The 144,179-nt window shown below is 45.7% G+C and overlaps 1 protein-coding gene across 2 annotated transcripts; it reads left to right on the forward strand.

Moving 5' to 3' along the window:
* The first annotated feature begins 8,875 nt into the window (after positions 1-8,875).
* On the forward strand, positions 8,876-106,600 carry LOC147700314 (uncharacterized). 2 transcript variants are annotated; one of them, XR_015299399.1, is made up of 6 exons: positions 8,876-9,011; positions 36,181-36,291; positions 41,970-42,084; positions 57,545-57,637; positions 103,266-105,014; positions 105,063-105,523. XR_015299399.1 is itself a non-coding variant. In XM_086935688.1 (5 exons), the coding sequence occupies exons 4-5, from the start codon at positions 57,568-57,570 to the stop codon at positions 104,591-104,593; spliced, it is 1,398 nt and encodes a 465-aa protein (XP_086791814.1). In that variant the 5' UTR covers positions 8,876-9,011; positions 36,181-36,291; positions 41,970-42,084; positions 57,545-57,567; the 3' UTR covers positions 104,594-106,600. The 2 variants fall into 2 exon arrangements, 1 of the variants encoding a protein (XP_086791814.1); XM_086935688.1 differs by having other exon boundaries at positions 103,266-106,600.
* The last annotated feature ends 37,579 nt before the right edge of the window (positions 106,601-144,179 follow it).

Consider the following 144,179-nt stretch of genomic DNA (forward strand, 5'->3'; position numbering starts at 1 on the left):
GAATGCACAGAACTAACAGCGTGCTCACTCAGGGCATCCGGGTGAGAGCGCTTACAAATTAAACCAAGCTGCGGTCCAGAGCGCTCCTTAAATAAACAATACAGTGTTTTTAAAGCGCTGCCTATAAGTAATGCACAAAGCGCTATAATACAGTGTTTTTAAAGCGCTGCCTATAAGTAATGCACAAAGCGCTATAATTAGGTCGGAGCAACGATACCACACACTGCAGGCGAATCACGAGGCAAACGAGTTTCAGCTGTGGGCTGTGGGCGCTGCACTGGGCTGGAGTCAGGGAGCGTGGGGGAGCGGCCGTTCGGGACGATGTCCAGGCGGGTCAGGTACATACATCTTGATACCAAAGAGCATTTCGTACGGGGTCCGCCCACCCAGAGACCTTCTAGGGAGATTATTTAGAGCACGCTGCACGCCATTGAGATGGGCCAACCAGTTTCTGCCAGTGCCTATAACTCGAGCTGTCAAAGATTGCTTTAAGTCACGGTTCATTCGTTCCACTACACTATTACCCTCAGGTCTGTACGGAGACGAAAACTTGACTTGGACCCCCAACGAAATCATAGCATCCTTATACGCCTTAGAGGCGAAAGCCGGACCCTGATCCGAATGGAAGGTACCACAGGCAAAAATCCCTATAAAGACACGCAAATCTCTTTTGACAGTCCGTGAATCAGCGCTGTGATGGGGCCATACCCACACAAAGCGTGTGCATGAATCAACTGCTACTAAGATGTACTTATACGCAGTATCAGAAGAAAAAGGACCGCAGTGATCTAAATAAACGCAACCCAGTGGTTTATTAGATATGTACAACTGTGTCTGAGGCGGACGCGCAGCAGTCGAAGGCTTAATCTGCTGGCATATGTCACATTGAAGGACATAATCGCGCGTCTGTTTGTACAGTCCCCGCCACCAGAACCTTTGTTGTAGCTGAGTTACAGTGGCCGAGACGCCCGCATGCGCAGACGCCACACCTTCATGCGCCGCTGTAATCAACGTAGCCCTGCGATCCATGTTGGGAGTCAAACGTTCATCAACATCAGGAATTTTCACATAAGGAACCTTATCGGGACTTAAGTGGTATATTTACCTCCCTTCTCAGTGGCAGCAACAGCCGCCAAGATGTCATCATCTATCTTACTTTTGGACCGTGTAACTGCTGCAACTAAGTATTTCGATACTGCTGACTTCGCCGCTTCATCAGCAAGCGAGTTACCGACAGCGTGGACTCCGACACGCTGGTGGCCAAGAGTATGAATCACAAACACAAGTGGCAACTTCTCCTTAAGTTCAGCCCCTCGGACCCAGATCATTTTATGTTTTATTGTGCTACCCTTGGAGTCACGAAATTCATTCTGAATCCAAAAAAACAAGTTCTCATTGTAAGACTGGACACAGTAGTAAGAATCACTTACAATCAAAGTCGTCACACAAGGATCAGGGTACTCTAATGCAAGCATCAGAGCACGAAGTTCTGCTAATTGTGCGGTGCAGTCCCCTAGCATCTGCGTGTGCACGACACTGGACTTGAACTCATCGTTCACCATGGCACCGACCACAATGGCGCATGCGGAAACGTAGGCATGTTTAGAGCCATGCGCAACCTGCGCCGAACCATCAGTGTAAATGATGCAATGGAAATCCTCCAAAGGCAGCATTGCTAAAGGAGCCGGATGAACGAATTCATACTGCAAGTACTCCTGCGACCGTAACGTGGCGTCAAAAATAAACGTGACATCCTGGGATGTCAAGGATGCACCCCATTGAATCCACCGAGGGTGCAAAGCTTTAGAATTTGGTACACTGGCTTTCGTAACTGCCTCCAAGGCAGGAGACGGGGTAACAACCAACATGCGTTTTCCCTGTGACAGGGCACGTTCCTTGAGAATTGCCATCTGCACAGCCATTAAAACTTACTCCAAAGTTGAATAATCGCATTTCAGCCGAAGTGTACAAGTGTGACTTGTAAGCAATAGGTACTGTATCTCCTTCATTAAAAGTTAGGTACGTGAAACCTACCGTCCTAGGGATAATTCTTATCACCAGGTTGGTCTGGTTATCACAAGTCTGTAAATATTTAGAAGCGAGCAGATCAGCTTGCAAAGATTGCAGTATAGCTGAATGCTCAGGCAGCCAGCATGATTTGGAAAAAGATGGTTGTATCAAAGCATACAAAGGCTTGATACGCTGGGCGTATTCCGGAATGTATGTTCTCCCGAAATTTAAGAAGCCCAGTAAAGATTGTAATTTTTTCAGTGTCGTCAGAGAGCTCAACTGGGCGCATTTCTCTAGGAAGTGAGGAGCCAAACCCTTTCCCTCATTGTTGAGCTCGTGGCCCAGAAACAAAACTGTGTACTCCGCAATGTGCGATTTTGCAAAGTTAAACTTGTAACCGAGATCTGCAAAGTTACAAATTATTCCGTTGACTCAACAGAGATGCTCCCAAAGGTCGTCGTCTGTGAGATATATGTCATCCACATACGAACAAGCATCCGGGTCGATTCTCTCCAAAAGAGAGACTATGCTGGCGGAAAAAACCCCAGGACTATTCTTATAGCCCATAGGTAAACGTCGAAACTATTTTTTGACACCGCCCCACGTTGGGCGCCATGTAGCAGGGATTCCTTTCTCCTACAAAACTGTGCATAGAGATCTGGAACCTCAGTGAATTAGGATGACCCAAAACTCACCTCAGTACCCAAAATCCCCTTACCGAGCTAGCTACAGTGTCTCATTGGTCATAACAAACTCCCAATGCTTAGACAAACCAGAACATGAACTTAGGTTACCTCAGGTATCGTGGAACACATGAACACTCTTTCGCTCTATAATCATTTCAAACCAGAACGTGGAGTAAAAGTGGACACGTGCATATTTGAAATATTTATTTACTAATGCAGGGTTCTCAAACGCAGTATCTTATATAATACAAGCAAACATATTATAAGAATCAAAGTTATCAGCATAGTTACTAGTCCATAGTAAGCAAACGGTGATAGCATATCAAAATGCTGAAATGAATAGGAGTTAACAACACCTATTTCTCACCCTCCCTATTTAGCATAGTATATTATATCTATGAAGGTCTCTTTTGGGTTTTAGCAGGGCGGGCCCATACCTTTAAATCTCAGTGGCAGAGGATCACATCAACTTCCACCAGCTCTCTGCATGCGAGGCATCATCAAGTGTGTGTTGCATTCCCAGTAACTCTATCTTAAAACCGCTTAGAGCCCGATGTTGGCAGCAACTGTATTTATGTTATGTCTAAAGTGGTGCGAAGATCAGACCAGGAGAAGTGTGGCTCACTGGTTTGAGGAGGCATACCCTGAAGCAAAGGTCAGACCCGGGACCAGGGTTCGATTCCCGATGCGGCAGGGCCCTGAGCCCAATTGTCCACGGACTCGATAATTCTTGCTTCGGTGCCCACTCTAAGCACGAGTTCACACTATGCAGCTCTGGGCAATATGCATTGCTTAATCTCCACAATGACCCCCCCCTGCGGCGGGATGCCTAGCTTTCACCTTGGGGATGCCCAGTACGGGTTATCTCACAGGGAAAGGCCAGGACGGGTTCCCAATGCAAGCGCCGAGATGCCCTAGGGTAAGTCGAGCGCTATATAAGAACATACATACATACATACATACCTCACAACAACACTGTGTTCTAGTTATTCTTAGAGGTTTCAGCACTCACTGTGCAGACAGTGTACCAAGCAAAACTGATATTAGAGTAATAACTTATTATTCTCAAGTACATCACATTGCTCTTCTAGGTTGAAAGCTATAATAACAAATATGTGTTGTGTGCAAACTAAAGGAAAAATGGTGTTTAAACATTTAATAAGCTCATGCTAACTTAACACAGTATATAATAAAGAAGTATCTATATGACACTATGTTTTGCCATTTTTCAAGTTTTGGGAAAGCCACCAGTTCATGGACAGTACCCAGCCGCAGTCTTGTCAGATAAAATCTATCTTGGTTATTTTAACTTTAACCAGATAGTTTGGCAGACCAGTCGACTCAATACTAGCCGTATATCTTTGTATGCTTATTTTCCCTTCCTCTCTCTCAGCTCTTCCTTGTCTTAGATTTTCCATAAACTGTTTTTTCAGCTAATTTTTGCTAAGTTGTTGAATAGCTGTAGGATGTTTTGCTGATAAGTCTTTATCAATATGCTTCAATAGGTTGCCCATGTATGCTAACCAAGGGATTTTATTAGTGTGTTCCAGAGCTAAACAGTCCTTGATAATTTCCCGGGTAAATGTTAGGCCCTCCTTGCACCAAATGTTGTGCCATGAGCACAACGCTTTTACTTGGATTAAGTCAGTAACGTTTGGAACATCCAATTCTTTATGCAAGAGAAAGGTTGACGTAGATCTTGGTAGGGCCAGCATACGGCACAGACAATAAACATCACACAGGCAAACAGCAAGCTTTGTTACTTGATAAAGCAGAGATAGCAAGAAAAAAGCATGGATAGATGGTCTTATCTTCGTATGGAAACTGGATGCCGCAGTTGTACCTTGTAAATCATATCTCTCCAACAACACAGCACTCTCTCCTCCTTATTCGAATGGGAGCTTTTTCCATAAAAATCAGGTCCCGTCGTGGAAACAAACCTGGCTGAACAATCTCTGTCAACTGTGCGGGAATGTGGAAGAGACAGTCCAACATTTTCTGTGCATTTGTCCCACCCTTAGTTAATTGACACGACAATTCCTATTTCTGGCTCTTCGGTCACTCCAGATATGATCCTGCCTACCAGCCTTGATGGCTCTGCTGAAAAGCCAGTCGCTGCAGCTTTCTTGAAGGACAACAAAGTAAATAAACAGTTAGAAATGCAGCAGGGATAGAGGGGATTGTCTAAATACGTTTAAGTATCATGCTCTTGATGTTTCAAAATATATACTACAGAGCTAAAGATCTGATTGAACGTAAAGCATTTTAAAATTGCATTGTTTTTTATTATTTTGACACGGTCATATTAGTTGTCGCATATTGGGCATCGTTTACACTAAAAACGCACTCAGAAAACTCAGCAAATTTATATGATGGGTAAAACATGTGCATTTGTTCTGTCTAATCAAACTATAAAGTTTTTGAGGGCAACATGCATTTCACATGCCAAGCAATTGCAAGCAATCCAGGAAAATCTAAAACCAATAATGGAGTGTAAGTTTACCCTGCTCATTTTGCACACCTAACATACTCTCGAAATAAGGGTCGCATTAGGCTGCTTTGTAAGAAGTAAATACGTGTTCAGTTTGCTCAATGCACTTCATACTCCCGGCAAATCAGGCTAGTGCATACTTTCAATATTTGTAGACTGAATCAACTTTCTCAACCATGCAAATTGCACACTAATCTAAGATGAAATGTGTATTTTGTATGATATTTGATGAAGTCTGTGTTTTTAGTTTTTTGCTAGTTTCAAATACTATGAGTGCTTAAAGAATGTAAAATGTTCAGACTATCTCCATATAAGGATTTAATGGCCCAAAGTGATGTAATTCATGTGTTCTTTTAATTAAGAAATGTGTTGTATTTTGTCTATTTTTTGGTATGGTTTTGACTAACTAAACAATAAAAACTACCCCCCTACTGAGGTTGAGGGTATTGGAAGTGATGGTGACTCAGATAGCGAGTGATTGGTTGCAGGAAGGACATTGATCGTATATGGTGGAAGATAAATGCTGATGGGGGACTACATAGGGAGTGAACAGTTCCCTTTACTGGAGACTTGAGAGAAATCAAATGATTTTATTGATGTTTGCGTTGTTCCACTGAACCACCTGAGATAAATTATGATGTACTACTGTCTCTTCTTTTCCTAAAGTGCGGTATTAATTATTGTTTTGAAAACGTAAATAAAATGTTTTTTTTAAAAATTGTATGGCGACAAGACTGTACAGAGGTATGTTACATTAAATAGAAGGTTGTGCATACATTATAAATTTAAGTTATAACTATAGCTTTAGAATTTCTAATGTTTGTATAGTTTAAGGTGGGATTGTCTAGAAAGAATACAAATGTTTTCATAACATCATTAACCTTTGTTTTTTCATTGAATTTAAATGGTTTTTATTGTTTAATAAAAATGTGTTCAAATCGTAGTGTAGAGTGTCATTCAGTTGAGTGTTGTTCAGTGGAATGTAGTAGAGTATAGTGGAGGACAGTATTGTACAGTCTAGTGTCATAGAGTGAAGTGCTGTAGGGTGGAATGAAGTGGTGCGGAGTTGCATAGCATGCAGTGCAGTAAAGTGTTATACAGTGGAGTGGTGTGATTTGTCGTATAGTGGAGTATCGCAGAGTGGAGTGCATGTTGTACAGTGGAGTGGCGTTTCATATAGTGGTGTGTGATTGAGTGTTGAACAGTGGCATCGAGTGGAGTGGTGGGTTGTTCAATGTAGTGGCATAGATTCTCGTACAGTTGAATAAAGTGCTGCACAGTTCAGTATCATGGAGTGTCATCGGGCAGAGTGGCGGGGAGTCTCGTACAGTAGAATGTCATAGAGTGGACTGTGGTGCAGTGTTGTGCAATAGAGAAGAGTGTCATAGAGTGAAGTGCTGTGTTATATAGCGTGTTATAGAGAGTAGTGAAGTGGTGTGTTCTGGAGGGTAGTACACTGTAGTACACTGGCATAGAGTGGTCGAGCATAGAGTGGCGTAGAGTCTTGCAGAGTGGAGTTGCATAAAGAACAGTAATGAGTTGTAATGCTAAAAGCAATTATACATTGTGAGATCGTGTATTGACTCCATTTTACTCTAACTATATTTTGTGAGTACGGTTTCACCTTGTGTCTGTCTGACCCTGCCTTTCAGCTGTGAATGCAGGCAGGCCCAGGTTACTTGCGCACACAGAATTGTTTATGTTTCTCACTTCACCAAGTGAGAGAGATAAGCTGCTAGAACAGACAGTGTGGGATGCGTACAATGTCCAAGGATGAGAAAGTGAAGCTTTCTGGCTCAGCTCTCATCGGAGCCTGGTCACCTCATTTGAATGACCGCGGCGCAGAGAGTGTAGCCAGCACCGACAGTGCAGAGGAAGGGAGAGGGAGATTCTAGAAATCTTTCTCCATGTTAGTAAAGATTATAAAGATGGAGACCTTTTGGTGCTTTGACAGGAACTCTCCAGGGAGTGAACGCACTGCCAAGGGCTTTTGTGCCCGGTCCTTCCTGCACCACGCAACGGGATAGCTATATATTAACAACTACCCCGCGTGCTTGTTTTTACCATTGACACTGGAACATCCTCATTAAACATATTTTTGTTCCATTGCTCAATTTTTATTATCACTTCTTTTTTGCACTGCACCTCATCAGAATCACCTTTAAATAACCTCTGGCTTGAGTACACCATTGGCATCCACCTCCATACCATCAATAGATGGTCAGGGCGATGGTTGGATCCTCTTACTAATCTCATGTGACGACACTCCACCATTAAGGGTGGCCTGATGAGAATTTTAAGCCTGTGTTATAACTTATAAAGGTGATACTGTATGACCTGTTCCTTTCTAGCTCCCACTGCATGACACCACTCACTAGACCTTAGTGTCCCCTTTCTTGTTATTCAGTTGGAGTAGGGGTCTGGGACACAGAGGTCTCTAAACATTCCCCTCTTTGACCCTAATTTAAGGTTGTTTTTTGGCACTTACATTGAGGCACGAGAGATGTTCTGTGGAGTTCGGCAGGGAGGCGGGAGGTTTTAGAGTGCGACGAAATCCCACCCTCCCACCCACAAAAAAAAAACGTTTTTCATGCCACTATTAGACAGGTTACTCTGAGAGACAGGTTTGAAGGGCGATTTTGGGGTGGGTAAGTCTGGAGCGGGCTTACCCATCCTTTTGGATACAAGCCGAAGAAAAGGTAATAAAGCAAGGTTTTTTGGAAAAAGGTACAATATATATATATATTGATGATTTTGGTCAGAAAGTTTAACATTTTAAATAAGAAGTGAAAGGTTTTGGACCATGTTACCAAATTGTGTATACATAATGAAATAAAGAGTATGTCTAGTTTTAGAGAGTTACCTGATCTAAATAAAGTGGCCTTTTCTGCTACAGTGATAATGTTTGTGGTCTGTTTATTTTGGGCGATGTGCCCGTGTGGGGTTCCGAAACATAAGATTGCAATTTTGGATCAATCAAAGGGTGTTTTCCAGCCCTCTGGCTGTATTCACTTTCTTGTGAAAAAGTTTATTGTAGCACCTTGGAGGGAAGTGGCTCGGGTAGTGCCACTAGTTTGTTTCCTAGCTGTGATGGGATCTATGCTTTCACTTTGCCTCACTGTCAGAGATGCATATCTTGCAGGGTCACATTGTTGATTCGTGGTTTATGGAGGTGTGGTTCAAAGCCTCATGGGAAATGTAGTGTTTTGAATGTTTAATTGTTTTTTTTCCATTCGCTTCTGTATTTGAGTAGTAAAGATTGAGAAGCTTAATCCTCTTTTCGGGTCCTTAAAAGAATCTAAAAATTGTGATGCAAAATGCTAGAAAATCTGCCATTCATTACAGACACTACCTTTATGTGTCTGTGTTGCTCGCTTCTGGGCCTTAATAGATTCAGTTTGAAGAATAAATACTACTTTATCATATATCAAAGAAGACTGTGGGAAGCGTATTTACAACATGGGCATTCGCAGCTTAAGCAGTGTCATTGGTGTGCGCATGCGCTTTCCCTGAAGCATGCAGGATGCATTAGTAAGCTGATATGCGCATGCGCCAAAGAGATTCCTCTCCTCTGAGCATGCGCAGCCGTCTGCTGTGTACCCTGTTTCGCGCACACTCTTCTACGCATGCGTACTTGCAGTGGATTAGTGTGCTTGTCTGGCCTGACTTCCGGCGGCTCCTTTCCCTTGTTACGGAAGTAGGAGCCGGATTCGAAGTGTTTGCGCTGTTTACAGGGAGGGCGGGGCGACGCCCCAGGTAAAGCTCCTGATCTTCACTTTAACCGGTGACTCCAAAGAAGAGCAGGGACAGCCGTGTAAACACAAGTGAGTAATGCCATGTGAAGACTGTGATGTCACATATAATCTCTTAAAAATATATACCTTTATTGTAGGATTATTTAATTGTGATATTTTTGTCTTCCTCCATATCACTATTTTCCTCGTTTCTCTGCGCTGTAAACAGAAGCGGGGTTTGTTATAAACGTTAACGGTACTCGGTGCGCCACTCTGGGAAGATCAAGGGCTGATTTGACTTTCCAGGATTAAAACTCGTGGCCTGAAAATTACAGCAATTGGTGGTGAGCGTTTAACCCCTTCGGTGCTTTGTGTAACACTATTTTGACTTTTTCCCAGCTCGACATAATGATTCTGGCAGCTGTTGCCGGAGGACGTTTCCGAGGCCATTGTTCGGAGCAAAACTGTACTCTAAATAGTGAATACATTTCTATTTCAAGCACTGCTTAGAATGTGAACGAGACCTCAGGTATCCTTGTTATTTCGGACCTCTGGAGTCCATCCCTTAATTTAGAATTGCAATTTCGAGCCCCTCAGAGGTAAAAAGGCTCATGAAAGTTGATAATTTATATCCATTTAAATTGTGGTCGCACCCGCTGTCCTAAAATCAGGTTGCAAGACCAACTATGGTAGGGCCTTGCAATTAACAGTTTAGGAAATTACAACTCCAACTATCTGTGTTGAGGTCGTCAAGAAAAACCAACAAAACATCTGCAAACGACTCAAATACACTGTTGAGTTATCATCAAAACAGCGGTACCAGAGTGGTCGTTTTCTTGAACAGCTGGGCCATTGCCCCAATACTGGTTTAAAATGACATTGTGTTTTTTTTGTGCAGCAATTTTGCACTTGTGCAGTATTTATAGGAGTGGCAATGTTGCATTTCAAGGCAGCAGGCTAGTAGGAAAACCCAGGAGGCAGGTAGAAACAGGCACTTTATTAAGGAACAAATTATAAGTAAGGTGACCACACCAGGAGCTCGGATATAACAAGCTTAACACCCCCGATCCCCTCACCCCTAGCTTTAAACAGAAACTCCATCTGACAGGGATCACTTATGCTTATGGCATCACACATTCCACAAGATTCAACATTCTACACCAGGATAGAATAAAATACAGCATACCACAGGCATGAGAAGATCATGTAGTTAGTTAACAAGCAGGTATGAAATTGGGAAGCATTTGCATGCTGAGTGTTGGCAAGACTGAAAGATGCCTGCTTACAAGAAGTTAGTTTAATGTCCATATTGGTTTGGGTAGTGTGACGTCACACAGCACACCCACAACCTTAACCTATTAGGCCGTTTCTACAGTAGCCTGCACATCTTTTAATCCTTTTAATCAAATGCTGCTTCCGTCACCCTCCTTCCATTACCCAGTTACGACACAACCTCGTAAGAGGCACAAGTTAAAAAAGCCAGCAGGGCCATTTCCAAGTAGGGAATGTGAGGAGAGCAGGAACAGTGGAGATATCAAGTCAAGATAAACTTTAATCGGCCAGAGACCATAAAAGCACCCAAACCCAAACCACAATTTCGAAAAATAAGAGTAAATAGAGCGCACATTGCTAATCCCAATAAAATCAAGATTGTTAAATTCATAATTGCTGGTTACAAATCCAGACATAAAGGCAGGCAAACAGCTGGGCTCATAACCCCTCTTAATATGAAAAGCAGACTTCAAGTGAACTTAGTACCTGCATAAACAATAGCCCTTGTACTGTCTCACATCGGCCTTGCATGGAAATGGCACCAGAAAACAGCATCTTGGCTCCTGGTACAAATGGCAAAAGAAGAATAAGTGGCTGATGCTTTGAATTGAGCTATTGTCACACCTGCAGAAGGGTAGATCTTGAGTCCAAGCACCCGTTGCGGGGAGGAAAATTTGAAGTGTAAAGTTCTTAGTCTGAAAAGGGTAAGCCAATACCGATGGCTAGGGGATATGAGCCATCCCAAATAGGGCTCTAAGCCAGCTGTTGTTGAAACGAGTATTATTTACAATGCTGCGCATCTTCTGTGCCATATCTAGACGGTTATTTATGCAGTGGTCCAGATAGGCTTTTTTAACATGTGGCCTAAAGTTTGGGCCAATTAAAAGCATGGAATTATAAAAATCTCACAAACCCAACCACTCAAAAGAAACCTTCACATACTTGTGCGATGGTATTTGTTCTACCCCATCTAGTAGCGGGTAGTCGGAAATAGAAGAGCTTGTTAATTTGGCCTCTTGTGATGACCCACTTTTCGTCAATAGTAATAGAGTTGCTAGCCCAATCACAACTTTCAGGAATGACATGCCAAGCTCTTCATGGCAATTCAAAGATGAAGTGCTTCCTGGGACTGATAAAAGTATATGAATAAATTGGTTCTCTGCGCGTTGTAAAGTTTCCACATTGTTTAGCCCCCATAGGCCGGCCCCATAAACGCACGCGGACATACACTTGCTCTTGTAAATATTCAGCATAGCTTCAATTGGTTTGTTTTGGATATTGCTAGTAAATCTAAAAATGGCTTCAAAAATACTCCTAAAAATCTGGCCTTCACAGTGATATAAGCGGGGACAATCTTAGAGACTGATTGAATAAAATCCCCAGATAGTTACATTTTTTTATCCTTTAATAAGGTGGACTCCTACATCTTAAAAGACTTTGACTCGGTTACTTTTTAGATTACGTTTTGAGTTACTTTTTACATTGCGCGCACTGGGGACATGGGGTACATTGGTTTAGATGGGGAATGTTTTCTGATTTACAATGTTTGCCTACTAATGCTACAGCAATATATCTTGTTTATTGCGACGTGTAACTCTGTACTTCTTTTGCACCTTTTATGAGTGATCTATTGTGGCCCAGTGGCCTGGACCCAGAGGTCTTGTGGATGTTGTTAAATTCAAGCAAAAATCAATAAAAATGTGTTGTAAAAAAAAAACTTTCCATAACTTGTGACTAAACCATAATTATCCCTTTGCCTCTATAACAATTTAAACTGCTCATAAGTATTTAGTAGAGGACAACTCTCAATCCCAAATTGCACCTCCTACATTGTATGTCTAAAGCTGTTATTCCAGTCTCCAGGTTCCTGGTGACTGCTTAAGGTATGTGTGCCCTTTTGGGCTACATCTTACGAGGATTCCATCCAACCTTGTAGGTATATGCTAGTAGATCTCTTATCCTTGCATTTTTCCTCCCCAGTTCTGGCCATGATCCACCCGGGGCGTCCTTAATCCAGACGAACCACATAAACAGTTAGCTTTATTCGTCCCCACTCATTGATCTTTATTGCGTAAGTATACAGGGAACACTGTCACTTTGCGTCATTTTATCCATCCATATCTCGACCCAGCATTATTCTTTCCACCTCTAGGGGGCCTGATTTTTTAAAATATATTTTTGTATTTTGTCTTTGCCATAAAGGGTTCTTTTCCGGTGTTTACTCTACCCGTGAACCTTGAAGCACTTTGATACTGCAGGTGGAAGCCTTTCGCTGCTTTATTCCGTCTGTTGTTTACTCTTCAGTAGTCTTTTACACATGGTAATTCTTACATCTTGAGTCCTTCCAACTCGCGTAGGGAGCATTTTGCCTTTTTACTGTTTTGCATCCAGGGCATTATCTATTTTAGTGCTCCAATTCTTAAGCTCGGTTTGCTTGCTTTTCGATACTTATGGCTCTTAGCATCCTCGGTTCATTCCACCTGATCTCTGTTCCTTCGCCTGCTACGGCCAGTTTTATAAGTATCCTTATGCAACTCACTGGCTCAGAGGCGTCACTATCTTTGACACAGGTGTCTAATGCAAGTTGAATGAGATTTAGTGATGCATAGTGTTCCCAGTGGGTTATTTTATCTACCTTTTCCATTTTTAGTCTCGACTACAGCATTGCTTTAGCAATGCTTGTTTGTTGAGATTATAATAAGGCTTTCAAAAGTCTACCCAAACTGCGGATTAGGTACAGTTCATGTGAGCCAGGCGCATGCACATCGCAAGTGGGGGAGTGTGGCTCACTGATTAGAGCGGCAGACCCTGGTGCAGAGGTCTGGCCCGGGACCAGGGTTCAATTCCTGACGCGGCAGGTTCCTGAAACCAAAAATGTCCACGGACTCGATAATTCTCACCTCGGTGCCTACTCTAATCATGGGGTCCTACGCTGCAACTCTGGGCAATAGCTTGCTTAATCTCCACTACGGCGGCCCACCCGCTGCGGGATGCCTGGCTTTCACCTTGGGGATACCCAGTAGGGGTTATCTCACAGGGAAAAGCCAGGACAGGTTCCCAAGGCAAGCGCCTTGATGCCTTCGGGTGATACGTACGCTATATAAGTTGCAATACATTTACATACATTTACATCGCACACGATATGTCTGAGCCTCAGCATCAGACTTCAAAGGAACCCGCTCCCCCCCCCCAATCAGAGTTCAAAGGAATCCGCTCTCCCGCCACCCGCGCCACGCAATGCCGAGAGCTTGTTTTCTCCAGCTTCACCTCTGGCTCCCGTTTCGCACCCTCATTTTACCTGCTCCCTCCTCCCTCTTAATTTGCTCTTCACCCCACCTCCTTTCATCACTGTGTCCTCTCTGTCACCACTCGTGTCATTTCCCTGTTCACGCGCTCCTCTTCCTATCCACTCCACTTTTTCCCCTACGTTCTGTGTCTCTTCTCTTCCGTCTCAACCAGTCCCATCTCTCCTTCACCCAACAATGTCTCTCCTCCGGTCCCACCTCCTTCTGCTCACCTCTCTTCCCCTTCCCCCACCTAGCTCGTGTGCCCTCCCCTCGTCACATCAGGCTTACTCTGCCCCTTCTCTTCCCCTCTTTTACTGATACTGTTGCTCCCACCCCATCCTGAATTCTTTCCACCGTCTGTTCTCCGTGAAGCCCCTACCCCCGCCTGCTATTATACCGCCTCCCTCAGGGTTCCGAGCCGTGATGCTCACCCCCAGTCCCTGACACTGCAGACACCGCTCTTGAATGACTTCTTCTGTTAGTTTCCTTCTCTACAAGCAGAGAGGTGTGTGTGCATATCTTTGCCACAAGGCTGTGTGAACAAGTGGAGAACTGCGTCAGACCATGAGATGGTGCACCCAATTGTCGCCAGCCTCTGTCAGCAGGTTGTTGCCTGGCCATTACACTGCCTGACTGTTTGATAAAACTTTTACGCCCTTTGTTGTAAGCGGTAAGATACTACAGGAGTATGACCCATAAACTAGGTTGGGATCTGGGTTGAAGGATAAAATGAACAGACAATATCCCAACAGGTATTAATATATAGACAATTAAACATGTATGCCGGAGGCATTACTTGGAAGGAAAAAAGGAGACTCAATTTGATTTTAGAACGTGCTCATCGCATCATGTATTTTAAGCACAGATAGGCAATACAGTTATAGCAGCACTGTATAATAGTGAATTAAAAAACAACCCGAATTGCACTTGGGGCTCGGTATGTGCAAGTGACATAAGTAACGACGCAAGTGACAATTGTGGACAGCGTGAACAGCGCAAGGAGTGATAGTGTAATAATATATACAGTGTAAAAGATGTACAAAATGGCTCCAAAGTATATTACAATCTAGTCGAATTTAATTTAGAGGTAACAATTCAGGTAAGCCACTGTGGGAGCTGCCCCATTAATTGCGGTGTCCAGTCGACGACGTTTCGATCCTCGTGACTCGGGATCGTCTTCAGGACCGGGTTGTGATGTAATAACGGTGCTGCGGGAGGGAATAGGAGAGGTAAGGAAGGGAGGGAAAAGGTCAGAACACGCAATGCTGGTGTTGCTGGGGGGATCTGGGGTGGGCAAAGACAGAGTTGGAGTGGGGTGTGGAGTGAGGTGGGGGGGTTGTGGGTGGGGTTGAGCGGCGTGCGCTGCTGAGGTGAAGAATGGTAAGGGGCATCGGATCACCGGGTCAGGCGCGTGGGGCCAGGTTCACATGGCAATGAGCGGGGGCGCGCTCTGTTGAGGTGGAAACAATCACAAGGGTAGGGAGCACGGAGTGAGGTGTGTAGGGCCAGGTTCACTTAAAAAGAAAAAATAATTAACCGCAAGCTGCGGGGCTGGGCCGGTTGGGGGGGGGGAATCAACAGGCCACTGTCAGAACGTGGCGTGATGATGAGTCGGGAGTGAGCAAATGGGAGGCGAGGGACACGCTGCCTTGGTGGAGACACTCGCAGGGGTTATAATGGGTGTCGCTCTCAGCGAGTGAGAGGGTTGGCCCGGGTGGAGAGAAGTGTCAGGCAAAATTAGGCGGGCGTGAGCGAAGCCCATCTGGGGGTGAAACGCAGTGTCGAGGTAGACAGTGAGAGAGCTGGGCCGGTGGGAAAGGCGTTTATTAATTCACTTTTATACAGTGCTGCTATAACTGTATTGCATATCTGTGCTTAAAATACATGATTCGATGAGCACGTTCTAAAATCAAATTGAGTCTCCTTTTTTTCCTTCCAAGTAATGCCTCCGGCACATATGTTTAATTGTCTATATATTAATACCTGTTGGGATATTCTTTGTTGTAAGCGAGCATCCAAGAAGCAGCGTGCTCTGCTAGACGGCACCGCGTTTAAGTGGACAACGGCGTCGTAGTACTTTGGCAGAGTTAGAGACTACTTTTTTTTTTTCAAAACCGTTTTTATTAAGATCGCTGAGATAGACATACACAGTACTCCGAACCCCGGAGGGGCTGTGAGAACAATCATGTTTCATATAGTGCGATACATTTTAATTGACAAACCTACCCTCCACCCCACCCCCCAACTACCCAACCCTCCCCTCACCCCCTCCTGCAACACGATTTCTCTCCGACACTGTTTAGGGTAAGCATACAATTGTCCGTAGAAATAACCTTGTCTCAACATGCCCAGTTAGAGACTACTTTGGCATTTTTTTATAAGCGATTTTCACAAGCGCTGCCATTTATCACAAGGGCACTTTTCACAACTTCTAAAGATGTGCCCCGTCCTCTCTGACTTTTTGTGCATGCTACACTGCTCCTTCTTTGCTGTCTCACTTCTGCCAAGTACAGCGCCCCGCCCTTGGCTCTGCTATTACAGCCCCCATGCAGTGTGTGCACGTCGAAGCGAAGGCGGCGCAGCCTGTGACTCTTTTTATGCTGTGTGTCCCTTCTGCCTCTTAGTATCCCTGCCCTCTCCTGCTCAGTGTGTTGTGGCTGTCTTGGTTTCGCTTCCCCAACTGTGAAAAATTAGCCTGGCATATGATGTCCACTATTCTAGTGGGTACCTTGCACTAGTCTAAATGACATTTATTGATGGTGATTGTAAAGTCAGCCTTATAGACAATCTATACTAGTGGTAGCATGGACCAGCAGTCTTAGGCTAAACTCCAAAGAGCATGTGAAGCTGTTTGTTTTACCAATTATAATCCCTTGAATACCAAATGAAAGGACACCACACAAGGTATATATCAAATATATATGTATTTATTTCTAACACAACCCCTCTGAACTCTTTGAGGTCAGAGATCGAAGTACATCACAAGTTACTTAAATAGCATACGATAAGTTGTACAAATACAATTTTGCCCTAGGGGCCTCACAAACCATATGCTAAGTAAGTGGTATAAGAACCACTTCAAAAATAGTGAATAGGCTTAGGGCCTAGGGAATCGCTGGGGCTACACTAGACAACCAAAGGTTAGGAAGTAGGAGACCCACGGGAGACGCGTGCAGTGTCTAAACACAGTCGCGAGTTACCATTGACTTATAATGGAGAACGAAGAAGTTACAAAGTTATAGATTTAAAGCACTTCTGGATGGACTAAGACGAAACCACTTTAGACTAGGACACTTGGCTAGTCCATACCCACGGGAGCACCGGAGTACTCGAGTTACCTCACCTAGGGAAGCCGGGTGCATAGGTGTCTTTTGGTGTCGGGTTTCGTCGATGTTATCTATTAGAGAACTGCGAAGACGTGCTGCAGGCGACCAGAGGAAAAGTGTCCGGGTGGATCCAAGGGTGGATCGAGCAACTGAAGAACCTGAAAGCAGAGGGGACAGAGTCTGGGTCACTAGCCAGTGACCAGGAAGGAACCAGGTGATGTCGAGGAGATTTCAGGGAAGAGGTGAAGCTTGTTTCTGCAGCCACGAGGACCAGGAGGTGTCGACGACAACCAGAAGCTGGATTCGAGCTGTCCAACAAAGGATCGAGTTGACTGTGGTGTCGGTATCCGGACTGGACCCAACAAGCCTTGGTAAATGCAATCCACGCAGGAAGTGAAGATTGGCTTCAAGTCAGACCAGCAAGGTCTGGGGAGCTTCCCCTTTGGAGGGAAGCTGTAGCAAGCCTGGAGCAACCAGGCCAGCGGTGTAAATTCAAAAAGAAGTCTTCAGAGGGCTAACTAGCCAGCAGGCTAGCAACCGGGAAGATGCATCGAGCTGAAATACAGGAGCAGGCCCCACGCAGCACTCGTGGAGTGTGGGGGACTGAGCTTTGGTGCAAATGGATCTCGGGTCTGGGGCTTCTCATACCCCAATGCACAACTGCGAGGGTACCTCGGGAGTCGAGCAGTTAGCAAAATGCAGGAAGTTCAGGGTGTCCGGTCCCACGTCTCATGTCCGCCACAGGTCTCAGCTTTGCTGTGGATGTGGATCGGAGTCGGAGAAGTCTGGAAGTCCAGTTCCTGAGTCGCTGAGTCTTCGGTTTGCAGCAGGAGCGTCGACAAAGCAAACCGGCAAGTTACTGGTGGTGCCTGTTTGCACAGGGTGGTCAATCCTTGACCACAAGGGAGATGTCTTCAGTCTTCTAGTCAGAATAGAACATCGAGGGTCCAAGAGTTTCGTATTAGAGTTTCGTTCCAGGATAATCTAAAGTCTGTAGACACAGCTCCTATCTTTATACTGATCTTATGGGCTGGATTACCTGCTAGGTCCCTCCTATGGGTGCACCTGAGAAGGGGGTGGTTACACCCCTTTCTCTTTGTCCAGTTTCGCGCCAGATCGGTGCTGGAGTGCCCCAGCAACTGATTTGAACCAGGCTATGCATGGAGCACCTTGTATGTCCCAGGAAGTGTCTGGAACAGCATGTTTCCATTCAACCCACCCTGCCCCAATACACTACAGGCTGTCTGGTGAGGTGCTAGCACCTCCCTCAACAGGAAACCTATTGTCCAACCCTCCCTTGCTGGAGTTTCCCCCAGCAGCAGGAGGTCAGACTCGTGTCTGTGGCAGCAGCATCCATTATGTGATGCTGAGGCTCTGTTTAACTTTAACTGGGTAAAGCAGTAACTACATGTCTTCTCCCTCTAGAAGGGAGGAATGCTACCCCCGCCGCCAGGACTGGGATGGGGGGCGGGGGGGGGGGTAGAATTCCAAAGTGTTTGACACCTTACATGACATGTTTTGATAAAGCCAAACCAAGGTTAGCATTAACCGCGAGGAATATAATGCACTTAAGAGTATATGGTGTGGCTATATAATAGAACCGCTATAAGGAGATGGTTCCGAAAGCTGTAGAAGGGCTCAGCTCATGCTAGGGCACCCTCTCACATAAAACCAAGCACTCTGCCTTCAGGATTGTCAAGGCCTGCCATAGGAGTGACTTATAGGTGCATATGTGTCTATATATAACCCAAGCTGAGTGATCATTCTGTGGTGTCAGTTTAGATGGCCAGCCAGGGGTGGCATAATACATGCTGCAGCCCCTGGTAGGCCTTGGATGCACCTATGCCCTGGGTACCTATGGTACACTATACAAGGGCTCACAAAGGGGACCCAATACCCAATCAGGTATGTACCTAAAGTACATGGTATCAATTTAGAGAGAGAACAGCTTGGCTGTGGGTCTGATTAGCAGGCCCACATCCACACTAAATTCGAAAAACCAGAGAATCACAGCAAAAAGTGGGGGTGACCATAGGAAGCAGACCCTACTCTCCTACACAACCCCCCCCCCCCCAAACGTAGGGACATTAAACTAACTTTGACTAGTTGAGTCTTCATGTTCTAAGTGGAAATATCTGGAGAGTCCATCTGCATTGACATGGTCAGTCCCAGGTCTATGATCCACTGTAAAGTCCATCCCCTGTCGGGAAATGGACAACCTTAGCAGTTTGGGATTTTCACCCTTCATCTGATTTAGCCACAAGAGGGGCTTATGGTCTGTCTGAATCTTGAAGTGAGTACTGAACAAGTATGGCCTCGGCTCCTTCAGGGCCCGAACCACAGCAAAGGCCTCCCTCTCAATGGCTGATCAACGTTTCTCTCTAGGGGTCAGCCTTCTGCTAATAAAAGCTATTGGCCGGTCTTGACCATCTTTATTCAGTTGTGAAAGAACAACAGCTCCTACACCCAACTCAGAAGCAGCTGTTTGGACATTGAATTCCTTGGAGTTGGACTTTGCAGAATAGGTGCAGTGCACATGGCCTGCTTCAGGTCATCAAATGCCTTTTGACAGCTTACTGTCCACTGAACTTTCTTTGGCATTTTCTTGGAAGTTAAGTCATTAAGAGGTGTCACAATGGACCCATAGTTCTTAACAAACTTCCTGTAGTACCCAGACAGGCCCAAGAAAGCTCTGACTTGTGTCTGAGTGGTGGGAGGAGTCCAGTCCTTTATGGTCTGGATCTTGCTCTCCAATGGTTGAACCTGACCTCCACCTACAAGGTGGCCCAGGTACACAACCTTACTCTGCCTTATCTATCCCTTGGTAGCCTTGATAGTTAGACCTGCCTTTTGCAGGGCCTCCAAAACATTCTTCAGGTGGATCAAGTGATCTTCCCAAGTGGAGCTAAAGACATCAATATCATCAAGATAAGCTGCACAGTAGTCATCCAGACCTGAGAGGACTTTGGTTCACCAACCTTTGGAATGTGGCAGGTGCTTTCTTCAAGTCAAAGGGCATAACCACAAATTGATAATGCCCTCCAGGGGTTGAGAATGCTGTTTTGGCCTTTGCATCATCAGCTAGTCTGATCTGCCAGTAGCCAGCTGTAAAGTCAAATGAACTCAAAAACTTGGCAGATGCCAATCTGTCAATGAGCTCATCTGCTCTTGGTATGGGGTGGGCATCTGTCCTAGTGACAGCAGTGAGGCCTCTGTAATCCACGCAAAACCTCATCTCTCTCTCACCATCTTGGGTGTGAGGTTTAGGCACTAGGACTACCGGACTGGCCCAAGGGCTCTCTTAGGGCTCAACGACTCCCAACTCCAACATCTTTTGGACCTCTTTCCTGATACAGTCCCTGACATGATCAGGTTGCCTGTAGATTTTACTTTTGACTGGCAGACTTTCCCCAGTGTCCACTTCATGAGTGCACCAGGTAGTCTGACTTTGAGTCAGAGAAAACATATGTCTGTAGGACTGAAGAACTTGTCTGCAGTCCTGTTGCTGTTGGTCGGTGAGGCTGGCTGCCAAGTCTACACCATCAACTGAGCCATCATCAGGGTTCTGAGAAAGCAGGTCTGGGAGAGGGTCACTCTCCTCCTCCTGTCCCTCATCTGTAGCCATGAGCATGCCCATGTCTGCCCTGTCAACATATGGTTTCAATCTGTTGACATGGAGCACCCTGTGGGGGCTCCTGGGAGTTCCAAGATCCACCAGATGGGTTACCTCTCCCTTCTGTTCAACAAGAGTTTGGGGTCCAGACCATTTGTCTTGGAGAGCTGCTGGGGCCACTGGCTCCAACACCCACACTTTATGCCTGGCTGGTAAATAGTCAGCACAGCCTTTTGGTCATGCCAGGCTTTTTGGAGTTCCTGGCTAGCCTGAAGGTTTTTTGATGCCTTTTTCAAATACTCAGCCATCCTGTAGCGGAGACCAAGTACATAATCCACAATGTCTTGCTTTGGAGCTTTGAGAGGTAACCCCCATCCCTCTTTCACCAGACAAAGGGGTCCTCTTACAGGGTGCCCAAACAGAAGTTCAAAAGGGCTGTAGCCAACCCCCTTCTGTGGGACCTCTCTGTAAGCAAACAAAAGGCAGGGCAGAAGGATGTCCCATTTTCGCCGAAGCTTTTCAGGTAAACCCTTGATCATGCCCTTTAAGTTCTTGTTGAATCTCTCCACCAGACCATTGCACTGTGGATGGTAGGGTGTGGTGAACTTGTAGTTCACTCCACACTCTTTCCACATAGCAGTCAAATATCCAGACATAAAGTTTGCACCTCTGTCTGAGACAACCTCCTTTAGAAAACCCACTCTTGAGAAAACTCCCAGGAGGGCTCTCGCCACAACAGGTGCTGTTGTGGTCCTTAGGGGAATAGCTTCTGGGTATCTGGTGGCATGATCCACTACCACCAGAATAAACCTGTGTCCGGATGCTGTTTGGGGATCCGTTGGTCCAACAATGTCTATCCCAACTCTTTCAAAGGGAACCCCCACCACAGGTAGTGGTATTAGTGGGGCCTTTGTGGTGCCACCTGATTTGCCACTGGCTTGGCAGGTAACACAGGAGCGACAAAACTCCTTGGTATCCTTTGACATGTGAGGGCAGTGAAAGTGAGGGGCACGCCTTTTCCAATTTTTGTTCTGGCCAAGATGCCCTGCAAAGGGAATATCCTGGCCTCAGGTGAGAAGGAAGTCCCTGAATTCCAAAGGTATGACCAACCCCCTGGAAGCACCAGGCTTGGGGTCTCTAGCCTCTGAATACAGGATCCCTTCATCCCAATACATTCTATGGGTACCTGTAGCATTCCCAGCAGCAGCTTGCTGTCTGAGGGGTTCAAGAGAAGGGCAGTCCAACTGCGCCTGCCTCAGATCTGCCCTTGAAGGTACCCCTGTTCCAAGAAACTCAACCTGATCAGGCTCAAGCTCTTCTAGGACAGTTCCTTCTTAGGTCTCACAGTTAGCTTCCTTGGAAGGCTGATCCTCATTCTGAGGCAAGGGGGAAGGCACTGCCTTAACCCTACTGCTTTTTCTCTTGGTAGGCAACTGGTCCATTATTTCAGGATCCAGGGCCTGTTCAGTTTTGCACTTTTTGGCCTGTGATCTGGTCACAGCAAGGACATGTGCGGATATACCTAACATCTCTGCATGACTCCTATACTCCACTTTAGCCCAGACTAAAGATTCTAGGTCATTGCCAAGCAAACATTCTACAGGGAGGTCTGAACTAACAACAACTCTTTTGAGGCCAGTTACCCCTCCCGAGGAGAAATTAACAATTGCCATACTATGGGTGGTAGTGGCGTTGCTTGCATTGGTCACTAGGTAATTGTCACCTAGTATGATCTGTCCAGGGTAAAGTTGGGTGTCACCATTGTGACACTTGCACACGTGTCCCTGTAGGCCTGAGCCACTTTGAGGTGTCTGTCTGTACTTGCCCAAGTTACTGGGGCTCACAGTAGAGGGCATAGCCATATCCACATCACAGACAAGAACAGCTTGAGTTGGTATTCTGACTAGGCCATAATCCACCTCAGTTCCCAGGGTTAACCCTACTACACGCTTTTGTTGAGAACCACCACTATTCGCTGTACTAGGGGGAACAGTTGCCTTAGGGGCAATGGTGACTGGAGCGGTCTCCTTTTTGGTGCAATCACTGGTCCAGTGAGTATTAGTTTTACAAAAATTACACCATGGTTTCTTTGGACCTTCTTTCTTTTTAGGTTGTTGGGGACCCCCACCAGTAGAAGCTTTTTGGGGACATTGAGAAGACTTCTGGTCTTTTGCTTTCTCCCCACTCTTTTGGTCTTGCTTCTTCTAATCACCACCTTGGTTCTGTTCCTTATGCTTCACCCTGGTTCTGACCCATTTTGTCAGGATCAGCACTCTGCAGGATTCGCTCGAAGCGATAAGCTCCACCTCCGGACCTCCCAAACACCCCGACTGTATAATCACAGGGTATTCGAGCGATACGGTGAGGGAAAAACCCCAAAAGGGGAAAACCCAGGGAGGGAAAGGAAGGGACAGCAGGGAAAGGAAGCTGTAAAACAAAAGGAACAGATTAGCACACTTCCTAATACTACTCTCATTAAAGTCTTGCTAAAGGTATATTATCACCTGTGCTGTCTATGACTCTAGCGTCCAAGCAACGATATTCTCCTTGCCTTCTTTTCCCTACAGTACACAAGAAACACAGTTACACACAAGGCATCCGTCAACACACTGCCCAATGTATGTGCTGCTCATATAAGTGACATACCCCCAGAGTGCAAATCACTCTCAGTAAAATAACCTATATATCCAATCAAGTCTTGGCTAAATCCTGCTTAATAGATGATCACAGGAAAAACAACGTGATAAACAGTAAAGAAAAGTGATAGTTCCTGTTGCACTGCACTGGTACAGATTACGTCATCCACACCATATGAATGTCTCCATTAATCCTTCAAGATTCAATTTAGTACCAAATACGGTGGGGCGTAGCGTCAAGGCCACTGCCGCCCGCTTTGACATTTGTAATCCACAATAGTATATCACTTAGCGTCATTTCTTCATGACGGCAATGCGGAGGACTCGCCCTACACTCCGCCACTTGAATACACTAACTCTTCAAACCAGAAGCTTCTGGAGTCAACTAGTCCCTCCCTAGCCAGGGAAGACGTGTAAACCCCAATGGAGCCTTAATTGGCTCAATGATTCCAGAACACGAGCGCATAGCGCTGCTACAAACAAAGCATATGAACAGGTCGATATTCTTGTAACGATACCCCAGCTGGCCTCCAGATCGCTGCAGACACTCCCGCTGGAATCGCTACTCGGGAACACGGGAAAATACGACAGCAGCCGCTCCCGCTGACTAACTACGAATCACTAGCGCCAAGTATCCGGTTCACCTGCGCTAAATCCGATCGGCGGCAAAGGCCCATGGGACTTGTAGTTCCAGGTCCCGATCACCTGGGAACTGTAGTTTTTGGCAGGCACGAGGGCTAAATCCTGACACATTTGTCTGCCTTCTTACCCAATTCTTGGGGGGAGGTCAAATCAGAGTCAATCAGGTGTTGATGCAATAACTGGTTCTGACAATTATTAAGAATCTGTTCTCTCATAATCAAGTTATACAATCTTGTATAGTCATTGACCTTACTGCCCAGTAACCAGCCTTCCACAGCCTTAGTGGCACAATCTACAAAGTCAGTCCAGTCCAGAGTCTGTGTCTTCTGGGTGTCTCTGAACAGCAACCTGTACTGCTCAGTGGTTAAGCCAAACCCATCTATCAGAGCACTCTTCAGGACAGTGTAGTTGTCGGCATCCTGTTCATTAACTGTTAGGAGCTTATCTCTACCTTTGTCTGCAAAGGAGAGCCATAAAATTGCTGCTCACTGACTCTGGGGTACCTGCTGTACTTTGCAGGCCCTCTCCAAAGCAGTAATCCACTTGTGGATGTCATCCCCTACCTGATAGGGGGGCACAATTGTATTCAGGTTTCTATGGTCATGAGACCTTTCCCTATTTTTAGGAATTATGCTGCCACCAGTGGACTATAGTCCACACAATTTTCTCTCTCTCTCAAGAGCCAGGGTCTTTTTTGCAAGGGCAATTTCTTGCCTCTTGTTTCTAAGCTTGGATTCCCTCATCCTAGCCTTATGCTCTCTTCTCTCAGGGGAAGTCATTTTCCCTAGAGCTGAAGCATGGGACCCTATTGAGTCAGCAGAATGGTTGGAATCACTGGAAAGTGATCTTCTCCCTCTGTGCCTACCTGGGGGTCTGGTTTGGATTCTTCCATTCTCAGTCCCAAGAAGTCCTAGGTTAACCTAGTTCAGTTCTCTGACTTGCACCTGGTAGTATCCACTACAGCATCAGGATATCCCTGGTTGCTACCAGTGGAATCATCTGCTGAGGGATGGTCGTCCTCTGTACTGTCTGATGGATCTGGGTTAGATGCCTTTTCTTCATCATACTCCACTAATATATCTATCAGGTGCCTAGAGGTGGGGCTTCGTCCTTGTCTTAATCTTCTGACTGAACATAGACTTCTCAACTCATGGAAAGTAAATGTATCATAGTTAAAAGGTGTCCTGGAAGGGTCACCGTCTGTGGGGAGAGGCCCACTAGGCTCTCCTCCTAAGGACATTTTCTAGTGAGGTGTGGTGTGTGCACCTACCTACACTAAATGTTTGCTACTAGAACCTCTCTAGAGTTGTAGTAGAGCCATTTCCTCTACAACAACTAAGTCCAGTAGAACTTAAAGTATTATAAGACTTGATTTATATGTACCTACTGGTACCTTAATGTGATCTTTCGAATGATATCACAAGATTATATGGTAAAACAAATTCAAGCTCTTATTCCATCCGCTTCACACCAATGTGAGAAGTTAGCCTGGCATATGATGTCCACTATTCTAGTGAAGAAAAACCAAAGGAAATGATGGACGGAGCGTTGACAATACAAGCACTCACCCCCATTCAACTGATTTGGGTTTAATCCATCACCGTTCTTTAGCCCACTCTGCCACCCCAGTTTAGACATGGCCATATGCAAATCAGTCTGACCCTGTGCCTCATGGGAACAGTTCAGCCCGAACTGCCAAGCCATGCCTTCCCTGGACCGGAAACAAGCTACCGAGGACCGGTTTCTAGCATTTCAGCCTTTTTCAGCCCGACTTGCTTGAATCCAGTGGCAAAGTGAGCAAGGGACTCGCGTCTGAGCATACCCTGCCAACTTATGACGAACAAAGAAAACCAAAGGAAATGATGGACGGAGCGTTGACAATACAAGCACTCACCCCCAGTCAACTGATCTGGGTTTAATCCATCACCGTTCTTTAGCCCACTCTGCCACCCCAGTTTAGACATGGCCATATGCAAATCAGTCTGACCCTTTGCCTCAAGGGAACAGTCCAGCCGAACTGCCAAGCCATGCCTTCCCTGGACCGGAAACAAGCTACTGAGGACCGGTTTCTGGCATTTCAGCCTTCTTCAGCCCGGCTTGCTTGAATCCGAGATGTCCATCAAGCTAATTAATGTTCTCTAATCCTAACCGATTGGCACATGCAGTGGTAGTTCGGCAGACTCCAGGCAAGCAGAGATGCAATATTAATGGATGTGGGTTTCATTCTCTTAGTGTCATGGCGCGAGTAATAAAACAGCTATAACGTCCATGTACCGGGTCATTTTAAGTCACACACGGCTGCCTGTTCATTGTCTCCGTTCCTGGGGCACGTTCGCATCAAAGAGTCAGTTAGGGTTGCATTGATACTGCCAGGACATTCTTGACACGACGGTTGTTCTGAATTTACAGATGACGCGGTCCTCCCTTGAGTGCAGAAGTAATTTTGTGGCAATTCCCACAGCTTTATTAGTTTCCCTGATAAACTGATTCATTGTACCAGGCACAAGTGACCCCAGAGTCCCTGCCATTGGTGGTTTAGGGATCATGATGGAAGACTCGTTCAGAAGGGGTAAAGGTTCCACTCTCTTTATCAATAGTTTTGATTGCAGTTACCGGACTACCAGGCATTGCCACCTCTTTCAAGCTATGCATCCTTCTTACTAACCTGTGGCTGCTTCCAGGTTTGGTGCAAATGCAAATTCCTCTCTATATTTTTCTCTCAATCTGTTATTTCTTTTCACCTCTCTATTCTATCTTCTGTCTCTTTCCTTGCATCTCTGCCTCCCTTCTCTGTACTTTTCTCTGTTCCCTCTTTTTCTCCCACTCCACATTTCCCTGCTTCATTTCTCTGTCCGTTTCCTCTTCTTCTCTGCTCTCTCATCTTCCCTATCATTAACACCTAGTCAGTCTCTTCAAGTCCACACCCTCGTTAGCATATGCTGTCATCTTCTCTCCTCCAAGCCCCCACCACCCCCATCGCATTTCTCCGGGCTATTTATACGTCCTGAAAACTTGTTTAAATTTCGTCCATCCATGACATGAACCTATTTACATACCACTCTATACAGTCGTAGGACTGTTTTTTCCATACTATGTTACTAGCTACTAATTGGTAGACCAACCTTTCATCCTTCCAATGCTGGTAAAAGGAGTCCTAACTCTTATGGACAAAGGTACGGTAAGTGTTTGTGGTATAGTGCTAGTTATCTATGAAACAAAACAATAAGTGTGGTGCACAACAGAATTGCAGTACTGTTTATTGGCTAATTTGTTTGAATTTTTTTTTAATTCATGTATGGGTGCTCCCGCTGGTGGCGTAACCGTCCGTTTACGCTGGTTAAATGAATTGTCAATAAGTGTGCTCATAAATTATGTACACATCCCAGCTTTGGGCACTCCGTGAAGGTTCGTCATAGAAGACAGACTCCTCTGTATTTTGTGTTGAATTTATTTCAGGGCTCCTTGAAAAAGGGCGACCCTTGCCCGAAATGCATCGGAGCACCATTTTTTAAATCATTTTGAAATTACTTTGAATGTTGAACTATATGGAATATTGAAATGAATGAAATGAACTTAATTTACTTTGTTAACTTCAAATGAACAACAAATAAATTCAACACAAAATACAGAGGAGTCTGTCTTCTATGACGAACCTTCATGGAGTGCCCAAAGCTGGGATGTGTACATAATTTATGAGCACACTTATTGACAATAGTGCTAGTTATCGGCATGTTTCAGAATTATGTTGTTGCAGAAATAATATTAACCTATCTACTGATGGGGCTGTTTTAGCTTGGGAAAGTAAAAAAATATATATTTCTACATTTTGGCTAACAAAGGGAGTTTCTGTGTCCACCACAGAGTGGAGGAGTGTGGCTCACTGATTAGAGCGGCAGACCCTGATGCAGAGGTCTGGCCCGGGACCAGGGTTCAAATCCCGACGAGGCAGGGTCCTGAGCCCAATAATGTCCATGGACTCGATAATTCTCGCCTCGGTGCCTACTCTAATCATGGGGTCCCACGCTGCAACTCTGGGCAATAGCTTGCTTAATCTCCACTACGGCGGCCCACCCGCTGCGGGATGCCTGGCTTTAATAATAATAATAAAGACATTTGTAGAGTGCATGGATGAGGTACGCCATCTCGGCGTGTCCCCGCGCTAAAAGAGAGAGGAGAAAACTCATTGAGGGGGAGAGGACAGTGCGAGGCATAGGGCAATAAGTAAGCTATAAGAAGAACAGATGAGTTTTAAGTTTCCGTCAGAAAATAGTTTCTGAAGGCTCTAGGCGGAGATTGATGGGAAGTTTATTCCATGCTGTGGCAGCCGCCACTCTGAAGGACCGACCTCCCATTTTTTCTCTCCTGTAGCGGTGGGTCGCAAGCGTGCCCATACTGCTTGATCTCAGTGATCTGCGTGGTTCGTACCTGGTAACCAGACCTGTCAGATAGCCGGGGGCTTTATGCCAGATGATCTGATGACATATTAGGAGTGCTTTGTACTTTATTAGGTCTCGCCTGTCGATGCGCATGCGCATCGAGCAAGCGAGACTATGGGGGCTTATCCACTCTTTAACCAACTTGCAAGGAATCGTGGCGATTCCTTGCAGTGCACGAGAAATTTAAGCTCAATGCGCATGCGCATTGAGCTTAAAAGCGCGTGCACATGCCCCCAGCCGCCTGCCTTGCCTACTCTCTCTGTCACAGCCTCCCCCAGCTCCGCCCCCTCACTTCTTGATTGCACGGCCGCTAGGCCGTGCCTCCCCTACTCTCCTCCTCCCTCCTCCTCCTACTCTCCTCCCCCCTCCTCCTCCTACTCACCTCCCCTGCCTGCCGTGTCGCACCTCTCCCCGCTCCGCCCCCTCCCCTGCCCGCCGTGTCGCATTTCTCATCCCCCCTCCCCTTATCTTCCTTCCCTCCGTCTTGTTTTCTTGTTTTTCTCACCAGTAGTATCCTGTGCTGGTTTGGGTTTGACAGATACGTCGATGTGTATTGCCCTAATGTTAAGGAGCAAATGCAATGTTGTATGTTGGAAACATTATTTTAAGGACTACATGCTGCCAATTGGGGTAAGAAACGTTCGCGATTCAAGTTTACAATGCACTTGTGAGTAACTTAAGAAACTTTCACTTATTTATTTGGCTTTTTAGTCTAGACATGAAGCACAAGTTTAAAGCAGGGGCTTTTGTTGTGATTGGCTTTCTCTTTCGATCGCTTTATGAACTCTGTAGAATAGCTGATAACCTATTTTTATATATCTTTGTGTTTGGTGCCAGTCTTGTCGATGCTCGTTGGTTGCCCAGCTGTTTGGACTGGTTTACGTGTTTGTGTCACTGTGTATGCCTTAGCACAGGGGAATTTATGACAGGACGAACATGCATGCAGCCGTTTACAGGTCTCCTAGACTAAGGTCTATATCTTTAGTGTCGCAACGTTGTCAGGGGCAACTAACAAACCGTTCATTCATTCCGTTTATTCCGCAATCTGCTCAATCCTCCCGAAAAAAGCCGCATACTTGGAGAACAGCTTGTATTATGAAGGAAGGAAATTGTGCTGCTGCTCTGGATTCAAGAGTCAACGCCCAGCACTATTCCCATGTAAATTGTGTCCCTGGCTGGGAATCCTGGCTTGAGCCTTGGTACAGCCTTGCACTCAGTATTTCTCGTTTTTGTGTGTCAGTAAATGGCACGTTCAGACTAGTGGAGCACTGGTCATGGTTTCCCTACACACAGTGGCCATAAAAGGTGTCTATTTTTAGCAGCCCCTGGCCGTTTCAACAAGGCGCCTGTCTGAATGTTGGTCCCGCCCCCTCTTGCCATAGGCTCCGTGCAGCCTCTCCGATTGGCTGGCTTGGACGAGTTTTGGGTGTGTAACAGCTCCTGGCCGCCCACGTTTTGTGAAGCGTAGCATCACGTATCATCAGAAACTCGGATAATATTTTTTAAGGGGCAGTTCCAAGGTTTAGTGTATTTCCCAAAGAGGAGATTAATACTGAAACTCGAGTGAGGGTTTTTCGGTTTCATTTTCTCTGGTGACAACCAGTTTCCCTTTTACGGTTCCAGGAAATCACACTATCGTTTTCCTTTTCTCTGTTTTTATGACAAGCAATAGGGAGATTACCCGATCGTTCTAGGTGTCATGTTCAAACCTTGCAGATGAATGCTCATGTGACCATTCTGGCGTAACGCCACGTTCCCGTTTGTTGTAGAAATGCTTTATTCATAAATAAAGACACATAGCCATACGGATCTGATATCGTTTGAGGCTTGCGTCCTCCAATTGATTCCTTCCAGAAATAGTCACGGTATGAAGTAGAAGGTTCGTGAATTCTTGAACAGCGTCTACCTGATTTCTGAAGTTCAGAGCTCCAAGCTGGTGGCGGCACATTTGAACCTCCGCTTCCCTCCCTTGCAGGTTGCCAGCAGGACACGCTGTGCCCTTGTGGTTTTAGACGTCCTATAACCCCGTCAGCAGTGCAGTTTTGTGGTTTAATTCACCTGGGCTTCGGTTTTTAACGTGCAGGAGGTTGCAAATTTGTAGACTGCTCGGAGAGACCCAAGTAACCAGTGTGCATACGATGTTAATCTGTACCCGTGCACTATACGTATCTCGCTGGGGTTGCAGGTCTCTACAAACCAGTATTTTGAAAAGTTTGCTTTTAAACCATTCTAATATTAGGCCACATCTCTAGAGAGCAGGAGATACTAACGACCAGAGCTGCCATCTATGTCACGTAAATACAGAACATGTTGCATTCCAAATGCTATAGGTGTCACATTCGCAAAAGTTATAACTATTGGCATTGTAAATGACAAAGCTATCAATTTAGCTATTTTAAAAACCAACAAATAAATAAAATATTTGTCATTTACAAGACCAATAGCTCCAACTTTTCTAATGCGAGACCTATTGCATTTCCAATGCTTGTTTCACTGGGAGCCAGTGGAGGGCATCCAGGGTGGCTTTAGAGTTGGCTCTTCGTGGGAGTCTAAGCACTAGGCGGGCTGCAGCATTTTGCAATATCTGGAGTCGTCCTATGCTTTTGCTAGAAGCTCCCAGGAAAAGGACATTTCCATAATCGAGGCATGACGTAATTAGTGCCTGGGTCATAGTGCGCCGGGCCTCCAAAGGAAGGAGATCTAGGGTTTTGTTGAGAGTCTTAAGGACTCCAAAGCACTTGCCTACTAGACGGTTGATGTGTGTCTCATAGGAGAGTGTGGGATCCATCCATATCCCTAAGTTTTTGGCTTCAGTACATGGTGTTGGCATATCGCCTAAACAGTTTGGCCACCAGTCACATGTCCAAAGTCGTTGATCTCCACCAACCACCAAGACTTCCGTCTTGGATCCGTTCAATTTAAGGCAGTGCGTATCCATCCAAGTGGCCAGTGCTTGCATACAGGCTCTGAAGTTGTTCGCTTCAGCAGCCGGTGTTTGGGTGAGGGTGAGTAAGAGCTGTGTATCGTCGGCGTAGGATACAATCTCTAGGCCAAACGATTGAACTAACTCAGCCAGGGGTGCCATATATAAGTTAAAAAGGGTAGGACTTAGAGCAGAGCCCTGTGGCACTCCCTGTTCAGTACCCACTCTTCAGACGTGATGCCCAGTAGGGGTTATCTCACAGGGAAAAAGCCAGGACGGGTTCCCAAGGCAAGCGCCTTGATGCCTTCGGGTGATACGTGCGCTATATAAGTCGCAATACATACCACAGCTGAAGTTAACATATGTGAGGAACGTAACCAAACAGACACGCAGATTAACACATACTTAGTAACACACAGAAAGCACAGACACTCGCACATATAAAACCACTCATAAAACCAAGTATAGAAGACACACAAACACCATACATACCCAAGCACCAAAGATACACAAGCGCACAATGGTACGCAATATATTTATATATACAATATACACAAGTATGCAAGAACACTTACAAGCACCTATATGGACTCACAAGCACGCATACAAGACTCAGGCACACACAAACACACAGAACGGCACCAAAACGCAGTTCAACACACACATGCTACCACATTCACAGTATGGGCAGGTAAATATTCCCCGCGTTTCTCTTTAGCACCAGTGTGTATCCCTGCCCAGCTCTCTGGGCGCAGCAGGACGCACTGCATCCAAGCTAGTCCAAGCCACAACAAACATTGGCATAGCCAATACGTCTCGCCTTTGGGACCTTATAAGTGTTTAGCCATGCAACGGTTGATGTTGCACCAAGGATATTGTGCTGCATAACTAAATACTTATAAGGTCACAAAAGCAAGACCTATTGGCTATGCCAATGCAGAACCGGTTTCTAAACCCAAACAATCCTTGACAACAACTGGCGTAGCAACCGGCAGCTCTGTTGTGTAAACACAACAATTGTTGCGTGAAGGGGCCAGTCCCCTCTGAACACTGGGCACCACCACCACTGCGTCCACCACGTCCACCACCACCACCACGTCCACCACCACCACCACGTCCACCACCACCACTACGCCCACCACCACTACGCCCACCACCACTACGTCCACCACTATTACGTCCACCACTACTACGTCCACCACCACTACGTCCACCACCACCACCACGTCCACCACCACCACGTCCACCACCGCCACCACGTGCACCACTCAAAACCACCACCACATCCACCTCCACCACCCACCACTACGTCCACCACCACCATGTCCACCACCATCACACCCACCTCGTCCACCACCACTACTACCACCACCATGTCCACCACCACCATGTCCACCACCACCACGTCCTCCACTACCATGTCCACAACCACCACGTCCACTACCAAGTCCACCACCACCATGTCCTACTCCACCACCATGTCCACAACTACCACGTCCACCACCATGTCCACCACCACCACCACCATGTCCATCACCCCCACCACGAGGCCACTACCACGTCCACCACCACGTCTACTTCCACCACCACATCCACTACCACCACCAAGTCCACCATGTCCACCACTAACACCACACCCACCTCCATCACCACCATCACGTCCATTACCACGTCCACCACCACCACGTCCACAATCGCCACCACCACCACATCCACCACCACTACATCCACCATGTCCACCACCCACCACTACCACATCCACCACCACATCCACCACGTCCACGACCACCACCACGTCAACATCCACCACCATGTCCGCCACCACCATGTCCGCCACCACCTTGTCCACCACCACCATGTCCACCCAACACTACGCCCACCAACACTACGTCCACCACCACACCCACCTCCACGTCCACCACCACCACACCCACCACCACCACCACGTCCACCACCACGTCCACCACCACGTCCACCACCACGTTCACCACCACGTCCACCACTACCACCACATCCACCACCACGCCCACCACCATGTCACCATGTCCACCACGTACACCACCTCCACATCCACCACTTCCACGTACACCACCACCACGTCCACCACCACCACGTCCACCACCACCACGTCCACCACCACCACCAAGTCCACCACCACCACCAAGTCCACCACCACCACCAAGTCCACCACCACCACCAAGTCCACCACCACCACCAAGTCCACCACCACCATCATGTCCACCACCACTACCATGCCACCACCACGTCCACCACAAGGCCACCTCACTCTATCTATCGCCCTCACTCTATTTATCTATCTAGCTATCTATCGGCCTCACTCTATCTATCTATCCCCTTCAGTCTATCCATCTATCTATCACCCCCACTCTATCTATCCATCTGTCACCCTCACTCTCTCTATCTCTCTATCTATCTATCTATCGCCCTCTATCTATCTATCGCCCTCTATCTATCTATTGCCCTCTATTTATCACCCTCTATCTATCTATCGCCCTCTATCTATCACCCTCTATCTATCTATCGCCCCTTACTCTATCTATCTATCGCCCTCACTCTATCTATCGCCCTCACTCTATGTATCGCCCTCACTCTATCGCCCTCTATCTATCTATCGCCCTCACTCTATCTATCTATCGCCCTCACTCTATCTATCTATCGCCCTCACTCTATGTATCGCCCTCACTCTATGTATCGCCCTCACTCTATGTATCGCCCTCACTCTATGTATCGCCCTCACTCTATCTATCGCCCTCACTCTATCTATCTATCGCCCTCACTCTATCTATCTATCGCCCTCACTCTATCTATCTATCGCCCTCACTCTATCTATCTATCGCCCTCACTCTATCTATCTATCGCCCTCACTCTATCTATCTATCGCCCTCACTCTATCTATCTATCGCCCTCACTCTATCTATCTATCGCCCTCACTCTACCTATCGCCCTCACTCTACCTATCGCCCTCACTCTACCTATCGCCCTCACTCTACCTATCGCCCTCACTCTACCTATCGCCCTCACTCTACCTATCGCCCTCACTCTACCTATCGCCCTCACTCTACCTATCGCCCTCACTCTACCTATCGCCCTCACTCTACCTATCGCCCTCACTCTACCTATCTATCGCCCTCACTCTACCTATCTATCGCCCTCACTCTACCTATCTATCGCCCTCACTCTACCTATCTATCGCCCTCACTCTACCTATCTATCGCCCTCACTCTACCTATCTATCGCCCTCACTCTACCGATCTATCGCCCTCACTCTACCTATCTATCGCCCTCACTCTATCTATCTATTGCCCTCACTCTATCTATCTATCGCCCTCCCTCTATCTATCGCCCTACCGCTATCTATCGCCCTCACTCTATCGCATCACCACAACATCACTCAGCGCCACCACAGCATCAATCTGTGCAACCATTTAACAACAACTGGTTCACATATGTTCTCTCAATGTTTCAAGCTTTATTACAAATGTCACATTGACTGAATGGGTACATCTCGCACTAGGGCGCCCCCTACAGTGGGTACGCGTCGGTGCCATCCGCACCGTACAAGCCTATGTTTGGGAGACCCAAGCCTGTGTCCAAGTCGTAAGGACCCCCAAAGGCAGCTTCCAGGACGTTTTGCGAGCCGGAAACTTCGTCTCGATCCGGCTGTCCAACCCGTGCATCGTACTGGCTCGGTCGGAATTCGCCTCCATTGCACGGCACGGTTTGCTTAGGGACGAGGCGTACAGAGCGGCTCGGATCCGGAATCAATTTGGTCGGCGATTTTGCATTTCTCGCATCGTACTTGCTTGCTCGTACCGCTGTACAAGTCGGACATAGAACAAGCGTATGGCTCGTTCTTTTCATGTCCGGATCGCGTTCGGGGACCTTCCGAGCGAGATCGGAATCTGCCCCTGTGTGTTATGTTATTGTGGGGCTGTTTTACTTGTAGTATGTACAGTAAATAATTTTATACAAATGAATTTATATATAAATTGATAAAAAAAAGAGCTTTCTTGATAAAATAAGATATGAAAACAATATTGACTTGTGGGACAATGATGTTGTCTTTTATCTAGGATGTACCACCAATGTTTAATTAATTCATAGGAGAGATCTGACGTTATTGTTTCTTGACTACTGCTCCCGTCTACACACCTCTTTAACTCACTACTGTACAAGTACTGGCTCATGTATCCCATTAATAACTTCCCATTACTGAGTTAATTTATATTGTGCTTACACTGCTTATCATCTCTAGTTGCAACATTCCTATATCATGCAGAGAAAGAAAGCTGGGGGTCAGGTCTTGGCAGGGCTATGTTCTGTGCAAGGGATACTGGACGGAATTGATGTGGTTGGTTTGTAAAAACAAATCGCTAAATATCAGGCAAGAATCATATTCAAAATGTTATGCTGGGGCCCGTTCATGGCAAGAGAGTTATGGCTTGCACCAGGTCATGCAGAATTGCAAAATGTAGAGGTTGTATACCTTCCATATAGACCTGCTTTCGGTAACTGTCATCAAAAGATCAATGTACCATAAACCGCGATGGTGCAATTTCATTATCTGTGCTAATGTTTCACAATTGATTGTTGTGCAGACTACTTTCCCTAACAAAACCCACGCATATCTGGCACTGCTGGACTCCAGACATTCAGGGCTTCATTTGTGTGGTTAGTGTGCAAGGATTTATGCTTTTCCGTGTGGGAAAAAGAATAAAATATTAAGCATATTTTTTTAAATCGAAAATAGCTCTACATTTGTCATAAGTCTTCCTGCTGCACTGAGATATTGATGCAGCTGTTGCTCCAATACATAGCCTTGAATATGCCAAAAACATTTAGTTTGTATGGGGGCCCAAAGAGGGATGTGTTCTTGAACAACCTGTTGGCTTAAAAAAAGTCTCCAGCACAGCAGTTCGCCGGTATCCTGGCACTGAGAGTGTTAACGTCAAGTGAGGGCCACTTGTCAGTCTTCTTCAAGAAGTTCCTGCCTCCCCTTTGTGTTTTCTATTTTATTTGAGGCTCTTTCATACACTCATGTTTCACTTTTTCCTATTCTCTTTTTTTAATCACAAAAAAAATAATTATTTGTGTTTTTTGCAGGAATGGCAGATATCATATCTTTTATTTTATCAGATGTCAAAGAAGAGGCAGAAGAGTGTTTGATCAATCATCAAGACCCTCAGACACAGCAAAGCATTGATAATCTTACAGGCAAGTAAATGCGCCTGATAGTATTTGCCAATGATATTTCTATTGCAATCGGGCGCTTAGTGGGGCTTTTTTTGTGTGGTTAAGAGTTTGTGGTTGATTAATGTTTCTCTGAAGTTCTTTGTTAGCTCCTTATTGCTCTCTTTGTATTGGATTATTCTTGGCAATCACCAGCGCTGTCCATGACTCCAATCCCCCTCACCTTTATACCACAGCACCAATGTCTGACCATGTTCTTATATTTTAAAAGATGCAAGTCCTGTGCATTAACGGCAGTTGCAAAAGCAAATGCAAAATGATAATATGCATCACATATATATAATGTACATTTATGAGTCTCGGTTTCGTAAAGCATTCTGCCCCTGTGTTGGGAAACCATTTCACAAAGTATAATCTGTGTCATATTTGGGTTTTCACAGTTTTGATAAAATTGAGGGGCATTTTTTAGGGATAACAACTACAACACTCCCTGTGGCCCCCTCTGGTCTCCATCACTTCTTCCTACATGTGCACCCCTTTGACTCTCAGCACTGAAAGGAGCCACCCCCTGATCCTGTTCTGCCTCCTTGTTCCTAACAACGCTAAGGCACTTTTACCAGTTGCCTGGAGTGGTGTCCCAATAGGGGTACCATGCTGGATAACTGTAGGAAAGTAGTATCTGCTTTCATGGTTTCCGAACTTTTTGTCTGGTGTCAGTATGTTTGACTGTAGTTTGCTGGAATCCTGCTAACCAGGACCCCAGCATCTGTGCTCTCTCTCCCAAACTGGCTTTGGTACGTACTTTGGTACTTCTACAGTTGGCTACTGATGTACCCTTACAAGTCCCTAGTACATGGTACTTGGGTACCCTGGGCATATGTACACCCGGGGTCTCCCATGGGCTGCAGCATATATTGTGCTACCCATGGGAGTCAACTTATACTCAGACTACAGGCCTGCCATTGTAGCCTGTGTGAGATGGTGCTTGTACCTCTCACAACAGATATACGCTTCCTAATATCTTAGGTCACTGCATTAAAACCTAGAAGTCACCCCTATGGTAGGCCCTTCAGACCTGAAAGTAGGGTGCTTGGTTATAAGCTGAGGATGCCCCATTCTGAGCAGGACACCCCTACAAACCCCAGAGCAGATTCTCCAGACTTTGTAAGTGTGGTCAGCCATTTTAAGATATATAGTGAACATCAGTCATTACGAGACATCTAACTATATAATGGCTGCGCCATTCCTGGTCATTTTTGGTATCAAACATGTTGGAATCATACCCCAAAACCTATTTTGATGTTGAAGGAATGATCCCATTTACTGGAGGGCCCTTAGAGGAGCCACCTGTACTGCCTTTCCTGGTCTGCCAGCAAGCTAGTGCTGCCTCCGACCACAGACCCTGTTGTACCTTCCTCCTGCTGAGCTGAGCTTGAACAGGGGAAAGTAGAATAATAGGTTTCCTGTCACAGGGAGGTGTGACCACCTTCCAGACAGGACTTGGTGTATTGGGCTGAGGTGGGGGCGCTTTCCGGTGCCACCAGACTGCATTGAATTGGACCTTTCGTTCCGAATTGCACGTTATTTCCCATTCAAGGAGAAAACAGGTGTAATCCCCAATATCTTATGGGGAGAAATATCACCCCGTATCGTCCATCCTGGCCCCAGTATCTCTTTGTGGAGGTAAGGTGAACTAGCAATAGGTCCCTACGATCAGAAATTAATCATCTTCTCAATTTCTTTTCTTTTTTTTTTAAACCACGTTTTATTGAAAAATACAGAAGCATCAACTGTAGACACATCAATACAGCAGAAAACGTGATTGATAATAAGGGAGATATCATCAGTAAAATTGATTCATCAGCACATTTCCCGATTGCACCAATGTTACTACTCATGATTATCAGCCCTACCACTTTTGTTCTACAAACGGTCAATCCAGGCCCTCTTAGGTTTTCCATGGTGTCCTTATCTTGTCCCACTTTTTTGGGATGCCTCGTTCTACATATATCTATTTCTCCGCCAGCATACACCAGTCCATGCCAATTATCTATGAATGACTTTCAGAAGCAGTTGCCACTACACAACCTGACTGTTTGGTCTTGCCACTAGAAGTCCTAGAGTCCTGTTACCACCCACTTACATCATCTCTATGTTTGTGCAGTTAGTCCTGATTGTACAAGATACCGCATTAAGAAAAGCCCAATGCTCCCAACTGCTCACCTCCCTTGGTCAGTGTTTGAGAACCTTGGCACTTTGCCCCCCACTTTCCAGAATTTCATAGTAATCGTGATTACCCCTCTACCTCTAAAACAATTCCATCCTACTTTTAAGTATTTAGCACAGGACCACATTCAATCCCAAGTGGCAACTCCCACATTATATGTCTGAGACAGTTGTCCCAGTCTCCAATTGCCTGGTGGCTATGCTGCTCCCGTCTACACACCTCTTTAACTCGCTTTTGGGCAAGTACCAGACCATGAGTTGGATTAATAACTTTCCATTACTGAGTTAATTTACAGCGTGCTAACACTGTTGTCCCAAGTGGCTTCATTCCTATATCTTAAGTCTTCACGGATTGCATTGGGATAAGCTCTTTACAGTTCTGGTTATTTTTTACTCACTGCTTCTATCGCAGCACTCTCTTGCTGTGACCTGTGAGAGGCTGGCTCACCATATACTACAAAGGGGTATAGTGTGTAGTGAGTCCAGTGGGTCTCCAGAGGTTGTACAGAGGCTAAGCAGATAACACTAATGCTCCCTTTTGTGGTAGTGTGGGCAAACAGTTAGGCTTATTAGAGGGCTGTGTTAATGCATCGGTTGTACATACAGTAGCAATAAATCGGGGACACACTCCATGAATTAATCCAAAACTAAATTTATGAAAATTGTACTTTGGTATATTTATTCACGAAGAACACAAACCTTTCATAGAAGAAAGTACTTTTTAAAATAATAATACTTTTCAGTATCAAAAGTGGACACTTCGCAACTTCATTCTTTGCAATGTTATCCTATGGGAAGAGAACAATAATGCAGTTTTGCATTTAAGTACAAAATTTACAGTTCCAGTCTTTGGGTTGGAGGTCAGCAGAGACCAAGGTTCAGGTAAGAACAAACATTGCACCACTAGCAGTGCAGGGGCGGCCAGGTGCAGAGGTCAAATCTGGAGATAGGGCCTAATGTTAACCAGTAGAGACTGGGGGTGCTCGAAGTCCCGCTGCTTGCAGGTAAGTATAGTGGCTGCTGAGTTCAAGCTTCAGAGGTTTAAGCAAGCACAGGGGGTAGCCACAAGGCAGCCCCAAACATACACCACCAGCGGCACAGGGACGGACATTTCTTGGGATTTTCAGGGGGCTGAATTTGCCAATTGTGGAATAGTTTTGGAGAAGAAGCACTGGCACAGGGGACTTGGTTGGCAGGGACCCAGTGCACTGCAATCGAAAAAACATAATTTTCCAGACACAAAGTGAGGGGCTAACCATGTCTAAACAGGCACTGTCTCACATGCCCCATAATGATGCTGCATATCGACCTCTTTTCTCTTCTGTCCTTTGCTGTCCTACCTGTGTATCCACGTTCTTCTGTTTTGACATACTCTTCCAGTCAGATTAGATGAGAAAGAACCACACATGTGGTTAGTGAGTAGTATTAGACTCTTCTGGTTCCCACATTGCGTTGTGTATGTTTGTGGTACTGATCCTTATTATCTGTAGTCCCTCCTTGTAAAATTGCTGCTTCTTGAAGGATACCCCCTTTGCTGTTCCATTATTTTCCCGTTATTTTATTTTTGTGGTCCTTCATTGGTTGATTGAAAGGGTTAGCATTCCAGTTCTACCCTCCCCCCACCCCCATGATTTTCTCTGGCGTGTCCCTGTTTTTGTCTGCCTTTATTGTGTATCTTTTGCTGACTGTTAATAGTAGCTATTCCAGGCTTCTTCCAGAAATAAGAAAAGGATAGGCACTTCCTTCATGTTGTATTCTCCACTTAACCAGATCTGTATATGCAAGTTTCAGCGTTTTCACTAAAGTGCAGCAAAGATTTAAATTGGTCTTGGGCCTTTTTGATAAAATCAGGAAACCGCTTTATTGGGTGACTTTGGTATGTAGGCACCTCCATCTTTCTTACATGTTGAAAAGCATTTTTGCCATGGTTATTGAACAAAGATGCAATCAACAATTGATGTTGCTCTCGGCGGAGGGGGCGCTGCCAGTGACCGCTGGACCCTCTTGACTGTAAAAAATATTTTTGGGGTTCAGTTTGTTTCTTCTCCAGTCCCCCTGGAGGAGCACTGCGTAGGTCCCTCTGCTCTTTATGGGAAGCCCAGAAATCTTAATGTCTTTCAGTAAGAGCAGCTTTCTGCATCTTCTGCCTTAATTGCAGCCTTTGAGCTTGTTTTTTTATATTGAGGACAGTGTGTTTTAGGGTTTTATTACTTCTTTGGAGTGTGTCCACGTGACTCTGTTTCTGTGAATTTTCCTACCATTTTCTGCACATCAGTGCGGAGCAAACTAACTGCAATGATTGCAGTATCAATCTTATTTTCTAAGGCCTGTGCATGCCAGGAATAATGTCCTTTGGGTTGCCCTCGTCTCCTTGTACCTTTTGAGGTTGTAACGCCCCATCTGCATTACGTGTTTTGTACAGTGCATTATATTATTGCTTTAAGTGGATCTCTGCGCTTGACCTTATCCCATGGTGATAGCAATGGAAAAGTTATGATATGTGGACATTAAAAGTAGATAGTTGTTTCCATATATTCCAGGGGTGATACCTGCAACCAAAAGACGTGTATTGTAAAGAGCCATTTCACTTGCAGCTGCTTTCCAAATTTTAAAATATGCTACCCCCAGTTTATTGGCGTTGGGCATCATGATCCCATGAGAGCTGCTACCCTCTCAAGACCCACAGGAGCAAATCTAGGGGTCAAGGCTTGACAGGGATATGTTCTCTGCGAGGAAGAATGGACTGAATAAATCTAACTTATAAAAATAAATCGCTAAATCATATTCAAAATTATCTGCTGACATCTATTCATGGCAAGAGAGTTATGACTTGCACCAGTAACTTCATTAGTACATTCAGAAATGCAAAATATAAAGGTTTTATACTTTTCCTACAGACCTACTTTCTGTCATCAAATGAGCAGCGCAGCATAAACAGCGGTGGTGCAATGTCATCATCTGTTCTAATAGTTCACAGTTGATTGTTGTGCAGACTTGGCTCCTTAACAAAACTCACACACATTTTCATGGTTAGCGTGCCAGGATTTATGCTTTTTCTTTTGAGGAAAGCAGTAAAATATTATGCATATGTTTTTTGATTGAGAATAGCTCCACACTAGTCATAAATCTTCCTTCTGCACTGAGATATTGATGTAGCTGCTGCTCCAATACATAGCCTGGGATATGCTAAACACATTTGGTTGGTGTGGGGGCCCCAAAAAGGGATGTGTCCTTGAACAACCTGTTGGCTAGCTTATTAAAAACAAAAATCTCCAGCACAGAGGTTCGCATGCATCCTGGCAGAGAGAGGTTTAACATCAACTGATCCTGAGTGAGATTCACGTGTCAGTCTTCTACAAGGAGTTCCTGCCTCCCCACTGTTTACTATTTTATTTGAGGCTCTTTCATACACCCATGTTTCACTTTTTCCCCATTCTCTATTTTTTTTGTTTAATAATTATTTGTGTTTTTTGCAGGAATGGCAGATATCAGATCTTTTATTATATCAGATGTCAAAGAAGAGGCAGAAGAGTGTTTGATCAATCATCAAGACCCTCAGACACAGCAAAGCACTGGTGATCTTATATGCAAGTAAATGACGCCTGATAGTATTTCTCAATGATATTTCTATTGCAATCAGGCACTCATTGAGGCTTCTTTTTAACCGCAGAGCTGCGGCGGTTATTTTTCCCCTGTGCGGCTTTTTTCTAAAAGCCGCGTTACATGACGAGCTCAGCTCGTCATCCGCACACGACCACCGTGGCTGATGACGAGCTGAGCTTGTCATCAGCAGCGAAGGGGTTAAATAGTCAGTCAAGAGTTTGTGGTTGATGTTCTTTGTCTCCTATTGCTCTGTTTGTATTGGATTATTCAAGGCAATAACCCGTGTTGTCCATGACCCTAATGCCCCTCACCTTTGTCCTACAGCACCTTCTCCTGACCATATTCTTTTATTTGCAATAACAAATGCAAAACCATAATATGCATCACATAATAATTATTTACATTTATAATTCCAGGTTTTGTAAAGCATTCTGCCCTTGTATTGAGAGACAGCGTTACAAAGTATAACCTGTTTGTCATGCTGATAAAATTCAGGGGTATTTTTCAGGGATCACAACCGCAACACCTCCCGCTCTCCCCCTCTGGTCTCATCACTTCTTCCTACTTGTGCAGCCCCTTGACTCTCAGCACTGAGAGGAGCCACCCCCTGATCCTCTTCTGCCTCCTTGTCCCTACCAACTCTAAGGGACCTCTCATAAGTTGCTCGGAGCTGTATTCCGCTGTGTATACTGCTCTGGATAACTACAAGTTTTGCTGTGTCTCTGGGTCCAGAATTATTGGGTATCCAAACCCAGAACCCAATCATTACAGGCTGGGAGACCACAGCCCCCTAAAAATCAGCAGAGCTGCGGTGCTGCAGGCAGCCGCTGTGCACGGTCTCTACCGGCTCGCATATGTAAGAACGGGTGTAGGAAGCTGGCTCTGTATATACTATACCAAAGTGAGGTATAATGTGCACAGAGACCAGTGCATCCCCAGAGGTATAACAGAGGATAAAGTAGACATTACTTTACACTCCAGTTAGTGGTAGCTGGGTTGAGCAGTCAGGCTTATCAGAGGGTAGTGTGAATGCATTTGTTGTGCACACTCAGGCAAGAACTGATGTCACACGCTCAAAGACTGAATGCAGACCATTTGTTTGCATAAAAAGTTGTTACTCTGTTATTTTTATTAGTAGAACCAACAATCACTTACTGCAGGTAAGTTATACAGTTTGCAAGTCTGGCAATACTTTTCAAGAACGCAATATGGTTTTGTAATTTCAGTAAATAGTTTACAGTTTTAAGAAAGCTTTCTGTATATATCAAACAGTTACAGTTTTTAGAGTTTTGCAATGCTAAAGGTAGGCAATGTAATATTTCAGTTCAATGTATTCCTATGGAGGAAAACTAGGTTAGTGACTTACAGGTAAATACCTATTTTGTAGTCCAGTTTCAGGCTGGTAGGGTTTAGGGTAGTGTTGTATGTGTAGTATAGGGTAGTGTTTTAGGGTTTAGGGTAGTGTTGTAGTGTATGTGTAGTGTAGGGGGTAGTGTTTTAGGGTAGTGTTGTAGTGTACATGCAGTGTAGGGGTAGTGTTTTAGGGTTTAGGGTAGTGTTGTAGTGTAGGGGTAGTGTTTTAGGGTTTAGGGTAGTGTTGTAGTGTAGGGGTAGTGTTTTAGGGTTTAGGGTAGTGTTGTAGTGTATGTGTAGTGTTTTACGGTTTAGGGTAGTGTTGGAGTATATGTGTAGGGTAGGGGGTAGTGTATTGGGGTTTAGGGTAGTGTTGTAGTGAAGGGGGTAGGGTTTTAGGGTTTAGGGTAGTGTTGTTGTGAAGGGGGTAGTGTTTTAGGGTTTAGGGTGGTGTTGTAGTGTATGTGTAGTGTAGGGGGTAGTGTTTTAGGGTAGTGTTGTAGTGTACATGCAGTGTAGGGGTAGTGTTTTAGGGTTTAGGGTAGTGTTGTAGTGAATGGGTAGGGTTTTAGGGTTTAGGGTAGTGTTGTAGTGAAGGGGTAGTGTTTTAGGGTTTAGGGTAGTGTTGTAGTGTATGTGTAGTGTTTTACGGTTTAGGGTAGTGTTGGAGTCTATGTGTAGGGTAGGGCGTAGTGTATTAGGGTTTAGGGTAGTGTTGTAGTGAAAGGGGTAGGGTTTTAGGGTTTAGGGTAGTGTTGTAGTGTATGTGTAGTGTAGTGTTTTAGGATTTAGGGTAGTGTATGTGTAGTGTAGGGTAGTGTTTTAGGGTAGTGTTGTAGTGTATGTGTAGTGTATGGGGTATTCAAGTCAAGTCAAACATTTACTTTATTTGGTTAATCATAACCATAAAGCATACATATACAAAAAAGACTTCCATAAAAATAGTAACAAGTTAAAAGTTCATTTAAATAAAATGTGTCTTATTGTTTGTTGATTTAACCACTTTGTCTCAGGCCTTATCTATGGTCTGTTTCGGCTTTTTGAATCTCAGACTCTACAAAATTCATAAATTTTACCCCACGGCATGCTAAAATGTTTGAACCTCCTCCCAACCAGCTAATCACAGCTTGCCTGCAAGTGCGAATCTGTAGCATGTTAAAAATTGGTTTCAATAAAATTTTTCTCTTTTCTTTTAAGGGAACACATGTACACAGGAGATGGCACAGTGTCTCACTGTGATAATCACATAGTCTGCATCTTTGTCCCTGATATGCGGCCTTCCAAGATGGGATCAAGTCTTTGGAGGAGTGGTCACCCATTCTGAAGGCCATGTATTTTCTTTTTAAAGATAGCCTAAAGTGCGCCGTGAGGTACAGTTGTGGTTTTAAACATTTGTACGAATTTAGGATAGTCCATGCGTGTCGTCGTTTGGCCAGGGTCTTTTTATCTTCAACCAAAGAGAGGGCTTTTGTGTTTAGCTTGCAGATCTTTTTAAAGGCGGCTTCTTCTGGAGGGTTCTTCCAGATCTCTGCCATTTTGAGGGTTTCCAGTGATGCTCGCAGGTCGTAGCCCCATGAATTAGGTTCCTGTTGGTCGTATTGTTTTTTGATTTCTCGCCAACATAAATTATTTAAGGATCCTGTCTCTGCCATTCTCAGTTTCCAGCACCACTTAACTAGTGCTGCTTTCCTTTGGTATATTTGATTTTGCAAACCAAATTCCAGCCTGATTTGTGCCGGGGCCGTTCCTTTGTGTAGGAGAAACACAGATTTATATATTTTTGTCTGTAGTGTATTTGAAATGTCTGATTCTTTTCCGTGCCATATTTCCAGTCCGTATGAGAGAGTGGGTAGAACTTGAGCTGCCATTACTTTTAGTAGGTGGTCATATGAAGGGCATTGCAATTTCTTTTGGAGAACTTTGTACGCAAAGCTCAGTGATTGTGCTTTTGCTGTGATTATTCTTTTTTGAGTTGACAGTGACATGTTTTTGCTTATTGTGACCCCTAGATATTTATACGATTTTACTTCCTCTATGTGTCTGCCATTAGTGAACCACTTAAAAGAACTTTTACTGGCGCCCGCCAATCTCACCACTTTTGTTTTTTTGATGTTTAGTTCAAGGCCTTCTCTCTCAAAATAATCTGTTAATTCCACTATTGATCTTTGTAGGCCTATTGGTGTTTGACTTAGGATTACAATGTCGTCCGCATATTGGAGGAATTGAATGCTTTCGTTGGCCAATTTGGGCGGGTGTCCATTCACGTTCTTAAGTTGATCTTTCAAATCGGCCAAGTATATGTTAAAAAGGGTTGGGGAGAGCACGCAGCCATGTTTAAGGCCGTTGGTTATTTTTTGTTCTGCCGATATTCTTCTTCCATCTCCCAATTTTACTTTTGCCCATGTTCCGCTGTATTGTGCCATTATTGTTTCCAATAATACTTTCGGAAGACCCAACTGTTCCAGTTTTTTCCATAGGCGACTTCTGGGCACTCGGTCGAAAGCGGATTTCAAGTCTATATAGCAGGCTATTAATCCGGTCTTCCTTTTCACTGCGCCTTCGATTAATAGTGACAGAGCGGACAGATTGGTTAAACAGCCCATGCCTTCTCTGAAACCGGTTTGGAATATGGGTATTATTTTGTTGTCCATTGTCGTAGAAGGGACAGAATACAAGATGAAAAGAGCTTTGCCTCCACGTCGATTAGAGCTATTAATCTGTAGTTCCCTGGTTCCATTCTACATCCACCTTTGTATATTGGATGGAAGATGTTTCCTTGCCAGGACGGTGGGATCTTTTTTTCTTTGTGAATGTAATTAAATAAAGGTGTTAGGTATGTTGCCCAGAAGTCGGTGTCATATTTGAATAAGGCGTTTGGAATTCCGTTCGGCCCAGCTGCTCCTTCCGCTTTTATTTTCTTTATTAGGCCAGTTAGCTGTTTGATTGTTGTCAGCGGCATTTGTTCATCTTTGTCGATATTGTCCTGTCCATCAATATTTCTTTGTCCAAGGACTAATTCTTTTTGTTCTATGCCGTTTTTTGAATTTTTGATTATTTCTCTTTTTGTTGGGAAACTCTGGATGTTATACAGGTTATCAATATAAGCGGCCCATGTTGTTTCACTTATTCCTATGTTCAATTGACCACCAGCTCCTTTTGAAAGTTTGTTTATTGTATTCCAGAATTCTCCGCTATGTGGCAATTTACTGGTCCTTAACAGCTCTTCCCAGATTTCCTCTGTGTGGGATTTTTTAGCTTTTCTGCACTCCTCTTTATATTCTTTCCTCATTTTTTGTAAGTCGTTGTTGTCTACTTTTTTTCCTGCCTTGTTTTCTGCTGCCTTTTTTCTCTGTTTTTTCGCAATTTCCCTTTTCATATATCTTAGTTTAGTGTTATACCAAGGCTCTGTGTTTGCATTCGGACCAAGAGTTGCTGATGTGTTTATCGCAAATTTTCCCAGCACGAATTTATGTAAATTTTCCCATTTAGTTATGGGTGATTGATTTTCGATGGCCTTTGTCAATTTTTCGTGTTCCAAAACTGCGTTCATTATCTCCTTTTTTACTGGGCCCTTACTTTTAATTTTATTCAGTTTATATATTTCCGGTGTTACAGTCAGATATTTTAATTGTGTTTTCTCCTCAATCTTTTTCCTCATTATTGTCTCTTGTGGGGAGTGATCACTCTCTGGTCGGCTGTGAATCCCGAAGCGGTCTATGTTTTTTCTTAATTCCTTACTTATTAAGGTGAAGTCAATTGTAGAGTTCCTTTTGCCACTGGTGAAAGTGGTCTTGGCGGGTATGTCTCCTTCCGTATTACCATTTAGGATTGATAAGCCTAGAGGTTCCAGATCACTCCAAATTTTCTGGACGTTGTCCTTGGTTCGGTTGGTTTTTATTAGGTTACAATTGAAATCGCCCGAGACAAATATCTCATGGCCTTGATAAGTTCTGTTTAGAGTTTTTATCAAATTTACTACTGTTTGGGCTTTTTTCCCTTTTGTGGCCTTGTCTGGGTGGATATATAGATTTATAATTAATAACTTCCATCCGGGTTTTTTTTTTGCTTACTTTAGACTCTACTTTGATCACTTGTATCCAGTTCTCCCCTGATTCTATCAGTTCAGTTTCCCAGTCTAAGTTGTTTGTGATGAAAATGGACAGGCCACCCCTTGGATGTCCGTATTTTGCTAGTTTTTCTGCCATTGTGTGATGTTCCTCGTATCCCAATATTTGCCTCGGGGTTATGTTCCAAGTTTCTTGGAGTAGTATTATTTCAAATTTGCTTAGGTATTCTATTGTCTCTTGGTCTTGTGACATTTCTTTAAAACCATGTACATTCCATGAGCAAATCTTTATTTTTGTTTCTGATTTTGCAAATTGATTGGTATTTTGTTTTTGTGTTCTTTCCGCCACTTTGGCTACATCAGGATCGATGGATGTTTAATGCCTGTGCCAACCAAGACCAGTCTTTGTTTTCCTTCGAGCCCTGATATTGCTGATTTATTTTAGTGCTACTCAGGTCTTGTTCAGAGATTGATTTACTTCTTGCTCCCCTCAAGATTGTTTGTGATGTTTCTTTTATATTGTTCAGTTGAGAAATCTTGCTTTTTAATAGGGGGAACGGATATTTTGTTGCGGTGTGACGTTCTACAGTTATTCCCCATTCTGAGAAGTGTGACCTGGTTGAGTAAATAAGTTCTGCTATTTCTTTAGATGCCCAGGTGGTACTGCTTATTTCTGAATTCATATTTTTGTGTCCTTGAATGAATTCTACAGCCTTCAGGTCACTTGTTGTGATTCCCCTTAATTTTGGTATCTCTTCGATTAGTCGCAGGATGTTTCCCCTGTTCAGCGTATCTGAATTCCCTTTTGTTTGAAATTCCGGTTTAAATAGTAGTTTACATTCTGTTACCATGCTTGCTGTTTCGGGGTATCGTGTTTGGAAAACTCTCCTTTTTCCCTCTGCTGGGTCAAGATGAATGTGAGGTATGTTGTCAAATTGGTGGACCGTAGTTATCTGGTCTACTCGAATGTGGTCTGCCATAGATGCTTCTTTTATGGAGGGCTTTTCACCTTGATTTATTTGTGTATTGCTTACATTTTGTATTGTCTTTTTATTTGGCTCAGGTTCATGAAGGTCTCTGCAAATTCTTCCTTTATTTCCTGCTGTAATTATCAGACCCATATTTGGTTCCTTCGCTAGGTCTGCCTCCGTTTTATGGCTTTGATCTTTTACCATTCTTTCCTTAATTGAAGGAAGGTTTCCTCCCGCCAGCCAATTTAAACCTTTACGGGTCAAAGTTTCACGTTCCCTTTGTGACTTATTTTCATGTGTTTTTTGTTGTTCTATGGCCTCTCTTTGATTTGATTTTAGTATGTCGCTTTTGTCGTTAACTTTGTTTGTGCTTGATTTTTCCTCATATTCCGGTTTTCTCTGTTCACTTGGCATTATTTTGATCTGGTCTGGGGATTGTGTTTGGTCTCCTACTTCGTCTGATGTAATTCCTTTAATGCTTCCTTTGTTTCCTTCTTCGTTGATACTGGTATCTGTGATTTGATTAATTGAGGCCTCTTTTGTCTTTTGTTCAAAAATGGCAAAGAATTGTTTTGCCTGTTTATTTTTTATAGCATTTTTTCTTGCCTTCCTTGCCCGTTTCCGCTGTCTTTTGGTCAGGGGTTCTGACATGCCCGATGAACCCAATGTTTTGTTTTCTTCCGTACGTCGCTTTAGTGGTTTATTGTCATCTAAGTCATTTGAAGTTTTTACTACTTCTATGTTGTGAATAGTTCTATTTGTTTCGGTTTTTTCAGTTTTGCTGGCCTCTGTATTGGGGTTATCACTTTTGTTTGTTTTCTCACGGGTTGCCGCTAATATTTCTTTCAAAATGTCTGGTAATGAAACCAATTTATCTATTATTTCCTTGCAGACACAGTTTTGTTCTATTAGTTTCCCTTTCCTTTGTTTTTCTTCTTCCTTTTCTTTTATAAGGTATAATGAAATTTTTTCCAATTTTAGATTTATTCCCGATATATGTGATGCCATTAGATTCATCAGATCTACCTGCACATCGAGTTTGTTCGATTGGAAATTCAGCGCAGTGATTGATTGTTGTAAGCTTTTTAGGAGCACGTCCCCCCAGAGTATATGTTTTTCTTTTGTTTGTAGCGGCTGTGCCCCAGTTGATCTGGTTGGACTTTCTGAGGAAGAAATCGTTATATGCTGATCTTCTTTTGTTATGTTCTTTACTATATCGGAGACCTGGCTCTTATCGGCCGGTTGTCTAATTGGGTTTGATGTTAGGATTATTGGTGAGGAAGTTTGCTTCCTTGGCTTCCTTTTTTCTCCATTATCTTTCCTTTTATCGGTGTTTTCGAGTTTTTCCGATTTACTCAAATTTTCGAGACTCAGTTGCATTGGGTCGGCCTCCTTGTGTGTGTTTTCCTCAAGCATTCTCCGCAGTTCTGATTCTTCGAAGATGGAGAATGATTTGGACCACTCTATCTTTTGTGCGCTTTTCTGTAGATTTATTCGGGATCCCGACGTACTCTGATTAAAGTTTGCTGGACTATTTTTGTTAATCTCGTTAGGGGTTAAATTTGATGTTAGCATTGTTTGATTGCAGGTTGCATGGACTTGTGCCGTGGTTTTGACCAGCCAATTCTTTATTGTTGATTTTTCTTTGAGATTGGGACTCATACTTTTTTCCGAGTCTTTTCTCATCTTGCGTTTTTTACTTGATGGCGTCGAGTGGTTTACATTTTTCGGGTTATTTTGAGGTTTTGCACCCTCACCATTGCTTGATATTACCGCCCCTTGCTCTTTTGTGAACTGAAAATTATACTTCACTTTGTCCCTCCCGAACTTGAAAAGCTCTGTCGTGGGGATATGTGCCTGATCAGGTTGGTCGCTCCCGGTTGTCTCTTCTGAATTGCTTTTGTTCCCTTGTTCTTTTTTCCCCTTTGTGGCCAACCTTCTTTTTGCTTTCTGTGTTCGAGGCTGTCGAATTTTTCCTGACCTCATCTTCCAGCTACAAATTTTCAGGGATGTTTTTTCCTTCCGGCTCGTATTCTGTTTTCTTTGACCCAGACTCCTTAAGCCCGTCTGCCGCCGCAGCGGCAGCTGCCGTCAAGGGAGTACACTTGTCAGTTGGATTGGATTATACCCAGTATTCGTCTCTCACCTCCTGAGGCTTTACCTCTGCCTATTGAGCTGACTCTGGCTGTCCTCAGCTCTCCGAGTATCTCGTGGTTTCTCCGGAATTCTCCTGGTAGATGCTCTAGAATCTTAAACCCCTCGTGTCCCCTCCAAATTCCTTCAGCCCCTTGGCTTCCTTACTCCCTTGCTCCTTAGTGTTCCTTAATGCACACAGGGCCCAGCCCGCCGCCCTGGATTTTCGCTGCTGCTCCACCTTCTTTCCTGGGGGGCACTTGGTATTGTCTTTTGTCTTTTATTGGGGTCTGTACTGCTTTCGCTGAACGTTAGTTTTCTTTTCAGGCAGCCATGCCTGTACTATTGTTTAGCTCGACGTTTGCTTTTTATTCCCCTGAATGATGTCCCCAGCTCCGTCTCCTTCAAACTCCCTCGGCCCCTCCCGGTCTCTGAGTCAAGGACGAGGAGAGGGAGGGCAGGCCCCCGGTGACCAAAGCCCTTAATGCGGAAGCGTGCACGGCAGCCCAAGCTCTGCAGACAGAGCTCACAGAACTCCTAAACCGGCAGTCTCGGATTTCTTAAGTTCAAAATGTCAGTTTGTCTGTTTTCTTTTTAACGCCCCCCTGTATTGGGTATTGTTTTAGGGTTTAGGCTAGTGTTGTAGTGTATGTGTAGTATAGGGTAGTGTAGGGGGCGTGGAGGGTAGTGTTGGTGTGTAGTGAAAAAAATGTTTAAAAGAATATGTATGCGTAGTAAAAACCTGCGAAGTAATGCCACTTTAATGGTTTTCATTGATTTTGCAAAGTAATGGAACGCGTTATAAAATACTGCTAATTAAAGGCATTTGCGAAGTAAAAACTTCGTAAAAAAAGCATTCTAAGTGATGGCATGCTAAGTAACATCATACATTCCCTTTAGGGTTGTAAGCCCTGCTAGAGCTGTGACTTAACTGAGGATTGCGCTGGCACTATACAGTGCTTGTGATACTAAAAACATTATATATATGATGAAATGCCCATGCGGCAAAGCCTATGTTGGACAGACAGAGCGCAAATTCAAAACCAGGTTAACTGAACACAAAAGTAATATAAGAACAAAAGTGTTAAAATCAGCCGTCGCCACTCATTTCATTGAACACAACCACCAAATCAACCAAATTAAAGCATGTATATTGGAAGTCGTGGAAAAGAATGAAGAAACAGACAATAGAAAAGCCTTGTTAAAACGTGAAAATCACTGGATATTTCATTTACAGACTCTACGTCCACATGGAATCAATGAACGGACAGAATTTAGTTGTTATTTGTAATCAGTGTCAACTATATATACATTTGGTATTATTATGGTGCTGTACATTTTACAGTGTAATTAAGATTCCGCTGCATTGTTTACATTGACTCATTTGCATACCACAAATACACTGAGCAATAGTAGCCTAACAGAACCGTTTATAGCCTGGCCCTTTAACTGATGCGCGCGATTCTTCATAAACAAAGCCCAACCCACATACGTCACACGCCGACTTTCACCACGAGGAGAGCAGTCGCCCCCAGCGCGTTTTGATTTTATACAACAGTGCATTCCAGGTAAGAACGTAGACCGTGCGTAAAGTATTTACCCTGAAAGCGACTTTGAACGCGTATAGCCTACTGCGCGAGCTTCTTGAATTAAACACTCAGATGAATCCTTCGGGATACGCGTCAAATGCAGGCATGTTCACGTAAAACCACTTATGCCATTGGCATTATGTTTTGGGATTAGATACTATGTTTCAAACCGCACACTCTAGAAATCCAGTAACAATCTAGCGCGTAACATTCATGGGTATAATGTAATCACTATTACCAGAGAGAATTAAACAAGGACCCCCTGGGTAGTGAGATACGCAGACTCCTAGGGCAGGGTAAGAACCAGTATGAGAAAAATAACCTAGGCCGTCAGCAGGAGTTAGTGAACAATTTGTCCAGACTATACAGAGAGAGAAACAATGACTTGTGATTCTATATTAAAAATATATTTAATTTGCATAGATAAAAATCATATAGTAACTACAACACGTTGAAACTATATGATACAATAAAAATGACATAACACATGATAATTACCATAAATAAACAAAATATGTAAATCATAATCAGTACAGTTAAAAACAATTCATACATAAAGTATAAAATATAAAAAGGTGACAACAGAACTCGACGCGCGTTTCGGCTAAAAAACCGCCTTCCTCAGGAGTCATTGGATGCAAACTCTGAAAATACATTGTTGTAAGAAAGACATACATCAGTAATCTAGCGACCAATTAATATAATAACAGAAAAACTACATTCTATTTCTAATGTTAAAAAAAGCAGTCGTAAAAGTATAACAGTTTTGCATTTCTTATTACTAAAGTCACGGTTTTACTCAAAACTGACAGTTCTGGACTTATAAATTTGAACACTAAAGTCATATGATAGACAGATATTTTCTTAGAAATATTTTCTACGTGCTCAGGAAAGTAACATTTAAGGTCTTTTGATGCAAAACACATAAATACTTTCTCCTAATGATGATATAATGTCTACAAAAATAGCAATAACAGATTATTCAAAACATAAGCTAGCTGATATTGGTAATTCATAGACCAACTTACAGCAAAAGAATTTTGTTCTTGCTTAGTATTTCAGAAAGTGAATCTTCTCACAATTTCATAATCACAATGGGGCCACTTGATAAAGGCTAATTCCTGTTTGATTAAAAGAAACATCCAAATGTATAAGGTAATGATAATTAGTGGATCACTTTTGGCACACATGGTTGTTAAGTGTACATAACCCCTGAACTAAGCAAATGAAAATTGCGGGATATTTTACATATCATGTATACAATACCCAGATTGGATCGGAACCGCAACCTTTTACCTCCAGGTTCAATGCTGAGATTCTATCCTGAGGCTCGATTTAGAGCGCCATCTTTGACTAGGTTACATGCCACTTTAATTGTTACATCGAGCCCTCATATCTTGTCAAATTCGTAAGATTGACAACAAATGTAAATCAATGGATGGAAACGTCTTGAGAATGAGCTTATTCCTTTTATTTTTTGTAAAACAGCCATCCAATTAAACATCTATTTGTATTACTCGCCATATCGAAACGGACTGACTTACATTGCGTAGTCCGTTTTTGCTTTTAATCATGAACAGAGACCTTAGTCCGTTGTCACTGCGTCCTACTATGTCAGTTTTGAGTAAAACCGTGACTTTAGTAATAAGAAATGCAAAACTGTTATACTTTTACGACTGCTTTTTTTAACATTATAAATAGAATGTAGTTTTTCTGTTATTATATTAATTGGTCGCTAGATTACTGATGTATGTCTTTCTTACAACAATGTATTTTCAGAGTTTGCATCCAATGACTCCTGAGGAAGGCGGTTTTTTAGCCGAAACGCGCGTCGAGTTCTGTTGTCACCTTTTTATATTTTATACTTTATGTATGAATTGTTTTTAACTGTACTGATTATGATTTACATATTTTGTTTATTTATGGTAATTATCATGTGTTATGTCATTTTTATTGTATCATATAGTTTCAACGTGTTGTAGTTACTATATGATTTTTATCTATGCAAATTAAATATATTTTTAATATAGAATCACAAGTCATTGTTTCTCTCTCTGTATAGTCTGGACAAATTGTTCACTAACTCCTGCTGACGGCCTAGGTTATTTTTCTCATACCCATCACTATTACCAGAGCCAGGTATTATGAACATGCTCGTAGAAAGTGTATTAGTTACACTGTATACTATATATTAGGTTTCAGCCAGACTATTGTTTGTTTTTATACTTTGCATGTAATTACACGTACCGTTCAGTGATAGATGCAATCTTTGTTCCACAGATTTCCCTGATGAAGGCCAAGCGGCCGAAATGCATTGGAATATATGGAATGTATTCGTTTGAAAAATAAGTTGGATATAAAATGCAATTGTTGAATATATTTATCTTCAGATTGAAAAATTCTATGAAACTTGCAAGCAACAACCTCAATAAGTATGAATAAAATACCCAAGAGAGTTGAACAAGAAAACAGCCTCTGTTGAAAACGTTATTGTTCATAACCTTGCTGATAAATTCAGCACCCATCTGTCTGTGCCCTATGTGACACTTGCACTGTAGAGTGCCAGCGCAATCCTCAGTTATTTCATATACTCCTGAGCGGGGGTATACATAGGAGCACGACCTACGCCTCAAATTTAAAGACAAACCAAGTGCAGTGCACAGCTCCTATCTAAGAGAGCTGTGACTCACCCATGCCACAGGCAGTGTTGGTGGGCATGGCACCCAGGGATGGGTGCCATGCCGACTCTTCAGTTTGGTCCGCACCAGAACACGCAGCCTGCAGTGGCGGAGTGTGGGTGTTCGGGTGAGGGGTTCCTGAGGGTGGCATAATACATGCTGCACCCCCCCAAAGCCCTCCCTGGTCACAAGGCCCTTGGTGCGTGGGTACCTTTTACAAGGGACTTACATGTGGCCCAGAGGTGTGGCAATTGTGGAGACAAAAGTACAGTTTGGGGAAAGAACAACAATCCTAGGAACCTGATTGGCAGTTACCCAAGGCACACACATAGTATCGTTGGCATCTGATATTGGGCAAAACATTAGGGGGTAACCATGCAAAAAGGGGCACTTTCCTACAATGAGAGTAGCGGAAGAAGCTCCCGTCTGGTAAAGAAAAAGAATGACTTCCCTTCTGCTGCCTTTGGCCCCCTTCTACCTGCCCACTGGCAGGAGAAAAAGCCCCCACAGCTTTTTTATCACCTGCTCAAAGCAGGCAATACATGTCTGCAGATTTGGGACCGTTGTTTTCCTCAAATGGGGAAAATCATGCATAATTGGACTTGTTTTACCAAATTGCATATGTTATTTCCCTTTCCAGGGAAAACAACTTGTAATCACTGTGGGGAGATACAGCCTGGTATCCTATATTCCGGCCCCAGGGTCTCCTTAGAAAGATAACAGTAACTCTTAATAGGGGCCTAAGAGCAGAAATTAGCCATTTCCCAGCTTTCTCCATTTTATTTAAACCTCTTTTTATTGAAAAATACAAAAGCATCAGGGGTAAGCGCATAAATACAGCACCACACTTGATTGATAGTATTGGAGATATTGTCAGTGAGACAGATTCATCAGCACACTACTCCATGGCTCCAATGTTACAACTCATGGTTACTGGCCCTAAAACAACTTTTGTTCTCCAAGCAGTCAATCCAGACCCCTGTAAGTCTTCCTTGATGTCCATATCTTGTCCCACTTTTTGGGGCAGTCGTGGGGTTGGACTGTAATAGCATGAACCTTGGCTCTAGTGGAAAAAGAAGACTATTACCGGAAAGCAAAATGGTTGCAGCTTCCCACAATAGAACGCAGCATTCTGCTACCCTTTTTTTTAGTATTAATTTAACTGTACAGCATTGAGTTCTGCTGTGAGTTTTAAAGTGAGGTAATTTTCCATAAATACAAGCATTAGGCTGGCCAATACCTTGTTTCATCTGTTGGCTGATTGTTGAGCCCTTAGCTCTTTCCCCCTGCACTGACTCACTGAGAAGCCTGTGACTACTCGGCCAAGTGCAGAACGGGTCGTATTTAGCACCGTTTTAACAGCCATAGTAGGATGTGCCTCAGGACACTGGTAGCAAATGACCTGAACGACCACAGATGGAGCCCAGTAGCACCTGTCTGCTCTGTGGCCTCCCCTCTTCTGACAGGTAACTTACATTCTATTACTTATTATTTTGTTGTTGGTGGGTATGACATACTATTCAGATGTGTGTGACAGTGTGTACTTCACCACAGACCAACAGTGCTTATAATTATATACTCTGCAGCTTGATGCTTTGACACTCTCCTTCATTGTTCACAACACTGTGCTCAGTTATTGTCCATTTACGCATCACCTGCCTTTCCTAATGGCCTTTTCCCCTGCATGATGTCATTGCATTTCTTGTACACTGCCCCAGTGTTTGCATCTAGCTGACTGGAACTGTTACCTGGGACATGAGTGGCTACTCGCTCCTGCTCCAAGTGCAACATGACTCCGAGTTCTCTCTCTTTAGGCAAGGTGGCTGTGTATGCTTCGCAAGCACATCTTCACGTGCTGACCCGTCCATGTACTTCATGAGGTTTGCACCTCTCTTGCACAGATACAGCTCACACGGACTTTCACAGGCGCTCCTAGCTGCTTACACGGCTCCAGCATTGATGCTGCTCATGCCGGGACTTACTGCATATATATTTCAGGTTATACCATCCTTACCTGAGGTTTGGCATAACCAAAAGTCTGTGATTGGTGTTTCTACAATTAAGGTATTTGCTCGACTGCAAAACCTTGAGTCTGTGTCAAGGGTTCAAAACACTCTCATTTATTAACAGCAGACTTGAGTGTAGAAGGGTGCAACATATTCATCAGCCTCCGTTATTCCATGTTCCATGAAATGCATCTCAGAATTGTGATGGGACGGCATAAGGGCAGCACTAGACCACTGACCTTGTACAGTAAAAGACCTTATTGTGCCAAGTTTCTACAGATGTAGGCCTCATTCCTACTGGACTGGACAAACTGAAGACGTCCAAGTCTGCTACAGTGTTTGTCTTTTTTCAGTCATTGGTCATTTTTCTAATAATGGGGGGGAGCTTGATAATTCCTGTCCCTTGGAGATTGTGGTTTTAGTATCTTGGGGACATTTATCTTTTAAAAAGAGACACAATTGTCAGGTAAATTTACACAACACTTTGGTCTGAGGCATGTGGGATATGAATAAAGCAATTTTAGACAAAAATTGAGTTAGTTTCTATTTTTGTCTAGCAGGAAAACATGCACAACAGTCTTTTCCACTTCAGGAAGGTTCTCTGCTGCCATATCTCCACAAAATTGTTCATATTATTCTGTCTATCGTACAGGGGATCCAGTTGCTGTTTCTGGGATGAAAAAAAACACTACAGGCGACAGAACACCTTTCCAGCAGGAGGTGGAGGATGAAGGAGGAAACCCGGGTGAGTTGCTTTTGTTAGTCGGCTGAGGGGAGGTGGGCAGCTGGGGGGGATCAACTCATAATTTGTTCAAGACATAAAGGGACAATCCTAGCTAGGAAATAGCCCAGCACTGCAAACCCTGTGCAAATAATCATCAAACACGGATCACTTCTAAAAGCACCCCAAATGTTTTGTGAATCATGAGCTGTGCATTTGAGCTAAAAGACAAGAAGTGATATATGGATTTGAGGTGTAACGCAGCATCCATAACATCATCAAGAATACAGTTTTCACATTTTAGAATCCAACAGCTAAAGAAGATAAGCATATCCTTAATGAGAAATATACATTTTATAGAGTGACCCGCCATTCAATATTCCACATAAAGTGTAATGTGACTGCAGGCGTTATCCATGATTTGAAATATACTCTTGTTTTGTGACCTGTCATGTTACGTCATCACACGTTGACTAAAGGCCACAGAATGTGAGGGTGAGCAGTAGACAGATGAACACAAAGACCAATTTAGGACTCAGCTAAAATTATTATATTGGTGTATGTGCACCAAGCTAAACCACCAGTTGTTCCTGGCCGTTGTTGAAGGTACGAGTTGTAAGTTTCCTCTGTGTACCTTGTTGTACTCCTGCTGTAGTGTTAAGGATTGTGGTGGGAAGGGAAGTACCTGTCATTCGTTGGTGACACTTGCTGAACTCCTGACCATGCTAACCCCTCTTTATCCTTTATCTGTAACAAGCACAGGCGTCACCACAGCTTAAAGATCAATACTCTGTGTACACCACTATAAAGGTAGTACTACCCTACATCTCTACAGCCCCACCATATAACGATAACACAAATAGTACAGCTCTCATTTCATGTGCAACACTACAGCATGTTTTTAATAGTTAAAGTCTATAGTTTGTGGTTTCACTAAAACCATGCAAACATTTACATTTTAAATAGCTCTACAAATAAAATTAACAGTGAGCACATTTTTTATTACACCTGCATAGTCAGGAGAATTTTGTACCCAAATAAATATGAAATTTCTTGATGGTAGCCAAGGCTGGCATAGTTAACGTCCTTAATTTAATCCCTGCAGCTGGACGTCCACCCAAAATGAATGGGACATCAGGCTACAAGGATATATGCTCCTCCTCCTCACACTGCTGGACTTCTAAGACCAAGAAAAGATCACATGGCTGAGCAGAGGCCATTGTTTTTCCCTCTTCAATTCAAGTGATAGTTGGAAAAACACAAATGTAATCGCTGTTCCGTGTCATCTTCTTTTGCTGCTCACTGAAGTTGTGGCCTTTGGAAAGAAAGAAAGTATGCCTTTGCGAGCTTACTAGGGGAGCAGCTGAACTCTAGTATTGCAGTGTGGCAGAAATGTTCCTGGTGCAGAGCAAAGATCCCTTTTTAGGTCGAAGCCTGCATTGCAGGGCATACCCTGCTGCAGGCAAAGAGATATTGTGAGCAGGGGATTTCAGTATGGCATGAATCCATGCCCCTTTTTTCCATTGGCAGGCCTCTGGAAACAGTGGCCTGCCATTGGAAAAAGCTCCTGTTTAGCAGATTTGTCTGCTCTGGATCCCACCTCTCGAGGACTCCATGACCTGCCTTACGGTAGCATGACAATATTTTTAGAAATATTGCCTTGGCAACCATGAGGCAGGTCAGGGAGTCCTGGAGGGGCGGGATTCAGTTACCTGTTTCCGCCCCGTTTTTTAGGGCTCGACCTCTGCAATGCGCTTGCGCATTCAGAGGTCGAGCCATATAGCAGCCTAACCAGAGTTTAACTAAACTGGCGATTTGATGATGTGCCCGTGCGCTTTTTAGGTCAATGCGCAAGCGCATTGACCTAAAAAGCGCGTGCACATCAAAGCCAGCCATCTTTTCCCCAGCGTGGTGCCACCAGCAGCAGCTCTTCAAAGGTATCCGCCCCGCCCCCCTGCTGCATCAAAGGCTTTCATTTCCCAGCCGCGTTTTTTTAACTTTCATTTCGCGGCTGCAAGCCTTTCCTGCCGAGCGTTTACATTTTATTTTTCTCTGCACCAGTATGTTTATTATAAAGGCTCGCATAAATTAAGTGACCCACTGTTCGTAATATGACCTAATTAATAAACGTGCTCCAAGGTCCTTTCAAGAAAGCACAGAAAAAACATGCATGCATGTCTGTACAGAGGCCACATTACATGGGCACAGAAGTCCGCTTTTCACTTCAGTACTGTCCTTGGGAAAACGTAGCATTTCTATTACTAGGTACACTCTAAATAGGAGCAATAAACCTTTTCTTCTAAAGACCCGGTGCAAATATGGCTGCCTTCTTATCCAGCTTTTAACAGTAATGTCCGCCGTCTTGGTTTTTGTAGCTGATTTCGCATAAATTAAGTGACCCACTGTTCATAATATGACCTAATTAATAAACGTGCTCCAAGGTCCTTTCAAGAAAGCACAGAAAAAACATGCATGCATGTCTGTACAGAGGCCACATTACATGGGCACAGAAGTCCGCTTTTCACTTCAACACTGTCCTTGGGAAAACGTAGCATTTCTATTACTAGGTACACTCTAAATAGGAGCAATAAACCTTTTCTTCTAAAGACCCGGTGCAAATATGGCTGCCTTCTTATCCAGCTTTTAACTGTAATGTCCGCCGTCTTGGTTTTTGTAGCTGATTAAGTGCCTGTTCCTATTAGGCAAGGGAGTAAAGCATGTCTTCAAATTACTTCTTGTGTAAGAAGATATTTTTTTAGATGGCTGCATACTACGTCACGCCCCACCCATCTTTACAAATTACATCTATACGTATTTTATCCAAGGAATGCCACAAGCAGTTTCCGTGTTTGGCATTTCACCAAGGACGTTGTGGTAAGTTTGGACTGTGATTTATACCAAACTGAAAATCATAATCTTTGGGGTGCACATTTGAGCTTGATTGAGGTGATGCCAACATTCGGAGCAAAAACCTTTTCTCTGTTTTGGGAGTGTCCCACCACATCTAATGTTACAGCAGTTGTCTTTGCAACATATATTTTGAGCTTAGGTGCATATTCCACACCCTACATTCTGGCAAGGTTCCAGTATACCACCATTCACTATGGCCAGATTGGTAGCTATTTGGATTAATAATACCGTCAGTTCAAGTTTGCATTACAGGTAACCACCAAATCACCGAACGACCCACCACACAGCTCCACTGATGCACCCACCACACAGCTCTACCGATGCAGCCACCACACAGCTCCACCGATGCACCCACCACCCAGCTCCACCGATGCACCCACCACACAGCTCCACCGACACAGCTCCACCGATGCACCCACCACACAGCTCCACCGATGCACCCACCACACAGCTCCACCGAACGACCCACCACACAGCTCCACCGAACGACCCACCACACAGCTCCACCGATGCACCCACCACCCAGCTCCACCGATGCACCCACCACACAGCTCCACCGACACAGCTCCACCGATGCACCCACCACACAGCTCCACCGATGCACCCACCACACAGCTCCACCGAACGACCCACCACACAGCTCCACCGAACGACCCACCACACAGCTCCACTGATGCACCCACCACACAGCTCTACCGATGCAGCCACCACACAGCTCCACCGATGCACCCACCACCACCGATGCACCCACCACACAGCTCCACCGACACAGCTCCACCGATGCACCCACCACACAGCTCCACCGATGCACCCACCACACAGCTCCACCGAGGCACCCACCATAGAGCTCCACCAAGGCACCCACCACACAGCTCCACCGATGCAGCCACCACACAGCTCCACCAATGCACCCACCACACAGCTCCACCGATGCACCCACCACACAGCTCCACCGATGCACCCACCACACAGCTCCACCTACACAGCTCCACTGATGCACCCACCACACAGCTCCACCGATGCACCCACCACACAGCTCCACCGAGGCACCCACCACACAGCTCCACCGAACGACCCACCACACAGCTCCACCAATGCACCATAACGAACTCTGTAGTCAGATACCAGGACACCGAGGCACCCACCATACAGCTCCACTGATGCACCCACCACACAGCTCCACCGATGCACCCACCACACAGCTCCACCGACACAGCTCCACCGATGCACCCAAAACACAGCTCCACCGATGCACCCACCACACAGCTCCACCGATGCACCCACCACACAGCTCCACCGAGGCACCCACCACACAGCTCCACCGAGGCACCCACCATACAGCTCCACCGAGGCACCCACCATACAGCTCCACCGAGGCACCCACCATACAGCTCCACCGAGGCACCCACCACACAGCTCCACCGAGGCACCCACCACACAGCTCCACCGAGGCACCCACCACACAGCTCCACCGAGGCACCCAACACACAGCTCCACAGATGCACCTACCACCCAGCTCCACCGATGCACCCACCACCCAGTTCCACCGATGCACCCACCACACAGCTCCACCGATGCACCCACCACACAGCTCCACCGAGGCACCCACCATGCAGCTCCACCGAGACACCCACCACACAGCTCCACCGATGCAGCCACCACACAGCTCCACCAATGCACCCACCACACAGCTCCACCGATGCACCCACCACACAGCTCCACCTACACAGCTCTACCGATGCACCCACCACACAGCTCCACTGATGCACCCACCACACAGCTCCACCGAACGACCCACCACACAGCTCCACCGAACGACCCACCACACAGCTCCACCGATGCACCCAAAACACAGCTCCACCGATGCACCCAAAACACAGCTCCACCGATGCACCCACCACGCAGCTCCACCGATGCACCCACCACACAGCTCCACCGATGCACCCAAAACACAGCTCCACCGATGCACCCACCACACAGCTCCACCGAGGCACCCACCATACAGCTCCACCGAGGCACCCACCATACAGCTCCAACAAGGCACCCACCATACAGCTCCAACAAGGCACCCACCACACAGCTCCACCGATGCACCCACCACACAGCTCCACCGACACAGCTCCACCGACACAGCTCCACCGAGGCACCCACCACACAGCTCCACCGATGCACCCACCACACAGCTCCACCGATGCACCCACCACACAGCTCCACCGAGGCACCCACCACACAGCTCCACCGAGGCACCCACCATACAGCTACACCGAGGCACCCACCATACAGCTCCACCGAGGCACCCACCATACAGCTCCACCGAGGCACCCACCATACAGCTCCACCGAGGCACCCACCATACAGCTCCACCGATGCACCCACCACACAGCTCCACCGATGCACCCACCACACAGCTCCACCGAGGCACCCACCATACAGCTCCACTGATGCAGCCACCATACAGCTCCACTGATGCAGCCACCATACAGCTCCACTGATGCAGCCACCACACAGCTCCACCGATGCACCCACCACACAGCTCCACAGATGCACCCACCACACAGCTCCACAGATGCACCCACCACCCAGCTCCACCGATGCACCCACCACACAGCTCCACCGATGCACCCACCACACAGCTCCACCGATGCACCCACCACACAGCTCCACCGATGCACCCACCACACAGCTCCACCGATGCACCCACCACACAGCTCCACCGACACAGCTCCACCGATGCACCCACCACACAGCTCCACCGATGCACCCACCACACAGCTCCACCGATGCTCCAACTAAGCTCCACCAATGCACCCACCACACAGCTCCACCAATGCACCCACTAAGCTCCACCGATTCACACACCACTCAGCGCAACCACAGCATCACTCAGCGCAACCACAGCATCACTCAGCACCACCACAGCATCACTCAGCACCACCACAGCATCACTCAGCACCACCACAGCATCATTGGTTCAAATGTGTTCTTTCAATGTTTCAAGCTGTTTTCAAACTTTCGTGCTTTATTACAAATCACAAAAAGATGTTAATATTTCACTTCTCTTCTTGGATTTTCGTCACAATAAAAAACACTGAACATAATCTTCACAAAAGTTATTTACAAAAGTTTAAGCTATTGCCATTACAAATTAAATAAATTATTTAAGTATTAATTATTTAAAAAAATTAAAAGCCATTGTTATTTGTAATATCAATACATCTAAGTTACGTAAATACAAAACATGTTGCATTACAAATGCTATAGGTGTTTGCGAAAGTTATAACTATTGGCATTGTAAATGACAAAGCTATTAATTTAGCTATTTTAAAAAATAACACATAAATAAAAAAAAATCATTTATAACACCAATAGCTCAAGCTTTCCTAATGCGAGCCCTATTGCATTTCCAATGCTTGTTTTTTTAAGCTGCCTGTTTAGCAGTACCTATTTCACATTTGTTCTATGAAGTACTGTATGGATTCCGTGGGAACTTTTCAATAGACTGGAATACTTCAGGGGCAGTGACATCATGCTTGACAGGGGCACCGACGTTATGGGTGAGGTAATTTGCGATACTACGTGGGAAATACAGCGTGACGTCATCGGCCTGTATGTATGTCGGAGGGTTTATACGCCAAGCTGCAAAGTGACAGAATATGTGACTGACATACAACAATATTAAAGCAACTATTGATGTCAAATGTGTGTGCATGATTGGAGGGGCGATATAAGTACAGGCCTCAGAATTCAAGACACATTTGTATGTCCGCAACACAGTCGGTGATGATTAATGTTTTTTTAATTAAAAACAAGTGAAAAGAGCAATTTACACAGCTAATGTGACAAACAGGAAGAGATAAATTTTCTTTGCGACTTCTATGATGGACCACAGTCTGAGGTTCTCCTGCCTGACAGGCTAGTTTTTTATAGTCATTAATTCACAGTAGCAGGACAAAGACACCCCCTGCTATGGCTTACATCCACAAATAGATGTATTTCGCCCCCATCCTTCCCGCACAGACCTTGTCTTGCTTTATTCACGTGGCTCTTCTTTATAGGACTAGAAGTCTAACAGGAACTATCAGAACTGTATTAAAATGTCCTGCGTGGCATCAAGGTATCTTCTCACAGTACCAGTACTCAACCAAACACACTTTGATAACCGAGGAAAGATGTTATTCCTTTATCTCAGGCTTGTGAAACAGCCCTCCTCCCTCCCCGGGGCCATGTTCCGAATTAAGCCACGCACTCTGCTGTCAGACATCCCTTTCAGGTTAGAGCCGTTATTCGGGATAAGAATGTCGACCTTTGTTTCCTTTTAGAAGCTCAGCTCTGCGAGGATGATGATCTCTGATCTCGCTCCTGATGGCTATCTTGTTTTACCGTGCCTCTTCATTAGCTCTTAGTTGGATGCTGGATTAGATCTGAGCAATGTTCCCTCAAAGTATTCTTCCTCGTGTGTGGCAATAGAAAGTTAGTGTGCACACTTTACTTGCTTGTGTGCGCAACCAAGTAATGAGATATGCAACTAGGCAAACCAACTAGCTGCTACCACTTAAAGGTAGATAGCAAGCCCTGGCAATACCAACAGGTCTGACTTACTAATGATAGTGCCTTCCTAGTCATAAATGAGGTTAAGCACAGACTAGGTTATAATACTTGCACTTTGTCACCCATCCCCGTACTCGTGTATCCATTTATCACGGACTCATTTTTGCATTCCCCTGCTTTAAGAACCACAATTAAATACATACACAAACTCAGTCATATATGCAAGATTATTAAAACCAATAAAAGTAGAAAAAAAGAACACCTGCTGTTGCACAAAAAATGGCAGGCATATGCTCGTAATAACAACAAAATTAAACAAAGTAGCAAATGGCAGTCTAGAATGGTAGTGTACTGCTGTTTAATAAATCCAGCTGGCTGCCACGTTTATGGCAACCGCATTGGCCGTCTTGCAATGGCAAAAACTTTGGCAACCTTTGGACATTTTTATTCCATGATGGTCACCTCGGTTAGATTCATCGGCTGTGGAGGTTGCAGTACATTGCAAAGTAAGTGAGCAAAAAGCAAGCAGCTAGTACGTAATCTCTTTGGAGCTGTAGTGTGCTTTAAAAATCAACAAAAAGAAGAGAAGGAACCAAGGAGTAGAAATGGAAAACTAAAGGCCTGGCCCACCAGCCTTGGTTTTGAATCTAACGCTTTGTTAGGCAGATGTGCACGTGTGATCAGACAAATGTCATCAATCACAGGGCAAGAGAACCAATGATTACAGTAGGCTGACTAAATTCCCCGTACTATATGCTACAATGAATGGAGTCGTAAGTGACGCTCACAAATTCATACAGACCCGTGGCAGAAGAGGTGTGAGAGAGAGAGTGAGAGAGAGAGGAAAAGTTACACTGGGAATCTATGCTGAGGCCCGCTGTGGATCCGCGTTTCTGTGGATCGCCCCACCAAACCTTTTGGGCATTTATTTGCCCATAAGGGGTATCTCAGACACGCCTGTGTTCTATAGGGTCAGGATACCTCAATTCTGACCTCTTATCTGAGTGTGTATTCATGTTTTCTCCCCGGGGCCCAGATAGGAAAGAAAATGGTGGTTGCAACTTTCCTTTTAGGCTGTGGCCAGCCAATCAAGGCCTTGCTTTTCCCTTCGGATACATGGCTCTCCTGCAGGTGGATTTGCATGCCTAGATATGTATACATTTCTTTCTTACATATTCCTAAACTACTGAACATATTTCCCCAAATTTACAAAAAGGTCTCTTTCTAGGGCAAGATCTACCTTTCTGCAATATTTGGTGTAATTCTGTTCAGCGGTTCAGGCTGTTATGTTAAAAAAATGAAAAATCTCCATATTCTTTGCATGGGGGAAAAAGCACCCCCCCTCCTTGACAAATCACACAGAAACATTCCATACTGCAGCTAAACTGTTTAGCATACTAGTTTTTAAAATTTCATAAAGATTCATCAATTGAAACAAACATTTATTAAAAAAATACAAAAAATGCTTCGTCTGTGGGAAAAGTTGGTCATAACAATAGGTAATATAATTATTATTTTTTTATTTCGGGATCCTGGCAGACAAGCCTGTCAGGGCTTCTGGGGAGATTCTAGCAAATAGTGTACCTCTAAGGTCTATCAAAATCCTTCCCTAAAAACTCTAATCTGTGAAATGAGATTTCATGTAACAAAATATGTCTGCAGAATTTAACAGTGCAATGATAATCCATCCTTAAAGGCCTGTTACCTTTAACAAGTGTTTCCTAACAAATGAATAGGGTCTACTGCCTTTGTTGGAACTTTTCGTAAGAGATTTACCAGACCTATGGCATCTGAAATAACATTTCCCAATGAACCAATAAGGTCTATAACAATTATCATTTGCTTTCCAATGTATTCGAGTCAGCCAGCTGTATTGAGCATAAGCTTTTCTACAAGCCAATCATGAGGTATATTACAGAAAAAATACTAATATTTACACAATTACAGTTGTCTAAACAATATAAAATCCCCTTAAGAAGGCCGAACACGATTATAATGGTGAAAATCTCCTGTTCCCCCAGTTTGTTTGACTGGGTCACCACTAGCAAACCTCTTGCCTGCTATGAAGATTGGCGAGATTCCATTGCGCACAATGCCCGCTTGCCGGCTTTATCACACAATAATAACACCCCCCATTAAACACCTATTGGCTTTAATCCCTTTTTCCCCACAGGATGTAAAACCGGCCTACTGCTTTTGTCATAACCTTTTATAATAAACAGCTCAGACACAACTGTTCCCAGTGAAGCAAACGGGCCTATGCAGTCTTTATCATTAGCTTCATACCACGATCAGCACAGTGCACAAAAGCAGACAACATCAAGCATACAGGTATATTATTGCAAATATGTACAAAACACTCCATAAAAGCATCTGCTGTTTGTTATGTTATGTTATGTGATCTTGTATAGCGCATGGCTACCCCAGCAACGGGGCGTCCCAGCGCATGCGGACATGCCAGAAGCTAGTACGGCAGAGGAAGTGCTAGATGGATGCAAAAGTTGTTATGAGTTATCGGAATTGCAGGTGATTTGAAGTGGCCCGAGCTTTAGAGGGGATAGAATTCCAGAGCTTAGGGGCCAAATACCTGAAGGAGCGGCCGCCGGCTCTGCTCCTCCGAATCCTGACAGTACGAGCAAGCGAGAGGTCCGCTGAGCGGAGTGCGTGCGTGGGAGTATAAAAAGAGCACAGTCCATGCAGAGTTTGGGGGCCAGCATTATACAGGATTTTGTGGGTGAGGCAAAGGGTCTTGAATTGAATGCGCTGTTGTATTGGAAGCCAATGTAATCGTCGGAGAAAGGGGGACGTGTGGCAAGTTTTGGGTAGGGAAAATAGAACGCGGGCGGCGGCGTTCTGTGCTCTTTGAAACCTGTTTATTGCAGTCATGTTTGAGCCTAGCATGAGGCATTGCAATAGTCCAGGTGAGATAGAACTAATGCCTGGACTATAATCTGGCGGGTAGAAGGCTAAAAAAAAAACCAAGATGGGTTTAAGAGAACGAAGACGCCCATAACAAGTACCTGCCACTTTTTTGGCATGGGACTCCAGGTTGAGTGAGTTGTCCAGCAAACACCCCCAGATTTTTTACTGACTCCTTGGGTATAGGAGCTGGTCCCAGCGCAGGAGGCCACCAGTGCTCGTCCCAAGTCTGCGCGCCATTGCCAATCAGGATTACCTCTGTTTTAGAGGCGTTTAACTGAAGGCAGTTGTTAGATAGCCACCTTGAAATCGCCAGAATGTCTTCTTGGAATTTAATTTTGTCCCCCACATTGTTATTGGAAAAGTTGAAAATGAGTTGTGTGTCGTCCGCATATGATGTTAGTATGATCTTACGTTTCCGGGCTATCAAGGCCAGGGGGCGGACGTACACATTAAACAATGTGGGACTGAGCGCAGACCCCTGAGGCACTCCACATTCAAGAGGGAACTTGCTGGATGAGTACGGCGGGGCGTGCACCTGGAAGGAGCGGTCAGATAGAAATGACGCAAACCAGTCCAGGGCCGTTTCCCTGGCTCCGATCTCCCACAGTCTCTCAAGTAGTATCTTGTGGGAGACCGTGTCAAAGGCCGCACTCAAATCCAGCAGAACCAGGATAGAGGTTGCGCCCATGTCCAGGGAGGCCCTTAGATGTTCTGTGACTGTTAACAGGGCAGACTCCGTACTGTGATTAGCACGGAAGCCATTCTGGGACTCCTCAAGAATCCCATTGGACTCCAAGTAGGCAGTCAGAGTGGAGTTGACATGTGCTTCCGCCACTTCTGCAAGATAAGGGAGCAAGAGGGGTAGTACTTTGGCATGTTTCCAGGATTTGGGAACGGCGGCTTGCTGTAAAGATCGATTAATCAGCTCTCGCCCTTCCTGCAGGACAGAGTCATGAAGTGATCTGAACAGTTCCGGTTTAATGGGATCATCCGGGGATCCTGACTTTACTCTTAGGGCTAGGTGTTCCATCCCTGGCTGTTCTATAGGTGGAAAGGTCAGGAGGGAGTAGGGAGGATCAAGATTGGCTCTAGCAGGATTAGGGGACCCAGACGGGCTATCCGGTTGTAGTGAGTCGTATAATCCTTTGACTTTATTAATAAAGAAGCGAGATAGTTCTTCACACTGTGCATCTGACACTATCAGGTTGCCTGTGCCTACCCGGGCTTTGGTCATATCTTTCACCAGAGAAAAGATTGTTTCTTTCCCAGAGTTGTCACTTTCATTAGAATTGCATAGAAAGCTATAAAGGTTTCTGGTACAAGCAGTTTTTCTAAGCATTTGAAGACTATAAGGAGACAGGAATGTGGAACACCTCTGTGTAACCTGCCTTATTCTTTGGGAAGAAGACCCTGAAAAGAGAATTATCTAAGCAGTAGTTAGTCAATAAACTTTATTTGGTTTTAGCAATCATAAAAGCAACACAAATCTACATAAATGAAACATGAACACATTCAATAATCATTATACACTGGCCCTGTCACACAATCAAAACATTGATGACCATATTCGGTTTGACAAGATTTTATTTTTTTGGGGCCACATTATGACAATTTACTACACTGGAGATCCGAGTAGTTTTGAACCACATTTTATTATACGAGCCACCAGAGGGTAGATACCTGGCAACCCAGGGCTCTGGTACCACTGCACCTGCTGTACAATTCATATCCATGTAATTGTTTAAAATAAGAGACGTTGCAGCGAGGAAAGTACACAGGCCTGTCAGGTGGTATGTTTTCAAACAATGACTGCCATACACTGTCAGCCAAATACAAAGGCATGTCAGCTGGTGCGTTTTCAAAGGATGGCTGTCCTACAGTTTCAGCCCTCTGGGGTTTCACTGATGTGGCTGACACCTGAGTGGTGAATGTGTGCCCCAACTTTAAATCATATTGATGCCTGGAACCGTCACATTTCACCTTATTCTCACTGAGGATGTGGCGGACTGTACTCTCGGCTGCAGTGAAAGCTTTGGGCTGTTCTTCTGCTGCGTCCGAACTGCCCTTCACTTTTAGGTGTTTACACATCCTCTATTTGGATTTCCAAAGACAAAAGCATACCTCTAAAATGCATATAACAGCAGTCTTTCATCACCAGAGCGGCACATCAAGGGCTCCAAAGGAGCATTGCATGAATGCAGTGGAATCCTTTATGGTTCATGCTGTTTGTAGGGCTCTGCCCGAACAGAAGCCTAAGTGTGCTCACTCAAGCTAGTTGTTTAGGAGGCACTTTTGATGAGAGTGATAAAACTAGTGTAATCAGCAACGTATCTGTAGACCGGTGAAAGTGCAGAATGTTGGTAAAGAAAATAACTTCCATATAAGATAGTTATTTCAACCACATAACAAGTTTGTAGTTACATATGTTAAGCACTGATCAAGGAGTCGTTCTTCAGAGCCTTTTGCTGTGCCATCTGCTTCCTAAATAGGCTTTTTGCCGACACGGAAATACTGCGTCTTAGGTTTCAAAATGGGTAGGAGTATGCCATCTTGCAGGCAGAGGGAAAAACGTATGAACCAGTGAAGTGTCTTTGCAAAAAGACGATGGCCTGGTCATAGTGCTTTTTAAGTCGAGCCTAACGCAGCGCACATGCGCTGCCTAGGAGAGGACCTCTTGGAATCACTCCAGCTTTTCTGAAAACTTGTGCATGTGTGTTTCGCGTGTGGCTTTCAAAAATAAAAGCACGCAATTGGACAAAGGCGGGTGCATGTCCCACCTTTTCCAGTAAATGTTTCCTCCCACGGCATCCAGCTTGCGGGAGTAAGCAGGGGCGTGCAGGGTGCTATCTGTTTTGGATTATGTTACGGGCGCTTTCACTTTCGCGGCCAAGCTTGTCTCAAATGCTTTTGTTCCTACCTTGCTGCAGTGTGTTTGGTGTTTGCACAGTGTGTGCTACCTTGATCCGCATGCAGTTGAAATGACTTTGGCAGTTCTTACTTGGTAATTATCGGTCACTTTCCCCCTAATCAGTGTTTTTCACAGTCTGGTGCTCAGTCTGTTTTTTGTGCACTTTGGAGTAGTGTTCAGTCACTCCCACTACTTGTGCCTCATGCATGAATGCTGTGACACTTTTACTCCTCCTACATGCAATCTGTAGTGCTCACCAGTCACTTATGCTCAGTTTCCTTTGTTCAGTCTGCAGTAATAAGCGGTCAGTCTCACTCCCTTCCATTCGGGGTCAATCTTACTCCGTCCTTAATCATTCTGCAGTAATAACCACCAGTCTTCCCTGTTCTTCATGTGGTCTGCGGCCATGATAGGTCAGTTGCGCTCTCTTCTGTCCATGCTCGGTAATGATCCTGTAGCTTCTCCTATCCTTGCCTATAATACCACTCGGCTTATGTTACTCCTTTCACTTCTACATTAAATCTCAAGTCTTCTTCCTCTGAAATCACCTTTCCTTCCCCTTTGCTCTCCCTGTCACTCATGTTTTCTATTTCTTAATAAGCCCAACGTTTCCCTGCTGGATCTTGAAACCACAGTGAAAGTTGTCGGTGGATACAGGGGGTCTGGGCAATTCAGGACAGGACATTGCTTCTGAAAGGCCAACGGGGCTGAGGCAGGGCAAGTCAGAGTTTGGGGTTTTGAGATATTTATTATTTTTAGATCTTGGTATTCTTATTTTTTTTTATGTTCAAATCATATTTTTATTAAACAATAACAGAAATGATAGCGGCGAGAAGGCAACAGAAGAATTACAGTCGTATTATAGAGATACCGCAATCAGACATGGGTTGTTACATAAAACAAAGCGTATACAGTAAAGGAAAATAAAGTACCATCATTGCATTCTCACATTTGTATATAGTTCCGTAGAGCACTCCGTCTAAAACAAGCCATATAGTACCATTTATACTACATCGTTCCTGCTTTATGGTTCTAAGATTGTCAAGCCCGTGAGTACAAGATATAGCCATTACAGTTCATGCAGCATGCACCTCCAATTTACTGAGTACAGACCTCATCAGTTAGAACTTCAGGGAGGGTCAAAGGTGAGGGAGGCCTGGTCCAATGAAGACCATAATTTTTTGTTGGTAACCTGCCATGGTGAAGAGTGTAAAGCGGGATTGTCAGTGCCCCTAATGCAGGACAGCCATTCCCTCCATGCATTGAAGGAGACCTCCTCCGTTGATTTCCAATTGCATAGGTTCACCTTACATGCTAATGTTAGTAAAAGATCCAGGAGCTGGCGGTCATGGTCCCCCTTTAATGATGGGTCTAAGGCTCCTAGGAGAATGTAGATGAATTCCCTTGCAGGATGTATGCCGAACGTGTGCGCAATGTAATCAAATATTTTTGCCCAATAGGTGTGAAGCTTAGGGCAATAAAACAGCATGTGCGGAAGGTCACCAATACCAGAGGAGCAGTTCCAGCAGTTAGGTGTATCTCGCAGGCCAACCTTAAATAGTCTCTGCGGGGTCCAATATGCCCTGTTAATAATCATATATTTGGTCTGTGATAGTATCGGCGATACCTTGTGTGTAAGTGCTGATGCATGTATCCTGACCCAGTCTATACTTATGCCAGTGTTGTTTGTTTCTGATTCCCATTTTACCTCATTGCGCCTCATCGACTTGTTGGCCGTTGGCGCGAGTAGTTTATATATTTTTGAGACAAAATGTCCAGAGGATTGAAAGTGGGGTAGCATAGCTTTTAGCCAAGGCGTCACTAGCTTGAATGTTCTAGTGGATAGGGCTGACTTTAGCTTCAAGAAAGCATAAAAGTCAATCGGTAGCAGGGAGTGTCTAGATTGTAGAGTCGAGAACGGCAGTGGCATATTATTTTCGTATAGATCAGAAACCACATTAATATCTTTATCAGACCAGTGGTCCCATATGATGGGTGATCCGCCAATTTTAATGGACGGGTTACGCCATAAAGACGCAGAGGAGGAGTTGTGGATTCGTTGACCAGTGATGTGGACGCGATCTATCCGCAGGAGTGCTCTCTTTGTATTGAGCATGATGTATTTAGAGTTCGTAAGGTGTGAGAGGTCCATTGTTAGGACAGCAGAGAGCGGGGCTTTGCCTATAATGGATTTCTCAATATTGACCCATAAGGGCGTGTAAACAGGGTCTTCGATAAACCAGGATGCTCCCTGTTTACAGAGAAAGGCGGTCTGGTAGTTTCTGAAATTTGGTAATCCTAATCCCCCTTTAAGCTTTGGAAGTTGCAGTTTTTTCATGGCAATTCTCGGTTTCTTCCCCTTCCACAAGAAATCCGAGATCAATTTCTCAATTTTGTGTAAAAAGTCCTCCGTAAAGGTCATGGGGAGCATACATGCCATGTAATTTACCAAGGGACTGATCATCATTTTTAGTGTTTCCGCCCTACCCCACCACGAAAGGAATTTGGGAGACCAGCTGTCTAATAGTTTTTGTATTTTTTTTGTACAGCAGCTCCTCATTAATTTTTAGGGTGGATATCGAATCCTTCTCAAATTCCAGTCCTAAATATTTAAAACTCTTCGGCTGCCAGGTAAGCCCTGAGTCGCCCAGGATGTTTTTATCACATAGGTTATTCAACGACTTCACCTCAGTTTTATCTTTGTTCAAGGAGTATCCAGATACAGCTGAGAATTCTTCTATTGTGGACATTAGCGCCGGGATAGCCTTGTCAGCTTGTTCACTCATGACCAACACGTCATCTGCGTAAGCCGTGAGTTTAATTGTACAATCAGTGAATCGAATTCCAGCAATGTCAGTATTTTCCCTTATGTAATACAGAAAGGGCTCAATAGCCAGGAGGAATAAGGACGGGGATAATGGACAACCCTGTCTAGTGCCCTGTTCGAGACCAAAGGGGGAGGAAAAAGCGCCGCCAGCTCGTACTCTAGCAGAGGGACAGGCATAGAGGGACATGACTAATTTAGTGAATATGGGACCCAGGTCAAATTTGTGTAGTACAGCATTTAAGTAAGCCCAGTCTACTTTGTCGAACGCTTTCTCAGCGTCTAGTGTAATGGCAATGGTAGGTGTAGATAAGAGTTTCGCTTTTTCAATGACATGAGCCAGGATTCTCGTGTTATCGCTCGAGAGCCTGTTCTTCAGAAAACCCGCTTGCGAGGGATGTATTAGAGACGGCAGGACCTTTTGAATGCGATTCGCTAAAATTGATGCTAGTAGCTTACAATCTAAATTTATCAGTGAGATAGGCCTGTAGTTTTTGGGGAGTTTGTGATCTTTGCCTTCCTTGGGCAGTACCGCAATTACAGCCTCTGCCATGGTCCCCTTAACTTCGCCTGTATTGCTAATTTCGTGAAAGACCTCTAGGAGAGGAGTTGAGAGAATATGGGCAAAGGTCTTATAAAATTGTGCTGTATATCCATCAGGACCAGGGGCTTTCCCCTTTTTGAGGGACTTGATTGCGCTAATAACCTCCGATTCAGAGATTGGCTCATTCAAGGAGTCTCTTTCTGCTGCCGTAGGCGTTGGGAGTGTGCAATTGGAGAGGTATTCCTTCATTTTGTCGCTGTCTACGTTCATGTTTCTAGCGTAGAGTTTCTCGTAGAAGTCTTTGAAGATGTTCGCAATTTTAGTGGGATCAGAGTTAGGAGTCCCATTTTCATCAAGTAAGGATGTAATGGTATTCTTTTGAATTGTAAATTTAAGATAAGACGCTAGCCCCTTCCCCGCTTTGTTCGAGTCACAAATTTTGAAACGCTTCCTCCTGTCTAGCCAAATTCCCGCCTTTTCACTAATAAGTTTGTTATAGGTGTATTTCTGATTGGACAGTTCAGTTAGGACCTCCGGGTTTCTACTCCTCAAGTATGTGTGCTGGAGTTTTGAGATGTCCTCCTCTAATTTCAATAGGGCTGCCGTGCGGTTCTTATTAATTGCAGACAAAATTTTTATAATAAGTCCCCTTATGGTGGATTTCAATGCCTCCCACCGGGTGGTGTCTGAAGTGTCCCCCCTCTTGTTTAGCATTAAGAAGTCTTTAATGGCAGTGTCAAGGGTTTCTTTGTGTTTTTTGTCATTAAGAATGGTGTCATTGAGTCGCCACATAGATTGACGGGTGGTTGGTTTAATATTAGATAATGTGAGGGAGATGCAGGAATGATCAGAGACTAATCTGGGAGCAATGTCCGCGTCCTCAACTCTTGCCACCGCGTTTTTAGATATGAGTATGTAGTCTATTCTCGAGAACGAGTCATGTGGTGGGGAGTAGAATGAGTAGTCTCTACCATCAGGATGCATCAAGCGCCACGTGTCCACCATATGGAATCTATTGCATAGTTTCATGAACGCCTTATGGGCTCTTCCCGGGCGAAAGACGCATTTAGAGTCTCTATCTAGTATTGGGTCATATGGGAGATTGAAGTCGCCCGCCAAAATATGGACTGCCGTGTCAGGGATGGAGTTTATCTGCTTCGTTAGTCCTACCCAGAAGGACGGATCATGTGTATTTGGGGCATAGATAGTCGTGATAAAGAACTCAGTGTCATCCTTAAGTAGTCTCGCTGAGACCCATCTACCTTTTGTATCTGTTGCACTAGAGACTATTTCCACATTTGCATTTTTGGCCACTAACATCACCACCCCATTCTTTTTTGAGATTGCCTCAGAGCCTATCACTTCGGTATAATACTTATTGCGCAGTGTGTGAAATTGCTTTGCTTCTAGTTTTGTTTCCTGCAGTAATGCTATATCTCCACGCTGCCTTCGTAGATAGTCAAGTATCTTTTGGCGTTTAACCGGCTGGTTTAGACCCTTCACGTTCAATGATAGTATGCTAAGGTTAGCTATAGTTGTCGTCCCTATTGGAGTATCTATAACAGAAGCCATCAGTTATGCAGCCAGAAATATCGTCTCACAACACATGTGTATGCATAAGGATTGGGTCGTGCAAGCAGTTTCATACCCCTGAAAAGATCAGCAGCATCTTTTATCACATAGAATGTGGGGCTAGCACAATACGCAGGAAACAGAAGGACAGAGTATAAGCTTCGGAACGTAATGTGGAACAGTGAATGCAAGCTAGGATGCAAGATGGACATAACTAAACAAAACCATATGCAAAATGTCAAAACAACCCCCCCCCCATCTCCCCTGTCAACCTCCCTCCGCCCCCCTCCCTCACCCACAGCCCACCCCTCCCTCCCCAGTAGTAGAAACAACAGAACATGGCGACTCGGGAATGACGACCACGCGGCCGCCTCCAAGCAGCTTACTCTTAATTAGCAATTCTCTGGGCTGCTACCCTAATTCTGAGAAAATTAACCCAAGTGTGTAGGCAACAATAAACAACGGTGGTGCCAGAACATTTAACACAGGAAAGTCACTGCATTGTCCTCAGTTTCGTGACCAAATATATCAGTATTTGCATAACAATTATTATCGTAGGCGCATTCAACAACAGGGAGGAGTGCTACAGATCAACAGTACAGCATATCGCCTATTTAAGGTCCATAAGGGACATGAGCAATTTCATGGTAGCATGGTATCATGGTAGCATATGTATGGTATCGTGGATATGTTAGCATGCATAGAACCATAATGATGCAGCTTTTAATGATACAGCCTTCAAGTTAAGGGATCATGAGATCGTCCAAGGGATCGTTTTAATATAGGTCCGGGTATCAGATGATTCGCTGGCATAGGGCCCAAGGGTACAGAGTACATTACCGTGTCATTACCGGCCAGAACCAGTCGTGAACCCCAACTCCAACCATGTATCAAATCCAAGACAAAAAACCCTCACACCAGAACCAGAACGAATAGGCACTTCTACAAGGATTCTGGAGTATGAGAGTGGTAGTACAAAATCTCCAAACCAGATTTTATCCTAGGCCAGACGGAGAGGCTCCTTGTTGAGCTGAAGGGGAGACTTCCATATTGCCATCTCCACGGTCGAACAGGAGCTGTCGCAGTTTTCGCGGGTCTGAGAACACATGAGCCACACCTTGTATAGTTACTCTAAACTTTGTCGGACCAATAAAGCCATATAGGTGCCCAAGTGACTTTAGTTGGGGTCTCAATGCAAGGAAGGCTTTCCTGATCTCCATTGTTTCCTTACTGAAATCCTGTGAAATGAAGATTTTCTGGCCTTTCCATAGCACGTGGTTGTGTTTGCGAGCAAAAGTAAGTATCTGTTCTGTGTGCTGGTACCTTAGTGGTTTGCACACGATCGCTCTTGGGCCCTTTTGGTCCTTTGAAATTCGTCCTGGCACTCTATGCGCTCTATCAAACTCCAGTGGCTGAGTGAAGGTTAGATTTGTGGCCTGCGTGAACCACTCCTCTAGGAATGGTATGCATGAGTCATGGTTTTCCTCCGATTTCTCCGGCATGCCAAAAATTCTTAGGTTCCCCCTTCTGTTTCTGTCCTCCAATTCCGCAACCTTTCTCACGAGATGGTCAGAGCATAAGGAAAGGTTCTTGATAGCTCCACATGTTTTATCTTCAAAGTCCTCCAATTTGCTTATCCTGGTTTCAGTCTCCGCTAATCTTGAGTTGATGTCTTTAATATCTTGGCGGACAGCAACAACTTCATCTTTGGTAGACTTGGCCAAGTCTCTGACTTCTTCTAGCCTGCTCAAAATTGTTTCCATGGCCTCCTCCATTTTTTTGTTCCCTTTGTTCCCTTTGATCGGTGTCGGTGGATTAGATTTCAGGCGTTTAGAAGCTGTACCATTTTCCTTGTCTCCCATACTTTATACGTGTGAAGCGATGGGTTGCGTAGATGCCTTGATGTTTCCCAGGCATGTAGCGCTGAAAACCAATCTATATTTTGACCATGCAGGGCAGCAGAGTATACACTTATCCCTTTTTGAAGGTAATTTTACAATAGATAGCTATGCATGCATTACCATCTTATGAGTTGCATTTCCCTTTAAAAGCACTCAGCATACGTCACTATTTAGTATAATGTAAATATCACTCCTTGTAAATATCGGTTTGTGAGGGTAATTACAACAATAGACAAGCACCAAATTCACTTTCCCTACTGTCGTGGTGACATATATCAAGGCTGTGTGCGCCGTGGGTCACATGGCACCAAAGTTCAGGGCAATTCAAGCTCGGCGTCAGATGCGCTGTGGAGCCGCTGCGGCGTCGCCAATTCGAAGCAATAAATTTCTGCCCTCAATCCAATGCTGCACTCAGCTTACACTTCACTTATTCGCATGCATGTGGGTTTTTTAGGCGCTTTGCACCACTCCTCATAACAAGGCCCAAAGAAACAGTCCCAAAACGTTGATCAGAGCAGTAGATGAGGCTAGCAGCAGGATGACCTATTTGCGCTGTCAGCGCGACGGCAGACGCGCTGGGGAGCCACCATTTCAGGCTGCCTTCATAGAGTTTAAAGCTCTTTATTTCCGTCTGCGCACGATCTTTCAGTGTGTCTTAGCGTGGAGAGGAGACCGTGTAGAGTCACAGAATGCACACGTGTTGCATTATTATCAATAGACACTATGAGGGCATTATGTTGTGTCATTGAGCACTAAAACCAGTCGCAATACTTTGGCCGCCGCCATTTTGTTGAGGCGAGTTTCGTGTCTTCAGCTGCCCGCTGTTGCCCACAGACCCTCAGAGGCATCAAGTGATCACGACCAAGACGACAATACAGACCACCCCAGCAGTCGAATTCGTTGCATATATACTGCGCAGCTTATAGCAGTGAGGACGCTGGGCCCTTCATGTCAGAGTCGGGAGCTCGATCAGTCCGCCAGTCCGCCATCTAAGCTGCCGGTATTTCGCGCCGTTTTTCTCCCTCCCGCATTGACCGATTCAAATGCGGCAAGAAGCAAGAAGCATTCCCATTACTCACGGTTCCGGGGGCAGGTCATATCGCTGGCTGGCGTCCGTTTCTGAAGTCTTTCAGGCTCCCGTCACTGTCCACGGTGAGCGGACCTGGTGCCCCGGACCGCCGCGTCGTTGTAGCCGGCATCAGTCTCCGTCTCGCTCTCTGGTCATCAGCGGTCGGAACGGAGGGCTCTACCTCTTCAGCACTCCGTGCTCGGAATCAGCCCAGATTTCAGGGCATGGTGGGGTAAGGTCCCGACAGGCGAATCCCTCGTCTTTTAGGAGCTGGGGATCAGATAGCAGCCCTCTGCTCAACAAAGGAGCAGCCGCTTGGAGGAGGTCAGAACTACGCCGCCATTCTTCCCGGCGTCCAAGCCACGCCCCCGGTATTCTTATTTTTTAACGGTGTTTAACATGGTGCTTTGATTTTGTAACCGCCAGTGCTTTTTTGAGCCGGTGGATTCCAGGACTCCCTACAGCATTTAAATAACACTGACACTTTTATATAGCAAACTGGACCTACAAATATTGGAATTATTTTTATGAGCATAATTTAAGGGCATATTATTTTCTGGCACAAAAGTGGAGACTAAGTGATTTACCCAGGATCACTGGATGTTGGGCAAATGCCAAAACTCAAACTTTGTTCCCTAGCTCTGAAGTCTGCACCTTTCAGTGCTATATTATAACTTTTCCCTAATGCCATTTGCCTCTCCTAATCTGTTACTTTTTTTCTATAGTAATGTTTAATTTGAGCTGGTGCTTTCCGGAACTCACCACAGCACTTCATTGTAAACACTGACATTTATAGCATAAACTGGACCCAGCGTTTTTGGAGTGCGTTTTATAAGCATTTCTTAAGGACCTATTACTTTATGGAACAAACAGTGTTATTTTTATAAATACCACTTAAGGGCATAAGAATTTTTGGTACAAACATGGAAATTAAGTGATTGGCCCAGGATCACGGATGTTGATGCAACGCCAAGACTTGAGCTTTGTTCCCCATCTCTAAAGTCTGCATCTTTGCCTGTTACACAATGGCTTGCCCCAGTGACATTTGATTCTCCTAATCTGTTCCTTTTATTTTATAGTATTGCCGGTGTTTTCCTGCACTCCCCACCGCATTTAATTGTCAACACTGGCGCTTACAGTGCGAAGTGGACCCAAAGGTTTTGGAGTGCGTTTTTTTTATATATATTAAAACGCATTATAACACGCACAAGTAAAAACTCATTCTTTTTTGTTTTGTAAACTGCGATGTTGTTATTGTGCGCAATGTTTTACTTGCTCTTTGGCTTTTATAACACGCGCAAGACTGCAAGGCTGTTATTGTGCGTGCCGATGCTTTTTGCATTTTGTAACCTATAGTGCCTAATTTGAGCTGGTGGTTTCCGGGACTCAACAAGGCACTTAATTATTAATACCGACACTACCGACGCTTATAGAGCAAACCTAACCTACTATACTTCAGTTGTATATAATGTTTTGTTAGGTTATATTTAAGATGCCAGAAATGGTTATAACACTTTTTTTATTATAACTTATAACTTTTAAACGTGCTGCACAACATTCACAATGCTATACAACACATATTAAAAACGTTAACAAAGCCCATAACTCTGTCAAATCATTATGACGCCCCAAAGGTGAGACCTATTGGCTATGCCAATGCTTGTTTGTAAAATACGTTAACATGTTAAACACATTTACACATATTGTGAGCTGTGCTGTCAGGCTGTGAAACACCCTTAATACAAAATTCATCATCCATGTCATGTATGTTCAGAACACAGTAAACAGATCAGGGCTGTGGAATTCCCATAGCCGAACACCCAGGACATATTGTTTTGGGTGAAGGACAAGTTTTTATGTGTATTTTGTCCTTGACTATGCAGGTGTAATTAAAAATGTGTGCATTGCAAATACTTTGGCTACCAGTTTACAGTAATACATTCTGGATCAGGGAAGGGTAATCTGTCTGCAGTCAAGGTTATTTTTGTGTTCATATATTAATGCTGTTCGGAGTTCATTATTGCAAAGCTTTCTAAGGAACTGTAAACTCACACTGCACTACTAACAGCGGTTTCAGCATAAACATGTGTACAAAGGTTTTCAAAGTTTATCTTTGTATAATGCTCCCAGAACGCTCTCCGATCAGATGAAAGCAATATGGATGATTCTTTACTTTCAAAATAAAATGTTCACAAACAAATGCAACTAGGAAAACAAACATTTTGCTAAACTACTGTAGCATTTTAGGGACCATGTCTTTGCAGCATCATTTATAAAATGTGTTGATGCATACTAGTATTTCCCAAAAATATTTCTAATGGAAAAGGTGCACAGACATAATATCGAGTTTTTAATTTTGAACACCAGAAATATCGAGTTTTAAATATTGAAGGGACATAATATCGATATCAAGAACATCAGTGACCAGAATATCGACCTGAATGTAATAAATATCATTTTTGTTAATATCGAAGTCAGTAATATCGTTTGCAAAAATATAATTTATATTAATGTTATGTATTTAGTATATATTTTATATGTATGTATTTTATATTTTTTGTTATGTATTGTATTTTTTTTTAAATATATGTATTACATTTTTAGAAGTTAGCCAAGTCAATTTTGCGTTTTAGTACCGTAGCGGGTTGTGGGTTTATAAATGAATAGGGTGTGAAGTAATTTAATTATAGTAAATAGCATATTCCTTTTTAGATATTATTCATTTTTTAAAAATAAATTTAGCATTTTAGTTCCGTAGCGGTTTGTGGTTTTATAGGGGAATAGGGTGGGAAGTAATTTTTTATAATTAACTAATTATTAATTTGTATTTATTGGTATTATAATTAATTAATTTATAGTTAATTATTCATTGGTAATTCATTTTTTATTAATTGATAAATTGATAATTATTTTTGTGTTAATTTAGTTTAGGGGCGGGTTGTGGGTTTATAGGGGAATAGGGTGGGAAGTAATTTATTATAGTTAAGTGATTAATTTGTATTTATTGGTATTGATAATTAATGTATTGTTAATCATCATTTGGTAATTAATTTTTATTAATTGATGAATTCATAATTCTATCAATTGTGTTAATTTGTTTTCGAAGCGGGCCCCCAGAGACAGCTTCTGACTGCCTTTTCGTGCCGGACAGACTTGCACGAAAAGGCAGTGGAAAGCTGCCATCGTACTCCCTCGGTCGCACAGAGGCAACCGGGGGAGTACTGGAGGATATCTGGACTGTGGACAGGCTCTCCGAGCCTGTTGTCCGTAATCCGGAAATACTAGTGGAATTCCTTTCCGACGAGCCCATCGGAATGGCTCGGTCGGGTAGGAATCCGTCCGGGACTGACCGATTCGGTCAGAAGGGCTGCTAACATGGTTCGGAGCCCTTCCGCCCGAAATCTGAATCAGCCCCTTAATAGGGTTATACCCCTGCTGCTTCATTGCTGAGGGGAGAGGCTAGTGTGAAACATCTCTGCCTGCTCCTAAATACCAGATCAGTGTGCAGACATGCCCTGGAGATCTTTGACCTCCTTGCTACGGAAAAACCACTATGTCTGATGCTGACAGAAACATGGTTGGGGGAATTGTCCAATCCCGATATCATGACGGCTATTCCACCGGAATATAATATCTTTCGGCAAGATAGAGTGAAGGAGAGGGGAGGAGGGGTGGCTCTTGTGGTGAATAAGCTTGTTGCTTGTTCTATCATCCCTATGGATACGATCACAGGTTCTGAGTCCCTGGCCTTCTCCATTACTCTGGCTCCCCATCAAGCTCTTAAAGGGCTGCTGGTCTATAGACCTCCTGGACCGGCGGGATCCTTTTTTGATGAACTTCAGGCAGCTATTGCAGGGTTAGCTTTGAGGGCTGAGCACTGTGTGTTGGCGGGAGATTTCAACTTCCACATGGACGAGGGTGAGGATCCAGATATGAACAAGTTACTCGATATTACGGCTCCCCTCGGTCTAGTGCCTTTTCTTTCTGGCCTCACACACGACAAGGGCCACAGTCTGGATCAGGTTTTTTCCACGGCCCCTCTAGAGGACATAGAGCTTGTTCCGGTGCTCTGGTCTGACCACAGGCTGGCCAGGTTCTATGTACCAGGCAGGGAGAAACTGTCTAGCAATGTGTCTAGACAGCATGGACCTGTTTCTAGGGCACTCCATCGTGTGACTCCTGAGATGCTAGCTCAGGCTTCTCTTGACCATCCGTGTCCCCTCTCAGGTGACCTGGAGCAGGATGTGGACTCTTTGCAGCTGTGGCTGACGGATAGGCTGAATGATCTAGCCCCTGTGTTGGCTTCCCGGGGGACATCAAAGCGGGTTTCTGCTCCGTGGTTTACGGAAGCGCTGTCTGCCTCTCGTCGCCAGTGCAAAGTGGCGGAGAGGGCCTGGCGCTCTCAGTATGACCCGATGGCCAGACTTGCATACAGGACCGCAATCAAAGCTTATCATCGTGATATCCTTCGTGAGAAAAAGGATTACCTGGTTAGGAAGATAGAGGCAGCCTCCAATTCTTGCAAGGAGATCTTTACTGTTGTGAGGGAGTTCACGGCCCCGAGATCTAATCTCTCTCAAACTGCTCCCTCTGAGTCGTGGGCCTGTGATCTTGCTAAGTGTTTTACGGACAAGATTAAATTGATCCAGGACTCCTTCCCTGGGATGTCGGTTGAAGTGCCTCCCAGCAGTGAGGTTGTGTCAGTTCCATCTCCTACCCTGGATTCTGCTTTGTCTGTTTTCCCGCCTATCTCTCCTTCGGCGTCACTGGCACTTCTGGCCAACCTGAAATCGGGGTCGCCGTTAGGTTTGGTCCTGCAGGCTTGGAAGCGGGCAATGGTGATCCCCCTCCTTAAAAAGCCTGGCCTAGACCCCGAGGTGCTGGCCAATTATAGGCCTATCTCGCTCCTTCCAGCGCTGGCTAAAATTAAGGAGAAGCAGGTGCATAGCGTGCTCTCCGCTTTCTTAGAAACCAACGACCTGCTCCACCCTACTCAATCCGGCTTCCGCCCTAATTTGAGTACCGAGACGGCGCTGCTGGAGGTGTCTGAGGCCATCAAGGAGGTTCTGGATTCTGGAGGCAAAGCCATGCTTGTCATGCTTGATCTGTCGGCGGCCTTTGACACCGTCCCCCATGAGGGGCTCCTCGCCAGACTTTATAACATCGGTCTGAGGGGGACGGTGCTCAGCTGGTTTACATCTTTTTTTAGCTGGCCATCGACAAACGGTCTGGGCCCCCGCTAGCTCCGCTGAGATGCCGCCATTGGGAGTCGGTGTTTCAAAGGGTTCTGTGTTGAGCCCGACTCTTTTTAACATCTTTATGACCCCTTTGGCGGCACTGGTGGAGTCCTTTGGGGCCCAGATCGTTTCTTACGCTGATGACACCCAGCTCCTCTTCACGTGTAGGAAAGGTGAGGATTTCGATGGAGAGAGCATTCGGGAATGTCTCGGGGCTGTTTTCAACTGGTTTCAGCAGAACAGCCCTAAATGCAACTCTGACAAGTCGGGGGTGCTGTTCTTTGGCTGTACCTCGGACCCTGACTGGCAGGCATGGTGGCCGATTGACATGTTCCCCCCAGCACAGGCATCCCAGCTGGCAAAAAATCTGGGAGTCAAGATCGATAATGGTCTGACACTGAGATCTCAGATCCTCGGTCTTATGGGCACATGTTTCGGCATTCTGAAGATGCTCCGGAAGTTTCTTCCTCTGCTCACAGAAGAGCACAGGAAGATCACGGTACAAGCCTTGATTGGCTCCAGATTGGACTACGCCAACGGCCTTTATCTGGGCCTTCTGGACTATCTTGTACATCGGCTGCAGTTCGTGCAGAATTCTGCTGCATGCGCCATTTTTGGCCTCCGCAGGCGAGCCAGAGTGTCCGGCCTTCTGCAGTCGCTCCATTGGCTGCCTATCCGGAAGCGGATAGTTTTCAAGGCGCTGACCCTGGCTCATAAAGCGCTTTTTGGCTCGGGAGCAAAATATCTTCAGCGTAGGCTTGTTTTTTATCGACCGGCCCGATCTTTGCGATCTGAATTTCTGTCTCTCGCGGTGGTTCCCGAGTGGAGAGGGCACGTATTGGGGGGCGGTCCTTTAGTCTGAGAGCACCACAGCTCTGGAACAATCTGCCACTGGCCTTACGCAGTACTTCTAATCTGCTGTTGTTCAGGAAGGGCCTTAAAACCTGGCTTTTTACCCTTTAGTATATGTCACTCTGCTGTTTAGGATTGTTTTTTTTTAGTTGTTATGTTTTTCTGTCTTATGAGCTGCCAATATAAAGCGCCGGGACACTCCATTGGAGTAGCCGTGCGCTATAGAAATCAAATTTAACATAACATAACATAACAATATTGCAAAGTGAACCAACTCCTCCCCCCTCCATCCACCCATTTCCCGGTCTGCCATCCTGACACCAACTGTCCATCCTAATATATGTAGACTATTCTCTCTAAGCTTCCTGTAGTTGTTGCGCAGCAACCAAATCGGTAGGGTCTGTTCGGGCATTCGATTAAAAACATGCGTGTTTTGGGCACGCGCGTATTCGGATCCAACGTTGTGTATATATAAACATGCGCTTAATCGAATCCAACGTTGTGTCAACATTTCAAAGCAATCAGTGAAGAACTTTCGGAGATTTAAGATTTTGAACAAACAAACATTGGCATTTTTATGTGTCTGTTCGGGCTTTCGATTAAAAACACGCGCGTATTCGACACACTCGTATTCGAATCCAACGTTGTGTATATAAAAACACATGCGTATTCTAATCCAGCGTTCTGTCAAAATTTCAAAGCAATCAGTGAAGAACTTTCGGAGATTTACAATTTTGAACAAACTAACATTTACTTTTTTATTTATTTAGATTATAATTTTTTTTTTTTTTTTTGGGAAAACCTTTATTGAAACTCAAAGCACACAGCTATTCAGCCTTACATCCCTGAGGCTAGGCAGCAATATAAAGAGCGGAGAAAAGGTGCGCACAAAACAATTCAAGGAGCAAATCAGGTTTAATTTTTAGTATAATTAAGAACCAAAGATAACAATAAAAACGATTAAGAAAAAGTAAAGGGGAATAAAGAAAAAAGGGGGGAAGTGGCAAGGTATAACATAGGAGCGGCAATGCACGATTCCAGGGGGCGAGTGGGACCTTTTAGCACTCTGCATGAATCATATCGAAAAAGCTCACAGGAGTGGGGGGGGGAAGGAACCAGGATTACGTTTAAGTGAAAAAGTTGGGCGGAAGGAAGGGCTAGGGAGAAAGACGAACCTCCAGTGGACCTGTATCGGGGGGCACACAAATATCACCTCTGTATGCATTCCACGCACCCCAAACAACCCCCCACCTTTTAGGCTTACCCCTAGCTATGTACACAGTTTTCTCACGGAGCATGCACCAGTCCATATTGGTTTTCCACAGTCCCACGGTGGGGGGAGTCGGAGCACCCCATTTTTGAGCAATGTCTCGCTTGGCCACCATGTACCCTAACGTGACCCAGCGGGTTTGAGCATTAGTGTAGTCAGTCGGACCCCACACGTTCAACAAGCAACGTCGAGCTTCCGCAGTCAAATCCACGCCAGTCACCTCACGCATAACCACATGCACCCTTTCCCAATAAGAAGCAATGACCTGGCATTCCCAGATGGTATGCATGAAGGTGGCCAGTGCACCACATCCTCGCCGACAAAGACCATCCACGGAGAGCCCCATGTGAATCAGCCTGGTGCCAGTTACGTAAACTCTGTGGAGTATCTTCAATTGGACTAAGCGCAGCCTAGCCGAAATTGCTACTTCTTTGGGGGAAGACACCGCACACTGCCAATCCTCATCATCCAACTCAATCCCATCACGCACCCACTGATCTCTCACATTCAACAACAAATCAGTCCGAACATTTATCAGTTTTTTATAGGTCAGGGAAATGGCACTGTCAGGCATATGGCCATCCAGCACCCTATCTTCCAGCGGGGACGACTCGGGAACTTTCTCACCAACAGGCAGGGCAGACGTAAGGGCATGTCTCAGTTGTGCGTATCTAAAGTACTCTGTGGCACCCAGTTGGAATTCAGTCTGCAGAGCCTCGAAAGACTTGATTACCCCCCTGGCCATCACATCAGCCACCTTGGAAATGCCAATGAGGTCCCCCCGGTCAAACCCCTTCGAGTGCCACAACCTACCCAGCAAGTCTGAGTCGTAGAGGGGAGTGGCCATAGTAAGTCTACCCTTCCACCTCAATGCTTTCGTAATGGCCCTCCATATATGCACTGCGGTCTTAGTGGGACCAGTCATTTTTCCATCCAGAGATCTAGAGTACAGCGCTCTGTAGTACATCCCATCATTCAGGAGCCAACGGTCCATGGCGTATCCCGGACTCTCCGCCGGTCCATAAAAGCCGTGATTAAGAGCAGCCAATTGGGAGGCCCAATAGTACCGGCGGATGTCAGGCAAAGCAATACCGCCGTCGTACCATGGAATAGTCAGTTTAACTACAGCGATACGCGGTCTACCCTCCCACAAAAGGGTCCGCTGCAGACCTTCAATTTCCTTGAAGTATTTGGAAGGGACGGGGTCCTGCGTGTTCTGGAGCGCGTATAAGAATCTCGGCAGGGACATCATCTTGAACAATGCCGCACGGCCCAACAGGGACAGCGGCAGCCTTTTCCATCCCTCCACATCGCGCCTGAGGCGCACAAGAGGGGGAAGCAAGTTGTTGGTGTATCGTGCCCGGGCATCCGTTGATATATAGATACCAGGTACCTAAATCCCTGCTGCAAGACCTGTATTGCGCAGCCCCTAGGAAGACGTGGGGTGTCTCCGCTAAGCACATAGAGATAGGACTTCGACCAGTTAATGACTAGGCCCGAATACCCACCAAAAGTGCTCAACACGTCAAACGCCACAATCAAAGACCGACAGGGGGAGGTAAGATAAAGAAGGATATCGTCCGTGTACAACGAGACTCGATCCTCAAAACCCCGTGTGACCAGTTGATCCCACAAATGTCAGGGTGGGTGCGTATCCAGGCAGCAAGCGGTTCTAGCGCCAGAGCAAAAAGGAGCGGCGACAGCGGACATCCCTGTCTAGTACCCCTACGCAAGGCAAAGGAAGCCGACATCCGGCCGTTGACCGTTACATTGGCCAACGGGGAGGCATAGAGAAGTCTGACCCAACTAATGAAGTCGGGGCCAAACCCAAACTTAGACAACACCGCCCATAGATAATTCCATTCGAGGGAATTAAACGCCATAGTCGCGTCCAGTGAAGCCAGGACAGTTGGCTCGCAGAGTTTGTGCACCCGCGCCATGACAGCGTGAAGCCTCCGAAGATTAAGAGCAGTGTTGCGGTGAGGTATAAAGTCGGCGATCACACCCACCAGACGGTTAGCCAGTAACTTAGCCAAAATCTTGGGTTCGGCATTCAGTAGGGAAATCGGGCGGTACGATCTACAAAGGTCCCTGGGCTTCCCCTCCTTATGAATGACCACAATGGTGGCCAAACGCTGGTCCAGCGGGAGTTCACCGGCCTCCCGGGCCTCCAAAAACATGCGCAGCAGGGGCACTGCGACGGTGTCGGCCTTAATCTTATAGAGTTCCACCGGAAGACCATTGGGACCAGGAGCCTTGTCAGATTGCAGGGATCGTATCGCGAGCGCCACCTCATCGGCCGTAATGCCCCTGTCCATGTCGTCACGCTCGGTGTCCGACAGGCAAGGGAGCTCAACTCCCTCCAGAAAAGAGGCAGAGTCCGACTCAGTCAAGGTGGAGACCGAGGCATAAACCGTCTCAAAGTAGTCGGCAAAAGCCGAGGCGATAGCGCTGGGGTCAGTAACAACCACCCCGTCCTCTCCCAGAACCTCAGGCACCACACGGGAAGCCATCTCCCTCCTATCCAACCAGGCAAGGAGCTTGCCCGCCTTGTCACCCGCATCATAGATCCTCCCTTGCTGTTCCCTGCCCATCGCTTTGGCCGCGTCAGTGGCAGTGGTTCGATACTCCGACTGCTTTAGGGAGAGAGCGTGCAGCAATTCGGGTGTCGGGTCTATTTCCAACTGAGAGTCCAGGCCCTCAATTTCCGACTCCAACCGCGCCATTTCCTCATCCCTGCGCCTGCGCGCCTCGGCTATCAAGGAGAAGGCTTCTCCTCTCAGGACAGTTTTGAAGGCCTCCCAGAGGGACAAGGCCGACGATACCGAGCCCGTATTCTCAGTGAAGTACAGGTCGATAGCTTTAGCTAGGAGGTCCCGAGTCTTGGGGTTGCGAAAGTACCAGGGGTTGACCGGTGCCACTCTGGACGTCGCCACAATACCAAAGTCAAACGACAACCAGACCGGAGAGTGGTCCGATATACCCCTGGCCATTAGACGGGCTCCAGAAACGGTTGATGCCTGGACCGCCGGAGTCAAGATGTAATCAATCCTGGAGAGGCTTCCCTGTGCGCCCGAGTGAAAGGAATACTGCCGCTGAGCAGGGTGCAAAAGTCGCCAGCAATCAATAAGACCCATAGTGCTCAAGAAATTTGGGAGCCATGATTGCGCACTGTGAAGATCTCTGGATGGAAAACGGTCAAGGGTTCCCGACACCACCGCATTGAAATCCCCACCAAGAATTAGCAATCCCTCGGGGAGGCCCAAAATGGCGCCCCGAGATCTTGGAAGGTAGTCGTCTGCAAACCTGGGGGGACATAAACTGAAACCAAAACCAGGGTATGCCCCTCCCATCTACCCACAACGGCAACATATCGGCCCCTGTCATCAATCACCTTAGTCTCCACCTCCAGTGGGAGAGACATGCGCACCATGATCCCAACCCCTCGGGACCCCGAAGAGAACCCGGAGTGAGCCACCATCTTAAACCCTTTCCTATTGAGTGCATGACACGTATTGCCAATGAGATGCGTCTCCTGCAATAAAATAACATCAGGTACACAACGTTTAAACATCTGAAGTACAACCCCACGTTTAATGCGATCCCCCAGCCCGTTCACATTCCAACTCAACACATTTAATGTCTTACCCCCATCATCAAAGGTGCTCAGTCCCGACCGCCACCCCCAGAAAACAGATACCGCAACATAGTAAACAGAAGAAAAGTAACCTTCCCGTGAGAAAAGGGAAAAAGGAAAAACAGAAGGAGAACACTCAAACCAACCACCCCCCACCCTGCACCCCTGCATTAGACTAAGAAGCCTCCCCAACTAGCAGTGTGCCTGTCGCCCCTAAAAAACTAACCTACGGAAAGCCCCCAGAGGAGAAAGGAGACATCCTATCACCCCCTGTTATCCTCCAAAGTTGAAAAGCTGCATTAGAAAGAAAAGAAAACATAAGTCAGTGACTGATTGCACTTGCAGGGCCCTCCACCGAAAGAAGTCCGAAGAAACATTGTTCATTCCTGAAGGTCAGGACCACCTGACGCCCCTTCCGACTGATCCTCAGGGACAGTCCGACATTGAGGCAGGGTGTCCAGCCAGTCCCCAGCTGCCTCCGACAAGTCAAAAAACACCGCTCGAGCGCCATGTTCTATACGAAGCTTCGCTGGGAAAAGCATAGAGTACTTCAACCCCATCTCCCTCAGCCTGCGCTTGACACCCATAAAGCTTTGTCGGCGTTTCTGTACCGCGTGAGTGAAGTCAGGGAAGAAGTTCACGTCTGCATTCTGGAATTTTAACGGACCACCTCTCCTCGATGCCTGCAGGATCGCATCCCGGTCCCTGTAATTGAAAAGTCTGGCAATGATGGGGCGAGGAGACGCTCCCAGTTTCGGTTGGCCGCCGGGCAGTCTGTGCGCTCGCTCCACCGAAAAGAACTTGCTCAGTCCACCGGGAGCCAGGTGCTTCACCACCAATTCCTCAACAAAGAGATCTGCAGCGTCCTCCTCCGCGCCCTCCGGCACACCGATAATGCGGACGTTCTGGCGCCGTGCCTGTCCTTCAAAATCATCAAGCCTGCGGGCTAGCAGCGAGTTAGCGGCTTTCAGGTCCCGAACCTCCAATTGCACGTCGGACATGTCGGTGGTCAGGCTCGACGTCTTAATGTCGAGCGACTTGACTCTGTCGTTCGTCTTTCCGAGGTCGGCCCTGATAAGGTTGACCTCAATCGTCAACGTGTCGACCTTGTGCGACAACACTTCGTGCTGCTTGTGCATTTCGGCCTTGATGCCCGCAATGGCTCCCATAACGTCCCGGAGGGTGGGTTCAACATCGTCCGGAGATACATCTCGCTGCGAATCCTTAGTGCGGCCTGAAGCACCAGGCGAACCCTTAGGAAGGGAGAAGCGTTCAGAAATGGTGGTCTGTGAGAGGGAAGGTTTCCTGCTGACTCTCGGGGGCTTCCCCTTGTCCGGGTCTCCTCTGCCCGCCATGATGGGCGACGGGGATAGCACAGCCCAAAGCGAGGTCGAACCGAAACTACCACTTCCAGACGGCCGAAGTCAATAATCACCTCCACCGTCCCAGCAGAGCGTCAGGCCTCTGGGCAATCTGATCTGGCCACCAGCACAGAGCGGGGCAGTCCCAACCCTCTCGGGCTGCCACCGTGTGGAAGCGCCACCGTCCCCCTCGTAGTGCCAGACTATTATGGCGTCGTCGTCACCAATCTTCACGACGGTGTAACTCAGCTCAGGAAGCCCGGATCTTCAATCGGAGAACGGGCCCGCTCCAGCAACAGCACCGCAACAGATTCCCACTATTGTGGGACAGGATGGGTAGCAGGATCAATACGGAGGATCGGAGGGTCTTCGGAGCTCCGAGCTCACGCGGCCATCTTGGTTGCCCGCGAAGCTCCTCCCCCCTAGATTATTAATTTTAATTTATGATTTTCCTGCTGGCGGGCTGTGCTGCCGACCCGGGCGTGGATCTCCCGTGTCTAGGGCTGAGGTGGGAGCGAGAGGCGTTCCCATATCTCGGCATTCAGGTGGCCTCGACCGACGAACACCTGCTGGCCCGCAACGCCGACTGAGTGCTCCGGACTCTACACCAATCTGTGTCCTTCTGGAACACTCTTCCTCTCTCACTTATGGGACGTTTGGCGGATGCCAAGATGGTGATGCTCCCTAGAATGTTATATATCTTGCAAAATACCCTGTGCCCGCTTCCCTCTCGAATATTTCGCACGCTCGATTCACTGCTCACATCTCTGCTCTGGGCGGGCGGGCGTAGCAGAGTTGCTCTGCGCACAGTGGTCTGGTAGTTGGGAGGAGGGAGGCCTGGAGGCCCCAAGGTTTGACCTCTATTACTATGCGGCACAGCTCCTTCCAGCTGCACGGTGTTTCGCTGATGAGGATAACTGGGAGCTGCAACTACTGATGGGCAGAGCAAACAAGAAGGCTCTGTGAGAGGCTTTGATGCAGGGAAGGGGAGCAGACGAGGCTTTGCCCTACGTGGTACGACACACGGCGGGAGTCTGGCAGCGATTTGTTGAGAAGGTATTGAGACGAGCCCCCTTCCATAGGGAGCTCACGGTGTGGATTTTAGCCCCGGTGCTCCGGATGGAGGAGAACGTGTCCTACCGGGAATGGCGGGACGGACGATGTGAGACCCTGGTGGACCTCTATCCGGATGACTCTTTTGTGTCCTTTGAACGGGCCACGGAGTCCTTTGAATTGAGCAGGGGGCAATACCTGCACTACAGAGATTTCCAGGAAGTAGCTAAAACAACGTGGCCTCAATTCCCGGAGGCGCCTCAGCTGACCCATACCCTCGACATCCTTTTATCATGTGGTAGAGGAAGGAGGCTGGTCTCCCTATTGTATTCAGCCATGCGACGGGATTCAACCCCACCTACCGCACCGTCCTGGGCGGGCTGGGAGGCACACTTAGGGATGGCTCTGGAGCCGGGACAACGCAAGCGTATTGGGCTCCTGACCCGGAAAGTCTTGTGTAATGCGCGGTTCAAGCTGATCCACTTTAACTTTGTCCACCGCACCTATATGACCCCGGTCTCTTTGAATCGCATTTCTGCGGATAGGCGACACAACTGCCCTAGGTGTGGGGCGGAGAGAGCTGGATTCTTCCATCTAGCCTGGGAGTGCCCGCAGGTCGGTAACTTTTGGAGGGAGGTGGTGGACCATATTGGTCGTGCTACAAAACTCCGGATTACTCTGGATCCGCTCCATTGTCTCTTGGCCCTGGTACCCAAGCCCAAAAAGAGGAACCTGTCCTACAAGTTTCTACAACTATTGCTAGTGTTGGCAAGGCGGCCATGGACCTGGATGGGGCAGAGAGCTCCCGAGATGTCCCTCTGGCTGAGAGACGCTAGAGAGTGGTTCCTAGCTGAGGAGAGGCATATGCAGCGCACACGCCGTGATGGGAAGCTCCAGGATGACCTGCTTGCCTGGAGGATGATGTGTGCAGAGGGGTTGACGGATGATTCAGATGCCACTAGTGCCGAATTGTTCACCCCTAGGGAGTCTGGTTCTGAGGGAGAAGGGGAGGGAAACGGGTTGGTGAGCCCTGGTCCGGGGTAATGCCCTGCTCAACGCGCACTAATGTTCCCTGTTGTATATATATATATCTGCGATTTGCTTTGATTCCCGAATGTCTACTTCTGGATGTGATGTCTGCGCCCTTTCGGGCCTCATATGGATGACCTGACTTTTCCACATACTTCATTACTGATGCCACGCACGGGGGTTGTTTGTTGTTCTATGTTAAAACTGTGTTCTATTGAAAAGCATATCTATCCAGAGGAATAGGAGTAGGATTACATGGAGGACATAGGAGAGAGTGTATATATATATAAAAATCAGCGGATATAACGATGTATGCATACTGTTCATGTACGGCTATGATTACTTGAGACATGCTCTGACTCTACGCCGCCCAGCCACCGGGATGTGGGCCCATATGGCTGTATTTTACCCTGAACGTTGCATGTAGCTAATCTTTGCCCTCGGTCTATCTGAGAGGCTCTGAAGACCTTTGCCTTGTGTGTTTCCGCAATAAAAATATATATTTTTTTTTTTTTATTTATTGGTATTCTTAATTAAATGTTAATCATTAATTAGTTATTTGATTTAAATAATTATTTAATTGATAAGCATGTTAATTTTAACCCTCTGCTATTCAATACTTTCCCTACTGTTGCACACACTGGAGTGGGAATAGTAATTTTTACCCCTAAACTATACAACACTTTCCCTACTGTTGTCCTCCCTGGAGTGGGAATAGTAATTTTAACCCCTTCGCTATGTTAAATGTTAAATGTCGTATACTTGTAAAGCGCACAGCTGCCCCAGCAAAGGGGCGTCCGGGCGCTGTATACCGCTGGGGAACCCATCCTGGCTTTCCCTGTGAGATGGTCCCTCCTGGGCATCTCCAAGGTGAAGACAAGCATCCCCGGCGCCGATGGGGCCGTTAGTAGAGATTAAGCAAGCTATTGCCCAGAGTTGCTGAGTGGGACCCATGGTTAGAGTAGGCACCGAGGCGAGAATTATCGAGTCCGCTGACAATGGCCCCAGACCCTGCCGCGTCGGGAATCGAACCCTGGTCCCAGGTCGACCTCTGCTTCCGGGTCTGCCGCCTCTAACCAGTGAGCCACACCACTCTACTATCCAACACTTTCTCTACTGTTGCACTCTCTGGAGTGGGAATAGTAATTTTAACCCCTTTGCTATCCAACACTTTCCCTACTGTTGCACTCACTCGAGTGGGAATAGTAATTTTAACCATTTCGCTATCTAACACTTTCCCTACTGTTGCACTCACTCGAGTGGGAATAGTAATTTTAACCATTTCGCTATCTAACACTTTCCCTACTGTTGCACTCTCTCTGGAGTGGGAATAGTAATTTTAACCCCTTCGCTATCCAACACTTTCCCTACTGTTGCACTCACTGGAGTGGGAGTAGTAATTTTTACCCCTACGCTATACAACACTTTCCCTACTGTTATACTCTCTGGAGTGGGAAAAGTAATTTTATTCTCGGTTTTTGTTAATGTAGTGTATAATTTATTTTAAAAAGATTTAAAATAGTGTAATTTTTTAATTTGTTATATATATTTTTTATATTTTTATTAATATTATTTTTGTATGGGTATATATGTATTTATAATTTGTAAAATGATTTTTAACAGTTTCTACGTTTTTAAAATAATTATATATGAATATTATTCAGTAAGTATATATATATTTTATATATAAGTGTAAATTACATCAGGACCGGTTAGTCTCTCTGCATGCCTGGAATCTTCCAAGTGTGTTCAATTCTGGCAAGTGTGCTATGATAAAGGCGCCAGAATCCTACTCGGCTTGCAGCTGCCAAACTGTTGTGTCTAGAATGTGTTACACGGACACGCCGATAAACAGGCTCGCACGTTATGATAACCTTGGCGGCTCAGCACACACTGTACAGACTGGTTGCACGATGTATGTCTAGAGATGTCGAAAAACAAATCTTTTACATTGTATGTATTATAATTTTTAAACATTTAAAAATATTTCTAACTATGCTTCTTTTAATTATGTGTTATTTACTTTATTCTACATTATTTTTTTAACATTAAAAAAACAACATTTTTAACAACGATATTTGTGACAACGATATATTTTTTCTGATATTTTTGTACTTACCATAATGTAGATAGGACTTTGATATTCTGGTGTTGCAGGGATTCTGCTCAGACACAGAACTGTGCACAGAGACTCAGGACCTCAGTGAATTAGGGTGTGCCAAAAACTCACATTAGTACCCAAAACCCAAAATCCCCTACCAGACTAGCAATCAGTGTCACATTAGCTCTTCGTCCTATAGTAAAGAAACCAATGATTAGACAACCTAGAACATTTGACTTAGGACCATCTCAGGAACGGTGGGAAGTGAGAACACTCTTTTGTCATACTCTCATACCAGTCCACAACAGGAGTAAAAAAGAGACACAGTAAGGTTAAAATATTTATTTTAACGACGTGATCTCAATCGCAGTATTTTAGTCAACATAAGCATACATATGATTAAAAATAATATGGTCAGCTTGGTTACAACTCCATAAAATACAAAAGGAGGAATCCTATTACAATGATAGTGCAAACAGGTGATACAAGTGCCTAGTTTAAACACCCTCCCTATACAGGAACTATGTATTATAAAACGATAGGTCTCTTGAGCTTTGTTAGGGGGACCCCATTTACCTGTCCGCTCAGTAAGTGTAAATTACATCAGGACCGGTTAGTCTCTCTGCATGCCTGGAATCTTCCAAGTGTGTTCAATTCTGGCAAGTGTGCTATGATAAAGGCGTCAGAATCCTACTTGGCTTGCAGCTGCCAAAATGTTGTGTCTAGAATGTGTTACACGGACCCGCCGATAAACAGGCTCGCACGTTATGATAACCTTGGCGGCTCAGCACACACTGTACAGACTGGTTGCACGATGTATGTCTAGAGATGTCGAAAAACAAATCTTTTCTCATGTATAGACCTTTGTGAAAGCTAACTCTGCAAAAACAGCTAAGCTGCAAAAGGTAAAATGGCGTTTAAACTCCTAATAAGCCATGCTAACTTAACATGCACGCAAAAAGAGGCCCATAAACCACACTACACTGGACATTGATATTCGTGCGTCAATATTTCTGTAGCTTGATATTCTGACTGTCGATATTCCGTCAGTGATCCAATGGAATATTGGTGGAAGCAGTTTCAACAAGATTATGGGAAACATAAAAATAAACAAGCATTTGCAAAGTCAGTAAGTCTGAAATTGGTGGTCAGCCTTTAGGTTTTGTCAATGCGTGGATTGTTTTGGTATGGTTTTTGTAAAACCTTACTGGCATGGGAGCTGCCAGGCCCTCACCATTATAACAAGCATTGGCATAAAAAATAAGAAATTGGTCTCAAAAAGCACACATTGCCACATTAGTTCCTGACACTGAACAAAACTACTTTGTGTGCCAATATGCTCTTTATGAAAGAGCAGAATTCTGTCGCTCATAGTGAAGCCAGCTGATAGAGAGCGAGAGATTGAATTTTAATAAACACAAATGGTCTTAGTTAACGCCAGACCTAATTAGGGGCCCAATTATTAAAGAAATCTTAAAAGTGCACCCATGGTATGTGTCTTTGCATTAGTGCAAGTTTACAGCTTTCATGAATTCACAAGAATTTACAGAAGTAGGTCAGGAAATCGTAGGCCTAGAAAATATTTAACTGAATTTTAGCATGATCAAACATGTATGTGTAGATCTGCTCATGCGAAAATCTGTTGAGCATTTGCAAGTTCACTTTACCTCCAACCACATTTTTCCACACCCTGGAACAAGTTTTACATCTGACATTGTCAGAAGTAAATGTTCAACCTTTCCCAGTATGGGAAAAGACTAGAGAAGAGCTGGTGAAAACCCTTCAAACATGCAAGTTAGTAGGTTTGCACAGAATCACGAGGGCATTGCAATCCTGGAACTATTGCTTACCCCTACCTTCAACCCCAGTGTGTAGATCTGAGGAAAGGTGGCAACGTAAGGTAATTGCTAGTATTCAAACCCTACTATGGTATTAGCCCTGGCATAATCGATGAGACTATATTAGAGCTCTTATATAATTGAATTGCTGCCATTGTTTGTTACTACACTAAAGGGACACATGGATTTTGTTACATGGCAAGTAGATTTATGAAGCAGCCTGCCCTTTGGACAACTAGATATTTTATTACATTCCACACCCCTACAGATAATAGTTATAAATCTCATTGTCAAGCTAATAAGTACTTTCATTGCTGCTTCTTCTAGTACATTATCTCTTGATTTTAGCCTCAATAAATGAGAACTCTAGTTATAAATACAGCATTATCTGGCATCAAAACGCTTGCCAAGTATACTTAAAATATTTAAAGTACAAAAAACAGATTAATTCACAACTTTTTATTCCCTCCCAGTACTCCCTCACTTTTCATACCTTTGTCTAGCCAAAACAAAAACTTAAATTTATGTCTCCTACTTCTATCGCAAACATTTACTTGCTGCAGTTGAAAAATGTGGCCTGCAACCAAACAATAGCCCTGTGAAAATATCTGCAAACTGGACGTCACACCCGTTTTTAGGTTGAGACTGGCATAGACTGCGCACATGCGCAGTCTCGCCAGCGAGACTTAATGACTCTGAGTAGCGAGGGTAAACCCTGCCCCGTTTCTCCATTGGCTGGCCTCCTAAACGGCGGCCAGCCATTGGAGAAGAGGTCTCAGTGTCGTCATTCTCTTGCTGCAAGCCCGTCCTTTTCGGATTGGGGGGGGCGTGTTTTTTCAGTTTGTTCTACCCTCTTCTCCATTGCCTGGAATGGTAAACAACAAGTCAAAAACACGCCGTTGTTTACATTCCAGCCAATGGAGAAGAAGGGAGAAAGAAAAACACGTCCCCCAATCGCAAAAGGACGGGGCTTAGTTCCTTTGTGTTTACCCTAGCGCTGAACCGGCATTCATTTCAAAGTAAAGTTGTCCTACAACTCGAGTGCTTGTGCAAATGTGCAGTTCCGAGCCCCCCCACCCCCCAAATAAGTGCTCAGAACACCGCCCATGGGAATTAAAACAAGCAGCGCGCTGGGGATTCCTCCTCACACATACCTCCTCCTTCCAGTGTGAGAGCTGCTCTGGGTTTCCAAGTGTTGTCCTGTAGCCTCGCGCAGGAAGTTCAGCGTGCTCCCAGCTCAGTGGCGGCCGCGCGTCTGCACCCCAGTGCCCTGCAGCTGAGCACGCGCCCGAAGTGCGCCCCTCCTCGGCCGGGACCCGCGCTGCTCCTCACTCCGCGCCTGCCGTGCAGCAGTATGACTGCATGCTCTAAGTCACCGCTGAGCTCACACACACCACGGCGAGAACGGGAGGAGGCCCTCGTTGCGTGTGGGAGAAGGATTACACAATCCGGACCCAAGGACCGCGGCTGCCCGTCAGCCTCGGTGTCAGACTGAAACCAGCTCTTCCACTCCCCGGCAGGCGGCGGAAGGGTCCTCAAACTCCTCAGGGGCCTCCATTCGGCCAAGGCCAATGATTATCTGTGGGATATGGAATACTCGGGGTCCCTCTTCACATTCTTCATAGGGGCATCATTTTGTGTTTACGTCACTGGGCACAGCAGCCCCTCACAGCCAAATCTTGCAGCATCTTGCACGCACGAATAGTAGGTAATGAAGCACGACTGTTTCTAGACGGATCATTTAAAATCACAGAGACTAATTAATCATCTTTTGCGATTTCAATCCTCCCTAAGCACAATCACAAGTATCCTTGCCTGGGCTCGCCACCCTCATATGCGTGCACGCAGCAGTCATACTGCAGTTAAGACATCTGCGGCTGCTTGTACAGTCTGTCCGGGATCGGTTCATTTGTTACCGGGACGTGTCTCTCTGAGGAACAACGCCAATAAACGCTAAGGTCGCGCTAGTCAATGAATATATATTTGTCTTCATTTCTCCTGATGCCCAGAGCCCCGGCAGGCTCATTAAAGTAAAGAGTACAAGACGGATTGAGTGTGATTGCATCTGCACTCCCAGGTGTCTGGAGTCAGGCCGAGCTACACAAAGGGGCGTGCACGGAGGAAGGGGCGTGCACGGAGAGATGTGAGGGTGGGGGTGAGGGGGGTTTGGTGGGTGAGACAGAGGGGGGTTTGGTGGGGGACTGGAGAACCAAACGCAGGCTTTGCAAAATGCTCGCCAGCCTCTCTCTCTTTCTGTCCTTGTGCAACCTCTCTCTTTCCATCAATCTATTCTCTCTCTCTCTCTCCTTTTATCATCCTTATTCTCTGCTCTCTGATTGCTCCCTCTCTACCTTGCCCCTCCCTCTCTGTTTTTCTCTTTATATTTAAGCTTCCCATTGGATGTGACCAGAGGCGCAACTAGAGCCACATTTCGGTGGGAAGGGGGAAGTGGGGGGGCTAAGATTTTTTTTGGGGGGGGGGGGCTGAAACTTTAAGCAATACGCAGAGTGGAGCTGCAGGGGCTCTAAGAAGGGGTGAAACAACATCAAAGCCTCATTAACATGCACATGGTCTTTTAAAGACCTGTGAAGTGTTCTGGTGCGGCTGCGTGTGTGCCCGGGAGCAGTCTGAGCCCGGGCTGCCACACACGACAGGGGGGGGCTGAAGCCGTTTGATTCCGATGGGTGTTGCGTGCCTGGATGTGACTTACCGGCTAGAGCGGTGTGTGTGTGTGGGGGGCTCTGTGTGTGTGTGGGGGGCTCTGTGTGTGTGTGTGTGTGTGGGGCTCTGTGTGTGTGTGTGTGGGTCTGTGTGCTTGTGTATGGATTTTGCGAGAGATTAAGCTATTGGCATTGTAAATGAGAATGCCATTTATTTATCTGTTTTCAAAACCAACACATAAATAACAATTTTGTCATTTACAATGACAATAGCTCTAACTTTTGCAAAGGCGGGACAGTTGCATTGTAAATGCTTGTTTGCTGATGCCACATGTGAACAGCCTAACAAAATGCATTTTTCCGTCAGCACATCAGGGTGTCCTGCCTTTATTGCTTCTGTCTCAAAGGATCACCCAAAGTGGGAAAACTATCGACAATCTCCAAAGTTTGAAATCATCCAACACTTCTCATCCTTGATTAGTATTTGACTGTCCAGATTTCCCCACTCGTAGGTCTCTGCACAGGCTCTCAGCTAGATAATGGGCAGAATTCTAGATCTTTTGTCTTGTGCACAAGGCTTCTCTAGGATAAGCATCCTGTGGTCGTACATACGTATTGGCACCATGTTGGCTGACCACATGCCTAAAATTAGCCACCCAAAACTTTATCACGCCGATGAAAGTTCTAATGTTTGGGGGTAGTGAATTTCATGCACTGGGTTCTTATTTATGGAACTTGCTTCCCCTTCCTCCTAAATACAGTTTTCTAACAATTCCGAACTCCCTAAAGATGCACCTATTCGTGCAGGTTTTTCACCTATGAGGCAGTTGAGTTTTCTGGCCGCAGATTTTTGTTCACAAAATTTGTTCTCTCAGCAGTTATTCCTAATCTGTGTAGTAACTCCATTACTTGCGAAGCGCTCTAAACTGACCAAAATAGTGTAACATAAAATAGATCCTTTCTTTAGAGCCAGTGTTGCATATCTTGAATGTCAAGTGTCCTAGATTCTGTCCAGATGGACAATGGCTCTTAAATTTTCAGACACTTGTTTATAAACAATTCTAAAGGAAAGTACATTGATTTAATACATCAGAAAAGTGTCTGTTAACAACTACGAGAATCCAGAGAGCAGAATCCAGAGAACCATCATATGGGTGCAATGGGGAATATTAACATTACAGCTGACAAAATCACACCTGAGTTTGCTTATTATGGGGAGATTTGTAACTAATTGATCATAGTGGGTTCGGAAGTGATGGGATTGTGAGCTAAGCCACTTGGGCAGAGTATGGCCTAGATGATGTAGAGTTCTTCTTTTTGACACTTTGATATGGCAATGTTATTCTTAACTCTTATATTGCTACAGACCCCCCAGGATATAGCGGCATGCAATAGCAAATTTAGTGGCACAAAAATGGAAATTTAGCGGCACAAATATGGAAATTTAGCGGCAATTTTGAGGCATTTTATGTGGCCATTTTTCCTACAACAAACACAGATATCTTAGTTTTTTTAGTTATTTAACAACGTGAAGCTATGTATATTTGGTTTCGTTACAATGTAGACACTTTGGGGCAGATTTACAAGCCCCTTGCGCTGCTTTTTTGCGCTTGGTGCCACTGTACCTGCTGCACTAATGATGGCTATACCGATCGCCCCTTTTATTAGTAAGCATGTTAAATAGTACAGTGTATTTTGAACACAACCTGATATGCCACCGGATGCCCGTTCCATCCATCTACCCACCCACTCTTCATCCATCCATCCTTCCCCTCATCATCCATCCATCCTTCCCCTCATCATCCATCCATCCTTTCATCCACCCCCTCATCAAACATCCATCCATCCATCCCCTCATCATCCATCCATCCATCCTTCCCCTCATCATCCATCCTTCCCCTCATCATCCATCCATCCTTTCAACCACCCATCCATCCATCCATCCTTCCCCTCTATCCATCCCCTCATCCATCCATCCTTCCTCTCATCCATCCTTCCCTTCATCCATCCTTCCCCTCATCCATCCTTCCTTTCATCCATCATCCATCCTTCCCCTCATCCATCTTTCCCCTCATCCAGCTACCCTTCCACCCATACATCCAGCTATTTAAATTTTCTCTCCATCCTTCCCCTCTCATCAATCCATCCATCCTCTCTCATTATCCATTCATTCATCTTTCATTCATCCATTCAACCCATATCCTGGAGTACAGAAAGGTGCCATTGCTTGTTTGCCTTCTATGGCCTGTAGTCCTTTTTTTAAATCGGAAAATTGATACTCTGCTAATTCTTTAATCTATAGAATAAAACCATGATTTCATAGTATGCTCATAGAGAGCCCAGCGTTTTTGCACTAAACTTCAGCTTTAAGGAGAAGCTTGCTACGATCCAATGCTAAAAATCGTACATGGATGGAGCACTTAGTGCAACATCTTTAAAGCAAGGTCAGACATTTTGCTAATACAATTCACATTAGAGTAGAAGTGCAAGCACATAGACAGTTCCGGGTGTGCATGCTGCAGATAATCTCTCAGCAATGCAAGATTCGAGTTAAAAAAAAATATATTAACAGATTTAAGGTAGCGTGTCTTTTGTTTTCAATTTAAATTGTTCTCCGTTTCTTTCCCAAATTGACTTGCTGACTGTGTTTAAATTTGCCAGGTCAGTAAATGAGCCTTCTCACAGGCCTAAGACTCGAAGTTCCTATTCCTGTCACTGCAAACCCTTTCACATTACACTCGAAGGAGAACTGCTCTGTCCGATTCCTGCTCCATCCTCTGTGACAACAACCCATCCCCCCCTCCCCTCCTGTTGATGTGCAAGGTGAGGGCTCCCATTGTCATTCTTGTGGGCCAGGAAGAGGTGCGAACGAGCGCAGTCCCGGGCAGCTCTGAATGACAAAGAGCCTAGACCTTCACACTGCCAGCTGCAGCCGAGCTGCTTTAACCCTCTGACCCCAGTGTCTGTAGATCATCTACAGGTGTGGGGCAACCGGTGCATGTCTTTGGATAAAGCAGACCCCCCAGGATATAGCGAAAAATGCCGCGATTTCTACAAAAATGCCGATTTCGCTGGCATTTTTGTAAAAATTGCGGCATTTTTAAAAAAAGTGCCGATTTTGCGGCAAATCGCGAAATCGCGATATCCTGGAGGGTCTGATTGCTAGGACCTTTGATAGTAGGTTCAATACTGAATAACTCTCGCATGTTGTTGGATTTCATGACATTTTCTTGTAGTGATGGCAATTAATATTATTGAAGTGCAAAACATTTGTCTAGTCAGGAACTGCTTACAACATTCCTCCTAAATGACTACCGTGAAGGAACTGCTATCCTTTAATGAACAACATTACCCCCACTTCCTTTTAATAAATCATGCTCCTTATAAGATTTTTTACTTTTAATTTTGTTCTGCAGTGCATCGGACCAAGACAAGAAGTGCGAATGAAAATGCGTCCTGTATATGCCCACTGAAGAGACAGCAAGGAATTCCTAAGAGTAAGAGAAGCCTCACCTGCAAGGAGTGTGAGAATATATTCACTAAGATGTCATGTCTTCTAGATCATCCAGTATCACATACGTTTGGGAGACCCTTTTACTGCAGTGTCTGTGGAAAGATGCTTCTTCTGCAGCATCAAAGCGCAGTCACAAGGGCGGGGCCATTTTGCTGCACAGAGTGTGAAAAGAGCTTTATTAACAAGTCTAATCGGCTGAGGTACCAGAGAACCAACACACAGGCTCGACCCTTCCAACGTACTGAGGGTGAGAATACCTTTACTCAAAAGAACAATCTTCGAAGGCACCAAATAAGCTCCAAACAGGCGAGGCCTTTCCATTGTACTGACTGTGATAGAACCTTTAATCTGAAGCACAATCTTCTAGTTCATCTAAGAATCCACACCGGGGAGAAACCTTTTGACTGCATTGATTGTGGGAAGAGCTTTACTCGGAAGCAAAATCTTCTAACTCATTCAAGAATTCACACCGGGGTGAAGCCTTTTCACTGCACAGAGTGTAAGAAGAGCTTTAACCGGAAGCAAAATCTTCTAACTCATCTACGAATCCACACAGGGGTGAATCCTTTTCCTTGCACTGAGTGTCAGAAGAGCTTTAAGAACAAACAAAATCTTCTTACTCATCTAAGAATCCACACCGGGGAGAAGCCTTTTCACTGCACAGAGTGTGAAAAGAGCTTCACTCAAAAGGGAAATCTTCAATCTCACCAAAAAGTCCACACAGGGGTGAGACCTTTCCAGTGCACTGAGTGTGAGAAGAGCTTTAATCAAAAGCGTCATCTTTTAGATCACCAAAAAACACATACAGGGGTGCGGCCATATCAGTGTAGTAAGTGTGAGAAGAGCTTTAATTGGAAGCAAAATCTTCTAACTCACTTACAAATACACACAGGAGAAAGACCATTCCACTGCACAGTCTGTGAGAAGCGCTTTTTTCAAAAGCGTGACCTTCTCAATCATCAGAGAATCCACACAGGGTTGAGGCCCTTTCATTGCACAAAGTGTGAGAAGAGCTTTAATTTTAAGCAAAACCTTCTAGCGCACATACGAATACACACAGGAGAGCGGCCCTTCCACTGCACCAAATGTAAGAAGAGCTTTATTCAAAAACGTGATCTTCTGAGTCATCAAAGAACCCACACAGGGTTGAAGCCTTTTCACTGTACTGAGTGTGACAAAAGATTTACTCAAAAGAAAAGTCTTGTGAAGCACCAGAGAATCCACACATAAGTGATGCTTGTTGACTGCACCAAATGAAGGAGACATTTTGGTAAATGACTTAAAAGTGGCAAAATATTAGATGCAGGAAGGGAGGACTTTAACTGCAACAAGTAGGTTTTAAAAGAAATATCTTTATTGGCAGTTCAAAGAAAGGAACAGAAAACAACGACAAAAGAAGGGGAAGCAGCATGGGTAATGTCTCGTCTCATTATCAATGGGTCTTTCATGTGAGTACAGAGTCGCTAGGATGTTATCACGATGTGTACTGCTTAGCACTCATTGATTCATTCATCACTGATGTTATTGTGTAGAGTGACATGTGGATTGACAGTATGGGCAACTGTTAACACTGCTCCTTCACACTGCTGCTAGCAGGTTAAGGTTTGATCAACACAAAAGTATTTTAAAAGATCCAAAAATCTTGACCAGAGTGACACTCTTGCACTGGACAGAGAACAAGAACAGAAATACTCAAAAGATACATCTGACCTGTGGCCCAAAAATATACCCTAATACAACACCTTCACTTTTCACCCAAAACATTTACTTGCAAGGTGCATGCAACATCCAAAACGTTTATAATGAGAGATTTTTAGCCTTTTCTTAAAACACCATTACTTTTGACATCTTATTGCCATTGGTAAGTTTATTGCATACTGTGCCCTTGCACCCTGAACCAATTTTCTACTGTGAGATTATTAGTAGTCCCATTTACATAGATCTCAAAGTTCTCTTTGAGGAATACCGTATGAGTCTTGTCAGCCAGTGTGCTGTTCACTCCTGATATATTGTGGATTATGTAATTACAAATTAGCAATTGCTCAGAACTTATACAACTTATTTCTGGCCAAAATGGATAGCAAGTGTTGCCCTGCCACATAGAAAGAGGACGTTTTTTCCTTGTGGTGTCACTTTCCTAGCTTGACAATTGATTTTAGTTTAGGTGGCCCTCTTCTGCTATCCCAGAAGGAGCACATTGTGACAAAGGGGTGTGAACAGAACCCTTCATTTTTAATTACGTTTCCATGGTAACTCAAGAGTCAAACGAAAACCTAAAATTTTTCACTTTTGGAAATAGTTTGTTCGCTACTAAACTGATAGCTATATTCTTTTACAGCTGCTCTCATCTTGGTGACAGTGTGTGCAGAGTAAAAAAATAGCTAGCATTCGTGCCAAGAATTTTCAATTCTATTAAGGACACGGAGGCGAGGATTATGCTTTCTCTTTCTTTACTGAAAATCACAGCAGCCAACGACAATCGTTTAACACACAATGAACTACATTTCCCACAATGCATGGTGCAACTCCAATAACCATAGAGACTGTCCACCTATAAATCAAGTCCCAAACATGAGCACTTCCTCTTTCTTTGCTTTGAACAAGCATTGTCCATGTAAATTTGCAGCTTGTCCAATTAAGGCAGAAACTTTGTAGAACAAACCGCAAATCATTTTAACACGACAGACTTAACTGAAGTCCATATAGATGAAGGATGTATAGCACGCCTTCCGAGACATCCAACCGCTATTCACCTTTTTGCTCAGCTCCTGAAACAGAGCTATCAAATCGTAAGAATCGTGATAACTAATTGTATTTGGGTGGGTAAAATAACAGTCATAAACATGAATTGTACAGAGGGCGGGATAATCCTCGCCTCTGTGGCCTTAATAGAATTGAAAATTCTAGGCGCGAATGCTGGAATTTTTATTATTCTATTACCGGACCTGAGGCTTCGGATTATGCTAGTTTAATGCTTTTTCAACACAACAGAAGAAATATCGCCCACAGGTTTATAATAAAACTGTTTAAATGTAGAGTCAGATGACCAATCAGCTGCTCTCATTATGTCTTGCATACTGGCACCTAATATAAAAGACTTTGACGCCATAGCGCCTCTCACCGAATGAGCACCAAACAATTGAGTATAAATTCCAGCCTCTGTCATTACATATCTGAGTCATCTCGCAATTGTGGCAGAGGTAACTGGTTTAAAAGGCTTTTGTAGTGCAATTAAAAGTCTTGAACAACCTTCTGGCCTGAGCTGTCTGATACGTTCCTCATAAACTTTAAGGCATTTGACTACACTCAATTTATCATTAGCAGGAAATGCATTGTAATCAATAGATCGGGAGAAAGTCTTTGTCCTTGCAGAAATCACAAATGAAACCCCTTCAGGGGAGAAAACCCTACCTGTCAGGTCAAGAACTCTGACATCAGAGACTCGACCGCAAGCAGATAAACAAAGAAGCATAGCCAATTTAGCAGATAATTGTTTCCTAGATAACTCAGGTCAAGTACTCTGACATCAGAGACTCGACCGCAAGCAGATAAACAAAGAAGCATAGCCAATTTAGAAGATAATTGTTTCCTAGATAACTCTGCGTTATCTGGCCAACTGTTGAATAAACCCGTTATTTGGAGAGACGGGCAATAATGCCAAAAGTCTTTAGCGATCGTCCCCCCTAACTTGTTCATGTATCTCACTGCCGATATGTTGTCCATCCTGAGGAGAATACAACAAGATACTTTCTTGGGTGAGAGAGTTTGAATCGCAGAGGATCCCGCCAGGAGTTCCAGGCAATCGATATGTAACGACAACTCCTGGAGGGACCATCTGCCTCCTGTGGCTATGTCCCCACATCGCGCCCCCCAGCACCACCAGCTGGCATCAGATTCTATCACCACTTCCGGACAAGAGCCATAAATAGTTCGGCCGTTCCAGGCATCCATGTGGGCTAGCGACCACTTGAGTTGTTAACTGACATCGTCCCTGAGGAGAACCTTAGCTGAATATCAAAGCCCCTTCTGAAGTTGTTGAATCTTTAGGCATCGAAAAGGCATGGTAGTGCCATGTGCCCGGAAAGATTACTTGTATTGATGATGCTAGAAGCCCTAGCAGGCGAGCAATAGCTCTCAAAGACATGACCTTGTAGGTCAATGTCACCTTTTCTAACAAATCTCTCAACTTGGATTTTGGGCAATTGAAGATGGGCTGTCTTGGAATTGATCACAAAACTCGGAAACTCCATCAATTGAGTCAGACATAGAACTAATTTGAATGCATTGATCACAAAACCTAGATTCTCAAAAAGATGTACAGTCATCTAAAGGGGTTGAGATGCTAGGGAGAAGGTCGAGGCCATGAGTGTGTCATCTAAGTAAATTATCAGACGAATACCCTGTTCCCTGAGGTGAGCATCCACTGGCTTAATCAACTTGGTGAAACACCAAAAAGCTGAAGAAAGACCGATAGGCAGGACCAAGTATTCCAGCCATCTGTCCTGCCAACGTAACTGTAAGAAGCGCCGGTGTGGAGGAAAGATTGGCACAGTTAAGTAGGCATCTTTGAGGTTCAGGCGGACCATCCAATCTCCCCATCTTAAAATGTCAGTTAATAAATGAATTCCTTCCATTTTGAAGTGTCTGTATTAGACAAATTGAACCCTTTTAGGCTTAGAACCAGTCTGTGTCTACCACCTCTCTTCTGCACCAGGAAGACATTGCTGCAGAAACCCTCTGGTCTGTTGTCGCAGTAAGCCACTGCACGTTTCTCCAGCAGGTCTCCTATTTCGTGCTTTATAAAATCTTTGTTTTGTTGGGAATAAAAAACAATTGCGGTGGAATGAAATCTTGCGCTAGGGTCCGGAAAAAGTCTATGTGAAATCCCTGAATTGATTGCAAGATCCATGCAACTTGTGTAATTGCCAACCAATTGTGTAGAAGCAATTGAGGTCGACCCCCCAGAGGACATGATATTAGACTCAGTACGCTTATCTGAGGTAATCTGGGGTTGGAAGTTGCCCCGTTGACCTTCTCTGTGATAGCGGCGACGGTTGAACCTTCTGGTCAGGTAGAAGGTACCGCCCCTGGTGTTGTCATTCCAGCCCCTCTACCGCGACCGTAAGTGCCTCTGGGAGGGCCTTGATAATATTGGCGGCCTGGCAAGCGGCCGCTGCCTCGCCCGGCCCATCCAAAAAGGCCAGTTTGAAAAACACGTTTAATGTTCATTTGGGCTTTGTCCAAAGATGAGAAGGTACCAACATACTTAGACAAGCCTTTGACAAACTTGTCTCCAAACAGGAAACCTTCCGCCAAAAGCCCCGCCTCCGTGGAGGCTAACCCCGTAAGATTGGAGTCCATTGGCATCAGCAAGGATTTCCGTAGCTCTGTTGAGATGGCGCAGTTCGCATTGCCTAAGAAACAAATGGTCCATCCAGCCAAAATATCTGGGTCCACCAGAGCTCCAGTGTTCTTGGTTACCAATGCCATCCATAAGATCTTGGCCAGGGGACCAGTCAGATCGAAGAGCTTGTCCTCGCAACCCCGCCAGGCATGATCTATTCCTTTTTTGGGGTCCTTTACAAACATTTTCAAGAACGCCAGCATGTTGGGGTCAATGTCTGGTGTGTTGGTCATCTTGTTCGGTATGTCGGTACGAAGAAACTCCGCTCTAAGCCTGCTATGGACCTCTTTATCAAAGTGTTTGCAGAGGTTCTGATGGATGTACTTGGAAACGGACGTGTGCTGGCACTGTGGAGTGAATTGTTATGCTGCAAAGTTTGTTCTTTCAACTCAAAGACTGCATAATTTTATGTTTAATGTTTTTTTTGTAAATTGCTCACTCACCCGCACTTTTGAATCAGAGTACCTCTCCGCGGTCCACTGCGAGGCTAGCTCGTTTGAGTGGAGGGAGGCAGGTCTCACTTCCGGCACAGAGAGAGGTTAGCGCCCTAGTGGCCAACCCCCTCTATAAAACCAGATGGTATCCTCGCCGCGAGCAGACACGCGCTGGCAGTGTGGAGCCAATTGTATTGCTGCAAAGTTTGTTCTTTCAACTCGATGACTGCATAATTTTATGTTTATTGTTTTTATTGTAAATTGCTCACTCACCTGCACTTTTGAATCCGAGTACCTCTCCTCAGTGTACCGCGAGGGTAGCTCGTTTGAGTGGTGGGAGGCATGTCTCTTTCCCTGCACTGAGGGAGGTTAGCGCTCTAGTGGCTAACCCCCTCTATAAAACCGGATGGTAACCTCGACGTGCAGCGGGTGCGCCAAAGGCAAGCCTGTCTGGGCACGTCCGCGCCCGGGAGTCGCCAGGATCCAGGGAGCCTGGTCATTTTGGGCAAGACCATGGTCCCCTATTGAGATCAGTGTACTCTACTAAAGAGATTGTGGGAGGGATGGGTGGAAATAGAAGCTAGGAGGCTTTAATAGATTGTCAATTGTGAGATTTATTAAAGAAAAGCAGGATGGTTGGTATGTTTCTTCTGCCTGGTTTTTAGGGTTCTTGGGATGGTGCACGCAGAGCCTTCTTCCTTCTTCAGGTAGCTTGGTTTGTCCAGGGTCTGCCGACCCACAGGATGCTCGAAGAAAGAGATAAAGAGGACGGTAAATACTCTATTTTCAGGCTATGTGGATTAAGCTGGCAGCGCTTCACCACACCGGGTGCAATAACGTGGGGTCTCAAAAGGTAAGGAAGGCTCACTGAATATCTGAACTCCCTTTTGAATGGAAATAACAGTAGATATTTATGTCAGGTTCTTGTTGCCTCGGTTTCCTAAGTCGTGTGAGGTCGATTGAGGGTCTTGGGAAGGAGTGCTCAGCGGAATTGTTCAGACGGATACCTAGAGAGGAAGTCAGCATTGGTTTGTGCCTTTCCTTTCCAATGAATGGTTGTGAATCTGTATGGTTGTAATCAGTGCTTTAAATGGGCCAGTACTCGCCGGTACTGAGTACTGGCACTTCTTTTTTTTACCCCCAAGAGTACCAGCACTTTTTCCTTACAAAGGAGAGTACCAGAACCCATAAAATCAGGTCGGCGTTTCAGGTCTAGTGAGCATACGTCACATTTTTCACTGTAACACATGCTCACATAATGGCTGTAATGTGTGCCGTGGCACGGTAGTGACGTGCCAGAGCCAAGCAACGTCTGACGTCACCCGCCAGTAGGTGTTTGGCGCGAAGGATCGGAAGCCCTTTAAAAAGGCCAGTTTAGGCTGGTTTTCCCGTTTCGTTTTCCCAGCGCAGGATGGAAAGCAGAGCCACAGGATCAGCACAGAGGAAGAGCACTATCGTGAAGGAATTTGCCATCGCCAGCCAGACCCAGCGAGGAACCCTCCATCAACTCCTAGGTACATACAGGTTAGTACCCTGAGCACCTTTTGTTTTGTTTCTGCCTCTGCTGGAACGCAGGATTGATGGGCCCCTTGGAGAGATGTAATGCAGGGCACCGGGGTGAAGTGCAGCAGCCGCCCCTGCATTACCCCCAGGTCCCTCCGTCCTCGACACCTTCATACTTAACAAGTGGAGATGACCATCTCCCGACAGAAAAAAAAACCAAGAGGAATGCTGGGACACTAATACTGCCCCTCCCCCCGGGAGTACATAAGCAGTACTTACCCAGCAGACCTCCTGTTCTTTTTTTTCTGTCTGTCGACAGAGTTGATGGTGTGCTGGTGCTGCTCCTGCTGGGCTTGAGTAGCGGTGCTTCTCTTCTCCCCCCGCCCTGCTGCCTGGCTGTGTGGGCGTGGGGTTCCCTGGACTGCCTCCTGGCCTGCCGGGCTTGCTTGGAGTCAGTCTTTCTCTGGAGCCGGTGTTTGGATTGGAGAGTTCCCGGCTTTGCTGTGTGCTGCCTGCACCTACCGGCCCTTTGTGGCTGGTGCTGGAGTTCCCGGTTGCTTCCGGGTCGCGGGCTCGGCTTCCCGAGCCTGGCCGGGGTGCCGTGCCTTGCTGGAGGGGCTCCTGATGGTCTTCTGCTCGGCGGTGCTGTGGGGGCCTTGTTCCTGGGGTTGGCCCCCACTCCTGGTGAGTCCCGATTTTGGGATCCCTTTTTTCTTCTGCCTGACGCTCGTGACCCGTTTTCTTTCTGTTTCAGGGGCCTTGAAGTGACATTTAGAATTTCTTGTGCGTGTAACTTTCATGCATTGTGATTATTTCTTTCTCCCCATTTCGACGTGGAAATCTGTTTTGTAGCTGAGGGAAGCTGTGCTTTTCTGTGTTGCATCCTGTATTGCCAACAACGCAATCACGGCTGCTCCTGCTCTGATTTATTTCAGTTTCGGTTTTGACAGTTCTCAGAGTACAGAACACTTATTTCAATATTGCTTTGGTTCTGCTCTGAACGGAAACTCTTTGCTTTCATGGCAGCGGGCACCTGGCCTCGCTTCTATGGCTCTCTGCTCGCAGCACTTCTCTTCCTGCCCCGGAGGGTGAACAACGAGGGGCTGCAGGGTCTCGCGCTCAGCCACTGATTAGATCTACTGTGTGGGCTCCCCACGCTGTGCCGCTGGCAGCGCTGGGGTGTTTCCTGTTCACATTCCTGTTGTCTCATTTGGAGGGTTTGTGACAGTTGTCCGGGGCTGTGTTTTTTTTTCCGACCCTGTGGTGCTGTGGGCTCTGTGTGTGGGTCATTCTTTTTGGTTCTGTTGCCTGCCCTCTGGTCCGATGCTTTGAGGGGTATTGGCGCCATTTTGCTGTGTGTTGGTCCTCCCTTTGCTGGCCCGCCTGTGTCTTCTGCTGTGGGGTGAGGTGTTCGCCTCTCGGCTGGTGCAGTCCCCCTCCTGTCTTGTGTGCCGGGTTCGGGTCTCGGCGGTGACACGCTGCGTCCTGTGCTTCTGGGCGGGTCACTTGCTTTTCCCATGGCCTTCGCATGTTCCCCTCATGTGTCGCGCCTGGTGCCTTTGCTGCCCCTATGTCTCCTTTGCCTTGGGTGTCCTGGGCGCGGTGCCTCTGCTTGTCCCTGGGCTTTCTGTGCTCGGCCGGGGAGGAGGGGGAGGTTGTTCGGGGATTTGCGTCCCTGATTTGCCTTCTGTTTTTTTTGCTTGCTTATGTGGCATGCTTGTGTGGCATGGAGCGCTGGGGTGTCTTGTCCCTTTGCTGCTTGTGTATGTGTTTTTTTTCACGTTTACATTTGCGGTGGGGGCCTTGTTGTGTTGTGGGACCCCGCTCTGGATGTTTTCGCCCACGCTTTTTTTCTTCATGGTGCTGCGTGGCGCTGGGCTCCGTGGTTCTTCTTGTGCCTCTGGTGTCGCTGGCGCTCCTGCCCGTGGGTTCGAGTCCGGCCGCTGCTATCCTGATGTCCGGTGTTGGTGGGTCCTCTGTTCGCCTGCTGGTGCCGGTCCTGGGGTACTGACGGGTGTGCCTTCTGGCGTGTGTCTTGTCCCTGGGTCGGTGCCTCCTGGGGGTGACGGGGTTTGTTGGGGGCTTGCGTTCTTCACTGTGATACGTCCCGTATTGCTTTTTGGGGTGTCCTGCTGCTGTCTCTGGAGTCTTTGCTGCTTGCCTCCTGTGTGGCTTGTTCCTGGTCTACGGCCTTGCTGCTGGCCCGCCCCAGGTCTTGCTGTTTTCGGATGGTGGGCGTTCCAGGGTCTGCTCCCTTTGGTACTCTTCTTCTGGATGTGCCTGTGCTCTTGGCGGCTCTGTGGGCGTTCGCTCTTTCTGTTTGTGGCTTCCCTCGGGTTGGCGTAGGTTCCGGTCGCCTCTGTGGTGGCTGGTTCCTTTTTTTCGCTGGCTCTGCCTTTGCTTGCTCCTGGGATTCCCTGTGTTGTTGGGGTTTTCCTGCGTGCTTGCTTGCACCTTGCTCTCTGCTGCGTGGCCCTCTCTTCTTTGGCGACGGCCTGTAGGGGGTGCGTTCTGTTTCCCCCTCTGCTTCGGGATGCCTACCCCGCCTGGTGGTGGGTCGGTGTTCCTGCTCCTCGGGCCGATGCAGGGGTGGGGTCCTGTGGGCTCACCTGGTTCCGGTTGGCCTGCCGTGCTGTTTTCCCTTTGTTGCCTTGCCTCAGCTGCAGGCTGGCTGTTGTGGCCTCTGCTCCGCTTTGGTGTCCTGGATCTTCGCTTCCTGGCTTCTGTGTGGTTGGTCGCCTTTGGCGCTCCTGGTTCCTGGTCCTGTTCCTCCCGTCCCTTGGGCTGTGCCTGTTTCCGCTCATGGGTGCTTGCCTGTGTCTTGCCGGGGGCTCTTTGGGGTGGTCTGCCCCCTCTGCCTGCGCTTGGGTGGCTTGTGCTGCCTTGGGGTCGGCGGTTCTGCTTTGGCCCTGCCGGCTCCTGTTCTCGTCTGTTCCCTGCTTGGTGCCTTTTTGTGGTGCCTGCCTGGGTCTTCCTGTTGGTGTGGGCTTCCCTTGCTCCCGCTTGGGGCTTCTGGTGTTGTCCGGGGGCTTTTCTGTGGGCTTGGCCTGGCTGCTTATACGCTGGCTCCACCTGGGCTGGCTTTTGGCTGTCTGCCCCTCCTGTTTCTGCCGTGGTGCCTGCCTGGTTTGTTCCTGACTGGGGCCCCCGGGCTGCTGCCGGTTCCTGTCATGCCTCCTGTTCTACGGGTTGGTGTGCTGTCCCCGTGCTCCGCTGTCTGCTCTGTGTTGTGCTTGGTCGGGCCGGGTTGGTCCCTGCCTGGCCTTCTGGGGCTGCTGGGGGCTGTTGGCTTCCGGGTCCGTCTCCTGTTGGGGGTGTTTGCTCCCTGAGTTGTTCTGGTCTCGTCTGGTTCCCTTGGTGGGTGCCTGGCTGTGGTTTTGGCTGGGGCGTGCCGCTCCTGCTTGTTGGGCTCCTTTTTGGGCTCTGCTTCCCTGCTGGTGTCCCTTTGGGCCCTGGCGGGGTGTTCTGAGTTGGGGCCGCTTCCTGGTGGTTCCTTCTGGGCCTTCTCCTGCTGTTGGTACTCTTCCCGGGCTTGTTTTCCCGGTGTTGTGGGCCTGTGTGTGGTTCTGTGGCTACGGTTCTGCCGGCTTCTTGCTGGCTGTGTGTGGCTTCGGGCTGTGCCTTCTGGGTTTTCGGGCTGTGCTGACCCTTTTTGGCCTGCTCTGGGGGTTGTTGCCGGCCTTTTCCGGGTTCTTCCTGGTTCTGCGGTCCTGGCTCGCTCCTTCCTCCCTTGCTTTCCCGGGCTTTGTTCCCGGTGTGGGTCTGTTTGGTTGCCCCTCCATCTGTGGTTGGGGTGCTGTTCTGTGGTGCTCGTGCCTCTGCGTGTCCCTCCCTCCTGGCTGCGGATTGTCTGTGGTTTCCTGCTGCTTGGTCCTCTGCTCTTCTTCTGGGGTTTGCTTGGGCCTGCTGTTCCTCCTGCGTGGTCGGGTTGCTTGGCTCTGGTCCTGGCTTCCCGGTTCTGTTGGGGTTTGTTGGCCTCTTTTTTTGCGGTTTGCTTGGCTCCTCTCCGGCTTTGCTGGGTTGGGGCCTTGTGGTTGTGGTCTGGTTGCTGTGCTCCCTGGGCTTTCTTTTTCCCGCTGCTCCTGCCCTTGCTGCTTGCCTGGCCTGGGTGTGGGGTTCCTGGGCGGTCCTATGTCTTTTGGGCGCCTTCTTTGTGCTGCCCTCTGTGCCTCGTTGGGCGGCTGCTGGGGTTTCACAGTTGCTCTGTGCTCCCCTCTTGCCTTGTGTTCCTTCCCTTTGGGGTTGGGGTTCTCTGGGCTTATGGTCGCTTTCTCTGTTCCCGACCTGGTTGAGTTTTCTTTGTTGCTGGTTTCCGGTCTTGTTGGCCTCTCCTTGTTTGGTGGGCTTTCGGCTGGGTTCTGGGGTTCTTCCCCGCCCCTGTCTTTTGGGTCGGGTTCTCGGTCCTGTTCGGCTCCTGGGTGCTTGTTGCTTCCTGGGCCTCCTCGGCGGGGTTTCCTCCTCTTGTCTCTTGAGCTCGAGTCCTTTCTTTTTGGGTGTTTGGCCGTGTTTCTGGCCTGTGCTTCTCCTTCCTTTTTGGGCTGGGTGCTTGTGCCTGCGCTCTGTTGGCCTTTTCTTCTTTGGCTTTCTTCCGGGTTGTCTCGTCTTCCTGGTGGGTCTGCCTGGCCCTGTGTGCTTTCCTGCTGGTTTTGGCCTGGGCGGTCTTCTCCGGTGGGTTGTTTTGGCTGGTCTTGTTGTTCTGGTCCGGTTGCCGGTTGCCGGTTGCTCGGGTTGGCGGCCTCCTTTATTTGGAGCCCTGGGTTTTTCTTTCTCTCCGGCCCTTGTCCCTGCTGTCCTGTTCTGGGTTGCGGGCCAGATGTTTCCTGCGGTCTTCCTTTCCTCCTTCTCGGTGCTCCCTTGGGTGGCTGCTTTTGTTGTGGTTTCCTGGGTGTGCTTGTGCGTGCGGAAGGCCGGGTGTCTGCTTTGGTATTCTCCACTTGTTAAGTATGAAGGTGTCGAGGACGGAGGGACCTGGGGGTAATGTCCTATTACTTACCGGTAATCTTCATTACTCCGGGTCCCGTAGTCCTCGACACCTTCATGCGCCCCTCCCTCCCTCCCGGGCGGCCGGCCTTCCTGTCTGGGCTTGTTAGTACAGGAGGTCTGCTGGGTAAGTACTGCTTATGTACTCCCGGGGGAGGGGTAGTATTAGCATCCCAGCATTCCTCTTGTTTTTTTTTTCTGTCGGGAGATGGTCATCTCCACTTGTTAAGTATGAAGGTGTCGAGGACTACGGGACCCGGAGTAATGAAGATTACCGGTAAGTAATAGGACATTACACAATCACACTAATGTGTTTCAGGCACGATGGCTTGAAACACATTAGTGTGCTTGTTCCACTATGTTCTCGGATCTTCTATCCGGTATGAACTGTTGTCAACATATAAATGTTTCGACCCACACTAAAGGTCACGTCCTGGACCAGGTCTGGACATCCAATGTGGAGATTTCTGTCCCCCTCATTTCCCCCTGCCTATGGTCAGATCATTTTATAATTTCTTTCTCCCTTATAGCTACTTCCTACCCTAGCAGAGTTTTGGAGAGCAATTTTCGAGCCCGGAATTGGAATAGGGCTGACCTTGGTAAATTTGTTGATTTACTTAAAACTCCCCTCCCCCCTGCAGCTAATTCTATAGACACCCAAGCCTCAGCTCTTACGCATTGGCTGGAAACAGCCAGTAATGCTGTAGCCCCGTTTAAAGACATCAAGCTTAAGCGTCTCCATGACGCACAAAAGTGGTTCACCGAAGACCTTAAAGGCTTAAAGCTCAAGCTTAGGCAGACTGAGCGTCGTTGGCGGCGAGGCTACACCGCGGACACAAAGTTGCGGTATACGTCTCTGCTTAAAGAATACAAACAGCGATTTTATCTGCCAAACTTCCTATTTCTCACAAAAAATTGTCAACTCTGCCACTAAAACTAAAGACATTTTCTCCATTGTGGAGGAGCTGTCACATCCAGATAGGGTCACCATTAAACCTCTCCCTTCCCAAGCGCTCTGCGATTCCCTTAATCAGTTCTTTGTGGACAAGATTGTCAACATTAAAAAGAGAATTTCTCTCGCTGGCTCCCCTTCCCCTCCCAGGCCCGATCTCTCCTTGCTTTCTCCTAACCCGCAGCAAATCACTCAGATTCGAACAATCTTGGAGGATGAATTTTTAGCCTTTCTGAGCAAGGTCACTTCTGGGTCCCCTACTGACTGTTGTCCTCCCTTGATTCTCCGTGAGGCTTTTACAGCCTGTCCGCTCCCCCCCTTGGGACTTTTGACACGGTCGACCATTATATTTTGGTCGACCGTGTCAGGGAGTCTGGCATCCGGGGTACCGCTCTGGACTGGGTTCGCTCCTTTTTGTCCAACTGCTATCAGGCGGTCCAGCTCTCTGTTTACTGCTGACAGGGTTGGCCTAACATGTGGCGTTCCGCAGGGTTCCTCCTTATCCCCTTTTCTTATTAATTTATATTTGACTCCCCTTATCCGGTCTTTACGAGGCAATCATGTCACTGCGTTTAATTACGCGGATGACATCCAGTTGATCTTCAATATTGATGGCCCGGCGGAGTCCATCCTTAATTTCCAGTCTACCCTTTGCCACATCAGCGACTGGATGGAGGTTAATCACCTCAAGCTCAACCCCGACAAGACAGAATTGGTGCTTGTCGGGGGAGCTGCCAACCCATGGAAATCAATTTTTTGGCCTGTGAGCCTAGGTCTTCCCCCTAGTCCTGTCGACTCAGCAAAAAGTCTGGGAGTCATCGTCAGTAATGATCTCACGATGAAGCCCCAGATCAATGCTGTAGTCTCGTCGAGCTTCTTCCAGCTTCGTAAAATTCGGAAGATCGCCCGCTTTTTGACCACTGAGGCCCTCACCCTGGTCCTGCTAGCTTTAGTCATTTCGAGGATTGACTATGCCAATTCTCTATATGCAGGTATCCCGTCCTATTTACTGAAGAGGCTGCAGCTCGTTCAGAACCAGGCTGCACGCCTCATTTACCATCAACCTAGGCACCAACATGTTAGTCCTCTGTTAAAATCCCTTCATTGACTCCCCGTGTCCGAGCGGTGCAAATTTAAGCTAGGCTGTACCATCTTTAAGTCCCTCGCCGGTATGAGCCCCCTCCTTTATTTCCTCACTACTACACCCTTATGTTCCCTCTCGCAATCTCCGCTCCTCCCACCTGGCCCTACTTAAGGTCCCGGTTTTTAAACGTAAGAAACATGGAGGATTAAGATTTTCATTTCTTGCTCCTTCCTTTTGGAATTCACTTCCTCTAAGTGTTAGAGTTGCCTCTCCCTACGCACGTTTCAGGTCCCTTCTCAAAACTCACTTGTTCTGTAATGCTTATCACTAATGCCCTTGTCTTGCGGACTGTCTTCTTCCTGCTGCTCGAGTGCCAAGAAACCGCTAGGTGTTAGTTGCGCTTTAGAAGTAATTTTTACATTACATTACATTACATAAGTTCAATATTGGCATTGTTGTCAGGGTGGAGGGAAGAATTCATGTTTTTAAATTCACATTTGAAAACCATCACTTTAAAACGAAAAATGCTTATCAACGAACTGGTATAATCGATGTAATAAGGATAAGCTGCTCTGCAGGTTAAGAAAATAACACTTTTTTAAATGGGAAGAGACTTTATATATTGTTACACTCTTGTCCCAAAATGTATTTAAAAAGGAGTGTTGGTAAAGTTAAGAGGTACAGGACACCCTAGTTACTTTCTTTATTTTTATCGTCACGTAACCTTTAAATACATGCTTGCATGTTTATTTAAAATCTTTTCGATGTTGTTCTTAGTTGAGTAGGCTGCAGCCTAGTGCCGCTGTTGATCAGGGGCCGCACGTCCAGGTCAGTGCTGTATAGCATTCTGTTAGTCCATAAGCAGAAAGATAAAGCATACTAAAGAATGTGATACTGGTGGCCCTAAACATGGAATGTTTAGCCTACAGCAAACTCTTTTGTGGGTCAGTCATGTGCCGTAGACCCATGCCTCTCTCTCACACTGTAAGAGCTATGCAGGCAGCGGACTAGCTGCTCGGGACTCCACCTGGCCGATATTATAAATAGCCAGCTCTTGCTCACGCCAGCACCTTGAGGGGACTCCTGAGGCGGAAGCGGGGACCCCGTTATTACGCTATTTTAAAACACTTGAAATATACTTTGAAAATCAGATTGCTTGATTTCATTTTTTAAAATTGTATTTATGTCCGTTTTGCCTTTACACTTAAAATAAGCCTACCTGCACTTTGAATTCGAACCTGATATCCCCGTTCCTCCCTTTCAGCCGAGTTTGGGGCTGGAGGGAGACTGGGAAGGACCGGGCAAGAGGGAGACGCCATCTTGGGAGGGTGCAGGGTCGGCGGACTAGCTGCTCGGGACTCCACCTGACCTAACCTCCCCCCATAAAAGTATGACACCAGCCCGGACGCGAAGCGGATGCGCGCAGCGGGCGTGCCAAAGGCAAGCCCATCTGCGCCCATCCGCACCAGCCCGCAACGGGAGGCGGGAGATGCTGCCCAATTATATACTCCGATACCGAGAGACCAACCACTTGAGTTCTACGCATATTCAGGAGTAGCACTCCGGGCAATAAGGCGAAATGTGCCCAAAGAAGCCTGTGAGGCGTAGAAATATTGTCGCACCTTCCCTATTATGTTGGAAGGGCCTTTGTCGTGCAGTACATGCAAATTTCAAAGCATGCAAGGGGAACTGACTATTGAATCGCCAACTAAATCTCACCCACATTCTGTGCAATGTCCGATCCCTGGTAAAGCACTCAATAGAAATTTGGGATATGATCTCGACCCTCTCGCCTGACCTATGCTTTCTTACAGAGACATGGCTTAACTCAACTAATACACCGGCCATCAATATAGCTATCCCAACAGATAACAAATTTATTCAACTCGATAGAAAGAGAAAGACAGGAGGGGGCATAGGAATTGCATACATAAAGGACCTTAAGGTTCACTGGACATCATCTATAAATAACAATACTATGGAACTAGGCATCTTCAAAGTCCTAGTGTCCCCGACAATTTCCTGTGACGGGGCCCTGCTCTATCGGCCACCTGGTCCCAAATCTAAATCCAATTTCGCCACAGCCTTGACAGAACTTATTGCTATGCAGGCCGGGAACTCCAATAACTTCATCTTGCTAGGGGACTTAAATTTTCACTGTGAAATCGAAGACAACCCAGAGGTGAAGACGCTCTTTTCAAATCTGGGCGATTTAGGACTCAGTCAGATGGTGTCAGGTCCCACACATACTGCAGGCCACACCTTAGACCTTATTTTTACGAATTCAGAACAGCTGAAAGTACTGCAGCCACTCCCGCTGGTCTGGTCAGACCACTATTTAGTCCAATTTTCTCTCCACCTCCAATCAGGGCCAAAATATAGGGTCAACCCCACATATAAAAAGGGTAAATATAAAAGACCATGGCAAAAGCTGACGATGGACAGCTTCGCCAAGCCCTACATCGAACAAGCCATAAAAATTAAACTAAAGGATCAAGACCCCTCTGCCATGTTGGCCTGTATTAACTTAGCCCTAACGAAAGCACTGGACACAGTGATCCCTCAAAAAAAAGGCGACCTTAGCATCAAGGGGACCATCAGCTCCCTGGTACTCGGGCGAACTTAAAGCCTTAAAAACCACTTGTAAAGTACTGGAGAGGAAATGGAGGAAGGGAAAACGCTCGGAAGATATGGAAACATACAAAATAGCGCTATCTCACTATCATCACAAAATCAAGAACGCTCGTTGCTCCTATATCCAAACTCAAATAGAAAAGTCAAAAAACTCTACCAAAGCCCTGTTTGATATTGTCAGAGATTTCTCCTCTCCCTCAGTATGCAGACAATTACCATCAGAATCTCAGGAACTATGTGACTCAATTGCATATTTTTTCCATGATACAATTGCTAAAATCTACGCAAACTTCCCAGTCTTGGATATAAACAAGACCCAGTCAAACAATGAGTTGGAGAACCCCCTCACAACGAACAGAGCTATGCTTAACCAATTTAATCACGTCTCGCTCGCAGAGACAAGTGAACTACTATCAGCAGCCAAATCTGGGTCTCCACAGGATATATGTCCACCCAGTACGATGGCGCTCGTGTCCCCAATATGTGCCCCAATGATCCAACATATCTTCAATGCTTCAATTGAGACTGGTCTCACCCCGAGGGCTTGGAAAGAGGCCTCCGTGTGGCCTATTCTGAAGAAACGATCCGCAGACCCACTGGAGCTAAGTAACTACAGGCCGATATCCCTGTTACCTTTACTGGGGAAACTACTGGAATCAAGTATTAACACTCAACTTAGTCAATACTTGGAAGCAAACGACATGCTAGACCCTTCCCAGTCGGGTTTTCGACCGGGGTTCAGCACAGAAACAGCAACACTGGCGGTCACTGACTCACTAAGACATACCCTCGATGCTGGGGGCTCTTCAACCCTTATCCTCTTAGATTTCTCCGCAGCTTTTGATACGATATCTCATCAAAGGCTTGCGGAGAGACTAAGTGAGTGTGGTATCGGTGGCACTGCCCTACAGTGGTTGAGAGATTTCCTAAGGGACAGATGGCAAACTATCATGCTTGGTCCATTTGTCTCCAAAAGAACTTCCTGCTGGATAAGGGGGTGCCACAGGGCTCTTGTCTCAGCCCCACCCTATTTAATATTTATCTAGCCCCCCTGGCAAAGCTGATTCAATCCTTCGGCTTCGAGATTATCTCGTACGCCGACGATACGCAGCTACTGTTCCCAATTGGTAATAACATCACTGATGAGAAACAACGCTTTATGGGCGGTATGCTGGCAATCGCACATTGGATGAGGGAGCAGTGCCTACAACTCAACCCGGGAAAAACAGAGCTAATGCTCTTAGGGAAGTCCGCACACCTCTGGACTCCTGATTGGTGGCCCCCCCAACTGGGCGTAGCACCAACACCCTCTACCTCAGTTAAAAGCTTGGGAATCCAATTGGATGTCAAGCTGGACATGAAGGACAATGTGAAAAACATTGCAGGATCATGCTATTATAACCTGCGTCTACTGCGCAGAATTATTCCCTACTTACCTCTGGAGCATCGTAGAACCGTAGTGCAGGCAATGATAGGGAGCAGGCTGGATTACGGCAATGCCTTATTGGCAGAGGTAGGAGTTACTGCTTTATCAAAGCTACAAGTAATACAGAACACCGCGGCCAGAATGGTCTTGAATTGTCCTCCTGGTACTCCTTCCCTTCCCCTGCTCAGACAATTGCATTGGCTGCCGATTCAAAAACGCGCCATGTTCAAGATCTGCTACCTGTCCTTTAAGGCTCTAAGAGGCGAGGGCCCAGTCTATCTCAGGGACAAACTCTCTAAGCACTCGAGCGAGTGTAATCTAAGATCTAATGCTCTAGCCCTCCTGAAAATTCCCCGGATTCGGCTGACCCGCACAGGCGGCAGAGCATTCTCATTTGTAACTCTTAAATACTGGAACTCCCTTCCAGTGATGCTGCGAAAATCTACCACCTACCTGATCTTTAGGAAACAATTAAAAACCTGGTTGTTCTGAAAACTTCTGACCACAGTATTCCCCCCTCTGGTAAGCGCTGAGATGCCCCTGGGTTAGTCATGCGCCATACAAAAGCCTATAACATAACATAACACAACAGACTCTTTTCACAGTGGTGGTTCTCGTGTCGGGTCTCAGGAAAGACACTGATGCAGGCAGAGATAGTCCGGGCAAACCAGTTAGGTTAGATGTGCTTAGTAGCTACACTGATTCTCCTCTACCCACTCCTACCACCTGAATGGGCAACTGTGGCTATTAGAGCAGCATTGTTAGAAGCAAGGCAGAGCAATGAAAGCAGGCCTGCCCTAGGTTCAGCTGGTACTTGCTAGATGTTCAAGGAGTAGGGTGGGGGTTAGTGTTGTGGTTACTCAGTGGCCTCATGCATGCATTTAAAAAATGTGCGTTTGACCTCTGGGCCTCAGCTTTAAATCCTAGGAGGTTCTCTCAGCCTCCAAAAAAACCTTATGATGTCTGTCCTGCACACACAGCCTGTTTAGTGCAAGCAGTTTTCTGGCCTCGGTTTGTAAAGTGGCTCACTTGTGAACTGTACTAATGATGTATGTATGTGTGTTCTTATATAGCGCTCGATTTTACCCTTGGGCATCTCGGCGCTTGCCTTGGGAACCCGTCCTGGTTTTTCCCTGTGAGATCACCTGTGCTGGGCATCCCCAAGGTGAAAGCCAGGCATCCCGCCGCGGGGGGCCGTTGTGGAGATTAAGCAAGCTTGTTGCCCAGAGCTGCATAGTGTGAACTCGTGCTTAGAGTGGGCACCGAAGCGAGAATTATCGAGGCCGTGGACAATTGGGTTCAGGACCCTGCCGCGTTGGGAATCGAACCATGGTCCCGGGTCTGACCTCAGCTTCAGGGTATGCCTCCTCTAACCAGTGAGCCACACTTCTCTGCAAACCCACATAGGTGGTTCACTCTTTTTAAATAAGGTTAAACAATGCATTTAATGCACAACTATTTAAATAAATATGTTGGCTACACGTGGAGCCATATGTTGTACAAACATGCAGCTTGGAAGAGCAGCTTATGGGATATTCAGCATTACGTATACAGTGGCATTGCTTTCTTTCAGCAGAACTCGCTTATTTTTCTATCAAACCATACACCTATGAAAGCAACAACTGGTCCCTACGTATAGCAGGAACTTCCCTGTGGTGTCTCTAAATACTTTTCCAGCTCAGTGAAGGATAAACAGGTGATGATGGAAGGAGAGCAGTGAAGGGATGAATCCGCTGCCAATTACCCAGTGAAGTAGACAACCGTGTCCACGGATATAGCCAGAGGTGGGTTAGCAAGCTTGACAGTGGTCACAGTGAATACACAGGAAGACAGGTTGGACCGGGAGGCAGGGGTGAGTACTGGAGTGCACAGCGTAGTGCAAAGAAGGATGTGTGGGGAGGACCGCAGAAGAGCTCCTGTGTGGGTGTGAAAAGAAAGTAAAACAAGCATTGGCATAGCCAATAGGTCTCGCCTTTGGGTCCTTATAAGTGTTTAGCCATGCAACAGTTGATGTTGTTGCACCAAGGATATTGTGCTGCATAACTAAAAACTTATAAGTTCCCAAAAGCGAGACACAATGGCTATGCCAATGCTCTCTGCCCGACACACTTTTTTTTTTAACTTTAATAAGCGCAGGTCCGTCTTCACTGACACTGCGTTATGCAATGCAAAAGGTGTTGCTTTTGGTATTGTAAATAACAATGCCTTTTAATTTTTTTTAAGGCATATCAATTTACAATGTCAATAGCTCAAAATAATGTCACTGCGAGACCTATTGCACTGCAAAATCTTATCTTAAAAACAGAATAGAAAGTGCAGTTTTATCATGATGTGAGCAAGACTATCATCTTATTAGCAAATCGGAGCAGTTTTCATAAACATTATATTGCCATAGTGCTTAAACACTAGCCTACGATATGAATATTAATTATGGCCACTCTAGCTAATATCATGCGGAGGTGGCATGATAAACTAGTTACATGAACAGCGAACTGGAATGAATGAATAGGGCACAGTGACCCCGCATAATTGCACTAGTTGATGTGCAACAGTAGTGTGATCATTCTACCCAGAGTTGCAGTATGAAAAGCGCACAATAGTTTAGTGATACTGCCACAGACTGTGCTGCATTACACTGCAATTATCCTTTCTCGATGTATAATTGTCTTTTTGATGCATTATTGTCTTTTCTTGATGCAAACACTGACGTGTAATTTGGTCCTCCCATGCCTCAGAACTCCACTGGTTCTCATAAAGAACCTCACACCTCTAAGCAACCTTGAACGTTCTTGCTAATGCAGTGCCATAATATAGTAACAGGATCATTCATCTTTCAGTAAAACCAATCTATTCAGTTTTTAATGTGCTGGTGCTATGCAAGTTACAACAGCACGCTCATTGTAAGTGAAATAGATCTCTGTACACAATGCAAATCAAGACATGGTTATGGGAACCTACATCTTCCTTCAAAGTGAGGCTTCGGCTAGGACTCAATTATGTGATCCTGAGCAAGTTACCTCATCTCTGTAACTCACTTGACTTATGGGTGGGACTGCTTGCTGGAATTTCAGAATTCACCTTGTGTGCTGTTTATCAAATCAATATCAATTCATGCAAGATTTCATCCTGATAAGTCAGTTTACATCCTCTGTGCCACTTTTGTGTATTGTCATTACAGATCAAAGTATTTTTTTTTCTTTCAGTTTAACTGCGTCAGGCTTCGTGAGACATTGCGAACAGGGAGAGGTTGTCGGTGTCAGACATTAGGTTGCTACATATCCAAGTTCAAGCTACGTGGTGAAAATGAGTTTGCTGAAGTGGTTGCAAAAGGATAATGCCTCTCAAGGCACTAAAAGGAAGCAAATGGAGCCGGAGTATGCTGACGATATTGAATGTGTTGTATCTGATGGTGGTAATACTAATCATAATGCAGATGAATATATTACTGTGGACATTGCTGTGCCTCAATCCAGTGAGAATTTGTCCTGTTTGCCTGACAAAACTCAGCTTTTTACCACATCCGCTATGAAGGAGCTCAAAGAGGGGGACATACCAGACTGCTGGAATATTGAGCAAATGCAATATTTCTGTAAAGAATATAGCTGGCTAATTGTTGAAAGTAAAAAATTAGGCTGCTCAACATGTAGATCGCTAACAACACTGGGTGCAAATAAAACCCAAGGCTTAAGATTTGCACACGAATGGTCCGATTGCAACGTAACTCATTATGGAAAAGAGAAATGTAAGCAGCAGATGTCCCTACCGGAAAAAAATCCGAGAGCATACTTTTTCAACAGCTCATGTCACTGCAAAAAAAATTGCACAGGAGTCCCTGAGACAGAGCATGGAAAGTCATGCACATTTAATGTACATTGCAGAACAGGAAACAACATGCTGCATGTTTCGTACAGCATATAAAATAGGGAAACCTGGGCGGCCATTTGTAGATATGTCACTTCATGTTGATGTGCAACAGCTGAATGGATTAAATATGGGCCGTGTTCTACACAGTAACAATTCATGTGCTGACATTTTAGACCATATAGCTACAGGCATAAGGAACAAACTTGTACAGGACATATTGGAAAAAAAATGTGAAATATGCTTGTTAATTGATGAATCCACCACATTTAGTGGAAAATCTGTGCTTTTTTTTTTTTTTTTACTTACTTGAACTTGATGGCACCACAGCTAATGATATTAACACTGCTGTGACTGAGTGTCTACACAAGCATGGCTTTCATGCGGACTTTCTTCGAGAATGTTTGATCGCCTTGGCCTGTGATGGTGCATCAGTTATGCTTGGGAAGCAGGCCATAGTTGCAACACAGCTTCAGATTCGCTATCCAGGATTATTTGTGTGGCACTGTAGCAATCATCGGTTGGAGCTAGCTGAGGGAGATGTTATGAAAGAAATTTCACATATTTAAGAGCAACAAGGCGACCCAATCAAGTCAGCAAGGGACCTTGGGAGTGACTTCTTTTAGACAACAGTGGTCCCTTACAAGAAGCAGAATTAGAACCAATAAATGTAGACTCAGTTGTTTCTATATTAATTTGACATGCACAGCCGGACAGAGCTCGAATATTTACTCAAAAGTGATAAAAAGAGTATTTACACAACAATATACAAGGTGGGGCACAGGCCTGTGCCCTACTTAACACATGTACAACATATACAAAAAGGAACAGAACAGGAATCAAAGGGCGTTTAGGCAAAAGCTTAGAGCTTGTTGTACTGGTAATTGCACAATGTCAAAAGTACAACAGAACATAATTTACACTTTTACACTTAAAGGGCTTTTAGGTTTTTACAAATGTATAAGGTGTATAAAGTTGTCGACGGCGTTTCGATCCGTTAAAACGATATGCGGATCATCATCAGGACATAGAATTTATGCCTAACATTAGAGAGCCTCATTTGGCAGAATGGAGCCGTGGGGGCCGTGTGGCTCACAATGCGAATTAGCTCCTGTGGGGATCTAGAGCCGGGTCAACCCGGTGCGACGTGTTGGGAGGCTCGATTAGGGTCCAGGTTAGAGCGTCAATTGAGCCGAGCGTGCATGGGCAATGATGCACAAGGCGGTTATGGTAATCGATCGCTCATGGGAGTTGGGCCGGCATGATGGCCGGGAAGGAGAATGGTCGGAACTGCACAATCGCGGGTTCTGTGTGTTCACGTGAAAGAAATTTCAGGCATAAATCACTTTCAGATTTTCTTTGACAAACTGTATTCTTTGTACCATGCTTCACTTAAAAATCAATGGGAACTGAGGCAAAGGAAATTGAGCAGCGTTTTCTTGTAATTGGACGGATTCTTTCCATTCGCTGGGTTGCTTCCATTGAAAGGAGCGTAAAGGCTGTTTGGCAGAGCTTTCCATCACTACACCAGCATTTCACAAAAGCTGCTGCTGACCAAAAACGTGATGCCAGAGATAGAGCAAAATATGCTGGTCTTAACAACATTCTGACCTCTTGTTCATCTGTAAAGAATGTTGGTGTCACGTTGGACGCTCTAGCAAAATTTAGTGACTTTTCACGCCAGCTTCTGCGCAATGATTCAACTCTTCCTGATGCTGAAAAATTGCTGACCAGGGCAGTCAGGGTCTTTGAATCAATGGTTAACACCCCTGATCCATACACTGAGGAAGCCATGAAAGCCTGCAACAGCCTCAAATTCAGTGGTGTAGAACTGCATGAAATTGTAAATTCCCAATGATAAATGCAGGTCAATTCTACAGGAGCTTAGCTGAAAACCTAAAAACAAGATTTTCCACTACAAAATCGTCCCATGTCAGCACTAAAATGACAGACACTCCCAAAGCAGACAACTTGAAATTGTTTACGCAGCACATAAAACTGCTTTATCCTGAAAACTGGCCAGAAGACAGCATAGATATACAATATGGTGACAAGGATGTGAGGCAGCTCAGTCAATTCTTGAGAGTAAATGTGGTTGATAGTATCAGGGGATTTAGAGAGTACAAGGAAGTAAAAGCTGTCTACATGCCTCTAGAATTTATGCCATTGATGCAAGCTGTTGAAACCATTGCTGTATCCACCATTGAATGTGAAAGAAGCTTTAGCCCTATTAATGATCTGCTTACACCAAAGAGAAATTGTCTTTCCAGAAATCGTCTGCCGTCCCTTCTGTTCTTGAAATGTGTAGGCCCACCTATTCAAAGGTTTGAACCACTACCATATGTTAAAACTTGATTACAACTAGGAAGGAGATGAGCTGACGAGTCCGCTTGTCATTCACGCAACCAGGGGGTAGGAGAGTCCCCTTTTGAAGCTATCTGGACGCTTTTTTGATGAATGACCAGAAACACTGCTGATCTTTTTATAACATTTAATGGCAATTTACAAGCTTCCAAATGCATTCTCACAACATTTTAGTTTTTTTCTATTTATCCAGTACTTTAACTCGTATTTGCTGAATATGTTGGGCTTTAACTAACCTGTTTCCTGTTAGATTAATAAACTTTTTTTTTTGCAATTGATCTTGGTGGACTGAATTCCAGACTGTACTTTCATTAGACCAATGCCTAAGGAAAACCTGATGGCTACCTATTCAATAATCTGTCAACTAGTCTACTTTTGTTCTATAAGCTGGCCAGGGTCGCTGAATCTGTGCATAGTAAATGTGATTCATGTACCATTTGTGCGCCAACACTTTCATATGCAACATTTGAAAGAGAATGTTAAAAGTATCTTTAATACATGCAAGAGTATCAACAATATATTACAGATTTGAAGCAATTTGTCATTATTCTCACCCCAAAAAAATTATTGCTCCTTTTAAAGTGACCTTAGCCCCATCCATTGTCCCGTCTCCTAGCCCCGGCTTCTTGCCACGCCCCTGGTCACAGCTCAATTTGATGAGTACCTGCACTTTTTTCCCCATTTAAAACACTGTTTGTAATGCCAGGAACCATCTTAATATCCGATCATTGTGCCCTGCATGATCTGTGAATAAAGTGAACTCTGCCTTCTAAGTAGTATTTTAAGGATTCGATAGCCCATTTGATGGCCAATGCTTCTTTTTCAATCACTGCATAGTTCCTTTCTCGGGGATACAACTTTCAGCTGATATTCATGACCCGTCTCTCTTGTCCCTGTGTGATCTTTTGGGATAACACCGCTCCCCATTTGTACTCTGAAGCATCCGTTTGTAAGATGAAGGGCTTGGTGTATTCTGGACTGAGTAATACTGGTTTGGTTATCAAGGCCTGTTTTAAACTATGAAAGGCTTGTAGCATAGAAGTTGAAGGATTGTGGAGCTCTGCCTCTGTTTTCCTCTATTTCCTAAGTAGATCAGTGAGGGGCGCTGCTATTTGTGAAAAGGAGGGAATAAACCTTCAGTAGTACCCCAGAATCCCGAGAAAGGCTCTTAGATCTTTCTTTGAAGGGGGAAACTCTAATTTGGCTATGGCAGCTACCGGTTCGTCTTGGGGTCTAATGTAACCTTCTCCTAATAAATACCTGAGGTATTTAACTGATCTTACGGCTAGATGGCTTTTAGCAGGATGTATGGTTAACCCACTGGATTTTAGGGCCTGTACAACTTGGTTGAGTTGTACCATGTGTTCCTCCCATGAGTTACTGTAGATGATGATATCATCAAGGTACGCGGCTGCGAAGTCACTACAAGGTCTAAGTATGTGATTCATTAACTGCTGAAAAGTGGCCGGAGCCCCATGTAAATCAAAGGGCAACACCAAAAAGTGGTACAGGCCTCCAGGAGTGGAAAAAGCAGTCTTCTCTCTATCTTTTTCTCGGAGGGGGACCTGCCAATAGCCTTTGCATAAGTCTAAGGTACTGATATACTGTGCTCTGCCCAATTTCTCCACCATTTCATTGACCCTAGGTATAGGGTACGCATCAAACCATGATATTTTATTAACTTTGCGGAAATCGATGCAAAAGTGAATCGATCCGTCAGGCTTAGGCACGATGACTATTGGGGAGTTCATTCGCTATGCGAGGGTTCTATGATCCCCATATGGAGCATTTGTTGTACTTCCTTCTCTATGGTCTCTCTTCGGGATTCAGGTAGACGGTATGGGCGTAATCGTACCTTTTTCCCGGGAATGGTATATATCTCATGTTGTTCCAGGGTGGTTCTCCCAGGATTTGTAGAGAATACGTCTTGTAGGGGAGATGATCTAGAATAGAGGTCTTGTCTGAGGTCCATTAGGTGGGTCGCTATCTATGCTCTGTTGGAACAGGGGAGTGGCGGTTACGGCTAAAGACACAAAGGCGGGTTTAGGACCAAGCCACTTCTTTAATAGGTTCACATGATAAATCTGGGTGTTCCTCCTATTCTGAGGACCGAGCTCTAGGCGGTATGTGACAGGTGTTATCTTCTCTGCTTCTAGGAAGGGACCCTGCCATTGACCTATTAATTTGTGGTCTGAACTTGGCATCATTGGCAAGACCATTTCATCTACGTTGAAGACCCTTTCAGCAGCCTTTTTGTCATACTTTTTTTTCTGATTTTCTTGGGCTTTTTCCAAATGGGTTTTCACTTTGCCTTTGATTTGGGCTAAATGTGTTTTTAGGCTCCATACATATTCATGAAGAGATTTGGCCCCACTACTCTCTTCTTCCCATTCCTCTCTGGCCAAATCGAGGAAGTACGGGGTTGCCTTCCGTAGAGTAGTTAAAAGGTGAATACCCCGTACTCTTCTGCTGTTAACACCTTATGGCGAAAAGTGCTAGAGGCAACATATCCTCCCATTTGCGGGATTCCAACTCTAGGAGCTTTTTCAGGGTGATTTTAAGGGTGGCATTATACCTCTCAACAAGGCCGTCCATTTGTGGATGGTAGGCTGCTATACGTATTTGTTTTATCTTGAGCTGTTGGCAAACCTGTTTCATTACTGCAGAGCAGTGGTTCCACGGGTGAGGAAGGCTCGTGCGGGAGGGCGGTCTTTTGGCTGCAGAGCCCCCCAGCTTTGGAATCAGCTTCCATTTTCTCTGCGGAGTACTGTTAATTTACTCCAGTTTAGGAGGGGCCTGAAGACCTGGCTTTTTAACTCTTAGTTTGTTTTTCTGCTCATCGTCTCTTCTGTTCCGTTCTGTTGCTTGTTTTTAGCTGTGTTGTGTTATTTCAATATGAGTTGAGGGTGGAAAGCGTCGGGACACTCCCTGTGAGTAGCTGCACGCTATATAAAAGCTCCATAACATAACATAACATAACATAACATAACTCTAGGTATTCCCTGGTCTGTAATTATTTCTTTGGGAGACCGACTCTCGAGAAAAAAGAGATCATAGCTTTGGCTATTTGAGTCGTGTTGGGTTGGCGCAAGGCAATGGCTTCTGGGAAACGTGTAGCATAGTCAACGATGACCAATACATAGCCACGCCCAGTGCGAGAGGGCAACAAGGGGACTATTAGGTCCATCCCAACTCTGGGAAAAAGGTTCTTCGATCACGGGGAGAGGCCGTAAGGGAGCTCGGGGGTGGGGGGTTTATACCTGCTGTTTTTCTGGCATATGGGATACTCCTGACAATATTTTCTAACTTGATGGTATATCCCTGGCCAATAAAATTGTGCAAGTATAATACGCTCTGTTTTTTCCCCTTCAAAGTGGCCCCCTAAAAGGTGACTATGTGCTAGAAACAAAACGTTTTCCCTGAATGCTTGTGTAACTAACAGCTGCAGTATCTGATCTCTTCCCCCCTTCCTGTACAACAACCCTTTTACCTTTAAAAACTGGGGACCTACATTTTGGGGATCTTCGTTTTCCACCGCCTTGTTCCAGGCTTCTCTTAGTGTGGGGTCCTCTCTTTGAGCCGTATAGAACTGCTGATCATGTTCCCAGAGACGGCTATCAGTAGTCTGGGTTAAAGCTACATGAGCCCAGTCTCGTTTTTCCTTCCTTTTCTGGTTTTTACTTTTCTTTTGTTTGGAAGGTGGCCACTCTTGATTTGTGAGGAATGCAAATGGAGCTGTTTTTCTCCATTCATCTTCAGTAGTCTGGGTTTCTTTCAGGATGTCCTCCAGATAAGGGTAATCTCTCCCAAGGATAAAGGGTTTGGGTAATTTAGGGATAAGTCCCATATCAAGTTTCACAGGTTCAATCTCTGGATCATGGTGTACTGTGACTTTTGTGGTAGGGTACTGTTTTTGATCTCTGTGTACACATATAATGTTTACAGTCCCTTGGGTATCAGGTATACCTCCAGGAAGGTTCTGGGGTTGCATAACAGTGTGTAGACAACCAGTATCTATTAGGGCATCTCTGGGTTCTCCGTTAACAGATACCTGTCGATGGCAGGGAAGAGTTTTTCTGTCTTTTGTGCAGAGATAGGACCGGGTTAGTCCAATCTCCATTGGCTTTTCCTTCTGGGGGCATTGCCTAGCTTTATGCCCATATCCTCCTCAGTGGAAACACTGGGATCCTTGTGGAATCGGTGGTCTGGGTACAACAGGTAAGGGACCGGGTAAGAGGGTTATGGGTACTGGTTTCTTGGTGGGTTGGGGTCTGGCTGTCCGGGTGGCGTTGCCCCGCTCGGGGTGTTTTCATGGAAGGTCTTCCTTTCCTTGCTGGCTCTCTTGAGCACGGCTAAAAGCGCTGGCTAGCTCTACAGCATTTTCTAAGGTGAGGTGGGTGTGTTGCCTGATCCATTTCTGTATGGGAGGGTGTAGTGAAGTCAGGTATTGGTCTAGATATACTTTCCGCATGATTTCCTCTTGGGTAGCAGTTACTGGCTGTAGCCATCGATCTGCCAAATCTCTTACTCTATAGCAGAGTTCTTCAATCTGTGGGGCGCGACACCATCTCAGGGGGGGGGCGCGCACTACCCTAAAACCTGACCTTTGTTCGTCTCATTGTCATGCCTTGCAAGTCTGCTCCGGTTGGAGGAGGGATGGTAAATTGACGAGGCACTATGTGCCTGTGCTTTTGTTATGTTAAAGAGCTGACACATTAACCGTCCCAGGAGGGGGTTAATTAGTATAGCTGGAAATGCTTCAGCTGCAGTGGGAGGCAAGGAGTCTCTCTCCTCCGCTAAAACTGGAAGCAAACGAACAGACAGTCCTGTTCTTTGTGTTCAGTTTCAGAGGAGACTCCTTGCCTCCCACTGCAGCTGAAGCATTTCAGCTCTATGAAACGGTGCTTAATTTGTAGAATAAAAAAGTGCAGGTACTAAAGATTTCTCAGAAGAATGGTCGAGGTGGTGAATACTAAGGCTGCGTTGTGTTGATTTCACCGCATGCCTCTCGCATTCACCACCAGAACTCCCTGCCCCTTTACCTCACACTTTCACATTCATTTTCCTCCTGTTTAAAAGGTCGGGGACAGCCATAGACGGTTAAGATATTGGTCACAGAGCTCAGTCCTCTGTAGGGTGAAGTGGTGGCTCAAATGGGTGTTTAACCCCTTCGACGCTGATGACGAGCTCAGCTCGTCATGAAGTACACCTCTCGAACGCTCATGGCGAGCTGAGCTCATCATGAACCGTGGGATTTTTAAATCTTCAGCGCACAGCGGGAAAATGCGCCGCACCGATAGTGTTAAGAAGCTCTCTTGGTTAATCATGTGCGAAGACTTTCAGCACTTCTACTGAGGTGCTAGTCTGACCTGTCAAGTTAGTTTCTTATGTTGCAGTAGTTTAACAAAACTCACTCGCCTTTTTGTAAAATTCATAAACCATGAAGGCTTTGGGTACATAGACCAGTATTATGCGGAACGGCACTTCTGTGAGATGAATAGGAGTCACGGGGGAGACTTTCTAGGTAAGTAATAACTTATGTAGAACTATGCTTGTGTCCCAATCCTGTGGGACTGAAATACCTTTTAGATACCTGTGCCATCATTAAGTGCAACTTAAGATGTTTGCAGCAAGGTAAATTAGTAAGTCATAGATTTTTTTGTGTTTTAGCTAAACATCATCTATATAAATTGATCCTGGATCTAAAAAGCTAGATACACTACTGCACCAAACAATGAGAAAAATCAAGGATAAATACCTACATAAGACCAGTTTAACTACCACCAACTCATCACGGTGAACCATAGCACAGTAAAGTTTCCAGAATCAACATATTGGAAATTAAGTTGAAACACAGTAGAAGACTGGGAGGAAAGAAAAAACAAGCATTGGCATAACCAGTAGGTCTTGGGGACCTTATAAGTGTTTAGCCATGCAACAGTTGATGTTGTTGCAATAAGGATATTGTGCTGCGTAACTAAATATTTATAAGGTCCCAAAAGCGAGACCTAGTGTTAGGCTTGAGCGCTGCTGCCAAGGCTTGGTTTACCATCTGAGGCACAGCAGTTTCAGTTGCTCGGTTCTCCGATTGTTGCACCGATGCATCCAGTGCATCTACCAATTTGTCGTCCAGGAGGGGCCCCTGCTGCTCCTCATAATAATTGTACTCGTCTCCTTCAAATGTGGCCGAGTCTTCCATAATGGAGCTTTTGTAAAAAAAGTTTTGCAGCTACATTACTCCTAAAAAAATTGTCAAGTCACCAATTCCAAAGGAATTCATAAGGGGAGAGTCACCCACAGTGCACAGATTAATCAAGCTCCTCAGCCCAGCTATACTCTAAATTATTGCAGCCCAGTAAAACGAGAACCAAAGATAGAAAGAAATCAATAAATTAGCCTGCACCCAGCCTGGGTTCTCCAATTGTTGCAGCCAAGGAATGGCGTAAGAATCCAGACAAAGGACACTGCCTGGACCGGTACGCGGTGGAATAAAGCGAATGTTCTTCACTTTTTGGACGTTGTGTTGCCCAAAAACAGCCCAAACGTAGCCCAATTGGGCTACGCGACGTCTGGTTCTCTCGCATGGCGGGGCACCACTATATTGCACCAGAGGCGCTCAAGTGTACAGGCAGTAATGTAGGGAAATATCAGTCGGTGCGAGCCGGAGAGCAAAAAACGCAATAACCGCTCACGCCACAAGCCGACACTGGGTGATAGCAACAGAAGAATAATAGCCTGCGTGTACGCTGGGTTGTACCCGGTCGCGGATCTCATCTGCACGATCAAGCAAGGTAAACACTATACGAATCTCCTAAAAACAATAAACAGCATAATTATTATACCAAATATTACAATAACGCAATTAAGTATAAGGTAATGAGAAAAAACCAAGGAGCTCTTAACTCGGCTGTGAACAGCAAAGAAAGAGGAAGTGCTCATGTTTGGGCCTTGATTTATTTGGGGATAATGTCTATGGTTATTGGTGTTGCACCATAGCATTGTGGGAGATGTAGTTTGTGTATGTTAAATGCTATTTATTGGCTGTTGTAATTTTCAGTAAAGAAAGAGAAAGCATAATCCAAAGCCTCCAGTCCTGTAATAGAATTGATATACAAAAACACAGATTTTCCAGCGTTTCAAGCCAGGCATGTCCAGGTTTGCATAAGGGCATCCATGTCCTTTTTTTTTTTTTTTTTTTTTTTGAAAACAGATTTTATTGGTTGCATGGTAGGAATACATAAAGTAAATCTCTGAGCTCCAGAGACATTCACTAGGACAAGTTATTCATTGCCTTAACATGCAAACATTTTCATGAGTGATTAGCCAACAAAGAGAGAAATACATTATCGCACAAAGCCCCCCCACCATCCCCCCCTACACACAACTCCCCCCTCCCCCCGTGCGTGCTGCTGCTTACTCTGTCCATGTCGTGCCATTCGCTCTACAATGTCCACCATAGCACAGGCCATCCGGCCGTCAGATTAACTGTGGCATGTCGTCCTCTGGTGGCGGGTCTAGGTCCAGGCCCCGATAATCGGCCCAACGCTTCCATATTCTGTAATGCTTGAGCAGGCACCCCCTCGCTACATAGACAGGTTGTTCCAGGCCCATACAAAAGGCCATGCCATTCTGCCATGCTATGAAGGAAGGGGCACGAGGCGCCTTCCAAGACCTTGCAATGTCCCTTTTGGCGACGGTCAGTCCCAACAGCATTAAGTGGCGCTTATATTGGTTGCCCCCCCACTCCCGCCAGCACATGAAGAAGAACTAGTTTAGGGTCTTTCTGTAGCTCCCAGGCCAGAACCTCATTCAGACAACGCAACACTCTGTCCCAGAACCGCTGGAGAACCTCACTGTCCCACACTGTATGTAGCAGCGTCCCCACCCCTGTGTTGCATCCAATTCGGGGATGCAATTAAGCTCGCCCTCCATAAGCGTTGTCTAGTGTAGTACGTACGGTGAAGGTATCTGAATTGTACCAGTCGCAGGCGCGTAGAGATAGCCGCTCCCCTAGGTCCCTCCAGCGCCTCCACCCAATCCTCCTCGTCTAACTCTCCTACATCCCTCTCCCACTGGGTCCTAAGATGGGCAAGGTCTGAAGCGCACAAGGGTCTGGTATATGCGGGATATCTTTTTGTCCGGTAGTTCCCCCATGAAGACCTTGGCCTCAATAGGGCTAAATTCAGGTATATCCGCCACTCCCCGAAGATACGGGGTCAGAGCATGCCGGAGTTGAGGTATTTATAGAATTGAGTGTGTGGCATCTCAAACTCCTCCCGCAACATTGCAAATGACTTGAGCACCCCCGAGACATGACATCTCCCAGTGTGGAGATGCCAATCGCATATCCATGTCCTTTTTGATGTTACCACTGAGGGGAGTGGTAGATGGGTATGATTGGCATATATGTGAAAATCAGGCCTACCACTTTCTCTTTCAATAAAGCATGCAGTGGTTTCATGTACAACTTGAGAAAAAGCACAGCTATGAGATCATAACAAGTAAGAACCTGAAGTAACTCAAGGTAATGACAAATATACATGCTCTGCCCCACAGTCGAGCAGAATAACATGTTTCACTGTATCACGGAGAGCATTTGACATTTGCCACTTGGCTGTGATCACTCTTAACTTAGCCTGGAGTCAGCAAAGCTCGTCTGTAAGCCATCCCTTTCGTGTAGTTTCATCTGTGATTGCAGCCTTTGTGTTGTACTACAGCTTAGATAACCCAGCCATTGACCTCTGAAGAAGTGTTGTTTAAAGTGTTCAATAGTGGCTCAGCACCTAGCTTTTGAGATAGATTATAGATTTCCAGCCTCAAAGGAAGTGAGCATACCATCGGATCAACGTTTCACATTGCGTTTTGATCCAATTAGAGTCCGCAAGTAGGAAATGTACATATTCCCCTCGCTCCTTTACTTGCTTCTACTTGCGATTCCTTTGGGAAACATCCTGTCTTTTCCAGTCAAAGCAAGTGAGTCAGGCTCACATTGAATACCATCAAACGGCCACATCCTTCGATCAGGGAGCCCCAGACCTTCTCAGGACAGCTTTGACTTAGTGGTAATGAAAATCCCGCAATATGTACAAACATTCACTCCTTAGAAAGGAAGCAAATCTACTCCAAAATCCCACGGATTTTAATTAGATCAAAACATAATGTGAGATGAAGAGGAGTTGATATGCTCGCTTCACTTGAGGCTGGAAATTAACTTTGCGCTTTGAAATTATGTGAACGATTATTATGACTGCAGTGTTCAAAACAAAGTACTGTGAATTACTAATACGCTGCAGCATGTGAACCGATATCATGGTTTACTAATTTTCAAATGCGCAGAAGTGGAGCTGAAATGCATTATATATATATTCATACCCCCGTTGTTCACACCAGGAATCGGGCACAGACACCACTTTCCTTTCTCTGCTGATGTTTTGCAGTATCTACCGCCATGACGAGTTCCGGCCTTTCCTGGCCTTGGTCATATACACACACATATGTATTTCAGAAGTCTACTTACAGAAACATGTTATCTTTGTTGAGTATAGAGATGAATCATAGTGTGTTTAAAAATATATATTTATTTTAAAAGACTATCTTTAACCAAAACTGAATACAAATAAATACTGGTAGAAATAAATGTATGTGCCCTAATGACAATTAGCAGAATTGTTTCCCTGCGTGAAGTCACTGTAATATGCAATTTGTGATGCCTTAAACAGTGTTTTTCTTATGTAAGTTATGCAGTGTGTGGTAATAATTTGGTATTTGATCTTTGCATTGTTTTAATAAATGTCTATGTGCATTAAATAGTTGCTCTAAATAACCTGTTATTGGATCATATTTATTTTCTCTGGTCTACGCAGTTGGGGTTGACCACGCAGCCCAACGTCCCATGGCCTAGTATCACAGCCCTTAGGAATGTAACATACACCACTCAGTTTTCTGCCAATTATTTGACTTAGAAAATGGAAAGTACATTATTGAAAACACACACTACTCTGTACTGAGCATCAATTGACTATTCCTAGCGTTAGCGCCATGTGGACCGCTGGGAGTACTCATGCCTCCTCTGGGCTGCGAGTCTCAAACATGTCCTGTGGTGGGCTGTTTTCTTCCTTATTTGAAGCTACTGAGCCTTCATGCCAGCCCTCCGTCTCCTGACTGTGAATCGTTGAATGATGTTCAGTAACTGCTTGATGCTCACAATGCCCAAGAGTGGCTGTGTTGGAAGGCTGGGGCCATTTACTTTAGGGCCAGAGATGAGCTTAAGATACCCTCATGTTGACAAGGTTCCTTCATCGCAAGATGCCATCTTTTATATATCTTCGCACTCCAGTGGTTTGGTGGTATGTGAGGAGGTTTGAGGCACAAATGGACAGCGGTGACAAAGATTTAAGGTGTATGGCTGAGGCAGTAGCGGTCAGGCTGCAGTGTGACAATAATAATAATAACATTGTAATTATTTTAATAACCGTTCTATTAGAGCCTAAACCATCTTATGTGGAAAATAGATGGTGTGGCAGGGTGCACAGACCGAGCCAACTGAGCACGGACGATATACCTTCCTGTGCTCTAACCTCTGCTTTTTGTACTATTCCGTACACTCTCTCTCTCCCCCAGTCTGCTTCCGATGCTAGGCATAGCGTGAGTTATTATTGAATATTCATTATTGAATTATCCAGTATTTGGGTGTCTTTCATAGATTCACATGCCTGAATCATTCCCCGTCGTCGAGACGGGAGCCTCCGGTATATAAAAAAGTAATGTCCTAAGACATACATATAAGAGAATAGGCCTAAGGGTCTCACCTTAGTGTCCTATCTAGGTCCTTATGTAGGAAGGACCAAACAGAGTAGGCCCCAGGGTCCCACCTTGGTAGCCTATCTGTGTCCTTTTGTAAAAAGGACCAAAGTAAAAGGAACAACCAATCAGCTACTACCTCCCTCTAGAACCTTCCTGTGAGGAGCCTCAGTCTCTCAGATTTTCTACCGCACGTTGTGCTAGGGAGTCTCCACCTGAGTTCTCCTCAGGAATCTTGATTTTTCATCTAACTTTGATAGTTTTTCGACATCTTTGCTATGGCTGATAGCAAAAAGAAAGCACTTTTTCGAGCCTGTGCCTCTTGTGGCAAAAAGAGGCTTCACGTGGATGATCAACATGAGACCTGTCTATACTGTCTCTACCCTCACCACCAGGCCAAGGACTGCAGAATATGTCGTACTTTCTCCCATAAAACCCAGAAGGACCGGGAAGGACGACTTCTGATATGGCTGAACAGACTTAAAAACAGGCCAGAAGGCGACCTGGTTTCTGAAGGTGAGAGCATGTCTGGCACCTCGCAGTTTTCCTTGAAGAGGCCTAGGGTTTCCTCGCCTGGCCCCTCAGACACCCCTCCTAAGAAGGCCAAAAAGTCTTCAGAGGACACGCCTACCGTGTCTGGCAAGGACCTTCCTGTCCCCAGGAAGCAGTCGCTGATAACAACAACGACGACAACGTCGACTACCTCCTCAGCGCTGAAAATCGTCTCTACGTCGACGACGACAGTGTCGACGACGACGGCCTCGTCTGCGTCTTCCTCGTCGACCAAAACGACACCTTCATCGTCGACGAGTAGGCCGCTCTCATTCACTGTTCCCTTGACGACTAGGAGTACGCCGTCGACGACAAGGCCGACGACGAAGACCTCGACGACGACACCGTCGACGAAGGCCACGACGTTGACGAAGCCTCCATCGTCGACGAGGAGCACCCCGTCGACGACGGCGACGACCACGAAGCCGTCGACAACGGAAAAGTTGTCGTCGACTAAGGCACCGTCGACGAGGACGTCGACGACGGACATACCGTCGACGAGGAGTAAAATTCCGTCGGCGACGGAAAGCTCTTTGGTGGCGCCATCGTCACAGGCGTCGATGGCAACTAGTACCTGGAAAGAGTCCGACCTCCTCTCACATGCTATGGATGCCCAAACATCCCATGTTACAATTAGAATTACCAAAAAGCCGATTACACCGGAGATGACATCACCTAGTAAGGTGCAGCAACTAACACCATCCTGCTTCTTACAGGACCAAGAAATGGATGAGGAACCGTTTACCCAGGCCACTAGCCCTTCGGAACTGGTACTTAAGTGCCAGAGTACCGATGAAGAGCAAGATGTGGAGGAACCTGTGACTCCAGCTGTCCATACTCAAGTTCACACACAAGTGACACCAATGGTGTGCCTGCCAGCATCCTTAGTTTCGAACTTGCGCTTCCTCATACAAGACTACAAGGAGAGATTTCCAGAAAAGGCCACTCCTGTTGTTCCTCCAACCCCGCAGGTAACTGCGCCTGTACTGTCGAAAGTGAGCCCATCCTACTATTGATGCCCAGGCTGCTGGCGCAAGTCGCCTCTTAGTTCCCATTCTGAATAGTTACCAAATAAAGAGACGGGCGCTGGAAGCAGGAATCACAAGAACAGGATTTATTACTCATGAGGAGAGCCTGTCATTTCGGACACGAAACACAGTGTCTTTCGGGAGGTGCTCTAACAACCTCTCTGAGGCCTGGCCTCTTATACCCTGGTTTATGACATATGACTTTTCTTTATTACAATCAAGACATTGTGAAGCAAGGAAAAAGACATCCCCGTAATCCTCGTGTCAACCCCACCCCACATATATCCACAATAGAGGCCTTTAGCCTGTCGATAAGAGGAGGGGGCAATCACGCAGCTGAGTGTTCCGCCGATTCTTTGGATGTGTGCGCCTGATCGTACCCCAAGGGGTGGGGAGGCCAGGATCAATAGTGGGTCCTTTGAAGAGGAGTGACTCCATACAATAAGGGGCAGTAAACAGTATCTCCCGGCTTAGGCGATGGCCTCGGACCTGTGTGGACAGTCAATCGTGGAGGGAGGGTTTACCAACAGAGGGGTTATTCATGATAGAGAAGGGGGGGTGTTGGTCAGGCGCGGCCGTGACTCCCAAGGACAGAGTCGCACAGAGCGAGATGTCTTATGACCCGTGCATGAGAGAGCGGGGGCAGTCAGGTACATCTGGGGGGGGGGTTTTGTCAGCTGAGGCGAAGGATGCTTCTCCAAGAGGAGATGGGGGTGCGTGGGTCAAGCAGGAGGGTTACTTTTCAGAGCAGGGTCGCGCAGAGGGAGAGGGTTTTATGGTCTATGCGTGTGAGAGGGGGGGTGTTCAAATATGCGCAGGAGGGAAGCTGGGGTTTTCAATGAGCGGGCAAAGAGGCCATGGTGCCTAAAATGGCTGTCAGGTACATGCGGGCACGGGCTTCTACTGATGGAATGATGCGGTCAATGTTTCACGGTATTCATGGTGCCTACAGGGAGGGGAATGGAAAAAGGGCAAATGAACGCCGCTTATGTACATTAATTTTTCTAATTTCCACAGTCGCCGCTTTTTACATAAGAAAGTTCATTTCCTAATCGATGGGTGTACATATAAACATGTGGTTGATGAAAACTTATCAATACTAGCAGATTGCATATTACCATGAGCAGTCGATGTGATTGGCAGAATGCAATATATATATAGAAATTTACATTTGTTGGGTTACTATGAGCCTAGAGTGCAGCGTACTACACAGTATAAATGGTTCTGATTTTCTCATCAATGTACAGCTCTAAAGGTGACCGACAAACATTTTGAAAACAATACCAAGTGGTTGAGGGAGGAATTCAGTCCAATACATGATATCTTCGTCACAGTGTCTTTTTAGCAGTGAGCCATCACTGGTAGGCTCTAGTCCGTATCCTTTCGTTGGCGCTGTTGAGCACCGGCGGTGGAGCTATAGGTCCAGCTCGGATCTATCCTTACGCGTTGCAGGGTGCGGTCAGTCCTCTGCTGTTAGACCACAGTCCTGTTTTACTAATTAGTCCTTGTTAGGGGTGCCTTATGCTCGGCACCTGCATTTTCCTTTTCCTTTCGTGGTGACCAAAAAGCCATGCGGAGAGAAGGGAGTGTTGTTGAATATTCGAGGGAGGAGAGGGCGGAGTGGGGTCAAATCTTTTCCTGCACACATCAAGGGACCAAGGGAGCGAAGGAAAACGAGCAAGCAGGCCCATCAATCGGGCCCCAAAAGGGGGACGAAGACTTCAGGCACACGTGGGTTAGCAAAACAGAGGGCTTCAGGACAGCCCGTCATCCTTTTATTTTCCACGCCTGAGATTGCTGTCTCGTCCCGTATCTTGTTGCTCTGCAGCTCCATCTTTGATCGAGGTCACATGTGTCTCAAGATCTGCAGCCAGGCTGTGCGTCACGTCCGACCCTTCTCCTCCGGTGATCGTATATCTTTGAATAGGTACAAAACAAGCTTTAGAGAACTGGCAGGAGAAGACATTTATGCATGTGAATTCCTCCTTCAATCCTACGCACTTGGGAGATACGTTCATCGGTCACAGTCAGAAGTTTATTACCATGCAGTTTATATGTCGGCATTCCTACTGAGTTCATGCCAAGTTTATTCATCGTCTATTCATGGCACAAATGGAGAGAAATCAGACTCCTGTCAACTGCGCATTTCATCAAATTCAACATTTCGGAACCTCCAGCGGAGATTTGTCTTTCTAACCCGAGCCATAACAGTCTAACATTTCCCTTCAGAGCCGGCTAACCCTTTCAAACAGGGCGGGGGTGCTATCATCGGGAGAGGGGGGGGGGGTAAACAGACTTTCATCGAGGAGCGACAGTTAATCAAGGCCATCAGTTATACCTTGGGCGTAGCTGATATGGAGCAGGGGTCAATGGGAGAAGCGGGGACGCTTTGAACATTCTCGCTTGAGTACATAAGGGTGGGGCAACCTGGACATTGGGGATCAATCTGGGCATTGGGGATCGTATTTCTAACGAACTGAAGAATAGGAAGCCATTGACATGTAGTCCCCCCTATAAAAGGCCAGATTGGGGGGTATCAGTCGTCTTACCTGCCCTTTCTTTCTTAGCCAATTCAAGTTCATTTATTTTGCAGAAAGGAGAGGTAGTAATATGGCAAGTCACAATCGTTTTAGTTTCTGTCAATTTTGCTGAACACCTTTGCATTCAAAAAGGAACCCAATTAGGCTTGTGCCGACGGGGCACAATTTTACCACGAAAAGGAAGAGGGAATAGGGAGACTCTCATAGAGAGTGAGAGTCGTCCGCAACCTAAACGAGCCATTCGGTACACGTATGACATGTAGAGAGAGAGCGAGAGAGAGAGAGAGAGAGATAGGGAGATAGAGAGGGAGAGAGAGAGAGAGAGAGAGAGACGTGCACAGTAATGGGTCATTTAGTGCGCTCACAACACAGAACAGCAGGGGTCAGGTAACACAGAGACGCGAACAGAGGGGAGACATAAACCCATACATTACATACACACAAACTCATTCAAAGAAAGACAGTACATGTATTTCATACGAAAAAGGTTCATGACAAAACATAAAACAGTTATTGGCCAAAAAGATCTTTCTGCATGCTGCGCATCTTTAGTATCCTATTTATCTACGTGCTGAGCTCTTTTTACCTTTCCTCCTTTTCCCCTCGTTTGCTATCTTCGCGAATGTTCTCGGTTGCTAATACTTACACCTCGGTCAGTTGGTCAGGAATTAACCTGGTTGGGCTACTACTCACGGTGGGATCTTTGAGTCATTTTTCCTTTTCTCCCTTTGGCGGAAAGGTTCTCCAGGCTGAGGCAACGGAGGGCATTAATCGGGAGGACAGTCGGACAGCTTAGCTATATCTATAAAAGTGCGAGAAGGAGGTGGTACATTTTTGAACATCAACATCATTCCTACTTTTCCAGACGGGTGGTGCCTAGGTAAACCTTACCCCGGAACTTTTCCTTGTCCTTTCCCTATCTAGTAAAACGTCATAGTTGCACTATCTGGCGTGCTGGTTCGAGTCAAATTCTGTCATACAGTACTAACCCGTCAAGTTTCTATGTCAGTCCATCCTCCCAGTTGCTACTTTCTAAGGAGGCACAGTCATACCTAAGTCTACGCCTTTCAAGGCTTCGTTAGCATAAGTACTATGCTCAGATCCCCTTTTTCTCCTTCTGTCGGTCGTTCGACCATCGCTCTTCCATACTTCAACCGATGTTCCGACGTGACCTGCAGAAGGGAGGAGAAAGAAGGGGGTGGGGGCAGCATTCAAAACACATCAGCGCGCAATAGTCCGAAAAAGTCTTTACCT

Source organism: Lissotriton vulgaris, chromosome 8, assembly GCF_964263255.1.
Source record: "Lissotriton vulgaris chromosome 8, aLisVul1.2, whole genome shotgun sequence".
NCBI classification, from domain to species: domain Eukaryota; kingdom Metazoa; phylum Chordata; class Amphibia; order Caudata; family Salamandridae; genus Lissotriton; species Lissotriton vulgaris.

Excerpts from the sequence above, each read along its gene's own strand:
- LOC147700314 (XM_086935688.1), top strand. The coding sequence starts at position 57,568 with ATGAAAAAAAACACTACAGGCGACAGAACACCTTTCCAGCAGGAGGTG. Across the intron at positions 57,638-103,265 it reads GGATGAAGGAGGAAACCCGG|TGCATCGGACCAAGACAAGA; the intron begins GTGAGTTGCTTT and ends TTTGTTCTGCAG.